The 129,528-nt window shown below is 36.3% G+C and overlaps 2 protein-coding genes, 1 long non-coding RNA gene and 1 pseudogene across 6 annotated transcripts; 3 read left to right on the top strand and 1 right to left on the bottom strand.

Moving 5' to 3' along the window:
- Window positions 1–3,510: 3,510 nt before the first annotated feature.
- On the bottom strand, window positions 3,511–5,784 carry LOC132351690 (uncharacterized). The gene is made up of 2 exons (XR_009498461.1): window positions 5,547–5,784; window positions 3,511–5,433 (listed from the first exon to the last, which is right to left on the bottom strand). It is a non-coding gene; the product is annotated as an uncharacterized LOC132351690 (long non-coding RNA).
- A 192-nt stretch (window positions 5,785–5,976) lies between these two features.
- OTUD6B (OTU deubiquitinase 6B) lies at window positions 5,977–20,047 on the top strand. Of its 3 annotated transcripts, none has more exons than XM_059902020.1 (7): window positions 5,977–6,171; window positions 6,838–6,989; window positions 9,579–9,659; window positions 14,144–14,456; window positions 16,066–16,127; window positions 18,721–18,827; window positions 19,618–20,047. In XM_059902020.1, exons 1-7 carry the CDS (start codon window positions 6,090–6,092, stop codon window positions 19,700–19,702), a joined length of 882 nt encoding a protein of 293 aa, XP_059758003.1. In that variant the 5' UTR covers window positions 5,977–6,089; the 3' UTR covers window positions 19,703–20,047. The 3 variants fall into 3 exon arrangements, with proteins under 3 accessions (XP_059758003.1, XP_059758004.1, XP_059758005.1); XM_059902021.1 differs by having other exon boundaries at window positions 6,130–6,217; XM_059902022.1 differs by lacking the exons at window positions 5,977–6,171; window positions 6,838–6,989 and adding an exon at window positions 12,310–12,450 and having other exon boundaries at window positions 9,578–9,659.
- A 10,648-nt stretch (window positions 20,048–30,695) lies between these two features.
- On the top strand, window positions 30,696–129,044 carry LRRC69 (leucine rich repeat containing 69). Of its 2 annotated transcripts, XM_059902293.1 has the most exons (8): window positions 30,696–30,878; window positions 47,696–47,822; window positions 52,064–52,136; window positions 54,866–55,061; window positions 57,743–57,814; window positions 104,047–104,148; window positions 110,198–110,377; window positions 128,934–129,044. In XM_059902293.1, the coding sequence occupies exons 1-8, from the start codon at window positions 30,696–30,698 to the stop codon at window positions 129,042–129,044; spliced, it is 1,044 nt and encodes a 347-aa protein (XP_059758276.1). The 2 variants fall into 2 exon arrangements, with proteins under 2 accessions (XP_059758276.1, XP_059758277.1); XM_059902294.1 differs by lacking the exons at window positions 47,696–47,822; window positions 52,064–52,136; window positions 54,866–55,061; window positions 57,743–57,814.
- On the top strand, window positions 51,086–51,789 carry LOC132352080 (MOB kinase activator 2-like; annotated as a pseudogene).
- Window positions 129,045–129,528: the final 484 nt, after the last annotated feature.

Below are 129,528 nucleotides of genomic sequence, written 5' to 3'. Positions count from 1 at the left end.
CATAACTACCACCAGTAACAAAAATCAACTAGATGTAGATATGTAGCAGTGAACTAAAAAATTAGAATCTATAATGGAATAATGTGTTATTACAGATTTTTTTGTAGTTTGCAAATTATAAGTTAAAAAAATTTAGTACAAAGATAAAAGGCCCTCCTGCTCATTATTCAACTCAAAGTATAGGGTTGACTGTAGTGCTTTTTGTTTTTAGACCAAATTAAAATTTAATATGACACCAAGTTGCCACCAAACATGCAAATATCAGTTATTTAATTAACACCCAAACCTGATTAGACAGAGCTACTGAGAGAAATACTCCAGAAGACAGGCATACAACTCAAGTTCACAACAATGACCTCATTGAAGGGTGAATGAGCTCTGCTGTAAAGCTCCTGCAACTGGTCACTGGTAGGTCCAGTCACAGGGGAGAATGCAGTTGGGTCTCTGGCTGGTTCCCATCCCTTGGACAAGTCCTGTTTCTGGGTGTCTGGACAGGAGATTGGAAAGGAGAGGGAGCCAGAGAGAGAGACAGTGACAGAAACAGACATAAAGGGAGAGGGAGAAGGGGAGAGAGAGAGAGAAATAGACTGAGAACCTAATGCCTAAATAGAGTCAAAGAAGCAGAAATACAGACAGGAAGACATCAAGCAGGAAGAAAGAACATACAGAAGAAGATAGAGTCAACAGAGAGAGACAGAGAAAGAATGAGGAAGCCAGACTTATTTTTAAAAAGAGAGAGAGTTAATACAGGAGAGAAGACGACAGCTAAGGACACAGAAAGAAATAAAAACCAACAGAACAGGGAGATGGCAAGACACATCAAGAGATACAGAGAGGTAGAGAGAGAGTCAAAGAGAAATACAGAAGGAGAGGCATCCCTCTGACCCAGGGATGCCTGCTGTCAACATCCTGCGGTGCTCCGGGCTCCCTGGAGGACCACTGTCCCATTCACACCTGGAACTAAGTGCTCTCTGACTGGCCAGCCAAGGCTGAGTCACCTGGGCCCCAGCACTGGGGCCCATCCTTACCCAGCCCCATTTAAGCTGCATTCCCAGGGCTCTTCCAGGTATCTGGCATGTAATAGATACTCAACAGACACGTGTTAGGAAGAAAGGGGGAGAGAGCGGGATAGAGAAATAGAGGAACACAAAGAAAAGGGATTCTCACAAACTCCTGGGTGGGAGGCCACTTGTCCATCCCAATTTGTGAAGGAGCTGAGGTTCAGAGGGGCTTGATTGTCTGTCCCCAAGTCATACGGTGGGTGAGTCACACACATTCCAATCCTTGGGCAGATGAGATGCACACACTTTCTTCAACCATTCATGTTTCATTAGATTTCTCTCTCTTTCCAGACACTTCTTCTCGGAAGTGCCTTATTTTTGATGTTTAATTCAGTTGGAACTATAAATCTAAATATTCCATTCCTCTGTAATACTTACCCATCAAATATAGGTGTGTCCCTTAAAGTTTAACCTCCTTTCCTTTTTTCTTCTATTTCCTATCATTCTTTCCAGGGTGATTTCTCATGGCCTCAAATACCACCTTCAAGTCAGAAAACTAAAACCAAAATTTCCAATCATGATATCTCTTCTGGCTCTGGACCTGAATCTCTAAATACCTGTCTGACTTATCCACAAATGTCCCTGTCACAAATCATGCTCAACATGTTACAAACAAAACTCATTTTCCCCTGAATGAGCCATTGTTTTCTGCAATATGTAACTTACCTGAAGTAATGAGCTTTCTTCCTTATTATATAAAGTTTATCCACACAACAATCTTCTAAGTAGGTGCTGTAGTATGGATGAGGGCAGGATTGTACAGATGACATGAATTAGTCTTGAAATCATATTTGGTTCTGATACTTACTATGTGATCTTAAGCCAATTACTTTTTTTTTGAGCCTCACCTTCATGGACAGTAGATACAACATAGGTTTTATTATTGTTATATTTGAAAGTACGGTAGGTACCCAAAGTGGCAGCATCAACAACCCACAGGGACTTGCAAGAAATACAGAATCTCAACTTTACCCTAAACTTGGTGTATCAATATCTGCAACTTAATATGATCTTCCCAGGCAAATGGTTTGCATATTTATATTTGAGCATCGCTGGTCTTGCCCACCCTTGCTAATACAAGGGTGTCATCACCTTCAGGGGAGTAGATCATTCAAGAATAGAAAAAGTCCTGTCTATAACTTACTAGAGCTACTGTTCCAAGTATTGCCAATGCTCCTATTTATCCACCCATTATCAACTATATATAGCTGCTGTAAATGGATATTTGATTTTATCCAGAAACCTTGAAATATCTAATTTAAATCTACTCCATGGTTATTTTATTCACTAGAGAAAGGCTCATTCTTCCTTTACCATTTTAAATTGTACTCCCTCAACATTTTAAAGTTTGGATTGTTCAATCTGAAGTTTTCTTTGTGTCCCATCCTTACAAGGAAAAATAGAAGTACCAGTTCTCACCTGAAATATTTGGAAAATGCAACCAAATTTTTGATTCAAATAGGTATGCTGCAATAGCTTACAACTCAAGCACAAAATCTCTCATACAATAACACTGCTTAAGCAAACCTGTTTCTAGATTCTAACACTACTTAACATTTATTAAACATTCATAATATACAATGCACTGTGTGAACTGAGAAGGCTTATAGATGCTTAATAATACATTTTATAATCTAATCCTGTGTTGCTATTACCCTGACATACCACATTTCTAACAAGCTCCCAGGCAATGCTTATGCTGCTTTTCTGAGGATGATACTTTTCAATAAAAAGATTGTGGAGCAAGAAGTATTACATGGAAGTCTGAGAAAGGAAGAATAAAAACAGTGACGGGGAGGAGGGCAGTAGGTGATGGTGAGAGAAGAGAATTTGGCTTCTCTCTCTTTGAGAGTCAACTGTTAGCTCCTTAGAATCCATTATGGTAAAATTCAGTTGGGAAAAATCTGTCACTAAGAAGCTAACCATGGCACTTAGAATAGCTTATATTGAAGTAAATCCACTACTTAGAATTGGAAGGTAGCAAAATTTAGAAAGTGCAGTAACTATGTCTTTCCTAGGTGCATATTCCATTCTTCATCTAGTGTTTTCATTCTTAGTTCCTTGACTTTTGTACATCCATCCCATAACATATAACTCATAATGTCCTTATTGTTTCAGATCCTAAATTATCACATTTATTATAATCTCCTCTTTGACCCAAAGGTAATTCATAACATTAAAAAAATTCCAAATATGTGATTTTTCACATTTGAACATAGTTCCTAGGCTTTTTTGCAATGTGATCATTTGTGCTTTCTAGAAATATATTAAAGTTTTCCCTGCACCTTAGTATATAAGTCACTTAGAAATAAAGTCACTTTTCAGGACAATCTGAAAAGAACGCAAATACACACACACTTCTGAACTACTTAACTACTCCTTAACTATCTCAACTTTTCATTTACTTGACTTATTAAAGACTGTAAGTACTGAAGTCATAGTCCAACAATTTTTGCCATGTGTATTTTCTTTAATTAAAGGATTACTTTATTAATTTTAAGTACATAAAATGTACTAATTTTAAATACAATTTTTAAAAACATATATACATCAGTAAAACTATCATTCACATGAAGGTATTGAACATTTATTTTACATATGAATGCCATGTTATTTGCCACATAAAGCCTCTTAAATGTTACCACCTGTACTGTATGTTTTATAAATATGTTATAGCTTGAGTTCTAATAAAAATATTGCTCCCTACTTCCATTTCTATGACTTATCATTTCCATTATCTTTAAACTCTTTTATCCTTTGCTTTATACAAATGTGAGTATCCAGGGTTATAGATTGATTTTTGACCCAATTTTAATCTCTTTAAATAGGACTATTTAACCAGTTTAGGAGTGTGATGACTCATCAGTACCTATGTCAATCTATCTTATGCCAATTTTAATGCTTCCTTGTTGTTTTTCACCACTTCCTCTACAACCCAATTGGAATATGTGCTCTATTTTTATTTGTAACACATCTCATTGTCAAATTTACTTACAATGATCTACTACTACATGAAGCAGTAGGTATTGATTTTCTGTAGGCAAGATGCACATAAAACAAGGTTTTAATTCACGATCTCTCCAATGAGTAATTAAAAAATTTTCTTTTTACACTACCAGTATTAGCATTACAGACAAATTTGCTACTTTTCCCCTTTCTATAATTAAAACTAGGGAAAACAAAACTGTACTGACTGGTTTTCCCATTTTGCCAGATTAACATTTGGTATGCCTTTATTCTACAGGTTCTGTGCACAGTGACAAAGTCCTTTTATTTTACTTATGTTTGGCTTAAGAACATGAGTATCTTTGTCTACATTGCATGCTAAAAATAAAACAGTATTTATTTGCTCTATATATTGAACGTTTAGCCTGCCTTTTCACAGTTTATAAACTGAAATTTTAAACCCAACTTACAAATTTTAGCATTTAGTTCTATAACTCTACCTAACAATGTAACCTTAATGCTGTTTAACTAATGCTTACCACTAATTTTTTCATACAATTGCCTCCTTACTTTTAAGTTATTTTAATTCATGTTCTTTGTTGGCTGCAGTACATTATTCAGCAAATTTTTCAAGGATGGTACTTGAAAGATATACTTTCTCAACCCCTGCGTATCTGTGAATGTCTTCCAGTTGCCTTGGTACAGAAATAATTTGGCAGGGTATATAATTGGTTCAAAATTATTTTCCCTTAAAACTGTAGATATTGTTCCACTGTTTTCTGGCATTTACAGTTGCAAGAGAAAAATGTGAGGTCAGCCTAACTTTGCCCCTTTATAAGTAACTTGCCTTCTCTGTCTGGGATACTTGTAGAATTTTTTATTTATCCTTCCAATTAAAAAATATTACCAGGATATGTCTGGGTGTTGCTTTCTTTTCATTAAATTTTAATGGTACCCTGTGAACTTTTTCAATTTGCAGATCTAGTTCCTTCTTCAACTCCGGACATTTTTCTTCAGTTAGTTCCTTATAGTTTCAGCTTCATTTGCTTTGTCCTCTGTTTCAGGTATTCCTATTCTGCGTAGATTTTATCTCCTGGGCAGGTGCTCTAGGTCTCTCTTCTTCACTTTACTTTACTTGATTTCTTTTCTTTTTTTTTCTGCATGAAAATTTCTCTTGTTTTGCGTTAACTTCAGTAATTCCATTTAGTGACCTATGAGGTTTGCAAATTTCTGTTATCTCTGTCAGCTTCCTGATACTTTTCAATCTCTCTGGCAATAGCCTCTTTATCATTGAGCATAGGTCTTTAGGCTCTTGTGTGATATGATACTCAATTCTTACTACCTCATCTATTTCCACCGCTATATTCAAGAGGCGGTATTTTCTCAATTACTTAGTTGTCTTTCTTCCGAACGGCGGTATTACGACCTTGAAAATAATAAACAGAACTTAATTCCCTACTGTTTGATTGGATCAGCACAAAGATTCTCACTGCTAATTATTCACGGTTTTATTGAAATGTTTTATGTTTTCCTTCTTACCTTTTGAATAGTACTTCCTAGCAATGGGACCAAAAGTGGTCCCATTAAAGTAGATGTTCCGAAGTACCGAACAAAACAAAACAAACGTCCAAAACAGTTCCCGCTACGTCATCTCTGCCCGCCTCACGTCAGGGCCAATAGACTGGTGTAGCTTTACTGCTGAACGGGGTGTAGCGCGGATCAATTGCAAGGCTGCAAACTTCAGCGGGCTAAGCCAAACCCCAGCACGCCATCGTGCTCCACCCGCGCCCCGCCCCGCCGCGCCCCGCCGCGCCCCGCCGCGCCGCGCCGCGCCCCGCCGCGCCGCGCCGCGCCCCGCCGCGCCGCGCCGCATTAGCGCGGGTCACGGGAGTGCGCACGCGCAGCATCCGGTTCTTCTTCCTCCTTCTCCGATGACTCAGCTTAGATCCGGTACCGCCTTGAAGGCGGGGCTGGATCCTAGCTGCGGCCAATGGCGCACGGGGTGAGGGTTGAAGGGTGGAAGGTGCTCCTAGCCGCTTGTGCTGGTTCCTTTCAGCAACTGTGCCGGGTTACCTGGTCGTCATGGAGGCAGTTTTGACTGAGGAGCTTGATGAGGAGGAGCAGCTGGTGAGAAGGCATCGCAAAGAGAAGAAGGAGTTGCAAGGTGACGGGGGAATGGGAACCTAGAAGTCGCCAGGACCCAGGGAAGGGTGCGTGGCGGGTCGCTTCTGGGAAATCTTGAGGGGTTTCTGATCTGGATCCTCCTAGGCGTCTCCAAAGTAGCCAGTGGTCTCTTCCCTACCGCCTTTCCAAGGTCCCTTAATCCCCCAAACCTTCAGAAGCTTCCTCTTCTCCGGTCCGCCGCGTTCCCCCTACCCCGCGCCACCGCCCGGGTGTGGGTTTCTGAAAACACCGGGAAGCCACCGTCTTGGACCCAGACCCCCTTTCCTGTCTCCCCTTCCTGTTCCTGCCCGACTTGCCGACACTTGCCCTACTCGGTGCGTTTTGAAATATCTCACCTAAATTTTGAGGACTCGGAAGGGGTACTTGAAAGATTTAAAAATTTACGTTTTTTTTAAAAGTTTTTCCTCCTCCCACACCAAACAAACTCACGGTTATGTTAATAAAATTTTTCTTTTTTTTTTTTTTGAAGGGGTGTCTTAGCTTCATCTGGACCCTTCTCTGTAACTATCTGTTGTGTAATTACTCTTCTTGCTTTCATAATTACTTTTTCTATACCCTTCTCCGTTTACCATCCCCTTATTGTTACTATTTCATATTTCTTCTTAATCCCTGGGTTTATGACTTAATGGTTTTGGTGGCTTTTCAGCCAAAATTCAGGGTATGAAGAATGCTGTCCCCAAGAATGACAAAAAGAGGAGGAAGCAACTTATTGAAGATGTTGCTAAGTTAGAAGCAGAAATGGAACAGAAACATAAAGAGGAGCTGGAGCAATTGAAGCTGACTTCTAAGGAGAGTAAAGTAGGTGAAGTAATGTTTCTCTTTGTCTACCTTTGAAAGCAACTGCCACTTCTACTACACTATTATATAAAATCATAAAATCGGAGGGAAAGAAGTCACTTAGTCACGCTCATGCCATCACCTTTCATTGATATTTTTCCGACCAGGTTTATATGGTAGTGTGTTTTTTAAGGAAGGCCAGCAAAGAAAAGTCCCCTATCTTAACTATTGCCCCAAAGATGAACAGATTGATAAAATGGACTAAAGGAAGCTTTACCAAATGAAAGTTGGAAGACCAGTCTCCTAGTCTCAGAATTGCCATTAAATAGGATTGTAACCTGGGCAAATTTACTTAATCTTGAGCATAAGTTCTTCACATATCATATGATACAAATACTACTGCTGTTTAAGCACAGATTTTTTTTAAGAAATGGGATAACAAATGTGAAATCATTTTTTAAGTTAAAAGTGCTTTATGAACAAGTTGTAATAAATGGAAATTTACTAATGTTTCGTGGGTAGATTGTAGCATGTTAACTGTGATCATTTTAGCTAATATTTATTTCATCATTGTAGCCATACACAATGTGTTGTATGCCACACACTTCGTTTAACATATTACATTAATTTTCTCATAATTCTCATAATAACACACTATGAAGTATTACCTCTGAAGTAAGTGTAGATAATCCCATTTTTCAAATGGGAAACAGACTCAGAGAGATTTAAAACTTTGTTCTACATTTATAACAGCCATTGAGTACCAAAGCCTGAATTCAAAATGAGAGCTGTCTTACTCCAGAATGTGAATACTGAAATCTGTTATAATTTTATCTAGAGTGGTAGCTTATTGCATGGGTTTTAGATACCAAAGATGATAGACTACATAACCTCATTCTCATTATTGATAGTTAGAAAGTTCTTATGTCTATGCAAAATTTTATCTACCATAAATAAATTTTATTTTATTTGGTTCATTTTTGGTCTGCTGTTGACAGGGAAAACAGCTTGTCTGTACTGATTTACAGTTATTAAACATAGTTTTATTTTCTTTAACTTTTTTTTCAAGAGCCTGGCTTTCCGTGCCTTTTATTTCCAAGTAACAAGGCATGATGCTCTAGGTGTTTGTGTTTTACAATCATGGTATTCCTAATTGTCTCCCTATCTTTTCTATTAGTGAGGTAGTTTTGTTTCCTCTCTCAGGCCTTTCAATTTTGAGATTTCTTTCCTAGGTTTCCAAGGACAAAAATGTTTAATTGTTAAGCTACATATTGTCCAACTGTTAAAATACAAACTCTCATTTTACTTGATCTTCTTTTTCTTAAACTGAAGCCTGTTTTCTTTCTGAATGTCACCTGAATTCTTTTGTCACTGCTTTCTCTTTTTTTTTTCCAGATGCTTTTTTGTATCTAGCCTGTTGTCAGTATGGCAGTTTGTAAAATTAGCACATTCCTCTGAAAAATATAAGAATCCCAATTTCACTAAAGTTGATAAACATTCTTTGAAGTCTTAATCTGATTTTGATATTTTGATCATTTGGTCCATAGCCTTAGGGACTGCTGACTCTGGTATTAGAGGTCTTGATATGTTTCATGTATGTGTCATACTAAAAACTAGCTTAATTTATACTTGTGGTAATAAAATACTAACTACTAATCCTGATAGTTGTAAGTCTAGCATTTTGTTCTTTAGCAAACACATAACAGCCATTTGGTGATTAAGATTAGTTGTAATGGGCTTCCCTGGTGGCACAGTGGTTGAGAATCTGCCTGCCAATGCAGGGGACACGGGTTCGAGCCCTGGTCTGGGAAGATCCCACATGCCGCGGAGCAACTGGGCCCGTTGAGCCACAATTACTGAGCCTGCATGTCTGGAGCCTGTGCTCCGCAACAAGAGAGGCCACCATAGTGAGAGGCCCACGCACCGTGATGAAGAGTGGCCCCCGCTTGCCGCAACTGGAGAAAGCCCTCGCATAGAAACGAAGACCCAACACAGACATAAAAAAAATAAATAAATTTAAAAAAAAAGTAATAAAAAAAAAGATTAGTTGTAATATCTTAACAATAATTATAAATTAAATTTTCTGCCTATAAGTTTTTCAGTTTGTAGATGGGAAAGGATAGAAAAATCTCAACTGCCTACCAGGGTCAAGAAGCAGTGCTCATCAGGTTCTGGCTAATTAAGATAGAGAAAGGCCTTTGCCACCACATTTGAGGTTATGAAAGTAATAATGACAGAACCTTACATATTCTATAAGTATAACATTTAGAGAAGGGAAGGGTGGAATGCTGAATGAGTTGTGGCCCTTATAGGAAGTATTTAGATGAATGGAGTAGGCATTCTAAGAAAGAAGGAAACCATGCAGGAATGAGCATTGTCTTTGAAGAGCTGTAAGGAAAGTTCTTGGGAATCTGACAATTCTCCCTTAAATACAGAGAAAATAGACAGAACCATGTCTCGTTTAGTATTGTATCTAGTGCTGTTATTCAAATTTGAATTGTGGGATGACACATATTTGTGACTTTCGATAATAATTTAATAATCTAATACTTTGAATAATAACTTAAAGGTATTTTTCATTAACTTTTTAATGTTTTTTGTTTCCCTCAGATAGATTCTGTTGCTGTCAATATTTCAAACTTGGTTCTTGAGAATCAGCCGTTTCGGATATCAAAAGCACAAAAGAGACGGGTATGAAAGTCACCTAGTATTTGTTAGCGCTGTGTGTGTAATACTATCTTAGGTGTTGTATTGGAAGTGAATAGAAAAAAAAATGGAGTTCTTGCCAGAGGACCTGAACTAACATTTATTAGGCTTTAGATTATATGAAATCTCATTTAGTCCTGACAGTAATCCTGTGAAGTAGGATTTCTTATCCCCAGTTTCTAGAGAAGAAAATAGCCCTGAGGCAGTATAAAATAACATGTCCAATTTGCAGTTCTCATAGGAGGGTGGGGCTAGGAAAGGGGGTGTGCAAAGGATATTTTTTACAAATATATTATTCCAGACTTAATAATTCAGAATTTGAAGAGTGTGAGCCCAGGTGATACTGATGTACAGCTTTGGTTAAAAACTTTGGTATTAAGTGGTAAAATAAGAATTTGAATCTAGAAGTTAAGCAAGATATATAGGTGTACAAAATATCAGAATTATGTAGTTATATATGTATTGGTTAGTTGTGATGAAAATTCAGAGAAGGAAAAACTCATTGTGCTAAGTGTTAAATAGTTGGTATTTAAGAAAATATAGTTATTTAGTTAGGATATTTAAAGTCAGTGAAACAGCATGCACAAAAACAAATATGGGAATGAAAAGAGCTGTAAGGAAACTGATTTATTGGACGTAATAAGTTTATGATATCAAAATTATGGGCGTGAGATTAGATAGGTAAGGGCTTTTCACTTTGAAAAAGAACAAGGGGTTTAAATCCAATCTTTCTTTCCCAAATATTGTTTTATTAACACTTGATGTTTTCTAGGATTTAAATGTTTAAACTAGCTTTGCATCTTATAATTTAGTAGTACATAATTTAATAGAGCATGGAATTTGCTGTCAGTCAGATGGAGGTTTTAATCCCATTGTGGTGGCTTTGGGTAAGATTCTTAACCTTTTTAAGCCTCAGTTTCACATGTATAAAATGGGGGAAAATAATACCTACTTCACAGAGTTATTGTGAATATTAAATAATTTACTGTTTCCAAAGCCCTAAAACAAGGCCTGGAGAACTACTGGGTCAACAAATGATAGTATTGTTCACTGTGTTAAGTACTGCATAGTACACCTCTTAAGAAATTCAACCTAAGACAAGTTTTTTTGTTTGTTTGCTTGAAAGTTGCTTAAGTTGCAAATTGTCAAACATTTCTCATACTACTGTAAAATTTTGTTTTTGAGTAATTATTATAATTGTGAATTTCATAGACTGATGAAATTTAGGTTTCATGGTATTTTGGAGGTTATTTAGTTCACCAAATCTCTACTTATGATACGTATTCTGTTATAGCCTTATTATTGTCATCTATCTTCTATAGATGAAAAGTGAAGGGCAGAAGTTTTGCTTGGCAGAAACATAACAAAATATTTGTTGGATTTGCCTCTACTTAGTAATTGCTATATCTTAGAGTAGCAACTATTTAATTCTGGAAAACATGACACAACTCTTTCCTGTCTTTATCAACACTTGTTCACCCTACCTGGTCCCTTAGGCAACAAAACAAACTAATTCCCTTACCTTTCTCAAACATTTTGTTACTTTTCTCCTAAAATATTGCATAGCTGAAATGCATACCTTTTCCAGCTATACCCTCAAAAAATGTAGTATCTTTTATAGTCAGCTGCTTGGCAACACTTCTCTGCTGAGTCAACACTTGGCAGAGAAAACACCCTATAAGTAATGCCCAAAGTTTCTTATTGCTTTGTTATATTAATAGGATTTTGGGACAGAAAACACTGAAAGTTTATAGTATTTAAGAAAATGGAACCTGAAGACAGGGTAGATAATTGGGTATTAGACTTATGCCGAACCACTTTTTTTTTTCCCCAGAGGCACCAAGGAAAAAAAGTCAATTAACTAATGATGTCATCTTTGGGAGAGATACAACTGTCTGGTAGAAAAACATGACAAAACTTTATGAAGATTTATCATTGGAATATTGTAGAGCAAATCCCGTATTTTCAATCTAGAAAAGCATAGGGAGTATTTTATTTACTTCAAAGGACTTCAGTGAAAACTTACTGGTATGGTGGAAAGAGCCCAAAGTAGAACTTAGAAGAACTGGGTTCCAAAAATAGGAAATTTGAGAGCAGGAATGAGATCTAGTTCAATTTCTTTATTTTATAAATGAGAAAGCTGAGGCCCAGGTTGTCTCAGTGGCATGCTGAAAGTTTAATACAACCCCTGCACTAGTACCCAGCTCTTAAGATTTCTCTTCAGAGTTGTTTTTGCTGTATTGCTATATTATTACTACATGACTCTAGTTTTACTGACAATGTATTTATGATTTATGTGCTATTTTCATCGTACATACATTTTCATTAGAATTTATTGGTGCCATTCTACCTCCAGGACTAGGGTTGTAGAAAGGAAAGTGCCTCATGCCACTGGAAAACTCTGCCTGGTTGGGAAAAAATCCAGTGTGTTTCCTACCTAGTGCCCTGAAAAGGAAATACAATTGCTTTGTAATATTGAAGCAGAGCATGAGGGAAAAAATGAAATGATTGGATTGGTATTTTAGAGGCTTAAATTAAGGTTTTACAGAGAGTATAAAGTTCCAGTCTTCCAGTAACTAGTACATGACGTCATTAACTCCAGCTCCCATCTACTCCAACTTTTATTCTGATTCAGGTGCCTGGATAGAAGGAGCTCTCTGTGTTGTCCTTGGTCCCTGCTCTGCTTCTAACCAGCTGTATGGCCTTTGGAAATCTTTCTGCGTGCTGTTTCCTCAGAAGAGGAAAATGAGGGGTTTTGGATTAGATGATATTCAAGGTGCTTATCCTTCCTCTCCCCTCTGAAAATGTTTTTTATAGTCTTTTAAAAAGTAATAGTGCCATCTTGTGTTTTAAGATTTTATGCCACTGTGATCCGCAGTTGTAGGTATGCAGTGAAATAAATTGTTTCATGGTATTTCTGGCATGGTTGGAGTTGGGAAGAAAAAGCAAATAGATTTATGTTTTATTAAGAAGATAATACTGCTTTTGATTCAGGTAACTTAGACATCACTTTAGGTTTATCTGGCATGGCACATAACAGGCATGTAGTAGAAGCAGGTGGCATTAAGTGAAATTGAAATTTGCCTTTCCATTCACATCTTCTGTCCTAAGGAAAGGTTAGAGCTGGGGACATAAAAATCTTTACCTTCTCCTTCTTTTTCTTGGTTTATCTAAATCCTTCACTGTAGTTTGCTACCAATATCAAGATTTATATTGATAGAATGTAGTTTAACTATTTTTATTCTCTTAAATTGAAAAGCACTTGCTCCCAGTATACAAGTAAAACATACCATAGAGAGTTAGAAAGATGTTCACACACACACATGCAGGCACACACACAAAGCAGAATAAAACTTATTTTGTAATCCTACCATCCAGAGAAAAGCACTGTAAATATTTTGTGTATCTCCTTCTAGTGTTGTTGTTTTTTAAACTATGTATGCATAGACTTAATATATATTAACTATATACCATCTTTTTTGCCCCCCAACCTCATCTCTTGACACTTTTCTCTGGTACTCTACTCTAGCTATGTGAACTGTGTTCAGCTATGAAACATATAGTGCTTTCTGTCTTTTGATCCTTGCTATTCCAAGTGTGAGGAGTTTTTTCTCTTTTTTCCCAACCTTCCCATTCTACTTCTTATCCACCCTTCATGTCACAAATCTCTCATTACCCTCTCCCCATCCCATTATAACATTTGAATAAGGAAAGCAAGTTGCAGAGTGTAATGTATGATGGGACTTTTGTTAAAATACTGTTTTCTGTACATTTTCTATGAGTACATCTGTATTTATTAAAATACATAGAAAAAAATCTAGAAGGATACAGAACTCTAGAGCAGGCACTGGGATTGGCAGGGGAACTTTAGATTATCTGTAATATTTTAACTTTTTTATAAAGAAGAATGCTTTTATCTGTTACTTTAGTTAAATGTGCGTGTGTTTGTATGTACACATTTTTTTTTAAAGCTGGATAAATAGAGCTCCTATACCCTTCTAAAGACCTTAGCCAGTTAATGCCTCACTGGTGAGCTGGTGATTTAGCACATTAAGACCTCACTGGTGGAGTGATAAGTTAAAAAGTTTGGATTAGCTTGGACTTAAGTATGACAATGATGTTGCTTTAAGCCCTAGGACAACTCAGTCCTAAGATAGTACTTTGAAATCGGTAAGTAAAGTTTTTAGATACTTGGCATGTAGTTATTAAATAGACTTCAAAGAAAAATTTGAGGGCTTTCTTTGTCCTAGTACAGAGCTAGGTGCTGTACACACAGATGAGAAATAATATTTGCCTTTAAAGGAGTTCACAATATAGAAAATTCTACAAGTGATGAGATCATCAATATGATAGTGCTTGTGGGAGAAGGGAGAAAAATGTTTTTGAGAATCTTATATTTCATCCCCATAATAAATGTAAATTAGTCCCAATTATTAGGAATTAACTTTCCTACACTGTCCTCTTCATAGGACAAAAAAGCTGCACTGGAAAAGGAGCGGGAAGAAAGGATAGCTGAAGCTGAAATTGAAAACTTAACTGGAGCTAGACATGTAGAAAGTGAAAAACTTGCTCAAATATTGGCAGCTAGACGGTTGGAAATTAAACAGATTCCATCTGATGGCCACTGTATGTATAGAGCCATTGAAGATCAACTGAAAGAACAGGACTGCAGTCTGACTGTAGCTGCCTTAAGATGTCAGACTGCTGACTATATGCAAAGCCACGTGGAAGACTTTCTGCCATTTTTAACAAATGCTAGTACGGGAGATATGTATACTTCAGGTAATTTATTTTTCTTTACTATGTTTTGTCGTGGTTGTGGTGGTTGTTAAATAAAATGCTTCCTGGAACTGATAATAAAAATAACCTGAATGGTCCTTATGGGGGAAAATATCTCAACATTTAGGCAAAATTATTTTCTATAACTTTAATAGATACTAGCACATTTTGGTTTATTAAGATCTTTTAAGTACTTAACTATTTTGTAGTTAAAATATATTAATCTTTTATATAAGATAGGAATAGGATTCATCATTACTATTTTTAAAAGTGTGTTAATAAGTTCTGTTTCACAAAGTTAAGCTTTGACTAGTCTCTGGAAGTATAGGGCCTGAAAACCACCAGTATAGAATGATTAGGAAAACTAATTCCTCCTTTTATCCTGTAGTTTGGGAGATTTAATTTTATTCTCAATAAGCCATAATATTCAGGCAAAATTTGACTTTGCAAAACCAAAAACAAATGAGTTAATAACCTGCCTTATTATTCTCTATAATACCTTTGATAGTTGGGAAGGTAAAAAAATGTACAACTAGCAAATAAAGGAGAGAGCAAGTGAAAATCTGAAAAAGTTTCTTAAAGAGAAAGGGAAGTAAGGGAGAAAGTTAGTCCTTGAGATAAGACAGCAGGTGTGTCAGTATCCACTGGGAGCAAGTCATATGGCCAGGATGTATTGAAGAGGGAGGGGATGGTTAAGGTTGACTTGTTTAATGGAGTCCCCCAGCTGCTAGTTGTAGGGAAGTGGAGAGGAGGTGGCAACTCAGCATGGTGAATCAGAGAAAAAGACAAAAGACTTAATTACCTTCATTCCTTTAGACAATATTTATTGAAGGCCACAGTGTGCCAAGAACTACTCTAGGCACTATTCTGAGCACTGGATATGAGACAGTGAATGAGACAGATACACGGGACATATTTTCTTCTAGATGCCCATAATTCTTTCCCCTTCCTCTAAACAGGAAGTTAGAGGTGTTAGTTTCCCATTTTAACTTTCTGTATAAAAGTGTGTATGCTCAAGATATGCCATTAAACTCTGAAATTAGGTCTTTTATGTCCTCTCAGGACTGATCTAGGAAGACCTTTCTTTGGCTAGAACTGATACTGATACAAATAAATTAAGCGTTTCTAAAATATGTGAAGGCACTATTTGATGCTATCACTGGGAAAGGAGTTTCATCTCATTTTACTTTTACTCTGATTCTCTTCTCACATTTCTTACAGGGTCTTATAGTGAACCTGATATTATAAAGGATGCATTTTTTAGTCTTTCAGCATATACTTTCAGATGCAGATTTGGACTTTAAAACGTGAATATGGTGGCAATTTTGGGGTCATTGCTTGGGTCAAGAGAGAGGTAGGCTTGTAATGTAGTTGAAGTCCCTGGGCCTTAGGCTGAGGGAGAGAAGCAGAGATGAATTGCTTTGCTCTTCGATGGAAAGTTTGAGTGAATTAAGTTTGGATTGGGAAGTGGATTAAATTCTGGAGAATATAGGTAGAGAAGGAGGAAGTTCATAACTTGGGCAGTTTCATCAGAAATTGTGGGAGGTATAAAAGGGATCTAACATGAGTTCTAAAAATTATTAAGTGCTATATTCTGATCTATTTTCTACAGAAGAGTTTAGAAAGTACTGTGATGATATCATAAACACCGCTGCATGGGGAGGTCAGCTTGAGGTAAGTTTGTTATTATTCATAGTGGCATTGTTAAATTATTTTTAAAAATCCCTTCTGTAGTTTTCAGACATATTTTTCAGATGATCCAAATTTCCCTTTCAAGATTCCTTTTCTTTATATATTTCCTGTTTCTCTACTGATGAAGCATTGAAAAAGGGAGTTAATATTCTTAGGCCTTTAATTTAAGTATGTACCTTTGGGAACTGAAGCACTATTTCATTTTAAATAGCCCAGTGTTTGATTAGTGTGTTGGTGAGGCTAGTGTTGCATCTGCGTATTTCCATTTGTGATATTGCTACTGGCCATATATTTGAATTTTTGGACCTATGAAACTGAAGAGTTTACTCAAGTACAGTAAAATTTACCCAAGTGGCTCAACTGATGAAAATCACTATTGGAAAAGTAACATCTCTTACATCAGAAATAGAAAACAATATTTTAATGTGAGAATACACGTCAAATCCTCCCACAATACATCAATTACAATTGTGTCTTGAGTTCCTAGTTGATACTGACTGACTTGAAAGCAGTATTTGATGCATTAAAATTCACTTGTAAGAAAACAATATATTTAGTCACTTGTAGGGAGTTAATCATGATTTTTTTAAGCTCTATTTATCTTACTGTTAACTTTGTTTCATTAAAGCAAAATAAAACACCTAAGTGGTCCAAGTGGTGATGAGATAGCCTGGGGTATTAGAAGTCAGGGAGTAAGAGGGAAAGACTTGGGGCTAGGTTGTGGTTTTTCCTTGTACTTCTCAGTTTTGTGACTTTGGGGGAGTCAGCCAACCTCCTGAGCTCCATTTTCCTTATTGAATGGGGATAATAAAACCCCTATATGTACATGGTAGGCCATTTGTGGATATTAAATAAGGCAAAGAGTATATGCATAGAAGTTTGTAAGCTAAAGTGCCAGATAGATGAATCTAGCAATATAATTAATATTATTGTGTAATTATGATTAGTCATCTTAAATAGTTTGTGGCTCTATTTCACTTCAAGAACTATGTTGTTTGGAGATATGACATAATTGCTTCTTCGAAGTCTTTTTCTTAGCAGTGCTATATTTGTACCTCTTCTGAGCCACCAGAGGGAACTGTGTCCACTTGTTTTGTATGACTCTCCTGGGTCTCTGAAACTCGGGAAGGTTAGCTTTGTGACTGCATTAGGAGTAATTAAAGATGCTTGAACTTTTTAATAAGAATCTCAAATTAATTTGAGTTCTAGAGACCTAAGTGACTCTTTTTAAATTGAGAAAAACCTTTTAAAACATCTTTTGAAGGACATTTTCTCATAAATTGTTTGTGAATTCATTTGAACTAAGAGTTGCTGTTTTCACAATGGGGTAAATTTAAATTATTAAAGAGAAATTCTTTGTATGATTTCTGAAGACTTAGATGGGATGTTAAGATTTCCAGAGCTTGTTTTGCACCCTCCATTCCATGCTAGCTTTTAAAAAATGTTATTTTAGGTATAAGAAAAAAGTGCCTCAAAGGAATATTTTACGAGATGGAACATGGGATTAAATTTGCTACTGTGTAGCACAGAACCTTTTCCATATTCTTGAATTAATTTCTTACCTTTGTTTAAAATTTCCTAAAAGGTCCATGTTCTGTTATAATGGGACAAATAAACAGATCAGGGCATTATGACTGAAAACTGTTAAATGATTAATTTGTTTATGAACTTGAGCTCTAGAGTCAGACTTCTCAGTTCAGTTGCAAGTCATTTTGTTTCCTTGTGCTTGACTTCTCTTAACCTTTCTCTACCTGTAATTATAGTCTTTAAAATGTATAACAGTAGTACCTATCATGTAAGGTTATTGTGAGGATTGAATGAATTAATACACATAAAGCACTTAGAGTGCTTGGTTAAAGTAAGTCTAAAAAAATGTTACTACCAGTATTCATTATTAACTATTATTCATCCAACTTTAAGCTCTAATTTTATATCATGTGGCATGAACTTAAAATTGTATGTTAATCAGTTGGAAATTCCATGAAAGGATAGTACAGTTCATAACCTAACTCATTCTACTCATGCCTTGAAAATTATAGAGCAGTTCTCAACATTAGTACAATAGAGTCATCTGAAAAGCTTTAAAAAAAATAAACCTCCTATTCTTTCCTGCTTCCTCTGTCCTTCCCCCAGCCCCTCTCAATTGTAATTGATTTGATCTGGTGCCTGAGTAATGGTATTTTAAAAAATCCTTTATTATGGAAATTTTCAAGGCATATTCAAAAGTAGAGAGACTAGTATAATGAACTCAATTTACTCATCCCCTTCATTAATTATGGCATAGATATTTCCAAAAAGCTGTTGTACATCCAGGACTTGAAACTTATGCATTTGATTTAGTAAACATTATATTTATTTGATTTTTAACAAATATGTATTAAGTGCCCACTATGTGCCAGGCTCTTGGTGTACATTAAGGAACAAGAGTAGATCCCTGCTCTGACTGGTTGCCCTATTCATGCATAAATTCAGTAGTTTATGATTTGAATAAGATTTACCTCTTTATTTCCCCTACTAATATATACATATTTGTTTGTTTGTCTGTTTTTTTGGTTTTACATTTTCTCTTTTATAGCTAAGAGCCCTGTCTCACATTTTACAAACACCAATAGAGATAATACAGGCAGATTCTCCTCCTCTTGTAGTTGGTGAAGAATATCCAAAAAACCCATTAATACTTGTGTAAGTACCTAGAAATTCCTACTGTTAATATTTTTCATGATTAAGACAAAAAGGATTATGAAAAAATTTTAGGTTATATATGTTGATTAATCAAAACAAATCCATCTTCAGCAGCATTAATTCTGCTTATTTTATGTAAAAGGCAATTACAGAATTAGAAAGCATTGTCAAAATATGTGATTTAGATAATTGTTTAAACCTCTAGTGATTTAATCTTGTATATGAGTTAAGAATAAAGTCATTTCTAAAGGTTACAAAATTTTAGGATTAGTTCTCATGTTGTTCTGGTTTGACATTAATAATGCTAAAAGTTTCAACAGGTGTAAAAGCTGAAATACATTCATGTTGCCTGATTGTTTATTCCTTAGAGATTTTTTTCTTCATATTGTAAAAACATGTTACATAATTGAGAGTTCTCTGAAACACAGCATGGAGAGTTTGCCATTGGCTTTAGTGTTCATTAGCTAAGCCTACTAAGGTAGTCATTAATGGCTTGGGTTTAGGTAATAATTTAAGCTTGTTGAGCACTCAGCATCTCAGTTTTTCCTTTTTCACTCCAATGATTGTGTTTTACCTGACAAACTCAGCAGACAGAGTTATTGAACCAGATCTTACTGACTGCTGATGCTTTTCAAATGGTGTTGAACTTTTAAGTAATGAAGTCTATTGAATGATAACCTGTGAAGTGATTAATTCAAAGTACTTGGTTTTATATACATAATAAACATTTATATACAGTGAATTGAATTACTTTTATCTAAATTACTTATTTCTCCTTTTTTTATTTCAGTTATATGAGACATGCATATGGCTTAGGAGAACACTACAATTCTGTTAAACGGTTGGTGAACACAGCTAGTGAAAATTGCAGCTAGTCTATAAAATGTTGCTGTTATGTTTTAGTACAGTGTGCTGACCTGAGTATTAATACCAAGTGTTGGATTGTTCTAAATGTTTCCGAAATAAAACAACTACCTTAAATCAGTTTTATGGCAAAGCTACTAACAGGTTTTTAAAAAATGTGTCAAAGATAAACTTTCACCAATGTCCCCTTAGTGGTGTTTTAAAAACACTTGTAAGTCCCTTGTGGAGAACATCATTTATAGACCAAGATGGTACCCTGTTTGCTGATATTTTTATTAAATATAGAATCCTGAACATTCTGTTCTGTGTTGAAATAATTAAAATTCTTTTTTTCTCCCTATTACTGAAAGCTTTCAGTAACCGTGTCAGTGTAATTTTTCTTGAAGAAGTGAAATGACTCAGTCTTTTTGACATTGCAATAATGTGGTGATGGTGATAGCAAATTTAATGAATGCTTATAAATGAACGTGATTGCAGTAACTTTGGTGTTGATGGGATTAATGCTGTGACACTTTTTATATAACCCCATCAAAGTGCAGCTAAGAAGCTTGCTTTATTAAAGAATTTAAAAATATTTATTCAGATGGGAATCAGTTGTTATGTTTTAAGAAATGAGACAAATTCATAGGTCAATATGTTTCCAATCAGATTTAAACCTCTAAAGAAGTACAGATGTCTTTTATTTGTATATAACTTAAAAAGACTCAGCAGATTATTGCCTTCCTAATTCATTTGTTATTCCTTTCTGTTTCTTAACTTCAGAATGGTTGTACCATCATTTCTTGAGTATCTTCTTAACTATAAATTTTTATATTCTTTGTGTTTTCTCCATCACTACTCAGCTACTTTGCTTTCCTTGCAGTCTTTTCCACTAAGAAATAGTTTTTAGTCTCTCTTATTCTTTAACTTGTGCAAATTGAAGGGGTAGCAATATAAAAGGGTCCAAGGCCAAATTTACTTCAAATTCTTCCTCTTTTACAATTTGTCTTACAAGATCTCTCCCTTTGCTTCATTCTCTAGGATTAGAGAATGCCTTTGTTAACTTGTTATTTTGTTAGCCTTATTAATGTCACCTTTCCTCAAATATTTGAGAATATTTGTCTCAAGTATTTGGGCATTTTTTATGTGGCTGAAAGCCACTGTTGAGCCAACACTGTATAATAAAATCAGTACAATACTTTTCAGTTGAATGATTTGTCTAGCTCAGATTTTAGGTTACTTGTAACAATATTCTAAGAAGATAGTACCCATATGTACAAATGTGTCTGATAATTTGTTATGTAAGGGGGTATTATAAAAATGAGACCTTTCTGGTTTGATCTGTTTTTCTCAAATAAGAAAATAACTAGTAAGATTTTGCATCAAGTTTATAAAATTTGAATTTTTTCTCCATGAATGCAACTAATTTTTATAAGTAAATATTGGGTTTTATAATATTAAAAACAGGGTATCAGAATCACATGCCCAGCAGGTGACTGTGTGGGAACCTGGCAGGAGCTGTTGTGGTCATCTAGAGCAAATAAGTACTACATGAAGGTATTCAACTGCCAAAGATTAAAACCATTCTGCCTGCCAAACAAAATATATTCTGAAGGCTGCTTGTTTTGTAATCCTTGATCTGAATTTTTTTGGGGGTCTGAAATTTATAAAAGAATAAAATTGTAAAATACTAAGCAGCTTGGCTTTATTTTGAAGTAATCTGTTACTTTAAAAGAGAAGCATTAAGAAGTAATAAAACAAGATACAAAGAAATCTAGTTATTATAAATTCCATCTATATTTAAAGTATTCTAAAATAACTTATTGGTAGCTATTTTCTTCTAGCAGGATGAGTAGAATTTTCTTGATTGTAGGTATATTTTTAAATTTTTATTATTTTTTATTTTTTAAATGACCAATATGCTAATGAACAGGATTTGTATGGTCAGCTTCTCTTCTTTCTTAAAACTTGAGATAAAAATTATTTTAGCTGTAACCTAAAGACTAAAATTAAAGTCTTTAAAAAATGGCAGATGTTAATAGCAGCATATACTAATTTAATTTGCTGTATGATGCTGGTCTCTTAGGGAAGTTTGATAAGCTTTCTTTTGTCCTAACTCAGAAAAGTATATGTTAGAGTTCTGGAATATGTCTTTAGCCAAGAATTTTATCCACTTAAATATGTTTTCTAACTTATATAAAGCAAAAAAGAGTGTGTGTAACTATAGTGAGCAATAAAATTTTGTTCATATTATCTGATGTTTGCTAAAAGAAAAATAAAAGATGAATGATTAAATCAACATTTGTTCAAATTGTTATTTTTTAATAATTTTAGAATTTAGAAGTAGAGAAAACTTTTGTTTTAGAATTTTATTCAGCCTTTATTTTGTCCTCATATAAAATTGAAAGTAATAGTCACAGATTCTAATATTTATAACATTTATATTATTTTATTATTTTAAAATAATGAAAGGCAAATTAATTAGAAAAATATCTAAAACTCTTGGGTGTTAAAGAAGAAAAGAAAAATGAATAAACATTTGTGTGTAAGAATATGAAGCAGTAAGAAGGAAATCTGTGCAAATTAGTGCTGCCACGTATTTGTCAATACATTGTCTTGGTATAGTTTGTCATGAACTAGCTGAAGGACAGTTTTTTTCTGAAAATTTAGTTTGTAATTTCATACTGTTTTTACTTTTACTGAACAAATGAGAGAGAGATGTTTCTTCATGTCCGTGTGTTTTTACGTACATTGATTCTTCTAAGTCTTGTTTGAAATATATCTTTCTCTATCTTATGGAAAAAGTAGAACTCACAGGGTTTCTAATTCATTTTTTAAAGTAAGTTTTAGAAACATCAGTTCTTGTTCTTTACCCCATCTTGTTCCCTCCTGTAAGGCCTTTGGACTGACATTCAGAGTTGGGTGCAACCTGCTTCACCTAGCTTATTACTGTCCTGGTCTCAGCTTAAATAGCACCGACCTAGGTAAGCTCCCCAGAGTTCTCCTACCTGGGCTGGGTTAGGCACCCCACTTGATGCATGTTGCTTTCTAGTAACTATACACTTATAATTAGTTATTTACATTTAGTTGTTTATTATTATTATTGTTGTTATTATTTCCCCTTAGTCTTTAAGTGCTTAGAAACAAGGACTTGCTGATTACTATTAAAATATCTAGCACATTGCTTGGCCTATATATTAATTGCTTAATGTTTGTTGATAGTTGTAAGATCAGCTGAGAGGATAGGATATGACTGAGGAGTTTCATTAGGCTAATGGGCCGTTAGGAATAGAACAAGATAGTGGCTTAGAATTCTGCTTGCTCACAGAAGGGCTGAGAATTCTGCTTGCTCACAGAAGGGCTGCTTTCTAATTTATATTACCCTTGGATGAATTCTTAAGTCTTCTGGTTAGTTGAAAGGAAGAATGGAACCCAAGAGAGCTTTCTTTTTTCTTAACTTCTGATAGTGTGTTACAGTTAATTTACCTTCATGTGTCAATTAGGACAATTTGATTTTAATGAATCTAAAAAATATAATGGTCCTCTAAAATAAGTATACAGACCAAAAAAAAAAAAAAGAAAAGAAAACCTTGGTTAATATGCTGACCAGGAAGAAGTTTACAGTTGTCTTATTTCAGTGTAATCAGGATGACTAGTATACCTTACTGAAACAAATTACTGCCTTTGTACAAGCCTGCTGAGTTTATTATTTTTCTGAACAGGAATGACTTATAATCTTTCTCCTGATTTTGCTTAAAATACCAACCCCTGCCTTCTGTAAGGACTAAATAAGTCCACTTATATAAAGAATTTAGTACACTGCCTGACACAGTAAATTCTCAGTAAAGGTAGTTATGTTTTCTTTTGTACAGCTTCACATAGACATTTAAATCAAGATCTTCACCTTTTGTTAAATCTAAAGTGTGCAAGCACTACTCTTGGAACTGATAGAAGGTGCTAACATACGCCTGTTGCACCAAGGACTTGTCTCCCTGCTGTGTGTTAGGTTGAAGTAGTGATGGATAAGGAAGAGGATAGTGGAGCTAAGGTCCAGCAGGGGTTGGTATGCCCAATACCCTGTTTTCATAGATAATGGGGATGAGACTTGAAGAGGTTAAGAATGAATAACTTGCTAAACCATACGGCTAGTAAATGGCAAGGCTGACTATAGAAGGCAGGCCTTTGAGAATCCAAAACCCTTTAAATCAAAACTTCCATTTCCATATTTAAACAGAAAACCAAGAGAAATACAATACCCTTGTTTATTACAGAAGAGAGAATTTCTACAGTAGATTTCTAGTACATGAAGCATCTGCTTATGTTTGGAAACTTTTACCTTGGGGCTATCTGTGCCCCAAGTCTCAGACCACATTTTAATCACAAAATAAGCTTGCCAAAACAAATCAAATAAGTGTATTGGTTTCTGCCATAACCTGTATTTATGAACTACAGTTTTCCATGCATTTTTGTAGCATTCAAAGCCTTTTTAATTTGTCATAGGGACCCCTATAAGAGTAGGAATTACCCAGGTTCTCTGTATTATATAGTATTAATAAATGGAACAAGCCCTCTCTTTGTTAATAAAATTAGTGATTTTTTTTACTTTAAGGTCCTTGAGATTCTAGAATGCTAGTTTAGCATTCTTATAGCACTTTATACTTCCACAGTAGTTTACAGTCATTAGTTAGATATTTCTCACACATCTCAGTGGAATAGTTTGGTATTCTGTCTTGTTGTTTTACTGATGACAAGACAGATATAGCTTAGTTTGACTGACTTATTTAAGTTTCCATAATAAGTCAATTGCTCCGTTTGGATTAACATTCAATTTAAGGTTCCTTGTCCTGTGCTGAATTCACAGGATGATGCTGTCTAAAAACCTGGTGATTTTTCATCAGATTATCCTGCCAAATAGATTGATTTCTGGTTGCTAGGAAAGCTCTGGATGCTGACATTCCACAAAGCTAACACATACAGCAAAGAGATTAGCAACCCTTTCATCTGGGCATCCATAGGGAATGCATTTAAGATGCAGGTCAAAACTCAAAACGTTGAAATGGTAAACCCCATCTCCTTTTTTACTTTTCTCTTCCTATGTCTTCATAAGGCTGGACCTGTGCCACAGCCTGACCCTGCCCAACTCTCATTTCCCCACTCACATCCTAAATTACGGTTCATCCCATCTAATGTACCTATGAGATCAGGTTCTAGTCACAATCTTACCCAAATTATGCTTTATCATTTCCTCTCTATCCCTTTTTCACCTAGAATAGTACAGAAGCCTCATAATTGCTGTCCCTCCTCCAGTCTTAACTCTCATAAACTCTCCCTTCATGCTGCTGTGAACTGCCAGAAATGCAAATCTGGCTACTGTTTTCCCTACCTAAACTTTCCAGTGGCTCCCCATTCCTATGGGATGAAGTCCACATTCCTTATTGTGGCTTTTAAAGGAGGTCCTTCACAACTGGTCCTACATACCTCTCCAGCATCAACTTCCATCACTCCTTTCTATAGACTTACGCACTAGAATTATTTATATTCCCCATGGCCCTGTGTATTTCATGCCATGAACATTTTTTTCATGCTCCTTTTTAAATTCTTTCCCCCCTCACATTTATTTCATCAACTAGTTAGTCCTTTTAAACATATTATGCCTGGACTCAGCAGTCAACAGCAGGAAATCTTCCTTGAACCAACAAAATCAGGTTCTTTGCCACTTTGTGTATTTATTTAAATTAGCATTTATTATATTGAAATGTTGGCTTCATGAAAGAAATGACCTATCTTGTTCCTTACTATGTCCCCCGTGCCGCAGTGCTATAATGCTGCCTAGGCATGTAATGGGCACTTGATAAATATGTGATTATTGTAATATTTGCAGCATATACATATACCAAAGCATTATGTTGTACACCTTAAACTAATACAATGTTAACTGGAAAAAACTGGAGGCATGTAGTGTTAATATCACGCATCCTGTTGCTAGTCTACTGGCTCACTTCACTAGCGTGAATTAACAGTTGAGCCTGTAGCTTCTCCCACTTCAGTTGGATTTTTTCTTTAAGCATCTCAATTCTGGGACAGGCATAGCACCAGACACAAAAGCAACAGACCTACACAGATGGTTTAACCAGCTTCTATAATTACCTAAGGTCAAAGTCTATATGATTCCTCGTTGGTCTTTTTCTCTGATTGAACCCTGATACAGAATTTGCTGTTATAACAAATTATCTAAACCATGTAATGGGCTTTGGGACTGGGCCTCAGGTGTAAGTAAGAAAGGCCTTGAAGAGATTGTTAGCAGGAGACTGTTGTCAGTCAAGGAGGCTGTTGGTGAGGGTTTAAAGGAATATGAGGAAAATGTTATTGGAACCTGGAAGAAAGGTGACTTCTCTTACATAGTAGAAGAAAGTTTAGCAGTGATGCCAGCAGCATTAACATGGAAAATAAGAAGTATATCTCATCAACTGGATGATCTACCTAAGGAACTATCTGGATTCTTCTAGCTGCCTATAGTAAATGACGGGGGAAAGGCAAGCAAGAGGACAAATTATTAAATATAAATGAGCCATGAATTTTGGGGTTTGAAAAACAAAACAAAACTTTCTCATTCCTAGCCTCTCCAGACAGTAAATGATGCTAAAATTAAGGAATGAATTCCAGATAGGGAACTGTCACGAAAATGAACTCCAAAGATGAAGCCAAAGGCATGACTGTAAAACGCTTTGTTAAGACCTCAGGAAGATTAAAGACATTTTCTAAACAACAGATGAGAGAGCTTCTAAAATTCTTAAGGCTATTGTCTCATAGTAGTTTCACATGGGAACCCAAAATAGAGAAGGGCTATTGCAAAGAGATTTTTGGGTGTTGCTTTTGTCTGATGGAGTGAATTATGAACTGTTTCAAGGCAAACATACAAAGTTTTTAAAGGGATTGTATGAGTTTGGGTCAAAAGTGACAGTATAAAGTGAAAAGATGAACCCTCATGCATTGCTGGTAGGAATATAAACTGATGCAGCCACTTTGGGAAACAGTCTGGCAGTTCCTCAAAGGGTACCATATGACCTCTCCTATATATATGCCCAAGAGAATTGTACACAAATATTCATAGCATTATTTGTAATAGCCAAAAAGTAGAAACAATTTAAATGTAAGTCAACTGATAAGTGGATAAATATAGTATAGCCATATGATTGAATATTTTTAGTCAATAAAAAGGACTGAAGTACTGGTACATGCTATAACATGGATGAACCTTCACAACATTATGTTGAATAAAAGACACATATTATATGATTCATCTACATAAAATGTCCAGAATAGGCAAATCTATAGAGACAGAAAGGAGAGTAGTGGTTACTAGGGCTGGGTGGATGGGAAAGAGATTGCCAAAGGATCCAGGGTTTCTTTTTGGAGTAATAAGAATATTCTAAAACTGATTGTGGTGATGGTTGAACAACTTGGTGAATATACTTAAACCAGTGAATTATACATTTAAATGGCTGAATTGTATGATATGTGAATTATAATGCAAAGTTGTTACCAAAAAAGAAAAAAATGAAGAGAGGCCTTTGGACTCTTCTATGGACAGGAAGCAGTCTGAGGAAATTCAGCAAACATGGGCTGTGTTTTATGGAAAGAGAAAGACAAATTCAAGAGCCCAGAAAGGGGAACCAAGAGCTAGTCCCAGGCAGTAGGACTGAACACTAATCAAGGAACTGACAACATATATCTAGCTGGGTTCCAGAATTGCTATGATCCAGTGGCTGCTTTGTGCCTCTAATTTTCTACTTTTTTGGGTGGAACTGTCTATTGCCTGTTCCATGTTTCACCAGTTGTTAAATTCTGGGTATGTGGGGACAGATATCTTGTCTCTTTAGCTCATAGGTCTTCAGATCAAGATGAACTGTACTTGAGCTGGACTTAAGGAACTGCCCCTGAGAAGCCACATTCACTTTGTACCTGATTTAGATGACAAGATTTTGGGATCTGATGCTCTAAATAACTGAAACTTTTGGGGAGGTGGGCTCTTGGTAGAAGGCAACTCTATTTTGTGTGTTGGAGGAATGTATGTAACTCATGGCCAGGGGATAGACTATTGTGGGTTTTAAGACATGTCTACTTACCATCAAGAGGTTGGGTCTAATTCTTCTTCCTTTGAATGAATATGGGCTGGCCTCAGTGACTTGTTTCTAATGAATAGAATGTGGCAGAAGTGATGCTGCATGACTTCTGAAGCTAGGGCAATATAACTTCTGCTCCACTTTGTCTCTTGGGATGCTCTCCATTAGAACCAAGCCACTGTGTTGGGAGGAAGCTCAGGCCACATAGGAGAGGCTACAGGTAGGTGTTCTCGCTAACTGCCCTAAAGTTCCAGCCAACAACCAGCACCTACCACCAGATATGGGTGAATGAGCCTTTAATTTCTGCCCCAGACCCCAGCTGTCACCAAGAGAAACATTGACAAGCTGTCCCCATTGAGCCCTGCCTAAATTGTAATTTGTGAATAAAATAAATGTTTTAAGCCATTAAGTTTCACAGTAGTTTGTTACTCAGCAATAAATAACTGGAAAAGGCAGTATTAATAGAATTGATTGCATATTGGAAGTAAGACAGGAGGAGGAATTAAGAATGTTTACCAGATTTTCTATGTTAAGCAAATTAATAAAAAAGCAGTATTCGATTGTGGTGGCCTCTTTACCCATTTAAAGCAGGAAGAAATCACCAGTGTTTAGATAGTGTCAGCTGGGGTACAGGCCATACAGCGTTACTTTAGAGGAGATGAGTGTCCATGAGACTTTTTTTTAAAAAAAAGAACCAAAGCTTTATGATCACTTTGTTTAGATAGTAACAGCATGATTGTTCTTAGGAAACTAAAACAATATCAAAAGACACTGGAAGATAGGTTTGGAAGAGATAAAAAGAGCAGTGATTAAGTAGCTGAAAAATGATTTTATCATTCTAGCAATTGGAAATCTATTAATCAGCACCTCTTTTTTTTGATATTGATGTTCATTATAATAGCCTTTTATAAATTTAATGATTCTTCTTTAGGACTTTGGCACTTGCTTTGCCCTCTTATTGGAAAAGCTCCTGTCTCTAATAGTACCCTCGCAGTAAAGCCTTCTCAGGTCATCCTAAAATTGCAAACTCCTCACTCCCACACTTCCTAGTTTTTTTAACCTGTTTTTATTATTTTTTCCCAAGCACCCAATGCCATCTAATGTACTAAGTTTACTTATTTATCTTGCTTGCTTTTCTCCCCCTTCTAGAATGTAATTTCATTGAGAGAGGGGTTTTTGTCATTTTAATTCACTCCTCTATCCCCAGTGCCTGGAACAGTGTCGCACATAGTAGCTACTCCTAAATGTTTGCTGAATGAATGAATAAAGGGATTTGTGAATTACAAAGGAAGATGGAATTGTGTTCTGACTACTTTCATTGTGGAATACATTTTACAGTATTCATGTTTTTGAAAATCAGCAGTCTAAATGTGATATATATATGTAGCCCAAATGCCTCCAAGCCTCATAACTGGCCCAAATGGGGTTCTAATCAAATATCATTGGCTTCATCTCCTCTCCCTTACTCTTTTGTCTTTGTCCGAATCTTTCACTTGGAAATTTTCAAATATTATACAAAATATAATAAGAACAGTATAATCAGCCCCTATGTACCCATTACTGAGCATCAATAATTACCAATGTTTGGTCAATCTTATTTGATCTGTTTCTTCCACCCACGTTTCTGCCCTGCTTATTTTAAAAAAAAATTCAAGACATCATGGCTTTTCACTTGAAAATTCAGATGCATTTCTAAATGTTAGGTACATTTAAAAAAATACTACCACCATGTAATTATTACATATAACAGAATAAGCAATTCCTATCATCTAATACCCAGTCCATGATCAAATTTCCTCGATCAACTTAGAAATATTTTTATTCAAATAAGGATCCAAACAAGATTCACAGATTGCATTTGACTGTTATTTTTCTTAAGTCTCATTTCATAACAGTTTCCCCTTCTTTTTATTAATGACATTGATTTGTTGGTTAAACATTGTGTCATTTGCCTTGCAGAATTTCCTATGTTCTAGATTTGGCTGACTGCTTGTCTGAGATTAATTTAGTTTGTTTTCTAGTCCTCATATTTTCTGTAAATGGTATTTAGATATAGAAGCATGATTAAACTCAGATTCAGTTTTTAGGCAAGAATATTTTATAGGTGGCGCTGTGTAATTTTTATTGTATGACATCATGAGACTTAAAAACAATATATGATTGTCTCAATTTTAGTGGTGCTAAAATTGATTAGTAAGTTAAGTTATTAGCCTGATTTCTTACTCGCAAATTTCCTCATCAACCTTTCACCTAATGCTTTTAGCACCCAATTGTGATCTTTACATATATCCAGTATTTCATTAGATTTACCAAAATGGTGATTTTTCCTAAATCTATTTTTTTCTTCCTCATTTATTGGCTTCTGTTTTTCTATGAGTAAGAACTTTATTAGGTTACACCAAAATGCAGTTTGTACTGGAAAAGCAGAATAAATGCTTCATTTTTTTTCCTTTATCATTTTTCAGTCTTTTGAGTTGGTTCCCTAGCAAGTCCCAAGGTAGTCAATGGGTTTCTTTTATTTTTATAATACCATTATGAATTCTTAGATTTTAATTATTTTGATGTTTCGGTCCACTCATCATTCTTTCTGATTCTCAAATATTCCCATTTTAGACTAGTGGGAGCCCTTAGAAGTGGCTTCTGTGTCCTTTGATGTGATCTCATTAGTCCTTGGTAACTTCTTTGCCTCTGGCACAAGATATTCTAGGCTCATCTTGTACATTTCCTGCCCCAAACCTGGAATCAGTTATTTTCCCTCTGTACCTTTTACACAGGAAACTATCTAATGCCTCCCACCTTCAACATGGTAGATCTCAGAATGTTTTTGTTTCCATGACACACCAATTCTGCAATTAGAGGTTCTAAAGATGCGTAATAAGGAAGCTATTTCTCTTCCAGGCCCATGGCTGAAAGGTTGTTAATAAGAGCACTGAAGGGCGGTAAAAGCACTAAAATCGTTACCTTAAATGGAAAGAACATGACAAAGATGCCCTCAATGTTAGAAAAACTGCCTGGCTTGAAGACTCTAGACCTTCAGAATAACCGAATCCCCAAAGCGTGCCCAGAGATAAGCACCTTGACCCAGGTGAGGAACAGCATTATCTTTTTCAATTGAGGATGGAAAATAGGAAGAGAGAAAAGAGTTGAGAAAACAAGAAGCCTTCAATCTCTGGAGACTTAGCTCCCTGGAGACTTAATGTGGATGGTTGCTGGAAAGGGATCAGAAGGCTTTCTCCCTTAGTGAATTACATATGGTAGGGAGAGAAGATGTTACAACTTATCCACGTGTTCTGTGACCCACATTTGGAATCAGAGGGTTAGGTCTCTGCCACACTCATCTTTCTGGAGGCTGTCATCTGGAAAGGGGTTGGGAGCCTGGATCTACTTGTCTACCTTGGGGGCTCCATCTGGAAGTGGGTTTGAGGATCCTGGAGATGCTGTTCACCCTGGGGACTATCCTGAAGCTTTTGCATATGGAATGAAGAGATATTTCTGATGTAAGAAGGGAGTTCTTTTCAATTTCCTAGAGCAGGCTGAACATTGAAATGGAGTGTTGGCAGGAAATGGGAAGGAGGGAACATTCATTTCTTCTGAAGTAGTCTTTAAAAGAAGGTTAGTATTTTAAATAAAGAATATCCTTATAAAGAGCAACAGAATGAATCCCAGATGCTTGTGTTAAACATTTCTGCTGAACAATGTGAAACTCCAGCTGCTAAAATCTTGAGGTTGGGAGAAGGCAAGGGATATTAACTTTGCAGTTTTCTTTTTGTTCACTTCTAAACTGTCATCAGCACTGAAACAACCTATAACCAGCCAAGTCATTGTAGTTGATTATAGTTCATTACTTTTGAGTTCAGAGTTACAAAAAAAAAAACAAAACTCTATTTTCTTACCTTCACCTACCTCATTTCCTCTTAGGTTTCCAAAATTATTTGAGTTTGTAGTCTGTGGCCATATCTTTCCAAGAAATACGGTAGTACTCAAAAACTCCCCCTTTAATAATAACTTCCAAAAGTGCATTTGTAGAACAGATTTGGACTTTTTTTTCCCTGAATTTTATTTATTTATTTTTATACAGCAGGTTTTTATTAGTTACCTATTTTATACATATTAGTGTATATATGTCAATCCCAATCTCCCACCACCACCACTCTCCACTGCTTTCCCCCTTTGGTGTCCATAAGTTTGTTCTCTACATCTGTGTCTCTATTTCTGCCTTGCAAGCCAGTTCATCTGTACCATTTTTCTAGATTCCACATATATACGTTAATATATGATATTTGTTTTTCTCTTTCTGACTTACTTCACTCTGTATGACAGTCTCTAGGTCCATCCATGTCTCTACAAATGACCCAATTTAATTCCTTTTTATGGCTGAGTAATATTCCATTGTATATATGTACCACATCTTTATCCATTATCTGCTGATGGGCATCTAGGTTGCTTCCATGACCTGGCTATTGTAAATAGTGCTGCAGTGAACATTTGGGTGCATGTGTCTTTTTGAATTATGTTTTTCTCAGGGTATATGCTCAGGAATGGGATTGCTGGGTCATATGGTAGTTCTATTTTTAGTTTTTAAAGGAACTTCCATACTGTTCTACACAGTGGCTGTATTGGTTTACATTCCCACTAACAGTGCAAGAGGGTTCCCTTTTCTCCACACCCTCTCCAGCAATTATTGTTTCTAGATATTTTGGTGATGCCCATTCTAACCGGTGTTAGGTTATACCTCATTGTAGTTTTGATTTGCATTTCTCTAATAATTAGTGATATTGAGCAGCTTTTCATGTGCCTCTTGGCCATCTGTATGTCTTCTTTGGAGAAATGTCTATTTAGGTCTTCTGCCCATTTTTTGATTGGGTTGTTTGTTTTCTTAATATTGAGCAGCATGAGCTGTTTATATATTTTGGAGATTAATCCTTTGTTGATTCATTTGCAAATATTTTCTCCCATTCTGAAGGTTGTATTTTCGTCTTGTTTATGGTTTTCTTTGCTGTGCAAAAGCTTTTAAGTTTTATTAGGTCCCTTTTGTTTCTATTTCCATTACCCTAGGAGGTGGGTCAAAAAAGATCTTGCATGATTTATGTCGAAGACTGTTCTTCCTATGTTTTCCTCTAAGAGTTTTATAGTGTCCGGTCTTACATTTAGGTCTTTAATTCATTTTGAGTTTATTTTTGTGTATGGTGTTAGGGTGTTCATTCTTTCACATGTAGCTGTCCAGTTTTCCCAGAACCACTTATTGAAGAGACTGTCCTTTCTCCATTGTATATGCTTGCCTGCTTTGTCATAGATTAGTTGACCATAGGTGCATGGGTTTATCTCTGGGCTTTCTACCCTGTTCCATTGATCTATATTTCTATTTTTGTACTGGTACCATATTGTTTTGATTACTGTAGCTTTGCAGTATAGTCTGAAGTCAGGGAGCCTGATTCCTCCAGCTCCATTTTGTTCCCTCAAGATTGCTTTGGCTATTTGGAGTCTTTTGTGTCTCCATACAAATTTTAAGATTTTTTGTTCTAGTTCTGTAAAAAATGCCATTGGTAATTTGATAGGGATTGCACTGAAACTGTAGATTGCTTTGGGTAGAATAGTCATTTTCACAATATTGATTCTTCCAATCTAAGAACATGGTATATCTCTCCATCTGTTTGTGTCATCTTTGATTTCTTTCATCAGTGTCCTATAGTTTTCTGAATACAGGTCTTTTACCTCCTTAGGTAGGTTTATTTCTAGGTATTTTATTCTTTCTGCTGCAGTGGTGAATGGGATTGTTTCCTTAATTTCTCTTTCTGATCTTTCTTTGTTAGTGTATAGGAATGCAGGAGATTTCTGTGCATTAATTTTGTATCCTGAAACTGCCAAATTCATTGATTAGCTCTAGTAGTTTTCTGATGGCATCTTTAGGATTCTCTATGTATAGTATCATGTCATCTGCAGTGACAGTTTTATTTCTTCTTTTCCAATTTGTATTCCTTTTATTTCTTTTTCTTCTCTGATTGCTGTGGCTAGGACTTCCAAAACTATGTTGAATAATAGTGGTGAGAGTGGACATCCTTGGGATTTGGACTTTTCTAATGAGACAGAGGAGTTTCTTTGCAAAGGAATTTAAAATTTGACTGAACCAAGAGCCAATTCTCCACCTCTGCTTGAATTTTTTTCCATTAAAGTAACAGTGCATTGTTTTAAGAAAATCAAATAATATAAAAGGTTTATAATAAAAAGTAACTCTCTTCTGATCCACTCCTCCTCACCCACAATTTTGACCTCTATTGATAACCACTTTTAATTCTTTTGTTTTCTTGATTTGTCCATTTTAGATATCATGCTTCATCTTCCAAATATATTTATATTAATATGTTTAGTTTCTCCATAGTTATCTTTTAAATTTAATATTATTACACCTTTGTTTCTTTTTTTAAGTTAATTTTTATTGGAGTATAGTTGATTTACAGTGTTGTGTTATTTTCTGCTGACAGCAAAGTTAATCAGTTATACATATACATATACCCACTCTTTTTTAGATTCTTTTCCCATCTAGGTCATTACAGAGTATCAAGTAGAGTTCCCTGTGCTATACTGTAGGTTTTTATTAGTTATCTGTTTTACATATAGTAGTGTTATGTGTCAATCCCAATCTCCCAACCTTTGTTTCTTTTTTTTTTAAATGAAGGAGATTATTATTATTATTATTACTATTTTAAATTTATGGCTGTGTTGCGTCTTCGTTTCTGTGCGAGGGCTTTCTCTAGTTGTGGCAAGCGGGGGCCATTCTTCATCGCGGTGTGCGGGCCTCTCTTGTTGCGGAGCACAGGCTCCAGACCCACAGGCTCAGTAATTGTGGCTCACGGGCCCAGTTGCTCCGTGGCATGTGGGATCCTCCCAGACCAGGGCTCGAACCCGTGTCCCCTGCATTGGCAGGCAGATTCTCAACCACTGTGCCACCAGGGAAACCCCTGTTTCTTTTTTCATCAACTACAATCTCTTTTTATTCCCCACTTGGTAAGATGGCAATGTTGGCATCTGTAATCCACTTTCAGCTCTCCTTCCCTCTTCCTCTTCACAAATTATAAACTTCTTACTTTTATGAGATGTATAGTATTTATAATCTATTCAGTTATCACCATGATTAAATCTTTGTCTCATGGAGAATTCTAAAATTCTAAAACGTATACTGTTAATAAGTAAATATCATTTATATGGAACCAGTTAATGTACTATGATTATATTTTCTTCCTCATATACCATTTTTGTTCCCTTGGAGTTTCTAATTGTCTTTCACTTTTTCTTGTGCCTTTTCCCTTTATCATGGCCTCATTTTATTTTAAACGTGATCATATTACATACCCTATCAAACGTGCTTTTTCCTTGAGTAACTTCCTTCCAGGAGCCTCTGTCCTCCTGCCCCAATTTAAGCTGATTACTATCTAGGTTTGCTGGATACTGTCAGCCCGGATATCCCTTTGCGGCTCCTGAATTGGAACCACTGTTTCCTGGAACCATGTTTTCCCTCTTTTTTGGTTTACTTTTTTGGTTTACTTATTTTGTAGAAATAACTCTCCAGATAGCACCCTAGTCTAGGTATGTAGTAATTAAATTTTTTGAACTCTTGCATATCTGAAAACATGTGTATCCTTCTCTCCGTTTAATAGTTGTTTAGTAAAAAAATTACAGATTGTAAAATATACTCCCTCAGGAAAAAAAGCCGAAGAGTCTGATCATTATTACTTTGTCTTCTTGTGGCTCCCGCATTACTCTCCTCCTCATCTTTTGACTATTTAGGAGAGACCCTAAATTTTGACTTCCCAATTCAATTTCCTTAAACAGGGTGTTGGCTCAGCTCAGCCCTTACTTTGAAAGAAGAAGTCACATTTTACTTTTAAAGAAGAATTCAACTGATTAGAAACTAGGCTTCTTGTGGTCTATCTTTAAAGTGCTTTACAAGTCAGACTCAGGCTAATGGCATTATTGTTTCACTGCTATGAACTAGCAATTTTTTTCATGTAGAGTCTCCAATGTTGTGGAGTTTTGAAAAAAATCCATTTTCCCTTTATAATGGGAGTTCTAGAAGCACCTTGAATAAAATGTGCTAGAAACCCTCAAAAGATGGATAGAGATTATTTACATAGTTCAGAAATACTGCTCACTCTCCCAGTTGCTAAGAGAAAGGAAGACAAAACTTTCAGAAAAGAGAGAGCTTAGAGAGCTGCAAAGAGCCCTGGAAGAGTGTCTGCAAATCCTGATACTTGAACCTGTTCAGCCACTCACCAACTAAACATAAGATATTTAATCTCACCGGGCCTCAATTTCTGCCTTCATTTATTCAAAGCCACACTTAAGTATTGAGCACCATCTGTGTCTCAGGTAATTTGGCAATTAAAAAAAGAAAAAAAAACAGATGAAAATACCTGCCTTCATGGAGCTATGTTCTAGTCAGAAGAGATGCAAGAAAGAAACATGCAAAACAAGTGGGATGTGAGGTAGTATTAATGCTAAGGAGAAAAATATAGCAGATAAAGCAAGCAGGGTATATTGTGGCATTCAGCTGAAATGCTGCCAAGTGTCCTTGTGGTCTTCATATCTTGGTGATACTTATGTCATTGTTCAAAGATGATCATAATTCTTACTCTAACAATTTTCTATAAAATCCCCGAATGCCTTTTTTAAAAGTTGGTTTGAATTCTTTCTTGTGGTGCTACAGGTCGTGCTTTTAATAATGCTTGAAACTCCCCCTATCTATTTTTTTTTTCTTTTGGGTCTATACTGTGCTTGACTTTTGGGTTAGTCTTTCTTTTATCATCATAGGAAGTCCAGTTTGCCCCAATATACTGATTTTTGGGGTTATATTTGCCACAGAATGCACAGCATTAAAATAGTCTTGATATTTAACTTCCTAAAACAAAAGTAATAATTACAAAATTTGTGCACTCACAAAATGGTATCAAATAGAATAACAGCATCCACCATATACCAAGAGCCAGACACAATGTTAGGAACTCTTTGTTCATTTTCAAGAAAGTTATAATTATCACTCTCATATGGTTAATAAAATTTATGATCCAGAAAGGTTAAGTCATTTGCCAAGGTCAACCAGTGAATACATGTATAAAATGAGGTCTCTTTTGCGGTTGTTTTCAGCTCTATTGTCTTATTATTCTATACACTTAGTGTGAAATTCACCAGGGTGTGTTGTTCAATTTATAGTTCCTAAAAACAAAAATTGGATTGCCTAAAGGTGGCAGGTTTGAACAGTACATGAATTGTTCCCACTCTCCATTTGTTTACATATCCATTCTTTTGACAAATATTTACATTCATCTTCTTGTGTCTATGGTGGTCCTGAGGATAGAGATGTGAAAAAAAAAAATAAGGTCTTTGTCTTCATTTGGGAATTAAATGTTAATATATGTAAGCTCAATGCCTGACATTGAAACTTTGAAATAAATTAGAGTTGCTATTGTAGTCTAACTAGCAACATGAAACTTTGAAATAAATTAGAGTGGCTATTGTGGTCTAACTAGCAACAATGATAAAATGGAAGGAGATTCTTTAGAGAATACAGATTCTATTCTTTTTTTCTTTGCTAATTTGACTAATGAAACTGGAAATTTTCAATCACTTCTAATGACATGAAAAAAATGGATTAATGTCCTATAATTTATGGTGAATACATTTGGCCTAGGACTAATGAAGTGCTGGTATATCAACAATTTTCAAAGATGCCCTTTATTATAACTCTTGAGGGTGGAGACCTTGTCTTGTCCCTAGTGCCTGGCACTTAGTAAACCATTGAATGTCAATTTGAGTGAAATGGGATGTAAGCCATTTTCAAAGTCCAACTTAATCAAACACAGAGCTATCATGATAGGTTTAAAATCTCCAAAGAAACAAATAGCCATTATCTCTAATTGTGTACAGCATTGTTGATATGCATCATAAAGTCCAATGGTAGTACAGCAATGTTCACCTTAAGTGGTTCACATGTGTAGCTGCCCAGGACAAAGATGTGGTCTGCCATAGCTTTTTATTTGACCATAAAGAATTGACAGTAAATAAAGGCAACTCTAAGCAGAGTTGGGTAGTTTGTAAATTGTTATTGCGTCCCTAGTCTCTCCTTTTCATACTTTTACTGTCCTTTTGGATGACCCCCTAACCCAGTCACCCCCCTCCCTTCCTCCTTCCCTTCCTGCCTTCCTTCTTTCCTATGTTTAACAAATAGTTGTTGTGCCTGCTAGTAGTAGACTAGCACTCTGCTAGATGCTGATAATACAAAAAGGAATGAAAACATCATGTGTCTCTACTCTCAGGTTTACTGGGGAAAGGTAATCAAATATACAAATACATGTAAAATTATAATTGTGAAAAGTGTCATGAAGAAGAATTATATTGTGTTATGAGGAGTTGTAGTCAGAGAAATCAGAGAAGGTAGACCTGAGAAGTGCAACTGAGGTAAGATCTGAAGGATGGGAGTTATGCAGAGGAACACAAGAGGAAAAGCATATGCAACAACTTTCCCTATCTCTCCCTCCTTGGACATTCTGGGTCTCACTAAGTCTGGCAGAACAGAAAGGATTTGACATCGTTTGTACTGTTTGTCAGCATCAAGCCTGTCCTTTCTCCTGTCCCATCCACTGGAAATGTGCTCTTCCTCCATGAAGTAGGTAATGCCTCCTGTTTCTAAGCCTGGCTTTGCTATAAAAACAGGGCTTTCTCATACTTGTTTATTGTATCCTGTCCTGGCACACAGGCACCTAGTGAATTCCTTCTCTCTACACTACTTTCATTCCTCTTTTGCCTCTGCTTGTATGCCCAAGCCTGCATTAAGCCTCTTGAACCCCTACTGGAACTTCTGCTTCTTCCTCTAGCTGTCAGATGTCTAGAGGAGCCCCAACCCTCTTCTCTCACTTGCCAACTGAGCACATAATCTCTCTGTGCCTCCCTTGACTTATCTCATATATAGTGTCTTAACCATGTTGGTTACTCAGAAAATTTTAGCCTCTACCCCGATTCAAACATCCAAATGCTTAGTTCGTCCAAACACTTGAAAGTTTTACAGTTTACTTGAATGAGTTTTGTGTTGCAATTCCCCTTTTCCAAGATTTGGAACTCTTATCCTTGCTTCTTTAGTCTTTCCTTTAGAAGCTTCTGACAGGATGCTAAAAGGTAATGCCTTGTTAATGCTTCTGCTGTGAATGCCAGAGATTCCTTCTAATATTGCTGAGTAGGAAGTGCCAATTTCATGACACTGGGATTAATTTTGGGCTCTAAGGGAACAGGTCTTAGAGGTCACAGGGATTCTCTAGAGATTAGATGGACCTTGAAACTATTTCCAATAAAAGTATAATTGTTTTGAGAAATCTGACTTGATGTATTGGGTTGGCCAAACAGCTCGTTCATATTTTTTCTGTAAGATGACTCTAGTAACACTTAGTTATCTTTAACTTCATTCAAAACAACTTTGTTAGACTGTATTGTGGCAGCTGTAATAGCGTGCATTAAAAAAAAAAAAAAAACTTATCAAAAGTGGTGAATTTTTACCCTCAGAATGGGAGAAAATATTTGCAAACGAATCAATGGACAAAGGATTAATCTCCAAAATATATAAACAGCTCATGCTGCTCAATATTAAAAAAAAACAAATAACCCAATCAAAAAATGGGCAGAAAACCTAAATAGACATTTCTCCAAAGAAGACATACAGATGGCCAAGAGGCACATGAAAAGCCGCTCAACATCATTAATTATTAGAGAAATGCAAATCAAAACTACAATGAGGTATCACCTAACACCGGTTAGAATGGGCATCATCAGAAAATCTACAAACAACAAATGCTGGAGAGGGTGTGGAGAAAAGGGAACCCTCCAGCACTGTTGGTGGGAATGTAAATTGATACAGCCACTATGGAGAACAGTAGGGAGGTTCCTTAAAAAACTAAAAATAGAATAACCATATGACCCAGCAATCCCACTACTGGGCATATACCCTGAGAAAACCATAATTCAAAAAGACACATGCACCCAAATGTTCATTGCAGCACTATTTACAATAGCCAGGTCATGGAAGCAACCTAAATGCCCATCGACAGATGAATGGATAAAGAAGATGTGGTACATATATACAATGGAATATTACTCAGCCATAAAAAGGAACGAAATTGGGGCATTTGTGGAGACGTGGATGGACCTAGAGACTGTCATACAGAGTGAAGTAAGTCAGAAAGAGAAAAACAAATATCGTATATTAACGCATATATGTGGAATCTAGAAAAATGGTACAGATGAACTGGTTTGCAAGGCAGAAATAGAGACACAGATGTAGAGAACAAATGTATGGACACCAAAGGGGGAAAGCGGGGGGTCGGGTGGTGGTGGTGGTGGTGGTGGTGGGATGAATTGGGAGATTGGGATTGACATATATACACTAATATGTATAAAATAGATAAGTAATAAGAAACTATAAAAAAATTAAATTTTAAAAATGGTGAATTTTTGTATAGCTATTTTAATATTGAAGATGGAAGAAAAAAGCAACACTTTCAGCATATTATGCTTTATTATTTCAAGAAAGGTAAAAATGCAACTGAAACACAAAAAAAGATGTGCAGTGTATGGTGAAGGTGCTGTGACTGATCAAACGTGTCAAAAGTGGTTTGCGAAGTTTCGTGCTGGAGATTTCTTGCTGGATGACGCTCCACAGTCAGGTAGACCAGTTGAAGTTGATAGTGATCAAATCAAGACATTAATTGAGAACAATCAATGTTAAACCACATGGGAGATAGCCGACATACTCAAAATATCCAAATCAAGCGTTGAAAATCATTTGCACCACCTTGGTTATGTTAATTGCTTGATGTTTGGTTTACACATAAGCAAAAAAAACCTTCTTGACCGTATTTTTGCATGCGATTTTCTACTTAAACATAATGAAAATACTCCGTTTTTAAAACAAATTGTGATGGGTGATGAAAAGTGGATACTATACAATAATGTGGAACGGAAGAGATCGTGGGGCAAGTGAGATGAACCACCATCAACCACACCAAAGGCTGGTCTTCATCCAAAGAAGGTGATGTTGTGTATATGGTGGGATTGGAAGGGAGTCCTCTATTATGAGCTCCTTCTGGAAAACCAAACAAGTAATTCCAAGAACTGCTCCCAATTAGACCAACTGAAAGCAGCACTTGACGAAAAGCATCTGGAATTAGTAAACAGAAAACGCATAATCTTCCATCAGGAAACGCAAGACTGCATGTGTCTTTGATGACCAGGCAAAAACTGTTACAGCTTGGCTGGGAAGTTCTGATTCATCCGCTGTATTCACCAGTTATTGCACCTTCGGATTTCCATTTATTTCAGTCTTTACAAAATTCCTCTTACGGAAAAAATTTCAATTCCCTGGAAGACTGTAAAAGGTACCTGGAACAGTTCTTTGCTCAAAAAGATAAAAAGTTTTGTTAAGACGGAATGATGAAGTTGCCTGAAAAATGGAAGAAGGTAGTGGAATAAAACTATGAATACGTTGTTCAGTAAAGTGCTCGGTGAAAATGACAAATGTCTTTTATTTTTACTTAAAAACCGAAGGAACTTTTTGGCCAACCCAATATTAAGAATTAAGAAGTTACTGAAAAATTAAATAATAGTTTTGAAATTAGCCAAGTTATTCAAATAAATTCTTTCAGGACCAGCTGGACTCAGAAGATGCATTTGGCAATTGTACTGCACTGCAGTGCTAGATTCCTAAAAAAACGGCATTTATAAGAATAAGCATGTAGAAAACAAACTATGGTTACCAGGGGGTGAGGGGGGGAGAGATAAGTTGGGAGATTAGGATTGAGATATACACGCTAGTATATATAAAATAGATAACTAATAAGGACCTGCTGTATAGCACAGGGAACTCTACTCAACACTCTGTAATGGCCTATATGGGAAAAGAATCTAAAAGAGTGGATATATGTATATGTATAACATTCACTTTGCTGTACACATGAAACTAACACAACACTGTAAATCAACTATACTCCAATAAAAATTTTTAAAAAATTGTCCATTAAAAAAAAAAAAGAATTAGCAGAGTGAGCCCTAATTCTGCCCTGTCCCACATACCTTGGCCATATACATAACTAATTAAAAAATGTAAAAGTCTTATTTTTCTTTTATTAATTTGATTCAATTATTTTTATTAACTAGTTTACAGAATGTGACATTATGTTATGTACTATTTAGGTACAGTGAATGGAAATATTCACTGTCCTTTAAGGAAATTAAGGATTAATATTTCAAATACCAGCTCAAACATATTTGTACATGTTACAGGTGAATGATTTAATAGTTTGTTCCAAAATGGTATCACCAGGCCATAATTTAGTTTAGAAAAACTTCCCGATAAGAATGGACATTTGAGCTCACCAAGCCTTAATTTAGTTTAGAAAGACTTCCCAATAAAAATGGACATTTGAGCTGGTATATTTTTACATGAAAAAAAAATGTTTTTGGTCCAAGTTAGTCATGGATATCATTTTAAAAATCAAATAAGTAATTGAAAGATATAATAAATAGCATAGAGTTTTCTAGTGATAATTAATAGCTACAAGCACAGCATAATTAAATGTTAGGAGAGGTTGCCTGGCCCAAGTTCTAGGCATACATATGATAGGCATCACATTGTATTGATTATAGGGTTGTTGAGAACGAGCAGATGGTTAGAATAAAGAAGGCATGCAGCCCATTAGAAGGAAGTGAATCCAGCTGGGTAGATTGGCACTGACTGAGCTCAATAGATACTTGATTTTGAAAAAAGACAAATGATGTGGAGCCATAATGAGTATCTTCACAGTTTGAACCATCAGCTTATTAAAGAAATGATCTAAGCAGACAGCATTCAACTAATATTTATTGAACAGCTATTGTATTCCAGACACTATTTTTTGAGTGCTGGATGAATTACAGAGACCCTATCATTGGAAAATTTCCAACTTTATAGTAAAGGTAAGATATATACATGAGTCACTATAATACAAAGCAGAAGGTAATAATTAGCCATAGAAAGTACACAGTGTTATGCAACTACAAAAGGAGGATGGCTTCCTGGAGAAGGTGATATATGCCAAGGGGGAGCATTAAACACAGAAATCCATTATAATAATTGGAGAACCAAGGTATAGTGATAGTTTAATGGAAAGAGAATCCTGAGCACATTGTCACTGTAGAAATAATAAAAAAAAAAAATTTCCAGCAAAATTAACTGATTAACAGAAAGTCATTATTCCTGTGGCCAACAGAATAACAGAGATAATTTTCTCTTTCCTAAAAATGTCATTCAAAAGTGACTGTGAATTTAGAAATCTTTGGAAAAAGGAGTTAGAAATCATTAAGAAAACAGGTTTAAAAATTGAAAACTGAGTCGAAGTGTCAACATATATACTATATGAAGCATTCCTAGCATCATGTATGTCTAACATCTTGTTCCATGGTCTTCTCCTGAGTCTAAAAGTTTATAGTTAGCATTTCATAATATCCACTATTTGCCAGGTACTTCATTATATTGGCTCTAATCCTTAAGGCAGCCCTGAGAAGTTGATGCTAGTATCTCCATTTAAAAATAAAGAAAGGAAGACAGGAATTGGAGTGACTTTCTTGAGATCCCATAGTGAGTACATTGCATAGCAGATGGTCTCCAAAGCCTGTGCTTTTGCTACTGCAAAATACTGACTAAATGGTGTAACTCACAGAACAAGAATATTTAAAAAGAGAAATCCATATATTGCATACAATTCTATTGTGTGTGTGTAATGGGTGTGTGTATGAATGAATGTATATATCACGTGCATATATATGATCATTCTAAGCAACAATAAATTCTTTTTAATAATAGTTTAAAATAAATAGTGTAATGTAGAAATTAGGAGTATAGGCCACTGAGTGAAGCTATGTTATTTCACCATAAATCACAGCCTATACCTCAGATCCCTTTTCTGTAAATTGGGGGTACCTTGAAGTCCACCTGAGGCAATGTACAAGGTTGCATGGCACAGTATTTGGCACATATAAAATTCTATTTAAATGTTAGTCATTAGTATTAATAAGTTAATCAGTACTTTTTCTTCTCAAACTTCTTATACTCTTCTCTCTTTATCCAAAGATTGCTACCCATTAAATCTAGAGTCTATAACCCAAAGGCATCAATGGACACTGACATGCTTACCTCATATCCAAGATGTAAGAGGAAACACACACATCCATTTCAAGGCAGGCTACAGACAGGTTATAACTTAGAGGTATGAGTAGGCCAATGCAATTAAATAAATCAAATCAAATTTAGGACGAGTTGGGATACACAGACACTATTTGGGACAAACATACAAAGATGTGGAAGAGGCTACAGGGAGCCAAGAAACATTTAGTGCATACTAAGTAGGGAAATTCCTCATGGACTGATTATTCGGGCAACTCTTTATATATAATCCAGTAGGACAGGTAAAAGGAGTTTAAATGATAAGGTAGCCCATTCTTTACATTCTTAAGTTAGGTAATGCTACAGGCAGGCAGTAATGAGGACTAGTGTTAGGGTAATTGCAATGAGACTTGAAAATGATGCATCTAAAAGGCATTTTGAGAATAGGACTTGGTTACTGATTGAATTTAGGTGGCAAGAGAGAAGTTCTAGGTGATTCCAAAGTTTGGCTACCATATTATTATGAGAAAGATGAGTGCATTAGCCAAAGTGGGAAGGGGAAAAACAGATCTCATTTGTCCACTGACATTGTCCAGTTTAGATTCTGAATTTAGAGTGACATCATCACATCCACTTATGTCTTTTGAGCCAAAACCAACAAGATGAAATTTTTACAGGGATAACTGTAAATTCCTAAATTTAAGTTAAGAAAAGCGTTCAATTGCACAAGTTCAGGATGTGAGTTATCTCCTTGACAGTAGGTTTTTCTTGGCCACAGACAAAATTAATTATGCACCAACCATGTGCCCCATTTCTGAAAGAGTGCATGTTGCAGCCATGTTAGGCTGCAACAGAAGTGTAGTCATCTGCCTGAGGCAGATTCCATGGTCCCAACAGATCTATGTTATGAGATCACATTTCCTGTCTCACTCTAGGTACCATGTTTCTAGAGAGGAGTACTTAGAAAAATTAGAGTGTAACCAGGATGGTAAAGGGTCTGGAAATTATGTCCTGAGGGAAATGGTTAAGGAAGAATGGAACAAATTCAGGGGGAATATGATAGCAATGTTCAAATATTTTAAAGACTGTTACGTGGGAGAGAGGCAGGGGAATAAAACTATCTTTTATGATTCCTATGGGAAGAATTGGATAGAAGTTACAGAGTGCCTAAAGAAACACACACACACACACACACACACACACACACACACACACTCATAAATAAAACTGTCTAACAAGATAAAAGAGCCACCCATTACTAAGTGTGCTCATGAAGAAGGTATATAGTTGCTCACTTGCATTTTGTATGTTGCACTGGGTGACTTATGAAAGTTCTTTCTGATTGTAAGATGCTATAATTCCCTGGATCATGGGTCCGTGAGAAACCATTTAGTAGCAATGGTGTCTTTCAATCTATGACAATGTGCTAGTTTCCAAAGGACAGAAGAGTTACACTCTGAGAATACCAACAGAACTTCACTATAGATAATTACTGAAGTCTTGTAAGTTTTAAGCTTATCAGGTGGTTGTCTCTCATATGACTAAAACTTCCCTCAGGAACTACCCATAACCAAGGAGAGTTACTAACCACACACAGCTGGGCTCTTTCTGGATGCCTTCTATTTATGAAACCCTTTGTGAGTAAAACACCATTTGGAACAGTCTTGTCAAGGCATCCTAAATAGCTCAGCTCAAATGTCACCTCCTCGGAGAAGTCTTCCCTAATGACTCAATCTGACGCTGAGTCACTTTTTATCCAACTATCCTGTTTACTTTCCTTTAAATATAGCACTTAACACTAAGAGCTATGATTTGTTACTTATTTTGTTGTCTCTCTCACTTCCCAACAAATAAACACTAAGAGAGAGGGATCTTGTGTGTCTTTTTCACTCTAGCATTCAGAATAGTACCAAGCACACAACAGACATAAATATGATTGTATTAATGAAACATTTAGGTTGGGTCTTGAGGTATTTCTGAAAGGTAACTCAGTCCTTGCTACAGTGTCTCTGGACCTTTCTGTATTTTTATGTAATTTAGGGTGAAGCTCTAACATATTTGCCATGATGACAGAGTGTAATCATCTGGTCTTTAAGATACCTCTATGAATTTAAAGGCCATCAATGAATTTTCTTTTATTTATTCTGTTCTATCAAGAATAATCCCAGTTCCATTCACTTCATCTTAGTTTTAACTTTGAAATCCTTTAAACGTTAAGGTTTTCAGTTGAACCCTCTTTATTTTCTACATGTCATATTCTTGGTCGTGGAGCTCAAAATTTACATGGCAGCATTTTCAAGCCAAAGGGGCATGTAGTTAATGTGTCACCCAGAGAAAATGCCTTCTTGAGTTACCCATTTTATATCATCATCTTGGGAGCTAAATTGAATCAGAAAACCAGATGTGGCTGTTGGCCACCCTACTACATTTCTCTAGATTGCTCTTCAAAATTACCTTCCCTCAAAGCTCTTACATCTCCTCCTCCAAGTAGATGGCTTTGTTTCACATTTCATTAAAAAAACAGACACTGTCAGTCAGGAACTCCCTCATCTTTCAGTCGTCAAATCTATCCACTGCCCTGATCTGCACTTACCTTCTCTACCTTCGTTCTTACTTCCCGAATGAAAAGTCCCTGCTCTTATCCAAGGCTATCACCCATTTGTATCTTGGATCCTATCCTTGCTCGTCTACTAAAGGATTTTGATTCTGCAATTATCCCTGTCCTTATATCATTAGTTTCTCACTATCTACAAGATTATTTTCATCAGCATATAAATAAACTGTACTATATTTTATTTTAAACAAAATACAAACAAACCCTCCAGGCTCCCTGCTAATTTTCTAGTGTCCCTTCATAACAAAAGTTTTTTAAAGAATTGTATTTCAGTCATTGTCTTCACTTTCTCACATTTTCTCCACAGCATACTTCAGTTTCCTCCTCAGCACTTCACCCCTGTTATCAAGGTCACCAACAACTTTCATGTTGCTAAGTCCAGTGGTTACTTGTATGCTTTTATTTTACTTAACATTCTTTTGGGATTTGACTCGAATCTTCCTCCTTAAAATAGGGGTGTGTTGGGGACCCCTGGATTAGAGGATCTAGAGGATCTTTCTAACTCCTTTTATGTATGGTCCTTCCTATGTCTGACCAATCTGACATTAGTAGGTACATAGGGCAGATCTTCCCTACCCTACCATATCATGTCAATAGTTTCTCTTATGAACTTTGTGATCACAGAGTGATGTTAAAGGCCACCCTCCCACCCCACCCGCATCCATGTATTATAGAAGTCTTATTGGCCTAAGTGAAAAAGCTCATTTGGGATTAGTATGACAGAAGGACCTCAGATCTTCAGCTAATTTCTGATTTCAGGAAATTAGCCCCTTTGCTGAGTTTTTAGTGTTAGGATACTCCTGAGTTGCTCAAGTAACTTATGAATGGATCATTAATTGTGTTTTTAAATACCTGTGAAATGGTTTGTAATACAATTTTAATGAAGTTAAGTACTTTAATTGAGAATTAAATTGTGCTTAAATTAACATAAAGTGTTTGAACATGAATTCAAATGACCTTTATTTTTATAGATAATTTTAGGTACATGTGAAATAATTAAGATTATGTTGATTTTTTTAGGTTATATGTATCTCAGCAAAGGGGCTTAATTATTTCTTTTTTCTCATGTAAGGTGCATAATGTATGAGTTCATTAAATCTCTATATATTTGCAGTTGACAGCACTAAATCTGGGAAACAACCTTTTAGAAGAAGTTCCAGAAGAGATGAAATACCTTACATCCTTGAAGAAGCTCCATTTATTTGGAAATAAGATTCATAGATTTGCATCTGGAGTATGTGGTTAGTCAAAGAAGAGCATAATTATAGTGTCAAACTTAATTTCCTTATATTGAACAATTTGAAACTAAAGTGAAGAAGGAATTTTACGTTTTAATCTTTTTGGTTGGAGATATTTACACTTGAAATTAGGGAATTTGGGGAACAACTTTTTTTCCGACTACCATATTATATATTTCTTTACATATAGATCTAAGAAAATAAATAAGCATTAGTGTTAGTAAATTTTCCCCTTTTCAGAATCAGTGTACATTTAGACTCTCAAATCTGGGCACCCTTTCTCTGGGCCAGAGAGAAAACTAGTTGAAAATCAAATCAAGAAAAGCTCTACACAGCTCTCCTTGTTCTTTACACCTTTTACACTGTCTAAAACACTAAGTCACAATCTTTGCTCAAGATGTTAAGCTTAAATGAACTTGGGGAGAATTTTAAAGAAAAGATAGGAGATTCAATAAATGGCCCTTTTTTCTTTGTGTTTCCCTTAAACTAATAATTTCTCCATTTAATATGACATTTTTCCTATTTAATATAGGTAGAGTATGCTTAAGGACAGAACACATGACAGAGATCCAGATAATTTTTATAGGTTCATTAACTCATGTAAGGCATTTTACTACTTTGTGTCCCCGATAGTAAAATTAGAACTATATAATAGAATTTATAAAGTTCTGTGAACTTTTGAGGCATGGGTGCTATATATCATCATTGTTATCATTGAGCAGCATTTATTAAGGGTATTATTTCATGGGCCCTCAGTTAGAGGCGTATAGCAAAGAGCACAAGTAGATTCTGGTACTATCTCTTTAAAGTACTTTAAAATATTAGCTCATGTATCTTGCAGAAATATTTTTCCACAGAATAATAACTGTAATAAACTCTTATTAATGGTATGCACGTTATACATACAAAGCTGTAGATTCAGGGTTCAGTCATAAGTTACTTAGGAAGAAAACAATTTACACATAAGAAAAAATTAAGGGCATGCAAAAAAGTACACAATAATATTTATGAACTATACTGAGGGGACAAACAGGTAAAACCTGATGTATTGTAAATGATATTAAGCAACCTAATTCATGCTACTTTAGGCTTCTGTAAAGAAATTTTTTCTCATGTTGCTCTTAAATTTGAGGTTTAAAAAATAATGTAATCTGTGTACAGTGCCCCTGCATGTCTGTAGTTTCTCTGTTTCTTGATTTGGGGCTGTTGAACTTTGAAAATCCCATGTGAGTGACATAAATTATGTTCTATGCCAGGTCTTGATTATCCAAGGGCAGAAGCAGTTTGGTGTCAGGGATTTGAGCACTGTCCAGCATGTATTACATGGCACTATACCCATCCCCCCACCCCACCAAAGTAGACTGGACCAGGGTGAGACATGTGTCCCAAGCTGGGTCAGTCACATTCTCTTTCTTGGGGATTATGATAGAGCCTAAAACAGTTTTACTGGTCTGAGCTAATCACATGAACTAAGAGAGAGATTTCAAACTGGTGACCCGTGGGATGAATCTGGTTCACAAATAGGTTAGTTCTGTTTTGTCTGCCTCTCTAAATATTTGAATTAGGGTCCCCAGATTTCCAAATTAAGAGAGTTCATATAAAAGTCTGAATCTCTGGCTCTTTTCTGTCTGTCTGTTTTAAAAAAGAAAGATTAGGCAACACTGGACTCACATTCCCATGTGACAGCAATTTCTGGGAGCTGGCTGAAATGCAGCTGCTGTGTTGGAAAACGCATGTGCTTACCAGTTCAGCGCATGCCTGACAGGTGAACTCCTGCTAGGCCCCCTGCTGTGTTTTGAGTTATCTTCTTGGTTCCTGTAGGCCAGTGGTCCTCAACCTTTTTGGCAGCAGGGACCGGTTTCATGAGGACAATTTTTCCACAGACCAGGAGGGGGGAAGGTTTTGCGATGATTCAAACACATTACATTTATTGTGCACTTTATTTCTATTATTATTACATTGTAATATATAATGAAATAATTATACAACTCACCTTAATGCAGAATCAGTGGGAGCCCTGAGCTTGTTTTTACTTGCCACTCACTGATAGGGTTTTGATATGAGTCTGCAAGCAGTTGATTTATTATCATCTCTGTGCAGTTAAATCTCTCTGCTAATGATAATCTGTATTTGTAGCCACTCCCCAGCGCTAGCATCGCTGCCTCAGCTCCACCTCAGATCATCAGGCATTAGATTCTCATAAGGAGTGTGCAACCTAGATCCCTTGCATGCGCAGTTCACAGTAGGGTTCGCCCTCCTATGAGAATCTAATGCTGCTGCTGATCTGACAGGAGGCAGAGCTCAGGCAGTAATGTGAGCAATGGGGAGCAGCTGTAAATACAGTTGAAGCTTCGCTCGCTTGCTCGCCCACTGCTCACCTCCTGCTGTGTGGTCCCATTCCTAATAGGCCATGGACTGGTAGCAGTCCATGGCCCAAGCATTGGGGACCCCTGCTGTAGCCATTTCAATTTGAGAATTCTGTCTACTCCATGATCATTCAAATGCAGGAGTTGTGGGACAGCTATATGGATACATGGAAAAGTAAAGAAAATATGTTCAAAAGAGAAAGAATGAGGAGTGAAGGAGAGGGGAAGTGAGAAAGAGAAAGAGAATGAATATGAAGCTGAGAGAATCTGTAATGAGAAATGGAACTCTATGTTCTGCAGAGATTCCCAGAGAGTATTATCTACCAGACTTTGAGAAGCTCCTGGGGGCAGACAGACTATTAGCCTGGAGCTGGTATGGGTCTCCTTGGACATCACGACCTGGCTCAGTGATTCAGAAGCATCAGAAACCCAGGAGACTCAAGCATGAGCATTTCTGTGACTACCAAGAGCAGCCAAAGGACTATGTATATACACAGCCAACACATACAGTTGACCCTTGAACAACACAGGTTTGAACCGCAGGTCCACTTATATCAGGATTTTTTTTCAATGGTAAATACTGCAGTACTGCAGATCCCTGGGTTGTTTAAATCCCGGGATGCAGAGAAAGAGCAGATGGGAGGACCAATTATAAGTTATAAGTGGATTTTCCACTGTGTGGAGGATTGGTGCCCCTAATGCCCCCATGTTGTTCAAAGGACTACTGTGTGTGTGTGTGTGTGTGTGTGTGTGTGTGTGTGTGTGTACATATATACCTAAAATTATATTTTATGTATCTCTTATGCGTATTTATATACATATGTTTATATTAATATGACTTCCCGCTGCAGCCACAAGGTCCAGCATGTTGGACATAGGGTGCGGTGGGCCCACGCAGCCATGGACTGGCTCATGGGGACGTCTAAAAGCCAAGCCCAACAATGAGAAGCCTGTTGGGGAGAAGAAGATGTACCTGGAAGCGGAGTACACCAAGTCCGGAATCGAAGTCCGACTTCGAGTTCAAGGTGCTGGTGGTGTTGCCTGAGAGATCGACCTCAACCAGGGGCTGGCGAGCAACACCGCGACGGTCTCCACGACGTCCTCGTGCAGGATGGGGAAGCCCAGCATTCTGCATAGGAGAGGGGTGCCAGACGACGGTCATGGGCCACACACAGTGCTAGCGGCACAAAGGGCAGGAAGAACGGCAAGTGCATAGTCCCCTAGTACGTCGACTTTGTCTTGAGCTCCCTGCAGAAGCTGGTGACCCAAGAGGACCTGTTCCCCACGAAATACAGCAGAGAATTCCCCAGCTCCTTCCAGTCTCCGGTGAAGAAGATCAGCAAGTAGCTGTTTCACGCACCAGCGCCCATCTACTCCTTCAACTTCAAGGAGACTCTGGCTCTGGAATAGAGTTGAACACACTCTACGTCAACTTCACCCTCTTCGCCAGGGAGTTGTGGGCCGTGGTGCGTTGGGCTGGTTTCCCGTGCGGTTTTCCTGGTTGGTGGATGAGTTCGGCTCGTCAGGAAGACCCTTTGGACGTCATTCATGCATTTCGCAAACATTTATGGGACTACGGTTCTGAGTTTCAAAAACAAAACTAAAACCCTGGGTTCCGGTGCCTTTTATAATAGTTTCCAGGTCCAGTTTGTGGTGAGTTTGGCTGTACCCTCTATCCTCAGGTGTCAAGACTTAGCTTTCTAACTGGGATAAATTCTGCCTTTTTGATTAAGTTAATCTGAGAGGGTATCAGTTACCAGCAACCCAAAGAGCCTTGGCCAAGGCAAGAAACCAGAAGGAAAACAAAGATGTACAGAAAAGTGACTAAAAATTATTTTCTAACAGATATCTAAAGTGACTAAAATTATTTTCTAACAGATGGCTTACAAAATTTGATCCTGCTTAATCTGAACAACAATCAGCTTACATGGATTCCTCAAGAAATCAGCAGGTAATTTTGTTTCTAGTGAGAGCTGGTTACCACTACCACCCCCCACACCCCATGCCGCCAACTGCCATTTCTCCCCATCCTGGTCATTTGAACACGGTATGCCTAGCCTCAAGTCCTTGTGGGATTTTTACATAGCAAAGAGGCACCTGAAGGACTGAGGCAAGACACTGATTTTAAGCAAATGATTCTTTAAACACTTCAGAGAAATGAGAAACAGCATGACTTGGTAGTCTAAGTATAAAAGTGAGGGTTTGAAACAAAGTTCTAAAGTTGATTGTGTTATTGATTTCCTAACTGGGGGGTTCTTGGAGCTTGCTCTGCTACAGAATTGGGGACATTAAACTTTACTGTAAAACATTTTCAGCTTGATGGAAAAGGTAATATGAAAGCAATGACTTTAAAACCAATATGTCGTTTTCATAAAAAAAAAAACAAAACACATTTTATTATCATTAACAAAAACAAAAACAAAATGCTATTTTTCCTTATCCTGCACATTTGCATAGATGGGCTGCTGTTACAGTGACTTTCTGGAGTCAGCTGAAGGCCTTGTCCTTCTGCAGGCAAAACACCCTCTTGGGCTTTTCTTCTGACAGATGGAGACAGAACCCTACTCAGGTTTACTTTGGAGACTCTATTGCCTGTCAAACAGAAACAGATGTATTACAACATAAGAACATCCAGATTTTTAAAGGATACAAAACTATGAATAGTTCTCAACAAAGGGCTTTCTGCAACACCTAAAGTCTATTCCAATTTACTTGTTTATACCTCTAGCTAATGTATTTTTCCCCAGATAGATTTTTACAGAAAAAGTAATGTTTTAAATCAGAGCAACTAGAAAAAAATTTGAAGCTATCTAATTTATGAAGAAGAGGAATACTTATGGTAATGAAAATGCCAATAGTTGTCTGCTTGCTTTTTCACTCATTCAGCTTATCAACTGATTTATGTGTTGGTCATGTAATGAAAAACGGACACCTTGGAAGATCTGGTGAACTAGGTTCAGGTCATAACTTTGTGCAACTAGCCTTATGACCTTGGCCGAGTAATTTAACTGTCTTGGACCTTGGTTTTCTCATCTCTAAAGGAAGAATTGTGAGGAGATGAACTTTGAAATTCTTGCAGCTATAACACGTTATGATTTCACAATTTAGTAAGCTTAGCTCTGTTTGGAGAACAAAGTACAATATTGTCTTTCGTTAAATGTATTCTTAACTATTTTAAGTGTTTTTTTTTGATGTTATTGTAAATGGAATTTTGAAAACTTTTATTTTCAGTTGTTTGTGGCTACAATATAGACATAAAATAGATTTTTTAAATAGTGACTTTGTAGTCTGTGACCCTGCTTTTAGTTCTAGTAGGTTCGTTTGGTTTTTTTTTTTTGCAGTACCTCTCTTTAACATTTTAACATTTTGACTATATTTTTAATTTTGAAATACTCTCCTCTCATACCTTTAGAAATTCCTTGTTAACCAGGTTCATCTATTTTTCTGCTCATGCCTTCTCTGGGTGCCTTTGGTTTTTGTCTGTTTGTTTGTTTGTCAGATGTTCATATTTCTCAAGAATCTTTCCATCTGCTTCCTCTCTATCTCCTTCTGATCTTTTGTTGTTGTTATTCTTTCTGTCAGTCTCATGTATTCACATGGCTTCCACGATCAAGTTCATAGACTCTTCCCCCATCAAGTTCATAGAATCTTCCCCCAAATCTCTTTCACTAGCACTGACTATTGTCATAAGCAACAGTCCCCCATTTTAAACTGTCTAGAAATGTCACCTCATTATGTTACTAATTTAACTTCAACAGCTTGAGAGCATTATAAATCTTCATTCTTAGCTTTGCAAGAAGACACATCTGCATTTGAATCTTGACATGGTTTTCTGATGTTTAAGTTGGGTAAGTTATTCACTGCCTCTGGTCCTTTATTTTCCTCATTTCTGGATTAAAGGTAATAACTCCAGCCTTAGGGTTGTGCTGTAGATTAAATTTAATGCACAAGTACATAGTTGGTGCTCAGTAGTGCTAATTTGTTCCTGCTTCTTTATTCAAAATACTAATATTTTCTCAGTTTGCTATGCCTTCCTGTTGCCCTAATTTTACAGGTTCTATTATTCAAGGCCAAGTTCAAAATGTTGGTTCTTCCAAAATGCTTGTGAGGGACCTCAGGTACTATATCTGCAATTACAGGCTCAAATCTTAACCCTTTTCTCCTTGTTTGTTGGCATTTTCTATCCTCAATTTATGACTCTATCTAATATCTCCTTCTAGACAATGATATACATAAGGGCAGAATTTGTGGCCGATCTGTCTTTGTATCTTCTGCAGCAACTAAGTGGTACAGGATGTATAATCTATATCTAAATCTATACCTATCTATATCCATGTGTGTGTATATGTCCTCCTTTGTCCTCTGGCTTCCTCTTCAGTATAGCTAGTGTATATGTACAAAGAATGAAGATAGAATTTTCTTTTTCTTAAATCTAAGTTTTGATTAGATAAAATTTTAACTTTTAACATAAGCCATCTGATTATAAAATATCTTTAAAAGTTAAATTACAACACAGTTTTTTTTATGCTCAAATGATTCATAGTAGTTGTGAACACTTGACTGAAGAAAAGCTCAGGTGAGCTACAAAAAATGTGAATTGATACGTGGCTCTGATAAGTGAGGTCTGTACAATGGACTTTCTTATTCTTGTGAATTTCATTCATACACTTTATTTTTTAGATTAAAAAGCCTTACATATCTGAGTATAAATCATAACCGGCTAGCCAGCATTCCTAGAGAACTTTGTTTCCTTGAGAATCTTTCTGAACTTCAACTTAACTACAATCAGCTCATTTGCATACCCAAAGAGATGAATTTCTTGAAGAAGCTCCAGAAGCTTCTTCTGGTCAGGAACAACATAGAATCTTTGCCAGAGGTAAGCAAAAGATGGAACCAAATTTTCTTTTGTTGGTGAAGAACTCATTACACCATGATAAGGAGCAGTTGTAGAATAGATTTGGGCATCTGAGTACAAGAGGTCATTTGCTTTCCCTCTGATTAGGTATAATCAGTTCCCAAATCCCTATGACAAAGGAAGGTTATAACTTGGATTTTTTCACAAAGCTAGGGATGACAGATTTAGTAAATAAAAATACAGAATGCTTAAATCTGAATTTCAGATTACCGATGAAGAATTTTTTTTAGTATAAGTATGTTCCAAATATTGCATGGGACATACTTATACCTTTTAAAAATCTTATTTTTTTTTGCCTGAAATTTAAATTTAAGTGAGTGTCCTGTATTTTATCTGGCAACTCTATATACAGCACAAAATATTAGTACTTTTTGGTTTTTGAGTAAGTACTAGATATCTTCCATTTTTCCTTTACATCCACTCTCCATCCTTTTCCAACCTGTTCTGTGCCTGGGAGACTGACCCCTATGGGCATCAATGAGCTCCTTTGTCCTCAGACTTCCTCTAGGATATGGCCAATGAGGGGCAATAGCAGGAGGTGAAGGGCAGGGGGATATTGAGTACCATATAGTTTTCCCCTGGTGTTCTCTCTAATAGGGTGCTGTGAGTTGCCTGCATGCTTTTCTGGAGGGTCATAGCAAATGTCAGGTGATCCTCAATGGACATTATTACATTCCCTTGACTCTTTAGGCCTGTGGTATTAAAGAACTCCTTGCTGTTGCTAGCTTTTGAGAAACTTGTGGTTTTATGGAACTACCTTTCTTGGTTTAGGGAACCTCATTGATTTCCCTGAACCCTGTCAAACTTTTATAAATAGTGGCTTTATTAAACTCTCCTCAAATTTCCCAGTTTAAGAGTACCATTTCCTGTTAAGAACCTGTCAACAGGTTTACCTTCCTTACTTATACAAATTAGAATTAATTTGGTAGGAGGAAATGCATGTCATACAGTAACTTGAGGAATAAAAAAAGCAGATTAATTCCTACTGTTTCACTTTTCTCTCAAGAAGATATTCCCTTGGGACTTCCCTGGTGGTCCAGTGGTTAAGAATCCGCCTTACAATGCAGGGGATGCAGGTTTGATCCTTGGTCGGGGAACTAAGATCCCACACGTCGTGGGGCAACTAAGGCTGTGCACTGCAGCTACTGAGCCCACGCGTCACAACTAGAGAGCCCACCTGCTGCAACTACTGAGCCAACGTGCTCTGGAGACTGTGTGCCACAACTAGAGAGAAGCCCGTGTGCTGCAATGAAGAGCCCACGCTACAACTAAGACCCGATGCAGCCAAATAAATAATAAATGAATACATTTTTTTAAAAAGAATGTATTCCCTTTAAAAATTCTGTGCACCCTGTAATGTGATATGTAAAAATATACCAAGGTATAGGCTATAAATAAGTATATTTCAAAAATTTTATTATTATATTCCTTAAAATTTCGACTTAGTTTAAGCAAGTAAAAAACTGTCTTGGAATTACATATTAAACCTATTAAAAACATGTCTGCCTTATTTGAGGGAAAAGCAGTAACAGCAGCAATAGGATCATCATGAAGCATTATATTACTTAGTGTTCATAACAACTTTATAATGTATCTCTTATTATACCCATTTTAGAATAAAGATCAGAGAGGTTTTGTGACTTGAACATAGTTTGCAAAGGTCAGGAAAAGAGCTCAGATCCATGTCTGTCTAATTTAAAAGTCCGTATTTCAAATCAATAGTCTAACCACAATTTTATAAACCCAAGGCGTTTAGACTTTAAAAAATTTGAATGCTAGTCAGTCCTGTCCTGAATTATCATGTAAAGAATGCCTATAATCATTTATGTCCTTGTACATTTAATATGATTCAGTCTATCATTGTTCTTTTTGGTCTAAATTATAAATGATAAGACATTACAGAAAATACTCATTTGTTTTGTTACTGAACATATTATGAATCATTTTCTGGTACATTATAAATTATGTGTATGTCTGCACACGTGCATATGAAGGTATATGCTCATCCAGTCACATTGGGCATGTGGCTAGACTAACAGATTTCCCTTATAAGGAAAGGGTTGTGTTAGCACAATGCCACACAAAAGGTAGATGTGAAATAAATGCCAGTGGAATTGTTGATAAAAATAGTTTTCTAAGATTACGTCTGTGTTCTGTCTCCCAAAGGTTCTTTCTGTTTTAATGATAGAAATGTCTACTAAGTGCTCACTATGTATTAAGCCCTTTAGTAAGCACTTTTGATTAGTAATTTATTTAATGTATTCAGCATCCATATTGAAGACAGTGGGTTCCATTAACATTTCCATGTTACAAATGGAGAAACTAAAGTGCAAAGATTAAGAAATTTGCCTATAGATATATAGTAAGTGTCGGAGGTGAATTTGAACCTACAGATATTTACTACAAATAGTCTAGTTCTTGGTCACCATGTTATGTTGCCCTGGAGTAGTCAGAGGAAATGGAGGATTGAAAGAATCTGGTGATCCAGACATAGTGATCTCCCTGGGGAGATATACTGAAGAATTGACCAGGTAATTAGGAAAGGTGGTCAACCTCATCAAGTTTAAACTTACAAGAAATGTTTATGATTCTACATATTAGACTTTTAAAAAGCTCTCTCTCTCTTTTGTTTCCTGACACAGGGACTTTGTGATCTTTTCAACCTAAGAATCCTAGACATAGCTGGAAATGTTATTCAGATGTTTCCACCAGGAGTAAGTAGAGTCAACTTGAAATACAATTGAAAAATAATTTTGTTTATGCTATTGGGAATAGAAAAAATAGGCAGCCAGTAAAACCTATAGTAATTGGAACCTTGAATTATACAGATAACTCAAAGATTTGCTTTGTTCTAGAATTTCAAGACCTGTTCTTTCCCATTCCTTCCTTTGTGTTCTGTGCCTGCTGAACTTGTTTGAACGGAGTGAACTCTGATTGTTAGCATAAATATTTTAATATATTAGCTATGGTTAAGTGGTTTCTTTTAATCATATACTATTTTTGGTCACCTCAGACTTTTTGAAAATATTACGTTCCAGAGCATAAATTTTTATCCCTTGCAATTAATCCAAAAGAGACACTTCTCTTAGTTGTTTTTAAGCCATAAACAATGAAAAATGCACTTTTTTTCATTTGGAGATGAATTTTGACTTTTTGCTTTATTTCAAATAACTGAGAAGCAGTTGGTCTTAGCAACTTCTAACTTCTGGTAAAGAAATGGCAATTTTTCATGTTGGGGTGAGCATGTTTCCACTGCAAGGTAATAATTAGAAGCCCATCAATCCACAAGGTATTCAATAAATAGTTGTTGATCCATTAATTAATTTTTCTGATTGATCAACACAAAATTGAGATTTCAGTCCTTTTTACCCACTGAGCAATATTTTACACTGAAGATGACTCAAATAGGAAAAATGAGTGTAATTTCTGTGTTTTAGAAAAAATGTAGAGCTTTTTGTGGTAAATTATACATAACATAAAGTTTACCATTTTAACCATTTTTTTTTAATAAATTTATTTATTTATTTTTGGCTGTGTTGGGTCTTCATTTCTGTGCGAGGGCTTTCTCTATTTGCTGCGAGCGGGGGCCACTCTTCATCGCGGTGCGTGGGCCTCTCACTGTCACGGCCTCTCTTGTTGCGGAGCACAGGCTCCAGACGCGCAAGCTCAGCAGTTGTGGCACACGGGCCTAGCTGCTCCGCAGCATGTGGGATTCTCCCAGACCAGGGCTCGAACCCGTGTCCCCTGCATTGGCAGACAGATTCTCAACCACTGCGCCACCAGGGAAGCCCCATTTTAACCATTTTTAAGTGTACAGATCTGTGGCACTACGTATATTCATGTTGTTGCACAACCATCATCACCACCTATCTCCAGAAGTTTTCTATCTTTTCAACTGAAACTGCACCCATTAAACACTGCAACTTCCCATTCCTCCCTCCCTCTAACACCTGGCAACCACCATTCTACTTCTTGTCTCTAAGAATTTGAGCACTCTAGGAATCTCATATGAATAGGATCATACAATATTTGTCCTTTTGTGACTGGCATATTTCACTTAGTATAATGCCTTCAAAGTCTGTCTATGTTATAGCCTGTGTCAGATTTCCCTCTTTTTTATGGCTGAATAATATTCTATTGTATGTATATGCCACATTTTGTATATTCATTCATCTGCCCATGGACAATTGGGTTGCTTCCTCCTTTTGACTATTGAGAATAATGCTGCTGTGAACATGGGGGTACAAATATCTGTTCAAGTCCCTGCTTTCACTTCTTTTGGGTATATACCCAGCAGTGGAATTGCTGAGTCATATGGTAATTCCATGTTTTAATTTTTTTAAGGAATTGCCAAACTGTTTTCCAAAAATACAGTTTTGAATGTTTAATAAGCACTGGATGTTGTTAATGCTGACCTGATAAATGCTGCAAGATTTTATTCATCCTGCTACAACATATTATTCATGTCTTAGTTTACCTCTTTTTCTGCCTTATGATGCCTTCTCTGATTGCCAAAGCAGACTTCTGATGCTACTTCTTCTCTGGTACCGTTATAGTTTGTACATACCACAAAGTAGAGTAATTCTTTTCAAGTCTGTCTTCCCATTAGACTGTAATCTTACAGAGGAAAGGAGTACTCTTTTTAAACTTTATACCTGCAGTGTCTTAAATTCCAATTGAATAAATGTTAAACAAATAAATAAAAATAATGTTCTTAAACTACATTCAGTATTTGCCTTAGTAGTATCGTGAATTCACAGTTTCTTCTACAGTGATTCTGTACTTAGAATTTTGATAAAACACCATTACTTAGATTCCATTAATTTAGAGTAATTTTGGCAGAATCTGAGTTAGTATCACCTTTGTAACATCTCTTTCAGAATTTTCTGAAAACTCTGAAGTAAGATATTCTGTGAATTCATCTGAGCTTTGGTCCAACTGGTTCAAGTTAATAAAATTTCCACATTTTATTAGATGGGGCAACTAATGAGGAAATGATGAACAAAGAGGCTAAATGACTGACTCTAGGTTATGCCATGATTATCATCAGTGAAAGAGAGTAAGTTTCAAAATAATGGTAGTGAACTTTAAAAATAATTAGACCATCCTTTTTAGGAAGCAATATAGTATAGAAATGAAGAACATGGACTTTGGGGTCATATACACATGAGTTTAAAGTTCTAACTTTCTATTTACTAACTTTGAAATCTTTAACAAGTGGCTTAACTCCTCTGAGTTGCTGTTTTATTTGTCAAATGGGTATATTAATACCATTAACTTTAGGAAGGTTGTTAAGTTACATAATGATTTAAAGCATTTTGTTCACAGTTGGCATTCAAGGAATGGAAGCTCTTATGATTATATGTTGTATGTACAATATATACCAATAGTGAAATACTAGTAATATGTATAATTATAGTGAGCATCCACTGTCTACTAGCATTAATAGGAAAAATTAACCTTGTGAGGTACATGTTCTCAAAACTTATTTTTATTATAAAAATTTTCAAACATACATAAAAACAGAGAGAAAAGCAAAAGGAAATTCCATATACCTATTGCCCTGAAGTGTAGTATTAACCCAAAGATTTGAAAATGTGCTCTGTAGAAGTGTCTTTAAGTGGCTTATTTTACTGCCTCACAGCTATTTTTTTTTTTTTTTAATAGGGCTTTATTTAAGACTGTTGCTATTTTATGACCTGAAACTTGGTGTGCTATTTGGAAAATGCAGTTGTTTCACAGAAGTTTAGTTTTTATTCACATGGCTTTTAAATATTTGAAACTGAATTTTCACCAGGAATTTTGTATAAGAGTGTACATTAAATGGAGATCTGCAGTAAGACAATGGGACTGTTATAATTATTTGTTCATATGTGTTGAATCAAAAGAATTTCTAGATTATTAAGAAAAATGCCGTCATCATCAGATAGTGAGTTAACTGTATTAGAAATGCATTGGTTCTTTTATTACCATGTAGTCAGATCTAGTGCATTGAGACTTTAATTTCTTTCCTTATCTCTTTTTTTCCTCTTCTTGATTTAAACTTAAAACTTTTTTTGAAAGTTGTACAAATTATACATTCTTCTTAAAGTTTCAAACAACAAAGAAATACAGAATAATAATAAGAGTATCCATTCCAGGACCTCTACATGTGTGTTCTTTAGAAAAGTCTGTTAAAGCATATATATTTTTTTAAGAATTTTAAAGGAGTTTATTGCCAGAAAGTGCCAGCGTCTGAAAAGAGAACCATAAATGCTCCTAAGCAAAGGTAATCACCATCCTTTCAAAATATGCCAACAAGAAGAGAGGTGCCAAAGCAATGTAGTTCCAGAAAGGGAGTCTTCCTCCTGCTTCCTTGAGGTGTGGCAGGAAGGTCCTCAAAATCAGGCTGTCCCCTGAGGACTTCATTCTAATACAGAACAGGAAATCATTTCACCTCTCCACGGCCCTTCTCCTTCTCTATCTTTCAAATGGGAGGTCTTTTGGTGATATAATATTGTTTATCCTTTCCTGTGTATTGTGAGCTTGTTGGGATGATCACATTCATCATTTCGCTGGACCATTTATCATTTGCTGGACCATGAGGAGCCACATTTGAAACCCACCAAGAGGAATTCACAGCCCACAGAGATCTTAAACTCAGAGCACAATTCAGAAACTGGACATGATTTTGGTGTCTTTCTTTGAGAAGAGGATGATGCATTTTCAGTTGGGCATAGGTATTTGAATGAGATTAGATGTGCCATTTTTGGAATTAGATATATGGAAACAAGAAAGTGTGTGGATGTGGGCACTGAAGAAGGTGGTTAATAATGAATAGTACGTTTTTCACGTTATACTATGTCTGGATTGGTTTCATGATACTTAATTTCCCAGTACAAATTTTCTTATTTATTTATTTATGTATTTATTTATTTATGGCTGCGTTGGGTCTTAGTTGTGGCACACGGGATCTTTCGTTGCAACACACGGGCTCCTCTCTAGTTGTGGTGCATGGGTTTCTCTCCAGTTGTGGAATGTGGGCTTCTCTCTAGTTATGCTGTGCAGGCTCTCTAGTTGTAGCGTGCAGGCATCAGAGCACATGGGCCCTGTAGTAGCAGCACGTGGGCTCTCTAGTTGTGGCATGCAGACTCAGTAGTTGTGGCACTCAGTCTTAGTTCCCTGACCAGGGACTGAACCCGCATCCCCTGTATTTGACGGCAGATTCTGAACCACTGGACCACCAGGGAAGTCCCTGAATTTTCTTTTTAAAGAAGTACCATCTAAGTATGTAAAAGGTGTCATTGGTAGTAGAAAGATCAGTAGAGAGAAAGCAAAACTCTGGGGCTGATTTCTTGATATGATATACCATTGCACAATTTGAGGAAATTTTCAGTGCCTCAGATAAAATTATTTGATATCCAATTCCTATCTAAGACATGTCAAACTTATTCATTTTAATAGTTTGCAATAGTCCTGTGCTTCTTGGATGAATAGGGATTAAGATTTTTTTAAAGATAACTGTTTTTTTTTCTTCCATTTAGTTCTCTTGTCTTCAAATAACCTTGTGTAAATAGCATTTTTCTGATTATAGAAGTAATTAATTCATTGTAGAAAATCCAGAAAATAAATAAGGATAGAAAGAGCCAAATATAAGGTATCTTTAGGTTTGCCTCCCAAAGAGTATTTGTTGTTTTTTTTTTTTTCTTCAAGTATCTTATTTTTATATGTGCACTTAAAAAATTGAAAGCATATTTCATATGAAATATGTATCTTGTTTTTTTCTTTTAACATTATATATTGAGCACTTTCCTTAAATGAAAGTTCTTCAAATATGTGATTTTTAATGACTGGGTGTCCTTTTACCTTTTCTTATCATATGTTCACTTTTTCTTACATTTTTTATTATATTGATGGAATTGGATGTGGATTTTGAATGAACAAGCCTTTGAGGAAAAGGATGATTTGAAACAAAATGTCTTTTATTTGTATTTTTTTTGGAGGGAGTAACAATTTTGAGACATTGCCTGTGATGGACAGTGAACCATAAGGAAACATTGCCAGTTGCTCAGATAGTGGGGGAAACTGATGCTTGGTTTACGAGTTTCCTAGTTCTGCTGTAATGAAGTACCAGAAACTGGGCATTAAAATAACATGTCTCTGTTTTCTTGTAAGGACACCAGCCCTAGGATTAGGGCCCACCCTAATCTAGTATACTCTCATTTTAACAAATTACATCTGTAAAACCTCTTTCTAAATAAGGTCACATTCTGAAGTTCTAGGTGGACATACAATTTGAGGGTATGTCTCATTATATTTGGGTAGAACAACGAGTTTTAGTACTCTATCTAGCACCTGTATGTGTGATAGATATAACTCTCCTAAGTGAGGCTTATATGACAATTCAGTTCAACCAAGTTAAACTCTCTTCTCTGTTTTGGTCATGAAGATTTGAAGAATTTCTATCCTCAGGAAATTCTGGGGAGACAAGTAAACAAATATGAATGTTGTCCTGTAAGAACTTTGGATTTCATGTTTGAAGTGGGCCTTAGAGAGATCATAAGAAAAATATAAAGACAGAAATTTAAAACTAGAAAAATTAAAGAAAGTGACATTAATTAGCTTGGAAAGAGAAAGGAGGTAGGTAGGTGGTAATTTCATTGTTGAGTTCATTATATGAAGGGAGACAGTAACCAGCTGCCTTAATAACTTTTTTTTTAATAACTTTTAATGATGGAGAAAAAAAACCCACACTGTCATTTACTGCAGAAGGATTTTGGATTAAGATATCATAGAGGGATTTCTAGGAGGAAAGGGTTACCAACCTCTCTCTAGATTCTAAAAGAAAGAATAGAAAGCTCAGTCTGAAGTAGTTATGATTCAGCTGTTTCAACAGGGAGAAAAGTAAGTCACTGAGTTTTTTAGTTACCTTGAAGCAATTATTTATATATATATATATTTATCTTTAAGAAAGATTTTTCTCTGGCTCCTCTTTCCTTCAGGAGACTGGTTATTTTTCAAACTGCAGTCATTTGAAAAAAAAGTTGACTGGACAAAAGTGAGAAAAAGTTTTAATGGTCATCATCAGGTGGTATAATGATGTTTATTTTTGATGTGAGGTTTAAAACAAAATATTATAACAGACAAAATAGACTTTAAAATAAAGACTATTACAAGAGACAAAGAAGGACACTACATAATGATCAAGGGATCAATCCAAGAAGAAGATATAACAACTGTAAATATTTATGCACCCAATATAGGAGCATCTCAATACATAAGGCAAATGCTAACAGCCATAAAATGGGAAATCAACAGTAACACAATCATAGTAGGGGACTTTAACACCCCACTTTCACAAATGGACAGATCATCCAAAATGAAAATAAATAAGAAAACACAAGCTTTAAATGACACATTAAACAAGATGCACTTAATTGATATTTATATGACATTCCATCCATAAACAACAGAATATGCTTTCTTCTCTAGTGCTCATGGAACATTCTCCAGGATAGATCATATCTTGGGTCACAAATCAAGCATTGGTAAATTTAAGAAAATTGAAATTGTTATCAACTATCTTTTCTTATCACAATGCTATGAGACTAGATATTAATTACAGGAGAAAAACTGTAAAAAATACAAACACATGTAGTCTAAACAATACACTACTAAATAACCAAGAGCTCACTGAAGAAATCAAAGAGGAAATAAAAAAATACCTAGAAACAAATGAAAATGAAAACACGATGACCCAAAACCTATGGGATGGAGCAAAAGCAGTTCTAAGAGGGAAGTTTATAGCAATACAATCCTATTTCAAAAAACAAGAAACATCTGAAATAAACAACCTAACCTCACACCTATAGCAATTAGAGAAAGAAGAACAAAAAAACCCCCAAAGTTAGCAGAAGGAAATAAATCATTATGATCAGATCAGAAATAAATGAAAAAGAAATGAAGGTGTTAGCAAAGATCAATAAAACTAAAAATAGATTCTTTGAGAAGACAAACAAAACTGATAAACCATTATCCAGCCTCATCAAGAAAAAAAGGGAGAAGACTAAAATCAATAGGATTAGAAACAAGAAAGGAGAAGTAAAAACTGACACGGCAGAAATACAAAGGATCATGAGAGATTACTGCAAGTAACTCTATGCGAATAAAATGGAAAACCTGGAAGAAATGGACAAATTCTTAGAAAAGCACAACCTTCCAAGACTGAATCAGGAAGAAATAGAAAATATAAACAGACTAATCACAAGCACTGATATTGAAACTGTGATTAGAAAACTTCCAACAAACAAAAGCCCAGGACCAGATGGCTTCACAGGTGAATTCTATCAAACATTTAGAGAACAGTTAACACCTATCCTTCTCAAACTCTTCCAAAATATAGCAGAGGGAGGAACACTCCCAAACTCATTCTACAAGGCCACCATCACCCTGATACCAAAACCAGACAAAGATATCACAAAAAAAAGAACACTACAGTCCAATATCACTGATGAACATAGATGCAAAAATCCTCAACAAAATACTAGAAAACAGAATCCAGCAGCACATTAAAAGGAGCATACACCATGATCAAGTGGGGTTTATCCCAGGAATGCAAGGATTCTTCAATATATGCAAATCAATCAGTGTGATGAACTATATTAAAAAATTGAAGGATAAAAACCATATGATCATCTCAGTAGATGCAGAAAAAGCTTTTGACAGAATTGAACACCCATTTATGATAAAAAAAATCTCCAGAAAGTAGGCATAGAGGGAACTTACTTCAACATTATAAGGGCCATATATGACAAACCCACAGCCAACATTGTTCTCAGTGGTGGAAAACTGAAACCATTTCCACTAAGTTCAGGAACAAGATAAGATTGCCCACTCTCCCCACTATTATTCAACATAGTTTCAGAAGTTTTAGCCACAGCAATCAGAGATGAAAAAGAAATTAAAAGAATCTAAATCAGAAAAGAGAAGTAAAACAGTCACTGTTTGCAGATGACATGATGCTATATATAGAGAATCCTAAAGATGCTAGCAAAAAACTACTAAAGCTAATCAATGAATTTGATAAAGTAGCAGGATACAAAACTAATGCAAAGAAATCTCTTGCATTCCTATACACTAATGATGAAAAATCTGAAAGAGAAATTAAGGAAGCACTCCCTTGTACCATTGCAACAAAAAGAATAAAATACCGAGGAATAAACTGACCTAAGTAGAAAAAAGACCTGTATGCAGAAAACTATAAGACACTGATGAAAGAAATCAAAGGCGATACAAACAGATGGAGAGATATACCATGTTCTTGGATTGGAAGAATCAACATTGTGAAAATGACTATACTACCCAAAGCAATCTACAGATTCAATGCAATCCCTATCAAACTACTAATGACATTTTTCATAGAACTAGAACAAAAAATTTCACAATTTGTATGGAAACACAAAAGACCCCGAATAGCCAAAGCAATCTTGAGAAAGAAAAACAGAGCTGGAGGAATAAGGCTCCCTGACTTCAGACTATACTACAAAGCTAAAGTAATCAAGACAGTATGGTGCTGGCACAAAAACAGAAATATAGATCAATGGAACAGGATAGAAAACCCAGAGATAAACCCACACACATATGGTCACCTTCTCTTTGATAAAGGAGACATGAATATACAATGGAGAAAAGATAGCCTCTTCAGTAAGTGGTGCTGGGAAAACTGGACAGCTACATGTAAAAGAATGAAATTAGAACACTCCCTAACACCATACACAAGAATAAACTCAAAATGGATTGAAGACCTAAATGTAAGGCCAGACACCATAAAACTCATAGAGGAAAACATAGGCAGAACACTGTATAATGTAATCACAAGATCCTTTTTGACCCACCTCCTAGAGAAATGGAAATAAAAACAAAAATAAACAAATGAGACTTAATGAAACTTCAAAGCTTTTGCACAGTAAAGGAAGCCATAGAGAAGACAAAAAGGCAACCCTCAGAATGGGAGAAAATATTTGCAAATGAAGCACCTGACAAAGGATTAATCTCCAAAATATACAAGCAGCACATGCAGCTCAATATCAAATATACAAACAACCCAGTCCAAAAATGGGCAGAAGACCTAAATAGACATTTCTCCAAAGAAGATATACAGATTGCCATTAAACACATGAAAGGATGCTCAACATCACTAATCATTAGAGAAATGCAAATCAACACTACAAGTTGTAGGTGTCACCTCACACTGGTCTGAATGGCCATTATGAAAATAATCTACAAACAATAAATGCTGTAGAGGGTGTGGAGAAAAGGGAACCCTCCTGTACTTTTGGTGGGAATGTAAATTGATACAGCCACTATGGAGAACAGTATGGAGGTTCCTTAAAAAACTAAAAATAGAACTACCATATGACCCAGCACTCCCACTACTGGGCATATATCCTGAGAAAACCATAATTCAAAAAGAGTCATGTACCACAATGTTCATTGCAGCACTATTTACAATAGCCAGGACATGGAAGCAACCTTCGTGTCCATTGACAGATGAATGGATAAAGAAGATGTGGCACATATATACAATGGAATATTACTCAGCCATGAAAAGAAATGAAATTGAGTTATGTGTAGTGAGGTGGATGGACCTAGAGTCTGTCATACAGAGTGAAGTAAGTCAGAAAGAGAAAAACAAATATCGTATATTAACGCATATATGTGGAATCTAGAAAAATGGTACAGATGAACTGGTTTGCAAGCAGAGATAGAGACGCAGATGTAGAGAACAAATGTATGGACACCAAGGGGGGAAAGGGGAGGGTGGGATGAATTGGGAGATTGGGACTAACATATGTACACTAATATGTATAAAATAGATAGCTAATGAAAACCTGCTGTATGGCACAGGGAACTCTACTTCACTTCGCTGTGCAGTAAGAACTAACACAACATTGTAAAACAACTATACCCCAATAAAAAAAAAAAAAGAATCTCTGGAGTGCTTGTTAAAACCCAGATATCTGGGCCCTACCCCTAGAGTTTCTGATTCAGTAGTTTGGAGAATCCAGGAATTTTTATTTCCATTAATTTCTTAGGTGATCCTATTGCTTTAAGTCTGTGGACCACACTTGGAGAACCACTGGTCTGACGTATAGAGCTGTGGTAGAGCTTGGACTTGCACTCAAGATTTTTGCTGCAAGCCCATATTAGAACCCTGCCTCTGAGAGAAAATAAATGCTGAGGAATCTATTCTTTGCCTCAGGAGTGACAGGCAGGGGCAATCCCTGTTATGTTACACAAATAAATAAGACATTTCTTTCATCTCAGTGAGAATTTGGGTTCTGAGGATTTCCCTGTGTCCTTGACTAAAATGATACTCAAGGAACTATAGAATTCTGTGTACTCTGGAAAGTACTTTACATAGAAACTAAGATTTTGGTATGTGAGCACAAGGATTGCCTATAAAGTTGGAAGCTGAATCCTCTTCAGCCACTCTGGATGTACTTGGTGCATATATGCCATTACATAACCTCTTAAACATGTATTCATCAGTCAATCTAAAAATTGGAGAGGTTTTTAGCATGTGACTTTAAACACTAAGTTTTATTTTGGAGAAAGTTTGGCAAGGCCAAATCTTTACCATGTAACTTTTAGTTGTTTCTGAGTTTTGTCTTCATAAAGTTTCCTATTTACATGGGATCTAGAAGTGAAACTCAGGTTTAGCTAAAACATTTACAAGGACACGTATAAATATGACAACTTGTGAGAAAGCACTTTGTGGTGAATAGACATTGAAGAAATGTGCTTAAAAGATATAAATCACAGCCAATGCTACATTTTCCAAAGTTGCTGCTCGTTCAGTTTCAAATTCATATTAACAATATTCATTTGAATCTGTGCTCTCCATAAACAGATTCTGTGTCAGAGTTAAGAATCTTAAGTATTTGTATATCCTAAAGTTTTGTGGGCACATAGTGTTTTTATGAGAAAAATTGTGTTTGGACTATTTAAGGGGGATAATGGTTATAGCACCTAGTCCATTTCATCAGTGCCCCCTTTTTTCCTTCAAGAAACACCAGAGTTATCATAAATCAAATTTGAGAATAGTGTGAGCACTTTCCCTTTTACAGTATGAGAAACACAGGAGAGAAAAAAAAAATGTAAGCAACTTTCCCAGAAGCACAAATCGTTTGAATGAAGAGAAGATTTGAATATACTCTTCCCAAACAAAAATTAAATATGCCTAGATTGTCAATTTACCAGTTGTGTGACCCTGAGCACATAACTCAATTACTCTTTGCCCCCCCCTTTTCCCTCTGTAACTTGAGGATATTAATAACCACTTGTATCATAACATTGCTGGGAAAGTATCTGATACAACTGTTGGTGCTTAACAAATATAGAACGAACAAATAATTAAATGAAATAACATATATAAATCCTTTACTAATGCTTGGCCCATGATAGATATTAAATGTTATTTTCTTTTAATTTTAAAGTTTGGTCTGAGCTACCTGCTGCTGAATCCATCCCAAATGCAGGGATGTCTTTCAAAGCCATGAGAGCTCCTGAAAGTTTCTAACATGCAATTTGCAGGGTAACAACTGTTCTGTATGCAAGGGTATAGGGGGAGGTGGGGGAGTGCAGTCTCTGTTAGCAGCACACTATTTTGGGTTATTTTCCTCTACAGACCAATTTACATTCTTCTGGCCTACTTTGGTTAATCAACAAAATATTACTAATAAACTATCTCTCTGAAAGCGGTCCCTCTTTCCCTGGATCTTAACCTTTGATTCTCTGTTTATTTCTGTCTCATCCTTTCCCCCTTCCTCATGGCTGACTTGGTTTCTGATTGTCAAACGAGATCCCTCTGAAAACAGGACCCCTTGTTAACTGAATTCTCCTTTTCTTAGACCCTTTACACAACTTGTCACCTACTACTTATCTCTATGTCCTTTCCTTCCTTGAATACTTTTAATTTAAAATGGTTTCTCTGACATAACGAATGGACTTGAGAACATGGGAAGGGGGAACGGTAAGCTGGGACAAAGTGAGAGAGTGGCATGGACATATATACACTACCAAATGTAAAATAGATAGCTAGTGGGAAGCAGCCACATAGCACAGGGAGATCAGCTTGGTGCTTTGTGACCACCTAGAGGGTTGGGATAGGGAGGGTTAGGGGGAGATGCAAGAAGGAGGAGATATGGGGCTATATGTATATGTATAGCTGATTCACTTTGTTATAAAGCAGAAGCTAACACACCATTGTAAAGCAATTATAGTCCAATAAAGATGTTAAAAAAATAGACAGTTATTATTGAAGATCATATGTGATCAATTATGTGAAGATCATAAAAGAGAAGGGAAGACTGAGGAATGGTCACAGGTTGGAGAAACTAAGGAGACATGACAACTACATGCATTGTGTGATCCCCAGACTCAACCTTGGACTAGGAAAAGGAAATTAGTGGGAATATTGGTGAAATTTGCATAAGGCCTGTGTATTAGTACAACCTATAGTATTGTATCTGATAATTCCCTGTCTTGGGCCATGTATAGTGCTATGTAAGATAACGACATTTGTGGAATTTTAGTGAATGGTTTATGGGACTTCTTGGTACTTCTTTTGCAATGTTCTGTTATTCTGATGTTGTTTCAAAATGAAAATAAAAATTAAAAGTAAAAATAAATAAATTAATAAAATCGTTTCTCTGTTCATAAGCAATGATGATTGATTTTTTTTTTTTTTTTTTTTTTTTATTTTTGGCTGTGTTGGGTCTTCGCCTCTGTGCGAGGGCTTTCTCCAGTTGCGGCGAGCGGGGGCCACTCTTCATCGCGGTGCGCGGGCCTCTCACCGTCGTGGCCTCTCTTGTTGTGGAGCACAGGCTCCAGACGCGCAGGCTCAGTAGTTGTGGCTCACGGGCCCAGTTGCTCCGCGGCATGTGGGATCTTCCCAGACCAGGGCTCGAACCCGCGTCCCCTGCGTTGGCAGGCAGATTCCCAACCACTGCGCCACCAGGGAAGCCCTGATTGATTTTTTTTATTGAAGTATAGCTGATTTACAAAGTTGTGCCAACCTCTGCTGTATAGCAAAGTGACTCAGTTATACACATAGAGACTTTCTTTTTTTAATATATTCTTTTCCGTTATGGTTTATCACAGGATATTGAATATAGTTCCCTGTGCTATACAGTAAGACTTTGTTGTTTATCCATCCTATATATAATAGTTTACATCCGCTAATCCCACACTCCTAGTCCTTCCCTCCCTTACCCCCTTTCCCCTTGGCAACCACAAGTCTGTTCTTTATGTCTGTGAGTCTGTTTCTGTTTTGCAGATAGGTTCATTTGTGCCATATTTTAGATTCCACATATAAGTGATATCATATGGTATTTGTCTTTCTCTTTCTGATTTGCTTCACTTAGTATGATAATCTCTAGTTGTATCCATGTTGCTGCAAATGGCATTATTTCATTCTTTTTTATGGTTGAGTCGTATTCCATTGTATATTTGTACCACATCTTCTTTATCCATTCATCTGTCTATGGACATTTAGGTTGTTTCCATGTTTTGGCTATTGTATGAATAGTGCTGCTATGAACATAGGGGTGCATACATGTTTTTGAATTATAGTTTTGTCAGGGTGTATGCCCAGGAGTGGGATTGCTGGATCACATGGTAATTATGTTTTTACTTTTCTGAGGAACCTCCCCTGTTTTCCATAGTGGCTGTACCAACTTGTGTTCCCACCAACAGTGTAGGAGGGTTCCCTTTTCTCCATACCCTCTCCGGCATTTGTTATTTGTAGACTTTTTTTTTTTAATAAATTTATTTATTTGTTTTTGGCTGCACTGGGTCTTCGTTGCTGTGTGTGGACTTTCTCTAGTTGCAGCTAGCAGGGGCTACTCTTTGTTGCGGTGCATGGACTTCTCATTGCAGTGGCTTCTCTTGTTGTGGAGCATGGGCTCTAGGCACGCAGGCCTCAGTTGTTGTGGCACTTGGGCTCTGTAGTTGTGGCTCACAGGCTCTAGAGCTCAGGCTCAGTAGTCGTGGCACACGGGCTCAGTTGCTCCATGGCATGTGGGATCTTAGTTCCCTGACCAGGGCTTGAACCTGCATCCCCTGCATTGGCAGGCAGATTCTTAACCACTGCACCACCAGGGGAGGCCCTATTTGTAGACTTTTTAAAGACGGCCATTCTGACCTGTGTGAGGTGGTACCTCATTGTGGTTTTGATTTGCATTTCTCTAAATTCAATGCTGATTGATTTTGATCCATGCCAGTGAAAGCATATCTTGCTGTGTCCTTGATTCCAGACACTTGCCTGATACCTAGCATATAGAACCTGGTTTAGTGTTGCTCTTGGCTTCATATTTGTCTAATTTTTAAAGCCTAAATATTTCACAAATGTTCCAATGCCTTTTGTTGTTTTACTTTTTGGGCTTAATCCAAAGTCAAGTGATGAAAGCCATTTTATTTTTGTATGATTCTCATCGTTTTCAAATGAGCTCAACTGCCTTCAGTAGAATTATTTCCAAGTATGAGCAGTTACACACAAATATGTTCACATACACACAGGGAGGTCATTTAGCTTTGGATTAAGATAAATATTTTTGTGAAATAGACTGGACACTTTGAGAATTGTTATATACAGTTTCAACATGTCTATAACCAAAAATGTCCTTGAGTGGTCAAAAGCCCAAGACAGTTGTGGGAAAGGCACTTGGGAACATGAAATTGTGATGTTTGACTTGTACCAAAATTTCTATCAAAACATTTGAAACTCTTTTGCAAGTATAAAAGTATAAAAGTGATATTCAGGGAAACATTCATAAAGCTGTGGACAAGAACATCTCCAAATATCTCCACATTCTAGTGATTTGGTTTGAAGTATTCACTCTGCTCAAATAGCCATGAGATATTCCAGTTGTCTACCTCCAACCCCTTTGCTTTTCTGCCTCTTTTGAATAGAAACATTAGAGATCAACTTTTTTCTTGTTCCATATCTATAGTTTATTTTCCGTCTCAGTTGAATATTAAGGAAAACTATACTTTATCCTTGAAGCTTATTACATCGTCTCTAAAATTTGACTTTAATTTGAAAATAGTATATTTTTCTTTGTCAGTGCTGCCTCAGTGACTCAATTTATTAAGAGATACACATTTAAAACAACATTCAATTACCTTTAAAAAATGGGACACAAGTCAATGCTTGACTAATGAAAACCCCTTGTGGGCTCTATCGTTTTATGTAAGTGATGTAAGCTTAGCTAATATAGAATTAGTGAGTTCCAAAACTTGACTACATGTTTTGCCTGTCACTACATTTACGAGAATGAGATCATGTTTTCTGCTTTCTTATATGTGGGGGGGGGGGGGCGGTGGGCAAGGAGAAGGGTGTTGGATTATATGTGATTGCTTCTTTTGCCATTCTAATTTTAAAATTTCATGAGATAGACGTTTTGAAATGAAAAACATAGAGAAAATCCATAAAATATTACCCTGGATGCCATGAGGGTTTTGTTAAAACTCTGATTCAAAATTGAGGGCTTAAAAAAAATCTAAGTTAGGGGGTATAAATGTTTTTCCCTGTTTAGTTAAATTAAATAATCTGGGTTCTGCCTTTCAACTTCTATATGTGCTATGGAATTAAAGACAGGCTGGTCCTGAATGCCTGTAAGTGCTTCAAAGGACCCTATTCCACATTTATGGTGGTTGGTGAACAGTGTTTAGCTATCATTTAGTTATTCTTGGAAATTTTTTTCTTCTAGTCAAGTATATAAAGAAAATGATTCAAGAGATAAAAGTGACGTTGCTTATCTTCAAAATGGGGATTCCAAAATTTAAGCTACACCCACTTCACTTGTTGGGAGAAAGGGAGGTTAGGGTTATTTGCTCATAAAGAGAGTCAGAGCTGCTATCTTTTATGCTTTGTGATAAAAGTGGAGTTTAAATGATTTCAAAATGAGAGCCAGTATTTTTCAAGGAGTAAACCTAATAAAAAATGAGAAAAATTGTAAAGAAAGGCTTTGATTGAAATCAAGTAATGCAGCTCTTATGAAGCCTATTTAGGCATTGGTTTTCATTTAGATGATTAGTCCTTTCTATTGACCCCCCCTCCATACCCCCATCAACAATGTAAATGTAAACTCTATGAAACCCTGGTTTTAGGGATTTACTATTTATTTCTCTATGGTTTTCCAGGCTATAATTCTTATAAAATATATCATTATCAAATAGATTTTAGAGTGCATAAGAATCAGCAGTGGTGCTTATTAAAATTTTGATGTCTTGGCCCCATGCCCATATATTCTGAATATGACTAATGCTTTATGCTTTAAAGTTTAGTTTTCTTATATTAATTTAGCTATATCAGCTCTATTTTGATTCATATTTGCAGGATACATCTATTTTAATTCCTTACCTTCAACCTTTTTATATCCTTAGGTTTTAGATATATTTCGTATAAATAGTATACGACTCTTCATTTTTTTAAATCCAGCGTGATAATATCTGTATTTAAATTGCAGCATTTAGTTCATCTGAGTTTAATGTAATTGCTGATTTATTTGGGACTAAATCAATTTATTCCTATATATATTTAATTTGTTCCGCTTGTTCTGTATTCCTTTTTCTAACTTTTCTTCTTTCCTTTTGAAATGATTGGATATTTTTACAAATCCATTTTAAAATCTGTCTAAGGGAATTTTGTACAACTTATTTTTTTAATTGACTACCTTAAAAGCTTAAAAAAATCTTACTTGCTTTATGAAAGTTAATTATTAATTGGTACTTATACTCTCCATTTTAGACAATGCAAGAATTTTATGACAGTTTTAATCTATTTACTCACCTCCATTCTTTGATATTTGGTGTTATAATTCTTTTTGTATTTTCAAAGATGTTGTTATTATTTTACACAAATAATATTCAGTTAGATTTATCTGCATGTTTAACATTTTTGTTGTTATTCATTTTTTCCTGTATCTCCAATCTTCCTTTAGGGATCTTATATTTACCTTCAGCTCAAATTACATTTTTTAGCCTTTCCTTTAGAATGAGTCTACTGGTGGTTTATTATTCCAGTTTTGGTTTGAGTTAAACTATTTTTATTTTAGCCTATTCTTGAAGAATAATTCTTACATGGTATACAATTCTGAATTGACAGTATTATATTTCACTACTTCCAAAATTTCATTTCACTATCTTCTAGCTTCCATCTTTGATGTTGATAGGTCTGCTACAAACATTACTGTTGCTTCTCCTTAATCTGTTTTTCTTTTCCTGGTAGCTTTACAATTTTTCTCATTATCTTTATATTCTACATTTCAATTATGATGTGTGTAGGTTTAAATTTCATTTTATTTATCCTGCCTAGAATTTATTTGATTTCTTAAATATGTAGATTGATGTATTTCATTATTTTTTAAAAAGTCTTAGTCATTGTCTTTTCCAGTATTGCTCTGCCTTCCTCTCTCCTTCTTTGGTAATTCTAATTCCCTATGTGTTATTACTTCTCACTTTATCTTTTTTTGTCTTATCTTTCCCTTCTCTGTTTTTGATCATTTTGTCTCTCTGTGCTTCATTCTAGATAGTTCCTCCTGATATACTTCACAGTTTAATAATTTACTCTTCACCTGTGTCTAATGTGCTATTTAAATTTTACTGATTTCAGTTTTATTCAGTGTTACAATTTCTGGTTGGTTCTTTTTCAAATCTACTATGTTACTTTTTTTTTTAAAGATTTATTTATTATTTATTTATTTAATTTATTTTTGGCTGCATCGGGTCTTAGTTGCAGCATGTGGGATCTTTGTTGAGGCATGCAAGATCTTTCGTTGTGGCGTGTGAGCTACCCTCTAGTTGTGGTGTGCGGGTTTTCTCTCTCCAGTTGTGACGTGCAGGTTCCACAGTGTGTGGGCTCTGTAGTTTGTGGCATGCAGGCTCTCTAGTTGAGGCATGTGAGCTCAGTAGCTGTGGCACGTGAACTTAGTTGTCCCGTGGTATGTGAGATCTTAGTTCCCCGACTAGGGATTGAACATGCATCCCCTGCATTGTAAGGCAGATTCTTTACCACTGGACCACCAGGGAAGTCCCTACTATGTTACTTTTTACATTTTTCAGTTATCTACTGAAATTGTTAAGGCTGGCTTTTATTTCCTGGAACATGTTAAGTGTAGTTGTTTTAATGTCTGAGTCTGATAGATCCAATATCAGAGAGTACTTTTGGGTTGATTTCTGTTCTCTGTTATTTGTGAAGTTTCATTTATCTGTATCAGAGTTCTCCAGAGAGACAGTATTCAACACAGTGCGCCATATTTTCTTCTCATATGATTGTTTAGATTTGATTGCATCCTGGACGTTGTATTTGAAAAATTATTTTTGAAAATAATTTGAGACCTCAGATGATGTAACTTCCTAGAGAAGTTTTCATTTGCTTTTGCCATGCGGAAGCAATATGATACCTCTTTAGTAAGATGGAGATGTTAATAATTTGGTACTACTTTAGTTTAGTTTCAATGCTTAAGAGTCACCTAGATAATTCAAAGCTGGGCTTCTATCTGTGGGGGGTTGGATAATTTCTGATTTACTCTTATTCTTATGTGAAAATCTTTTCTGGTCTCAGTGTGGTAAAGTGGTTTTAAATGTAGGACTCATTTCTCTAGATACCTGTCAGCTCCTAGATCTTGTCTTGGTTATTCCTGATGGTCTTATTAGCTCTTTGATGCCCTTAAGAAGATTTTTAATATATTTTTACTTATGTAAAATGTAATGAGAGGTTTTGTCTGAGTTACCTTGTTTTCTGTTACTGGAATTGGGCATTTTTGATAGATTTCATTAAGATACTGAGAAAACTTGAGTAACTTCATTCTGAAAAACTTACTTACCTTCCTCAATAACCTATACATTTCCTTTTCTTTAATGAGCACTCACCTCTGCTCATTTCTAGGACTCTTCTACAGGTATCAAAATTTTAAGTAGCAAAACACTCTTACTCTGGCTTAAACCATTCTCTTGGTGATGCATAGGTACTAGGTCTGGTTCTCTAATTAAGTGGCATTATCATCTCCTTCTCTCCTGCCTCTCTGAGGAATAATAATCTTCTCTCTGATTTTCCTATTGCTGGCTCTTTTGTATCATAACAGGTCTCAGGTCAAATATTAACTCTTCAGAAAAATCTTCCCTGACCACCCAACAAAGTAGCCATCTATCTCATCATTCTGTTAAAACAGTTTAAAAATTTTCTTTATGGCACTTACTATTGTTATAAATATGTTTATTTATTTGTTTACATGTTTATTGTTTGTCTTCATGCTCCATTCTTTTATTCCCAATGGAATGTAGTTCCCATGAGAACAGGACACTTTTCTGTTTATTCATTGTTATATCCTTATTGCCTAGAATAGTGCTTGGCAAATAGTAAGCATGCAATATATATTTGTTGAATGAATAAGTGACTGAATGGCATGATCTTAGCCATTGTTTGATTTTCCTACTCTTCTTCTAATGCCCATAAGTCACAAGCATTGAGAAGGTCTCAAGAATCTTCTGTTTGGTGTGAGAACACTTATCTGCATTTTGTCCCTACCTCCTTCAACTTCCACTTTATTCGTTTGGTCAGATACTGCTTTCCTGCTCCATTTATCCTCCAGAGGACTCTGTGTTCCTATCTTCCAGACTTACTTAAGGTAAATCTCTGTTTAATAGCTGCATTACATTTCTATTAAAGTTCTATTTCCTTTTTAATTTTAAAAGATAATAAAAATTATAGAAACTCTTTAATAATCTTTTTGCCTTGGATGCCAAGAAGTTCAGAAAAAAATTTAGAGATTACAGTTCTAGAATCATCTTTTCCTATATTTTTGAACTCTAATTTTATTGGCATTAATGTATAGGTTTTCTCTATATAATAAACCATCTAAAGTTCTTGGAAGATAATTGAGAATATATTAAAAGACAAACAAAAACAAAAATAAAAACTCAAGTCCTGACTGAGAAGGTATCCCTAAGAACCTAGGGGCAGGACAGGAATAAAGACACAGACATAGAAAATGGACTTGAGGACATGGGGAGGGGGAAGGGTAAGCTGGGATGAAGTGAGAGAGTGGCATGGACTTATATATACAACCAAATGTAGAATAGATAGCTAGTGGGAAGCAGCCACATAGCACAGGGAGATCAGCTCGGTGCTTTGTGACCACCTAGAGGAGTGGGATAGGGAGAGTGAGAGGGAGATGCAAGAGGGAGGAGATATGGGGATATATGTATGCATATGTATAACTGATTCACTTTGTTTTAAAGCAGAAACTAGCACACCATTGTAAAGCAATTATACTCCAACAAAGATGTTAAGAAAAAAAAAGAATTTCAAAGCTCTCTATATAAAATTGCATGGCGTTTCAGAACATTTTATTTGTAATCAACAATCAGGGTAGGAGGGAGGAGCATCAATTTTCTCATTATTCCTAGGATTTTTGTGAAGTGAGGATCAAATAAATTTATGGAAAACTGCCTGCTACTCCAAAAATTTAGCTTTCTCTTGCTTTTTCCTCTAAGTGCCATTAAGCAGAAAATCACACTGTAGTGTGCAGAGAAGGTATAATGGTGAGACAGGTATAGTGATTAGTGACAGTAAAGACAGAAGGTTCTAGAACATAATAAAGGGAAAAAGTCACTTCTTTATCAAGAAGACAACTACCCAGAAGTGTCAGAGAACTAGGCCCAGAAGGCACATAGTTCATTCTTTTGTTAGAACTAGTGCAGCTTTCCTTTAGGAAATTCTGGCAAGAAAATTCCATAGATAATTAGGGAAAAACCATCAGGGATAGGCAAAGGCCATCACAGGAGGGATATACTCAGGATTGTTAGTGAGAGTTTCATCTACCTAGGTCACAGATGCTTGCTAGAAACAGTAATATGTCAAGGGAGATATGTAAAAGTTACTATATAAAAACAAACAATAATAAATAATATTCTTTGAAAAGTATGTGATTGGTTTTGTGCTAATCACTTTATGACCATCATCTTATTTAATCCTCATTATAGTTCTATAAACTATGTACTATTACTATTGACATTGTACAGATGAGAAAACTGAGCTTTGGAAAAGATTAATGTACTTTTCCCAACATTATATAGCAGAGCTGAAATTAAAACCTAGATTGCTTCAAAGCCAAAATATACTTAATTACTAGTAGTACTTTTAGAAACATACCATGCCAGATTATCGTATATTGTTCCTGTTTGTTAAGATTTTATGTTCTTTTAATTATTTTGGAAGGCATGGCTGAGCTGAACTAGCCAGAGAAAGGACTGATCTCTGAACCTTCTTTACCCTTCTGCCTAGCCCCCTATACTCCTATAGTCTCTAGCTTACTTTAGAAAACTGAAGTCAAGACTCCTGGAAATGTGTTCTTTAAGAGAACTAAAAACATATGTTCATTTGAGGTGAGGAGTTGAGATTAGCAGTTGACTCTGAAAGCTCTTGCTGAAACAGACATTTTGTGCCTGGTAATTAGGAGGAACAGTTGGTAGCATCCTGATTCCCCGCTGCAAAAGGAACCTCTAAACTTAACTGTTGAGAGGAGGAAAGGATGTTGGGGTTGGACGGTATTTTCAGACACCATATCTGAGAGTCTGTTGCTGGCATTCCTGACATAAAGGGGAACTTCAAAGAGATTGCAGGTGTGTCTTGCTAGGAGGATACACTTAACAAGAAAGAGCTATAAATCAAGGAAATAATTACAAACAGAGGACACTGTGTTAATAGAAGGCTTAGACAATTAAGCTGTGCAGTGGAAGTCACGGAACTGACTCAAAGATGTGAAGACAGTAGGTGACACTGAGGAAAGTTGAATGTGTCACTGTGGGAAGACTGTGAGGCTTTTGATATTGTAGTTTTTTTGTTTCAAAATATAAAAATTTTGCTTACTTTCCCTTTCTTATGTTTTAAGTAGGGTGTTGGTGCTAATCTCTTAAAATTGCTTGTTGGCTAGATTCTTCCAAGTGTTTGAGTGGTTATCTGTTCTTGAGACTTTCTTCCATGTGTATCTCTGTCCCAAGAATTACAGTTGCATCAAGTCACATACACAACTCTAATAAACACATGCAGTTAATAAGTATTCCATTTCTATGTAATATTGGATATATTTTGATCTTTCTTTTTTACATTAGTGGAAAAGCATGATGGGTGAAAACAGCAGACAGACAGAATCTGGAACCAGACAAGCCAGGGTTTGAATTCTGGCTCTGACACTTATGTTTGATTTCCTATGATTCCCACAGATAACAGCCCAATGCAAGAGATCCCTGAGTTGGCCATAGAAGAAGACAGGTTTTTCTTGGTGGATTTACAAGTTAGCTTTCCAAGGGAAATGTGGTGAGTCAAGATTTTGGTAGTGACTTCTTTTTTAGGTCATAACAGAATGAAGAGCAGCTAGTGTGCTGTCTTCATTGGAGGGAGCATTGTGTAGTAGAAGACACATGAACTTCCATGGGCTGTATGTGAACTCCAGTTTCACAACTTCCTAGTTGTGTGACTATAGGCAAGTTTTCTAAAGCCCTGAACTTTAGTTACTTTATCCAAAAAAAATGGGATATTAATACAGATGATACTGGCTGCTGTGATAAATGACTGTGCTAGCAAATATAAATCACCAGAAACATAGCTACTGCTTTATGTGTTATTTTAGTCCTAATTCCTATCTTTGCCTATCACCATCAAAGCACAAGCATGTTCTCCCACCCCATACACACTATTACAGTGATATGAGACTGCCACCATGATGTTGAGGTCTTAAGATAACTTGTGCTAGAAAGTGTAATTATTGCTTCCTCCCCTACTTTTTCTCCTAGGGTTAGGGTTCCTTACATATTCCTTACATACACCTGGGGCAATCTGACACAGACTGTGTACAAATGAATGGGAAAAAGGGTTGGGAAAAAATTGAACATGGGATGAATATTGTTGAAAATCTTATTTAATATTAGAAGTTTTTAAAAAACTGTATGGCAGGAAGAGGAATTATAATTTATGTTCCTGGATCAAAGACATACTCTGTAAAGCAAGAATAAGATAAAATAAAACAAACATATATCTAGTGTTTAATATTAGAGTGCAAGCAGCCACTTAATGAAATTCTTTTACAACACTCCCATATAATTTTTATTCAGGTATTCACTGTTTTAGAATACAAGTTCCATTGAATGTCCTTTGGGGAAAAACAAATAGAGTCAGTCCAGCACTAACTCCTCCTCGGAGTAAGCCCAGGACTGCCAACCATGAGCTGTCATTCAAAGGTTCTGCTCCGGCCCATTTTCATAGACACAGAGCTGGTTATAAATTCTGTTGCTCTCTTTCCCCACCTATATCCTGGTGACCTTGCCCGATTTGCTTGTTGAGTAGTCACAATTTTTAGTTTTTATTTGCTCCATCCTGGTTGTGCTGTGATTCTTGTTCAAAGATTTAGAGATTTGGAAATTGGGGAAAGCAAAAGAAGGGCATCATGCTGAAAACTCAGTGAGTTCCACAGAAGCAGCCAAATAAAGACTGCTCATAGGGAAAGAAGTCTGGATAGCTCACGTATGTGCTTTTAGCATTAATAGAGACAGGAAGTGGGGTGGGAAGGAAATATCCAGTGGTTTGCTGGCAAATGTTTAACAACCAGCTCTCTGGTCAGGGGAGGGAGCCCTGATCTGTGGAATCTGCCAGTTGCTGGGAGTAAATATTTCCAACATAGACTGTTTCAAGTTACTGACATGATATCACTAAAAGCTAGGTTGCAGATTGATGCTCATAATTAGCTCTCCTGAGCCAATACCAGTCAGCACATCAATAGCAGTAGTCTTGGCACTGCTGATTGAGATAAGGAGGATCTGGTATGAATTTTAAAAGATAATGTCTTTCTTTTGTGTCAGAGATTCTTAAACTATTAGCTTTGCCACTTATTAGCTGTCTAATCTTGGGTAGAAATCCTTAAATTCCCCAAGGCTAATTTCCTCTTTCAGTATTTCATTTATTCAGTATGCATTCACATGTTTTTGTATACCAGGAACTGTTCTAGACAGTCTGAAGACAGAGTTGAATAAAACAAACTCCTTACCCTGTTAGAGCTTACATTCTAGAAGGGAAGACAGATAATAAGCAAGTAAACAAAAATATTATAATTTTAGGTAGTTTATAAAGAAAACACATAGGGCACCGTAAGCCCAGGAGAGGACATTTTGTGTGTTTTGTGCACCTCTCTATTCTGAGTGCTTACAACAGTGCAAGAACAAACCAGGACATAAAGGAGGGGTCTGCTACTCTAAGTGGGACTGTCAAGAAAGGCACTTTGAGGGGCTGATATGTAATCAAAGAGACTTAAGTGCTTTTGGGTAGCTGGTTGAAGCCCCCATCTCCAACCCTCTTCTCTTGAACTACTTCCAGGGGGAGTGGCCATGTGTCATAGCTCTGGCCAGAGAAAAATAAGTAGAAATCTTTTGGGTGAGACTTCTAGGAAAACTTTTTATTTTCCCAGTAAAATTGGACAGACTTATCTGGTTTGCACTAATCTCTCTTACCTCTCACCTCTTGATCTTTCCTTCTCTAAGTTGCTTGGACTTGATTGAGAATTAGCAGCTATTATGAGACTATAAAGTGACAAACATGAAGATAATATTATAATGCATACTCAATATTATAATTTATTAATATATCATAATTAATGCATGTTCTTCATATTATAAAGGACTCAATAAGTGATAAAAAATGGTTAAGTATTTTTAACCCCTAATTTGTGCTTTATTACAGGAGTCACAATAATGTGAATGATTCCAGAGTCAACTTTAAAAAACTATGTCTAAGATCTTGGGGTAATGTTAATAGCTATAAGTGTACACTTCTTCAAAGCTTTAAACACTTATATTTGCAAACAAAAAGCAATACAATGCTTAGAAAAAAATCTAGTACTTTATAGAATATTCTTTTTGGTCTAGAAAGTTCAATATAGAAGCGAGCTATTGAAGAGCAAATGATAGAGCTTTCTAACACAAAGAAACATGTGTACATGTATGTGTGTGCGCATGTATAATTAAAAAATAAAAGCAGTGAATACTTTTATTCTAAGTTCTAACTAAGAGAGAAGTTATAAGGAAAAAAAAAAAGAATTTGAGTTTTATGTTCTATAGATGAACCAGTGTTTCTCAGCCTTTTTTTCATTGTCCTCCTCACCTCCAGGAGCATTTTAGACATTTTTCCCCCTAATAGCCCCTCCCCAACACCATTAAATTTTAGTACCAGATGTATACTGCATATGTGTTTATACTGTCAGGCAGGATTGAGTTTTGAGGGCCACAAACCATTGTAATATGTAATATTTTTATCTCCTCCCCCAAAACCAATTTTCACCTCCTTGGGGGGTGCTGTCAGCTTTGACCCTTACTGTTGAAATGTATGAGCTGAACCAGCACAGGACTTGAAAAAATATTTCTTACATTCCTAGTTTTATAATTCATGGGCAAGATATGTGGGAGAGTTTTCAAACTTCTGAGAAAATCTTAGAATCACCACAGATGTTGAGATAGCTTTCTTGAAATCCTTGAAATAGTTTTAGCCCTGGGAAAATTTTATTCACTTCGGGGTAGTTGTATTTCCAGTCTTTTAACCCAGTATAGGATGAGTCTGTGTCTATTGCTGCCATTTCCAAATTTGTCTTCTCAAGGTTTGCAGATTGGTAATCAGAATTAGGGTAATGTAAGTTACATCGTTCCTGGAAAAACATTTAAAAATTTCTTTTCACTGTGGCTTATTTCTTCCTGTTCTTCCAGGTTTTTTTTAAAGTCTGTGAATGCATGTGTACACATGCACATATAGATTTTTTCCCCAAAATGGAATATTCACACAGGTTAATGTGTTAGTATTATTAATATTATTGTATTAGTGTATTATTCATGTACGTGTTTCATAACATGCCTTTTCAGTTTTTATTGTAAACATTTCCCCATGGTTTAAAGTATTTTCCTATATCATTATTTCTAATGGCTGCATAGTGTTGATATTGTATATATTTAAGCAGTCCTCTATTTTTTGACAGGTAGGCTATTTCAAACTTCTTGCCACAATAAAAAAGCTTCAATGAACGCCATTGTAGCTAACCTTTGTACAGAGCATTGATTACTTCGTTAGGAAAAATTTCTTGAAGTGTTGTCGCTGGATCAAAAATTGTGCATACTTTTACTGACTTGATAAATATTGCCAAATTTTGATTCAGAAAGCTTATATAATTCAACATTTCCAAGTTTTAAAATAGGTTCTTATTCTTCCTTTGAGCAAGCAACGTTTCACATATCTAGTTTGAAGATATTAATTATACTATTTATTTAACAATCCTGTCCTATTAGTTTTATTTCCTGGTATAAATTCTTGCATCTGTTATCTCTAATGATATTGGCACTCAATGATTATCAGGTGATTTCATTTTTCAATTTTCAGCTTATTTAATTTGGGACACTCGAGATTAACTGAAAGACTGCCAGCTGTCTTTTCAGTTCAAGTTATGGGAGAAGGAAAAGTTCTTACAGGAGCTTGCATTGGTCAGTGTATTGAGAGTGCAAAAATGGTTGGACTATTGCAGCAGGTATACTGCATTCTGATAGGTCCTCAGTCTTCCCTGGTGTTGCTAGCCCCTCAGGGCCCAATCTCACCTTTCCTCTAGTCTTTTTTAAATAAATTTATTTATTTATTTGGCTGCGTTGGGTATTCGTTGCTGCACGCGGGCTTTCTCTCCATTTGCAGCAAGTGGGAGCTACACTTCGCTGCCGCGTGTGGGCTTCTCAATGCGGTCGCTTCTCTTGCTGCAGAGCACAGGCTCTAGGCACACGGGCTTCAGTAGTTGTGGCACGTGGGCTCAGTAGTTGTGACTCGCAGGCTCTAGAGCGCAGGCTCAGTAGTTGTGGCAAACGGGCTTAGTTGCTCTGCGGCATGTGGGATCTTCCCAGACCAGGGCTCGAACCGTGTGCCCTGCATTGGCAGGCAGATCCCCAACCACTGAGCCACCAGGGAAGTCCTTCTTTTTTTTTTTTTTTAATTGGGGTATAATTGTTTTACAAAGTTGTTAGTTTCTACTGTACAGCAAAGCGAAGCAGAGTACCCTGTGCTACACAGTAGGCTCTCAGTAGTTATCTCTTTTATACATATTAGTGTATATATGATAGTCCCAATCTCGCCATTCATGCCAACCCCCTTTTCCCCCCTTGGTGTGCATAAGTTTGTTCTCTACATCTGTGTCTCTATTTCTGCCTTGCAAACCAGTTCATCTGTACCATTTTTCTAGATTCCACATATATGCGTTAATATATGATATTTGTTTTTCTCTTTCTGACTTACTTCCCTCTGTATGATGGTCTCTAGGTCCATCCACATGTCTACAAATGACACAATTTCATTCCTTTTTATGGTTGAGTAATATTCCACTGTATATGTGTACCACATCTACTTTATCCATTCGTCTGTTGATAGACCTTTAGGTTGCTTCCATGACCTGGCTATTGTAAATAGTGCTGCAATGAACACTGGGGTGCATTTGTCTTTTTTTTTTTTTAACATCTTTATTGGAGTATAATTGCTTTACAATGGTGTGGTACTTTCTGCTGTATAACAGAGTGAATCAGCTATACGTATACATATATCCTCATATCCCCTCCCTCTTGTGTCTCCCACCCACCCTCCCTATCCCACCCCTCTAGGGGGACACAGAGCACCGAGATGATCTCCCTGTGCTATGCAGCTGCTTCCCACTAGCTATCTATTTTACATTTGGTAGTGTATATATGTCAATGCTACTCTCTCACTTTGTCCGAGCTTACCATTCCCCTTCCCCGTGTCCTCAAGCCCATTCTCTAGGTCTGCGACTTTATTCCTGTCCTTCCACTAGGTTCTTCAGAGCCACTTTTTTTGTTGTTTTAGATTCCATATATATGTGTTAGCATACGGTGTTTGTTTTTCTCTTTCTGACTTACTTCACTCTGTATGACATTCTCTAACTCCATCCACCTAACTACAAATAACTCAATTTTGTTTCTTTTTATGGCTGAGTAATATTCCATTGTATATATGTGCTACATCTTCTTTATCCATTCAACTGTCAATGGACACTTAGGTTGCTTCCACGTACTGGCTATTGTAAATAGAGCTGCAATGAATATTGTGGTACATGACTCTTTTTGAATTATGGTTTTCTCGGGGTATATGCCCAGTAGTGGGATGCTGGATCATATGGTAGTTCTAGTTTTAGTTTTTGAAGGAACCTCCATACTGTCCTCCATAGTGCCTGTATCAATTTATATTCCCACCAACAGTGCAAGAGGGTTCCCTTTTCTCCACACCCTCTACAGCATTTATTGTTTGGAGATGTTTTGATGATGGCCATTCTGACCGGTGTGAGGTGATACCTCATTGTAGTTTTGATTTGCATTTCTCTAATGATTAATGATGTTGAGCACCCTTTCATGTGTTTGTTGGCAATCTGTATATCTTCTTTCAAGAAATGTCTATTTCAGTCTTTGCCCATTTTTGGCTTGGGTTGTTTGTATTTTTGATATTGAGCTGCGTGAGCTGCTTGTATATTTTGGAGATCAATCCTTTGTCAGTTGCTTCATTTGCAAATATTTTCTCCCATTCTGAGGGTTCTCTTTTCAACTTGTTTATAGCTGCCTTTGCTGTGCAAAAGCTTTTAAGTTTCATTAGGTCCCATTTGTTAATTTTTGTTTTTATTTCCATTTCTCTAGGAGGTGGGTCAAAAAGGATCTTGCTGTGATTTATGTCATAGAGTGTTCTGCCTATGTTTTCCTCTAAGAGTTTGATGGTGTCTGGCCTTATATTTAGGTCTTTAATCCATTATGAGTTTATTTTTGTGTATGGTGTTAGGGAGTGTTCTAATTTCATTCTTTTACATGTAGCTGTCCAGTTTTCCCAGCACCACTTATTGAAGAGGCTGTCTTTTCTCCACTGTATATTCTTGCCTTCTTTATCAAAGATAAGGTGACCATATGTGCTCTGGTTTATCTCTGGGTTTTCTATCCTGTTCCATTGATCTATATTTCTGTTTCTGTGCCAGTACCATACTGTCTTGATTACTGTAGCTTTGTAGTATAGTCTGAAGTCTGGGAGCCTGATTCCTCCAGCTCCGTTTTTCTTTCTCAAGATTGCTTTGGCTATTTGGGGTCTTTTGTGTTTCCATACAAATTGTGAAATATTTTTTCTACTTCTTTGAAAAATACCATTGGTAGTTTAGTAGGGATTGCATTGAATCTGTAGATTGTTTTGGGTAGTATAGTCATTTTTCACAATGTTGATTCTTCCAGTCCAAGAACATGGTATACCTCTCCATCTGTTTGTATCATCTTTAATTTCTTTCATCAGTGTCTTATAGTTTTCTGCATACAGGTCGTTTATCTCCTTTGGTAGGTTTATTCCTAGGTATTTTATTCTTTTTGTTGCAATAGTAAATGGGAGTGTTTCCTTACTTTCTCTTTCAGATTTTTCATCATTAGTGTATAGGAATGCAAGAGATTTCTGTGCATTAATTTTGTGTCCTACTACTTTACCAAATTCCTTGATTAGTCCTAGTAGTTTTCTGGTAGCATCTTCTTTAGGATTCTTTAGGTATAGTATCATGTCATCTGCAAACAGTGATAGTTTTATTTCTTTTTTCCCATTTGGATTCCTCTTATTTCTTTTTCTTCTCTGATTGCTGTGGCTAAAACTTCCAAGACTATGTTGAATAATAGTGGTGAGAGTGGGCAACCTTGTCTTGTTCCTCATCTTAGTGGATATGGTTACAGTTTTTCACCATTGAGGACAATGTTGGCTATGGGTGTGTCATATATGGTCTTTATTATGTTGAGGTAAGTTCCCTCTATGCCTACTTTGTGGAGGGTTTTTAACATAAATCGGTGTTGAATTTTGTCGAAAGCTTTTTCTGCATCTATTGAGATGATCATATGGTTTTTCTCCTTCAATTTGTTAATATGGTTTATCACATTGATTGATTTGCATATACTGAAGAATCCTTGCATTCCTGGGATAAACCCCACTTGATCATGTTATATGATCCTTTTAGTGTGCTGTTGGATTCTGTTTGGGAGTATTTTGTTGAAGAGTTTTGCATCAATGTTCATCAGTGATATTGGTCTAATTTTCTTTTTTTGTGTGTAATATCTTTGTTTGGTTTTGGTATCAGGGAAATGGTGGCCTCACAGAATGAGTTAGGCAGTCTTCCTTCCTCTGCAATTTTTTGGAAGAGTTTGAGGAGGATGGGTGTTAGCTCTTCTCTAAATGTTTGTTAGAATTCACCTGTGAAGCCATCTGGTCCTGGACATTTGTTTGTTGGAAGATTTTTAATCACAGTTTCAATTTTAGTACTTGTGAATGGTTTTTTCATATTTTATATTTCTCGCTGGTTCAGTGTTGGAAGATTATACCTTTCTGAGAAATTGTCCATGGCTTCCAGGTTTTCCATTTTATTGGCGTATAGTTGCTTTTAGTACTCTCTTATGATGCTTCGTATTTCTGCGCTGTGTGTTGTAATTTTTTCTTTTTCATTTTTAATTTTATTGATTTGAGTGCTCTCCCTCTTTTTCTAGATGAATCTGGCTAAAGATTTATCAATTTTTTTAATCTTCTCGAAGAACTAGCTTTTAGTTTTATTGATCTTTGCTATTGTTTTCTTTGTGTGTATTTCATTTATTTCTGATCTGATCTTTATGATTTCTTTCCTTCTACTAACTTGGGGTTTTGTTTGTTCTTTTTTCTCTAGTTCCTTTAGGTGTAAGGTTAGGTTGTTTATTTGAGATTTTTCTTGTTTCTTGAGGTAGGATTGTACTGCTCTAAACTTCCCTCTTAGAACTGCTTTTGCTGCATCCCATAGGTTTTGGGTTGTTGTGTTTTTATCATTTGTCTCTAGATATTTTTTTATTTCCTCTTTGATTTCTTCATTGATCTCTTGGTTATTTAGTAGCATATTGTTTAGCCTCCATGTGTTTTTGTTTTTTACAGTTTTTTTCCTGTAATTGATTTGTAATCTCATAGCATTGTGGTCGGAAAAGATACTTGATACAATTTCAATTTTCTTAAATTTACTGAGGCTTGATATGTGACCCAATATGTGATCTATCCTGGAGAATGTTCCATGTGCAGTTGAGAAGAAAGTGCAATGTGCTGTTTTTGGATGGAATGCCCTATAAATATTGATTAAATCTATCTGGTCTATTGTATCATTTAAAGCTTGTGTTTCCTTATTAATTTCTTTCTGGATGATCTGTCCATTGGTGTAAATGAGGTGGTGCAGTGGTTAAGATTCCACAGTCCCAATTTAGGGAGCCAGGGTTCAATCCCTGGTGCGGGAACTGGGTCCCACATGCATGCTGCAATGAAGAGTTCACATGCCACAACTAAGGAGCCTCGAAGCCACAGCTTAGACCTGGTGCAACTAAATAAATAAATAAAAACTTTGGACTTCCCTGGTGGTGCAGTGGTTAAGAATCCACCTGCCAATGCAGGGGACACAGGTTCGAGCCCTTGTCCAGGAAGATTCCACCTGCAAAGTAGCAACTAAGCCCGTGCACCATAACTATTGAGCCTGCACTGTAGAGCCCATGAGCCACAACTACTGAGCCCACATGCCTAGAGCCGTGCTCTGCAACAAGAGAAGCCACCACAATGAGAAGCTTGTGCACTGCAATGAAGAGTATCCCTTGCTCACCACAACTAGAGAAAGCCCACATACAGCAACAAAGATCAAACTCAGCCAAACACAAAAGGCCCCCACTATTACTGTGTTACTGTCAATTTCCCCTTTGCTAACTGTTAGCATTTGCCTTATGTATTGAGGTGCTCCTATGTTGGGTGCATATATATTTATAATCGTAATATATTCTTGGACTAATCCCTTGATCATTATGTAGTGTCCTTCCTTGTCTCTTGTAACACTCTTTATTTTAAAGTCTATTTTATCTGATACGAGCTTTGTTACTCCAGCTTTCTTTATATTTCCATTTGCATGGAATATCTTTTTCCATCCCCTCACTTTCAGTCTGTATGTGTCTCTAGGTCTGAAGTGCATCTCTTGTAGACAGCGTATATATGGGTCTTGTTTTTGTATCCATTCAGCCAGTTGACTTTGGTTGGAGCTTTTAATCCATTCACATTTAAGGTAATTATCAATATGTATGTTTCTATTACCATTTTCTTAACTGTTTTGGGTTTGTTTTTGTAGGTCCTTTTCTTCTCTTGTGTTTCCCGCTTAGAGTAGTTTCTTTAGTATTTGTTGTAGAGCTGGTTTGGTGGTGCTGAATTCTCTTAGCTTTTGGTTATCTGTAAAGCTTTTGATTTCTCCATTGAATCTGAATGAGATATTTGCTGGGCTATGTAATATTCATTGTAGTTTTTTCCCTTTCATCACCCTAAATATGTCCTGCCATTCCCTTCTGCCCTGCAGAGTTTCTGCTGAAAATTCAGCTGATAACCTTATGGGGATTCCCTTGTATGTTACTTGTTGCTTTTCCCTTGCTGCTTTTAATATTTTTTCTTTGTATTTAGTTTTCGATAATTTGATTAATATGTGTCTCGACATGTTTCCCCTATCCTGTGTGGGACTCTCTGCATTTCCTGGAATTGATTGACTATTTCCTTTCCCATGTTAGGGGAAGTTTTGACTATAATTTCTTCAGATATTTTCTCATACCCTTTCTCTTTCTCTTCTTCTTCTGTGACCCCTATAATTCAAATGTTGGTGAGCTTAATGTTGTTCCAGAGGTCTGTGAGAGAGCCCTCCATTCTTTTCATTCTTTTTTCTTTATTCTTTTTATATTTCCACCAATCTATCTTCCAGCTCACTTATCTGTTCTTCTGACTCAGTTATTCTGCTATTGATTTCTTCTAGAGTACTTTTAATTTCAGTTATTGTGTTGTTCATTACTGTTTTTTGCCCTTTAGTTCTTCTAGGTCCTTGTTAAATGTTTCTTGTATTTTCTCTATTCTATTTCTAAGATTTTGGATCATCTTTACTGTCATTACTTTGAATCCTTTTCAGGTAAACTGCCTTTTTCCTCTTCATTTGTTGGGTCTTGTGGGTTTTTACCTTGCTCCTTCATCTGCTGCATATTTCTCTGTCTTCTCATTTTAACTTACTGTTTTTAGGGTTTCCTTTCCACATGCTGCAGGTTCCTAGTTCTTCTTACTTCTGGTGTCTGCCCCCAGTGGGTGAAGTTGGTTCAGTAGCTTGTGTAGTCTTCCTGGTGAGGGGGACTGCTGCCTGTGTTCTGGTGGGTGGAGCTGGATTTTGTCCCTCTGATGAGCAGGAACGCATCTGGTTGTGTGTTTTGGGGTGTCTGTGAGCTTAGTATGACTTTAGGCAGCATGTCTGCTATGGGTGGGGTTGTGTTCTTGTCTTGCTAGTTGTTTGGCATGAGCCGTCCAGCTCTGGAGCCTGCTGGCCATTGGGTGGAGCCGGGTCTTAGTGTTGTGATGGAGACCTCTGGGAGAGTTCTTAATGATTAATATTCCATGGGGCCAGGAGTTCTCTGCTGGTCCAATGTACTGGACTTGGCTCTCCCACCTTGGAGGCTCAGGCCCAATCCCTGGCCAGAGCACCAAACCCCACAAGCTGCATGGCATGGAAGAAAAGGGAAAAGAAAAGGAGAGAGAGAAAAAAAAAGAAAACGAACAGACAAACAAAACCCCAAGACAAATGGTAAAAGCTAAACTGAACGGACAAAAACACATAAAGAAACACACACCCACACTGAAAAAAAAAAAAAATAAAGAAAAAAAAAGAGAAAACAAAAAAGAAGAGAGCAACCAAACCAATAAACAAAGCCAATAATGAAAACAAACACTAAAAACTAAACTAACAAAAACAAAAAATCTAAAACAAATCAAATGCAGAGCAAACTAAAACAAGACAAAGAAAGCATAAAAGAAACACACAAAAACGATAAAAAAAGTAAAAACAAAAGAAAGAGGAAAACAAAAAGATAAATAGAAAACAACAAAGAAGTAAAAATAGAAAAATGTAAAATTTAGTTAAAAATAAGACAAAAACAGAACAAAACAAAGGAAAAAAGAAAAACAAGGAAAAAACACAATATAATGAAAAAGTACAGTAGAAATAGGAAAACAATAATATAAAAAACATATTAAAAATAAAAGCATAAAAGAGAAAAGAAAAAGTAAATAAAAAATAAAAATTAAAAGAATAATTAAAAAGAACAATAATAGAACAAAATGGAAAAATAAGATAAAGTATATATAATAGTAATAGTAGTTATATTTTCCTGTGGCCTTGGTTGTCAGTGTCCTTGCCCCCACAGTGAGCCACTGCTATTCCCTGCCTACCCAGGAAATCCTCCAATAGTTCTAAGTAGGTCTCTGGCCCTGCTGTGGGCACTGTGGGGCCAGCTCAGACTCTGATCTGGCCTTACCTCCCCCATGTAATTGCTTCCCAAGTCCACAGTTGCTCCCAAAGTCCACAGCCTCGATTGTGGGAACACTCATTGTCTATTCATATATTTCACAGATGCAGGCTTTACCAAGCCAGTTGCAGGGGTTTAATCTGCTGCTCCTCTGGCTGCACAGAGAGATTTCCCTTTGGTCCCACAGCCCCTGGAGTTCAGCTTTGGTTTTCACCCTGCCTCTGTCTGTTGGCCACCCTCAGGTGTCTGTGTCCTGCCCAGGCAAGAAGCGGTGTAAGCAGTAGCTGATTAGGGCTCACTTGCTCTCTCAGGCCAGGGGAGGGGAGGGAGGGATACAGCAGTCACAATTGGGGTGTGTGGGGAGTGCCTGCAGTGGCAGAGGCTGGTGTGAAGTTGCTACAGCCTGAGGTGTGCCTTGCATTCTCCCAGGGAAGTTGGCCCTGGATCGTGGGACCCTCAGCAGTGGAGGGCTGTGCAGCTTCTGGGAAGGTGTGGGCAGTGACTTGCACTTACACACAGGACACTTGGTGGCAGTGGTGGCAGCCATCGCCCCCCTCTCGTGTCAGAGATAACAGCCACAGTTCGTGCCCACCTCTGGAGGTCACGTAGGTGGTGCCCAGCTGTCTGTGAGCACACAGAGCAGGAAGCTCCTATGGCAGACCCACCCCTCTCCTCAAGCCGACCACAACAATACATTCTTGACTCTCCAGCAGGCCTGGGTTTTTTCTCAGACTCCCTCCCAGCTAGCTGTGGTGCACTAGACCCCTCAGGCTGTCTTCATGCAGCCAACCCCGGTCCTCTCCCTGGGGTCTGACTTCCAAATCCCGAGCCTCAGCACCCATCCCCCACCTGCCCTGGCAGGTGAGCCAACAAGCATCTCACTCTGGTGAGTTCTGGTCGGCACTGATCCTCTGTGCAGGATTCTCTCTGCTTTCCCTCCGCACCCCCGTTGCTACCCTCACCTCTGGGGCTCCCCTCCCTCCCATCTCCGCCAGTGAGGGGACTTCCTAGCATGTGGAAACTTTTCCTCCTTCACAGCTCCCTCCCAGAGGTGCAGGTCCTTTGTCTCTTTTTCTTCTTTTTTCTTTTGCCCTACCCAGTTATGTGGAGAATTTCTTGCCTTTTTGGAAGCCTGAGGTTTCTGCCAGCATTCAGTAGGTGTTCTGTAGAGTTGTTCCACATGTAGATGTATTTTTGATGTATTTGTGGGGAGGAAGGTGATCTCTATGTCTTACTCCTCCGCCATCTTGAAGCTCCTCCACCTTTCTCTATTCAAAGCACTGTTCTCACCAGGCTATAGGTGTGTGGGATTCAGGGAAAGGAGCTATAGGAGTGGGAGGTAGAGTGTGGCCATAGGGGTGAGAGTGTGTGGGTGAGTTCACAGTGTCTGCCTGCTTCTGAAAGAGTTCAGTAATCTTGCTGTCTGTTGTTCTACTATCCCATACTCTCTGGAGGCCTCTACTACCTCTGTGTATTGAATTACCTCAATTCTATTTCTTTGTAGGAATTCTTCCTTGGGCTTCCATGTTCATCCTGGGTTGATGCTTCCTCCTTCACTTGTTACTGTCTACACATAGTTTCTGTTCCTGTGAGAATTTATCACCCTGTTTTTAAGTGGTTATTTATTTTCTTAAAGGTTATCTTCTCATCATTTCTAGGATTTGGCATGGGAGAGGGAAACTGCTAAATATGCTTAGTTTTGCCATCTTGAAACTAGAAGTACATGTATCAGTTTGCTAGTAGATTTGCAGCATATGAAATTGCCTTTATCCTTGTCTGGTAGAGCTTAAATGAAGCAAAGTAATGAAAAAAATGGAAGACAAAATATTGGCTGACCCTAACAAGAGACTCTTCTGTTGAGAGAAAAGTCATAAATATGGCTTGCCTACTTTAGACAATGGACTACATGTTGGTGTAGTACCTCATTTTTCTAGGATGCCTTATAGTTTACCAAGTACTTTATACATTCCTTATTTGACCTTTAAAATCCAGTGAGATGGATATTATTATATCTATTTATACATGAAGAACAGGCTCAGATATTTGAATGACTTGTATGGAGGGGTTGTGTGGATGAAATGGATTTGAAACCAGTCCCCAGCATTTGAGCCCAGTGTTTTCTCTATTCTACTATTAAGTATAGATGAAGTTATATGAAAAGCTTAAAAGAAAAGAATGTTTGGTTAAAATAGCAGTCACTTAAGAGAAGGTAAATAAAAACAGTCAAGAATCCCTTGAAACAGTGATATTTAATATAAATGAAGAAGAACAAAGATATATCAGGAGGAATTAAAGGTGTTATGCCTTTGAGAGACTTTATTTAAAACGACATTGGGGCTCATTTGGAAACCAAGGGAGAAGCTACAAACGGACATTCTTTCTGCAGTTCACATCATGAATCTGGTCACTCAAACTTTAATTTCCTGTCAGAATAAAAAAAATAGAAGATCAAAGATCTCACAATTGGTTTTCAGACCATAAACAGCTTTCACAAACTCTTTGACTATCTTTCTTCTAGTTCAGTGCTCTGAATTGTTGCCTAGTCTGAATAAATTTTAAAGTGGAATTTTTCAGTTTAAATTGTAGACTATCCCAGGGCAGAGGTTGGGAACTTTGATTTCTTTGTTACTGCCTTTTATAGTTTGCTTACTACTAATTTCTGCTTTTTCTCTGTAACCAGGTCTGTGAGGTTTAGAAATATGGGTGGAAAAGCGTCTCTAGATGTATGGCTCCCCTATCCAGTGGAGAGGTACTAATTATATATTTTGCTTTCAAAACCTGAAAAGAAGACTGTTTCTAAAGAGTGAGTGACTAAAGTTTGGAAGTCTTAGCTAGATTTAGAGAAGGAAGAGGTAGATTTTTGTGTTTTGCAAAGGAGGATTCACAGAAAAGCACATAAGAAGGTTACTTTAAGCAATTCAGAGACATTAGAATTGTCTATCTGCTGATGGTAGGGCAAGAGAATTCTATGATGTTGAAATTCGTGTGCATGTTTTCTTTTGGTTCTTTGGCTGCAATTTAAATGGAGTTTAATTAAAGTTTCATAGGGAAGAGTAAGGAGGATCTCATGGGGATTCAAGCAGGGAATATGGTAAGGCTGGGCAGAGCTCAGAGATACTGGAGCAAGTGTGTGGTTCTCAGGTCAACAAGCTTCTGGGATTCTTAGCAGCATGAACTGTTAGTTCATCACACTTATTATACTGTTGGAATAATGTATCCATATTCCAAATGCTTGCTCTACTTATACCTTGTTTCTGTTCCCCTTTAACTTCAATCTATACATAGCCCACTGTGGACTCTCCAGCTCCTTGCCATAATAGTTGTTCTGGTCCAGTTTCCAGAGCTAAATGACAAATTTCCATGTTTCTTGGTTCAAATTCCACAAAGAGTATATGATTAGGCCAACCTGTTGGATCCCAGATGATTGGTTCAGGCCTGTGATTAGCTTTCTTTGGCTCAAAAATCAAGTCCCTGTTCAAGTGTCCAAGCAGTAGAATCATACCATGTAAAATCTGTAGAGGGCAGGGTCCTTGGGTAGGTGATTTCACGTAGAAAGTGTGTGTGTGTTTGTGTGTATGTGTGTGTGTGTGTGTGTGTGTGTGTGGAGTAGGAAAAGTTTGGTGCTTCTAGTATGTTTAACAGACCTCAAATTCAAACAAGGCAATTTGATTTCTGAGTCTATCTTCTCTTTCTGTAACATTTTATATTACATACTAAGCCCTGTACTAAGAACTGGGCATTTAATGGTGAGGAAACAAGACAGGGTCTCTGCTCTCCCTGTACTATAGGGGAAAAACAATTAATCAAATAATTAACATTATGAATGTATAATTACAAACTGAAATCAGTACATTAAAAGAAAGGACCACTGGTCTATGAGAGAGAAAAGGAGCCTGACTAAACAGGTAATTTGGGGAAGGCTTCTTGGAAGGAGTGACAAAGCTCAAGTCTGAAGAATGATTAGGAATCAATTAGATGAAGGAGAAGGACCCATTCCAGAAAGAGTGAACAGCATGTGGAAAGGCCCTGGTATGGGAGGGAACATGGATTGTTCAGGGAACTGGAAGGAATTTAAGAGGGGGCCACGACCAAGGAATTTGCTAAGGATTTTGATTTTTATTTGAAGAACAATGCAAGTCTAAAGGGTTTTAGGTAGGGGGTGACATAATCAGATCTGTATTTTGAAAAGATCATATTTCCGAAGTGCGGAGGACACACTGGAAGGGAGGACAAAGGGAATGGGGTGGACTTCTGATAGACTCTTGCTGAAACCACGAAAGAAGTGACAATAACTTGGTCTAAGGTGGTGGAAGTTGGAATGGAAAGACCTGAACAGATTCAAGAGACATTTACGAGATAAATTTAGAAACAGTGATGGGCTAGTAAGTTTTCTATAGTCTAAGATAGAAAACACTGGAAAAAGACCAACTCTAGGAGGGCAGATCATGAGTTCAATCTTGGACACAGTGAATTTAACATATATTTAAGACATCCAAGTGAAGATTTTGAGTAGGCAGTTGGCTGTAGGTTGTGGACCAGAGTCATTGGCATAGAGATTTCATTGAGTCATGGAAATGGTTAAGATTGCCAAGGGAAAAAAAATAAAGTGAAAAGAGAATGTGCTAGGCTCAGGGGAGAACTATTTCATGGTTGGGCAAAGAAAGATGAACCAGCAAAGAAAACATGGAGTTGTGTTGACTAGAGGAGAATTTCCAGCAATCACTGAGGGCATACTGGAAGTTGGTGAAGATGAATTTATTGTGATTCTTGCCTGCCCTAAGGTATAACTGCAAACAGCACTTATTTGCTTGTGTGCAGAGACAGGGAAAGCTAATGGCATGGATGACCCAGGCTTAGGTTTTGCTAGACATAGAGAGTCAAAAGGCAGAATGCCTGAATATTACATGTGTAATATAACTTATCATACATTTTTTTAATATAGGAAAGGATTTTACAATTTTAAATAATTCTGAGAAACACATAATGTGTATACATATTTGCTCCCATTTCAAATATTTATTTGGATGAATTCCTATCAGTAGAATTAACAAAGAGTAAGAACAATTTTCAGACTTTTTAATGACATTGAAAATTTTATTTTTTTGCAAAAAACAGATTGCCCCAATATTGTTTGTATTGGGGCAGTGTGTGTTTGACTTTTTATTCTTTGCATTTTGACAGGCAAAATGAATGTATTACCCAAATTCTTGGTTTTTGTTACTCTCTTTCAGTTACTGTGTCTTGAGTAATTTTCTTTGGTTAATTTTCTTTGGTTTCTTTCATTCTCATGCATGTGAGAATGTCTTTCCATTGCCTTTGCACATTAATGAAAACTTGTCTGGTTATCAGATCCTTGAGTTATAAATGTTTCCCCTCTCAAACTGCTAAACATATGATTTCATTTTATTCTGAGTGTTAATAGTATGGACAAATCTGAGACCAAAGTGTTCCAAGAAGAGGGAAGTGCAAAGGTCCCAAGGCAAAAAACGCTTGGAAAGAAACCAATGTTGTCAGAGGGGAGAGAGAAATAGAGAGAGGGAGAGAGAGAGGGAGGGAGAGGGGGAGGGAGGAGAGGGAAGAGGAGGTGGAAAGGAAGAGGGAGAGGCAGAATGGTAGGATATAAGGTCAAAGAGATGGTACAGGGTCCAATCATAACAGAGTCCTGTAGGCCAGCTTGAGGGATTTGCATTTCATTTTGAATGAGAAATGAGATCATTTTGAGCAAGGTAGTGCTGGATGGTTTTGAGCTAGGTACTGTTGTGATCTGATTTACATTGTAAGATCACACTGTTGGAGGTGGAAAATACAGGGCAGAGTGGAAGCAGAGGCCTCTTCAGTTACTGGTTCTCAGGTGGTTCAAGGATAGAAGTGGGATCTTAAGCAGGTATGGATGGGGATTGTGAGGCAATAACAAATAAGTCCTCCCAGATCAATTTTCCTTTTTACAATGATGTTTAAATCAAGAGGCTGAAGAGGATGCTGGAGCTACTGTCCCATCAGCTTTAAGGCCCAGGATATTGAAGGCAGGGAGAAGCATGAGCTTAAGGGCCTTCAGCTGCTTCTCCCTGGCCACCAGAATGAGGAAGGGCTGTGTGTGTGTTTGTGTGTGTGTGTGTGTGTGTGTGTGTGTGTATGTTTAGATCCTGGGGGTTCAGTTATCTCCTTCCCTCCAGACCTCTCTTGGCCACTTCTCTTCAACTCCCTCAGGGGGTCTTCTCTTGGGTCAACTATCCAGCAGATACTGAAGGATTCTTATTTTAGGTCACTTTCTGCCTATTTTCCCTCCCACTCATGCACAGTGTGTGAGACAGGGGTTCCCACAACAGAATTTTTGGCTTCCTTATGTTCAAATGATATCATCAGCTGAATCACTCCACAATTCTGATTAGATATCAAGTTTATCATACATTTTCCTGAATTTCTCATTGGTCACAGATCTTATTCATGTCCTTTTTTCAGAATTGCTAATTATATATTTTTGGATGACATAGTCCCAACACTTAAAACCTTACCCTCCTCACAAGTCAACTGTTAGCATATTTATAAATTCCAATTCTTGCTAAAGGGTAACCCTGTGAGCTTTGAGATGGTCTGAAGGGTCCGTGGTTATTTGCCATCACCTATTTATCAGTTCTGTTTTTGAGCTCATGTGAAATCTCAGCCTCCCTTCTCCTTGTTAACATTAACAAATTTCTTCCTAAATTAGCCCTCTTCTGATCTCCCTCATTACTTAAGGCTGGCCTGAAGCAATAGAAGGGCTTGCTGAACTTATACATTGTTCCTGAGGCCTGGGGCTTTGCAGGAACACTTATAACAATTGACCAAGTCTGGAGAAGAAGGCCTTTGCAAATCTTGAGTGCCCAGGGAGAGTTGTGTGTGGTTGATTATTTATTGGGCCTCAGCTATGTACTAGGTACTGAATTTAGAGCTTGCATTAAATAGTCACTTAAGATATAGCTCTTAAAGAGACCAAACCTGATAGATGAAGACAAATTTTCAACAATGATTGCCTCATAGTATGTACAGGTGGTATGATTAATTAGGCCTAAGGAGATACAGAAACATTTGATAGAAGTTGCAGAAGCTTACAGGGGTGATATTTTAGTCGTGAAGAGGTGATCCAGGAGTGGACTGAGTAATGGGCACAGCATGAGTAATAATTGTAAGTTAAGACACAGGCCTCTTATGAGACCCCTAAGTACTACAGAATGGCTGGTGTATAAGGGTGAAAGTAGAGCTTACTAGGATATATGGTTGGAAAAACAGGCCAAGGAGAACCAAGTATGATATACTAGGGCTTTTGAATTTATCCTATGGACAAAAGAGTGCCTTGAAAAGTTTTAAGCAAGGTTGTATTATGACCAGCTTCTCATTTTAAAAGACCACTTTGGCAGCAAAAGTTTGCACTGAGACCAATATAAGTACTATTGCAATAATTCCTGTAAGATGAGGGCCTCAATCAAGCCAGAGGGATTAGTGACTGGGTCAGGGAATAGGAGAAGAGATTGTGCAGAGGTGGCGAGGAGGTGGGTGGATAGGGGGATGGAAAGAAAGGATAAATTCTAGAAGTTTTAAGAAGGTAGAATTGACAGGACATGGCAGGAGGTTTGATGTGGGGAAAGGAACAAGGAAAACTGGGGGAAATTAGAGTTCGACTTTTGAATGTTAGAATTTATGGTGATTGTGGGACTCTTATCTGGAGATGTCCAGTAGACAGCCAAATATTTGAGAACATTACTCAAGAAGTTGTTTTGTAAAGGTGGTCAATACAAACAACTTAGGCTCAAAGTTCCTTGATTCCTTGATTTTAATGAGCTTTTCAGGTCTTCAGTTCAGCAAACCACCATCACAGTCATGTCTAGATCGCAACATCATCTTCAGCTGCTCTAAATATGAAGAATTAAAGTCCAGTATGGCAGTTTGACCCCTGGTTCCTCCTATGTTCCAGCTCTCTTATTGCTTTATAGCCATATCTTTCCTTTTAGATCACAGACTTCATGTCCCTCTACATCTTCTTTTACTCTTAGTCCATCGAAACTTTGTACTATTTCTTTTTCTATCTGGTCTAAACCATAAAGGACCCAGTCCAATTCAGTTACTTTTTAGTACGTATGAGCTCATGCCCTTGCTTTCTGACATATACTTCTGCAGATTCTTAATGTTGTATCTAGACTGCTGGGTGTTAAAGGAGAGCACACAATCTATGGACAGGTATTACCATAAATGTGTGGTCCCTCAGCACCCCTGTATAATATTTTTCCTTGTCCCATGCCAGGTTCCTTTTCCAAAACCTATTCGATACTTTCACCACCTTCTTCATGCCTCCTTCCACATAGACACCTTGCTTCACAACTCAATTAGCAGATGGTCTTATTCTCTATTTCAAAGACAAAATTGAAGGGATCATGTCTGATTCCTTCACATCCAATTCCACACCTTCAAACTTATTCATGCCTGCATCTTTTCTTCTGGCCACGGAGGAAAGGATAATTCAAAGATGTTAATTTTCAAAAGTCTGTGTTCTTCACCTGATTGTTACTCTTTCAATTATTCCTTTCTCCTCTAAATTAATTTCTCTGTGTTGGTACTTACCTTCTACATGATCAAGTCTTCATGTTAAAAAAAATAAAAACCCTCATTTGAACCTTCATTTCTCTCCAGCTGCAAATCCCCTTTCCAGATAAATGGTCAGTGAATGTTTATGACCTTATACCTCTAAACCAGGGTTTTCCCAACTTCAACACTCTTTTGGGCCTGATAATTCTTTGCTGCGGGAGCTATCCTGTGCATTGTAGGATGTTTAGCAGCATCCCTGGTATTTACTAAAGAGATGCCAGTAATACTGCCCCCTCCCCCAGTTGTAACAATGAAAAATATCTGTAGACCCCTGAGAGGGTGGGAGGGACAAAACTGTTACAGTTGAGATTAAACTCATAACACTGGTAGTTTGAGTAGGCCTGTGCAAAGAAACTCTGAAAAGCTGTAACAACATTTTATTAGCAGAAGAGATTATGCTACTGGAGTGATGACGCTAGCAAAGAATATTGTTCTATTAAGAAGTTAGGCTGGCAGGAAACCTAGAGGGGCATATAGAGAGAGGGTATTAAAAAATGTTGCTCTGGGGAATATTCAGAGTGGACTTTGAGAGATTGTGTGACTTCAGGTTATTGAAACCTACCTGCTGCAAAACACATGCTAATGAATTTCTTTATTAATTTCTTTTCATTAAGATAATTTCTTTCTGATACATTATGTGTAGTAAGTTAGCAAGCTGGGTAACTCACTACCATGTTTGATGGAAGAATAGTGATAGGATTTGAAGGAAGAGAAACATGACCCCTAAAGAAAAATGTATGCCCTTTGAACTGTGGTCAACTTTGAAATGAGGTTCACATGTGTTAATGCTTTTGCAGATACCAAGTTAGTCAAGTTTGTATCAGATTTTTATAAAAGGAATATGAGTTAAGGTATAAATTATAGAATGTTATTCTTTAGGGCCAGAAGGAAAAAATGATGCTTCCATTAAGCACAAGAAGTGCTCTTTTCATTTCAGCACACCCAGCACTGACTTGTGGCTACCATTAGGTTCAACTCTCTAGGTTGCTCCTTGTTGGTGGATAACATAGGAAACTGAATTAAGAAAGTCAGAATGTCTGTAGGTGATTCCAATGTGGCCTTAAACTCTGTATTTTATTTTAAAATCTTGTCTATGTTGTAGAAATTTCGTGAGACATTTAGATCTAATGACATGATGCCCTGGAAAGATGTTTTAAATCAATTATTTTTAATTTGTTGAGTGCAGTGTTTCAAACCATGGGCTGAAATCAAGGAAATCTCTCTAATTCTTCCATAACTGTGAGATGCAGTGGTGTAATGGCACTACCTCATCCTGGCTCACAAGAACCAAGTTTCAACATCTCTTCCCAACTCTGTGTTCAGTGACTGGAATCAGCTATGATAGGCGTATTTACACCATAGAATCAAAGCATGCCACAAATCAGGGCATTTTTTTTTTCTTTCCAGAGAACTGTTTTATCTGCACACCACTGAAGATAGGTCTTATTGTCCCCATTTCACAGCTGAAACTAAGTCTCAGAAAAGTAATTCCCTAAATGAGTTTAACTTTGAAAACCACATGAGTTCAAAGTCATGTGAACTCAAGGGAGTCAAGGTGTAATTTTTTTTTTTCTGTTGACACAGTTTTTTTTTTTTTTTTTAATCCTGTTCTTTTTTTTTTGGCATATAGTTGCTTTACAACGTTGTGTTAGTTTCTGCTGTACAACGAAGTGAATCAGCTATATGTATACATATATCCCCTCCCTTTTGGACCTCCCTCCCCCTCCCCCTGCCCAATCCCACCCATCTAGGTCATCACAGAGCACCGAGCTGAGCTCCCCGTGCTATACAGTAGGTTCCTACTAGCTATCTATTTTACATATGGTAGTGTATATATGTCAATCCTAATCTCCCAATTCGTCCCACCCTCTCCTTCCCTCCCCCATATCCACATGTCTGTTCTCTACATCTGCATCTCTATTCCTACCCTGCAGATAGGTTCATCTGTACCATTTTTCTAGATTCCACATACATGCATTAATATACAATATTTGTTTTTCTCTTTCTGACTTACTTCACTCTGTATGACAGTCTCTAGGTCCATCCACATCTCTACAAATGACCCAATTTCATTCCTTTTTATGGCTCAGTAATATTCCATTCTATATATGTACCACACCTTCTTTATCCATTCATCTGTCTATGGACATTTAGATTGTTTCCATGTCCTGGCTATTGTAAATAGTGCTGCAATGAACATTGGGATATGTATGTCTTTTTGAATTATGGTTTTCTCAGCAATCCCACTGCTGGGCATATACCCTGAGAAAACCATAATTCAAAAAGATATAATATTAATATAAGAGAATTCCTTTTTTTCTACTCAAGGGGTAGAATCCAGCTGAATTTAGGTTTTCTTCATAGAAGATTCAATATTCTTGTGAATTGTATATTTTTCTTTTTTATTTTCATTGTACACAACAGAGAAATCAACTGTACTTCAATATAATGATAATTTGTTGATGTTCCTCTGTTTCCCTTACCTTCCTCACTGATCATAAATGAATGGATCATAAGACAATATATGAGACCTAGATTTTGGTGTATATTAGAGTGTTATTTTTCATCATATTTGGTTCCTAACAAACTTATTATTTGCAAACTGTTCCCAGCATTTGATTAATTAGCCTCTCTTCTATTACTAACAATTCTCTGATCCTGAACAACTTTTCTCAGCTGTCTAGTATGGGGGATGTCACCAGTGACCTCTAAGGTCATTGCCATCCATGCCAACATAAAGATTCTTATGTTTCTAATAACTAGATTATGCCCTGCTGTTAAAATACTAATGTGGAATATGTCATAAATAAAGTAATTTTAGTCTAATTTTATTGAAGATGTAGGCTCAGAAATGAAGTTTATTTTGCTGTGTAGTGAAGTTTTTATTTTGTTTTGAAAGTTTCAAGATCTGAAGCTGAGGGAGTTCTACTGTGAGGGAAACCCACTGTTCCTGAAGCAGCCGGTTAATGCTGTAAAACACGAGGACATCTGGAGTCTACAGGTGAAGCCTTATAGCATTCACACAGGTCTTCAAACTAAAGCCATGATTTAAGTTTGAAAGAGTTTTCTTCTAAAGCATTCTTGCCAAGCCAGCGAACGATTCATACAACCATAATCCATTGGCATTGTGGACCCTAGTCATAATCTTTTTGACTTGCTTGCAGAATCCAATGTAATCCTATCTGATTTTCAGAGTGACCAAATTCAGAAACATTTAAACATTTTATTGGATGAAAACATTTTGTTGAAAACAAAGGAATTTGTTTTCACTTTAACCTCCAAGTATTTTCTCAGTATTATCTAAGGATATATTTGATTAGTTCTTACTGGGGTCTTTTGTCTCTTCCATCCTCTTTTCACTTGTCCCCATTCCTAGTGGATAAATGAATATGATCCAGAAACTGTGCTCCCTTTAGTCAAAAAAGTTGATGATATTAAAGGAAGGAATAGGGAAATACATTACAAGACTCTCTTTGTGTGTATTTTGGTGATAGATGAGTTAAAGATTTCAGATCTTTCCACATTTGAGTATGAGTCTCCATCGTGAATTTGGACTCCTCAGGTCCTTTTAGGTCTATAGCTGAACATGCAGAATTGTCTTAAAACTTTCAAGAATTGCATAGGATTCAAGTTTCCTGGTTACAGGAAACAACCAACCTTGTTTGACAGTTTAGTTTAAAAAAATAATATTTTCCCCTTATTGCACAAGTAATATATGTTTAATGCAGAAAAGTAGAAAACACAGATAAGCGAGGAAGAAAATATTAGTTATAATGCCATACTTATTAAAAAAAATTATTATAAAAGTAATACAAACTTATTTAGAGAAATTAGAAAAAAGGCAATAGAAATTGATTAAAAAAATCAGAAATCCAGTATGCAGAGTTACAATCACTGTTCTCTCTGACATTTATTCTGCTAGAACTTTCCATAAATCCAGAAGTTTCTGTTATCAAAGATGATTTCAAACTCCACATACTATTTAGAGACCTGCTTTTTTTACTCAAAATATTGTGAATATCTTTCCAATCAATAAGAAATATGTCTATGACATCTTTTTTGATGAATACATAATAATATTCTGGTATATGATTACACCATAATATTTTAAACTACTTTCTTACTGTTGGCTGTTTAGATTATTAATAAATTTATAACTTTTTGGTCTTTATAAACAAGGCTACAAGGACTGTCCTTTTCTTATGTCTATATTATCCCTGTGAGTGAAATTGCTGGGCCAAAGAACTTTCATCTTTTAAAGTCTGATTAGCTCTTTTCAAATTCTTTTCCAGAGAATTGATCTATATTTCCACAATCAGTATTATTTCCCACTCTCAAGTCAAAAAAAACTTACTTGACGTTTAATTGTAAATGATTTTAAAAACTGAAGTATTTAATTTGTTTAATTCCTTATAACCTAATTATCTCCTTGAATCAAGTATTTCAGAATAGTAGTAGTAAAATAATAACAACAACAATAATAATAATAGACAACTAACACTTATTATGCTTACCATGGGCAAGGCATTGTTCTAAACACATAACAGGAATGCTCTAATTTAGTCCTCCATTAACCCTTGAAAGGTAGGTACTGTTATTGTCCCCTTTTATAGATAAACTGAGACTCGGAGAGGTTAAATAACTTGTCCAAGTTCACAGAGTTAGTAAGTTTTGGAATGCTGATGCCATTCTAAGCAGTTTTGCTCCAGACTCCATGCTGCAGTATTGCCTCAGAAAGGGGCTGCCAGAAACTGAGGGAAAGAGAAACAGGGGTAGTCTCTGGTTGGAAGAGGTTCTGGTTTGTGGAGGGGAATGGATGAGTGGTTAACCCAATGTGGCAGGTGTCTTACAGGGAGCACTAGAGAGCAAGAATGTTACCTTGTGCCTGGGACCCGGGAGCAGGGTGAGAGAGCAATATTTCTTCCTTCTCATTTCAAAACTAAGGACCCAGGAACACAACAGTTTTGGGGTTTTGTTTTGTTTATTTAGTAGAAGTAATGATTTTTGTTTACAATATATAAATGACTTGGGTATTTTTGAAAGTATCTCTAAGAATTTTTCTTAGAAAGGTGATAAATTTATTATACATTTTATATTTGTACTTAAAGTAAAAATCATTTCTACTGGATATTTGGTTAACATTACTGATTAAATTACTTGGGCTGTCAAAAGCTATAGGGATTGTTTCAGGCTCTGCATTGGTTAAGATTTTTTAAAGACTTTTCCTCACCTCAGAGATTTGTGAACTAAAATTTAACATTGATAACTACATTATAACAAAATATTAGCTAGAATATACTGCATCAGCAGATGCCAGACTGAGTTTTACCTGTGTTATGTAATTTAATTCTCTGAACTCTACGTGATAGTATTAGGGGAAAAAAATCCCTATTTTACAGGTGAGGTATCCAAGATCAGAGAAGTTAAAATCCCTATTTTACAGGTGAGGTATCCAAGATCAGAGAAGTCTGATCCAAAATCAGACTTGTCCAAATAGGGTCACACTGATAGGTCACAGAGCCAGGATTTGCACCTATTTATCTATCTGACTCTGACTCAGTATCTTTGCTCTTCATGCTACATTTTAGTGCCTATCATACAGTAACAATTGATCATACAATAGTTCCAAAGCTCAATATTACTTCTAAGGATTCACATTTGTTTTTACATTTTATAATTTTTTTATATTTATATAAATATAATTTGTATATGGATAATTTTATAACTCAAATGAAATCATCATATATAAGGAAAAATAAAAGAAACACCTGAAACTAATTTTAATCTATGATGGTTTAAACATAGAAATAATCTCTGACCTACATATAGTTAGGTAACAAATATTCTAACAGAATAGCATATAAACTATTTAAAAGGAACAATTTATTTGTCATAGAAGACTTCTTGACTTTTAAATAACGCCGAGATTAGGCCATCATTAATTTGTGTATTCTCAAAAACTGCATTGCGTGTATCTTTACGAGTTTTCCTGAAATTTACTATTGGTCATACCAAAAGTATCTTATTTTATATACACTTGTATTTTCAAGTAATAACTTTATATTTCAATGATATATGTTATTCTTCTACAGCAACACATTGGCAGCAAGTAGGAGAAGGATATAAATAATGGGTAATGTAAGAGTTGTCAAGAGACATACTGAGTGCGACAAACATGTTTGGTTCCAGAAATCATAAACGGAAAAAGTGAACTGTATGAATTGTGACCTATTTATTCATCCCATGTACTTCAGCAAATTCTACCACCTGCTCTTTTGGGGTGTGAATTCTTGTCTATTAGTTTTCTGCAGCTTTATAGTGAGACTAGCTGTTGAATTCTGGTAGCTAAAACTTACCTCTAAAATCAGTGTTTCAGTCAGAATCACAATCTATGCTTTGTGTAAGTAGTAAGAGGAGTGATAATAAACATTTAATTTAGGAGTCCTGTAATATTAGTGTGAAAGGGTAATTCTTTCAGAAAGGATGACCTCATTATGTAACCATTCCCGAGAATAAGCTGAAGTGTGTAGGAGGTTATGCTGTTGAAGGATCAGGCAGTTAGGAACCAACGCTCAGGGCTGTTTTTGTATAATGGCACCTTTCCCAGATGTTTGTTAAGTGGAATGGATAGAGAAATAAGGAACAGGGAGACAGGAATTTATAGGATTTTGTTATTATTTAAAAGATTTTAAGTGGGATAGATGAGTGAAAGATTATGTATGTATGTATTGTGTTGGCCAAAAGGTTCCTTTGGTTTTCAAGTAAAAATAAAAGACACATTTTTCATTTTCACCAAGAACTTTATTGAACAATGTATTCACCGTTTTGTTCCACTACTTTCTGCCATTTTTTAGGCAACTTCATAATTCCATCTTCCCAAAACTTTTTATCTTTTTGAGCAAAGAACTGTTCCAGGTGCCTTTTACAGTCTTCGAGGGAATTGAAATTTTTTCCATTAAGACTACTTTGTAAAGACTGAAATAAATGGAAATTCGAAGGTGCAATGTCTGGTGAATATAGTGGATGAATCAGAACTTCCCAGCCAAGCTGTGACAGTTTTTTCCTGGTCATCAAAGAAACATGCGGTCTTGCGTTATCCTGATGGAAGATTATGCGTTTTCTGTTGACTAATTCCAGACCGTTTCATTGAGTGCTGCTTTCAGTTGGTCTAATTGGGAGAAGTACTTGTTGGTATTAATACTTTGGTTTTCTTGAAGCTCCCTTCCAATCCCACCATATACAAAACATCACCTTCTTTGGATGAAGACTGGCTTTTGGTGTGGTTTGTGGTGGTTCATTTCACTTGCCCCGTTATCTCTTCCATTCCACATTATTGTACAGTAAACATTTTTCATCGCCTGTCACAATTTGTTTTAAAAATGGAATGTTTTTGTTACGTTTAAGTAGAGAATCACATGCGGAAATATGGTCAAGAAGGTTTCTTTCACTTAGCTTATGTGGAACCCAAACATCAAAGCGATTAACATCACCAAGCTGGTGCAAATGATTTTCAACGCTTGATTTGGATATTTTGAGTATGTCGGCTATCTCCCATGTGGTTTAACATTGATTATTCTCAATTAATGTCTCGATTTGATCGCTATCAACTTCAGTTGGTCTACCTGACCTAGGAACATCGTCCAGCGAGAAATCTCCAACACGAAACTTCGCAAACCACTTTTGACATGTTCGATCAATCACAGCACCTTCACCATACACTGCACAAATCTTTTTTTGCATTTCAGTTGCATTTTTACCTTTCTTGAAATAATAAAACATTATATGCTGAAAATGTTGCTTTTTTCTGCCATCTTCAGTATTAAAATGGCTACACAAAAACCCACCAATTTTGGTAAGTTTTATTTTAAATGCACGCTGATATGACAGCTGTCACAATACTATCTAACAAAACTGTTTTGAATGAAGTTAAAGAAAACTAAGCACTACTAGAGCCATCTTACAGAAAAAACCAAATGAGCTGTTTGGCCAACCCAATATGTATGTATGTATGTATGTATGTATGTATGTATGTATGTATTTCCAAAGATTCCTATCAGAACCTGATGTGGACTACCTTAATACCACTGGGAAATCTTTCACTTTGGCCAGGAAAAAAGTCTTATACACTATTAAAATTCATGCAGTGTTTTTGTAACATTTACACAGAACTTCATGCTATTGGCACAAACAATGAGGGGCATTTAATGGAGTAAATCAAATGTTTATTTTGTTTGCTTGGTCAGTGAAGATATAGTTATGTATTATATATATATGTATATTTTTTTTTACTTTAAGCTGATGATGTTGATGGTCATCGTGACCATCCTCACCACCCCTTTTATTATTTAATATTATAATATTATTATTATCTAAAGTGAAGTATCTGGAAATATTTATGTGGATAGGTTTAATACATACCGAATTCAGAGATTTGGGTAATAGAAATCAGTACTCTTTACCAGCCTGTCTCAATTCAGGTACTCAATGCAGTAGATAACTTAGTCCAATGCTTCTCAAACTTTAACATACATACAAAATACCCAGGGAACCTTGTTAAACTGCAGATTCTGGTTCAGTAGGTCTGAAGTGCAACTAAGTCTGAATTTCTAATAAGCTTCTAGGTGGTGCAGATTCTACTGATCCATGATCTACAGTTTAAGTAGTAAGGGTTTAGAGCTTAGTAAATATGACAGACTGAGTTTTTGGGTCCAGTCTGAACATTTGTACTGTCCTTGCCTATTGTAATGAGAGGTACGAAATTTGAACCTAAACTTTATCTAATAATGTAAATTTGTTGTAACTTGGATTCCTGTATGTCAGAGACATAGAGATATTACAATGGAAGTAACTTCCTTTTCATATAATGTTGAACACTAAACTTACAATGCCAGTCATTGACAATGTAAGTCATTATATATACTACAGAAAACTAATTTAACAGAAACTGTGAGGAATAAGCCAAAAATATAAATTAGTGTAATGAGAATCAATGTAACATAAACCAGTTATTTTGAGAATAATCTGAGGAACCATATTCTTTTTTAATCTAGGAAATAACATCAAGATTGATAATGAATCAGCTAGCAGAAAAGAATCCGTTCCTAATGCAAGCCATAGAATGGTACCCACAGGTCAGGAACATAATCTCTCAGGGAAGAAAATGTGCAATATGTGGAAAGTCCTTTTTAACCGTATGGCTGGAATGTGTTGAGTTTTTTCCTCCATCAAAGGTAAATGGTGTTTTTTGTGTGAATATGAGCATAAGACCTCCTCTTATTCTTTGTCCTTATCTAAGTCGACCAGTACTAACTTCATTTGTATCTAAGAATTGACCTCTATGATGATATAATGGTTTTTTTTCCAGCTTTATTGAGATATAATTGAGAGATAATATTGTGTAAGTTTAAGGTGTACAATGTGTTGATTTGATACATTTATAAATGCAAAATGATTACCACCATAGAATCAGCTACTATCTCCATCCTGTCATATAGTTATCATTTCTTTTTTGTGATGAGGACATTTAAGATCTACTTTCTTAGCAATGTTCAAATATGTGATACAGTATTATCAGCCATAATCACCATTCTGTACATTAGATCCTCTAACTTGTTATCTTATAACTGGAAGTTTGTACAGTTTGACCAGTATCTCCATTTCACCCAGCCCCCAACCCCTGGTAACTACCACTTTACTATTTTTCTAAGTTTGTCTTTTTTAGATTCCACATATGTGTTATTGTGCAGTGTTTATCTTTCTCTGTCTGATTTATTTCACTTAGTATAATTCCCTCAGTGTCCATCCAAGTTGTCATAAATGGCAGGATTTCCTTATTTTCCTTGGCTGAATAATATTCAATTGTATTTTATATATATATATATATATATACCACATATTCTTTATCCATTCATCATCTGTTAACAGACACTTAGGTTGTTTCTATATCTTGGCTATTGTGAGTAATTCTGCAGTGAACATGAGAGTGAAGATATGTCTACTAAATCCCGATTTCAGTTTCTTTGGCTATATAATAAGAAGTGGGATTGCTGGATCATATGATAGTTCTATTTTTAATTTTTTGTGGGACCTGCATACTGTTTTCCATAGTAGCTGTACAAATTTGCATTTCCACCAACAGTGAACCAGGGTTCCCTTTTCTCCATCCTCGTCAACACTTGTTATCTCCTGTCTTTTTGATGATAACCATTCTAGCTGGCGTGAAGTGATACCTCATCATGGTTTGGATTTGCGTTTCCCTGATGATTAGTGATATTGCATACCTTTTCACATACCTGTTGTCCATTTGTATGTCTTCTTTGGAGAAATGTCTATTCAGTTCCTCTGCCTATTTTTAAATTGGGTTGTTAGATTTTTTGCTATTGAGTTGTGTGAGTTCTTATTATATTTTGATATTAACCCCTTATTAAGTATATAATTTGCAAATACTTTCTCCCATTCCATTGGTTACTTTTTAATTTTGTTGAGTTTCTTTTGCTGTGCAGAAACTTTGTAGTTTGGCTTAATCCTGCTTACTTATGTTTGCTTCTTTTGCTCGTACTTTTGCTGTCATATCCAGGAAATCACTGTTGAGACCAATGTCAAGGAGTTATTTCCCCTATATTTTCATCTAGGGCTTTTATGGTTTCAGTCCTTAAATTTGAGCCTATAATTCATTTCAAATTCTTTTTGGTGAATGGTGTAAGATAGGGCTCTGATTTCATTCTTCTGCATGTAGTTATCCAATTTTCCCAACCCATTTATTGAAGAGAGTATTCTTTCTTCATTGTGTATTCTTGGCTCCCTTGTAAAATATTAGTTGACCTTATATGCAGAGGTTTATTTTTGGACTCTCAATTTTGTTCCATGGGTCTATGTGTCTATTTTAATGTCAATACTGTACTGTTTTGATTACTGTAGCTTTGTAGTATAGTTTGAAGTCAGGAAGTATGATATGTCCAGCTTTGTTCTTCTTTCTCAGGGTTGTTTTGGCTATTTGGGGTCTTTTGTGGCTCCATATAAATTTTAGGATTATATTTTCTATTTTTGAAAATATCATTGGAAATTTTGAAAAATGTCATTGGAATTTTGATATGGATTGCATTGAATCTATAGACAGCTTTGGATAATATGGACATTTTGACAATATTAATTCTTCTGATCCATGAACATGGGATATCTTTCCATTTGTTTGTGTCTAACAATTTCTTTCTCCAAAGTCTTGTAGTTTTCCACGTACAGATTTGTTTACTCCTCAAATTTATTCCAAGAACTTTATTGTTTTTGATGCTACTGTGAATGGGATTGTTTTCTTTATTTATTTTTCATATATTTTGTTGTTAGTGTATGGAAATGCAACTACTTTCTGTATGTTGATTTTGTATCCTGCAAATTTACTGAATTTGTTGATTAGTTCTAACAGTTTTTTGGAGGAGTCTTTAGGATTTTCTATATATAAGATCATATCATCTGCAAACAAAGATAGTTTTACTTCTTTCTTTTCTGTTTGGATGCCTTTTATTTTATTTTTTAGCCTGACTGTTCTGGTTAGGATTTCAAGTAGTATGTTGAATAGGAGTGTTTAGAATGGGCACCCATTATATAGAGAGAGCTTAACAGAGTGCCTGGTACATATTTTATTTCTAAGAATGACTGATGAATCACAAGAACTGGATTTTTTAAAAAATTCTTTTAATTTTTTTTCTTTTATTTTTCTTTTATTTATTTATTTTTGGCTGTCTTGGGTCTTCATTGCTGCACATGGGCTTTTACTAGTTGTGGCGAGTGGGGGCTAGTCTTCATTGAAGTGCACAGGCTTCTCATTGTGGTGGCTTCTCTTGCTGCAGAGCATGGGTTCTAGGCATGGAGGCTTCAGTAGTTGTGATGTGCAGGCTCAGTAGTTGTGGCTCATGGGCTCTAGAGCGCAGGCTCAGTAGTTGTGGCACATGGGCTTAGTTGCTCCATGACATGTTGGATCTTCCCAGACCAGGGATCAAACCCATGTCCCCTGCATTGGCAGGCAGATTCTTATCCACTGCACTACCAGGGAAGCCCAAGAACTGGATTTTAATACCAGCTCCTGTGTTCTATTAGGTTATTAATATGTTACATCAAATGTATTGTAGAGAAAAATCTGGCAGAGCTGTTACCAATGAGGGATAATGTCAAGGTGAAATAATGGTTGAGGAGAAATTTAAAAGTCAAACCAGCTGGACATTAAACACCAAGAGAAAAGAGAGACCATTAGTGGAAAAATGAAAATTGAAGTGTATGTTCATTCTCAAGATAGGAATACATCTGTAATCTTGATTGCTTATGTAACCTATCTGTGAATTATTCACATCACCATCTGGAATAGATTGTTATATTTCAATCTATATTCTGGAGTAGATTATTACACTAATGAGTATAACACATGTCATATTATTTGGCAAAAGTTTCCAAAACACTCTACTTTTCACTGGCTATGACATGAACACCTTCCACAACTTGCCATGTTCATTTTTTCCCAATGAATATCTTTCTTGGGAAAGATGTTCTTGCTCTGATAGATTCCCAGTCAAAATCATCTGATGAGCTGCTAGTCTCATTTCAAGTAGAGTAATTGCAATGTTATAATAGCTCTGGCCCTCCAGGAACTTACATATTCCTAGGAGAAGTGATATAGTAAGGTAATTGAAATCTGACAAATTGGGCTTGATGACCAGGCCTACCATTTACTACCTGTGTCACCTTAATTTCTTCTTTGAGGCTAAGTTTTCATCTCTAAAATCAGGATAAAAATAGTACCTCTCTCACAGGGCTGTTATGAGTGAGACATGCGGTAGACAATGCTTAGTACAGCAGGTGCTTAATAAAGGTAGTACATAGTAGCTACTTGATAAGGGTATTTTTAAAAATCAATACCTTTAGACAAGAAAGAATGATTATATTCTTGTGATAGGTATTGTGATAGAGGTGTGCACAGGGTGCATGAGAAGAAGGGATCTCAATTAAATGGGAACATTCTCTGGTGTATCCCTGAGTCCTAGCACAGTGATTGTGCTTGGTACTTGGAGAATATCTAATACACATTAAAATTATTTTAATAGGCATTGCTTGTAAATGTGCTTTGAATGATAGGGAGGCATCAGTATAGATAAAGAACCAGTGGAAAGGCAATTTAGGTGCAGGAACTGCCTGTTCAAAGGTAATATTGTGCAAATAAATTGTACAGTGAGTACAGGGAACTCACTGAGTGTGAAGTATGGGAGATGAGGTTAGAGAGAGGTATGAGATCAGGATGGCTCTTGTATGTAAAGTTTGAACTTAATTTCAAAAGCTACTATATTAGCTTGTTACAGCTCTCATAACAAAGTACCATAGACTGAGTAGCTTAAACAATAGAAATTTATTTTCTTACAATTCTGGAAGCTAGAAGTTCAAGACCAAGGTGTCAGAAGATTTTGTTTCTTCTGTGGTCTCTCTCCTTGGCTTGTTGATGGCTGTCTTCTCCCTGTGTCTTCATATTATCTTCCTTCTCTACAGATGTGTGTCCAAATTTCCTCTTCTTGTAAGTAAAGCAGTCATATTGAATTAGGGCCCACCCTAATGACATCATCTTAACTTAATTGCCATTTTAAAGACTATCTCCAAGCACAGTCACATTTCGAAGTGCTGGGGGTTAGGACTACAACATATGAATTTTGGGGAGGATACAATTCAGCTACGTATAGTTGTCGAAGCAGTGGAGTAGCAAGATGAGGCTTTGTTTGGTTTTTTTTGTTTTGTTTTTTTCTTTTAACATCTTTATTGGAGTATAATTGCTTTATAATGGTGTGTTAGTTTCTGCTTTATAACAAAGTGAATCAATTATACATATGCATATGTTCCCATATCTCTTCCCTCTTGCATCTCCCTCCCTCCCACCCTCCCTATCCCACCCCGGTTGGAGCTGGTGATGTGGATTAAAAGATTGTTTATGTAAGTGTGACGCTTGAAGCCATGGGAATGAAGATTGCCTGAGGAAATTTACACAGTGAAGTGAGAAGGCCAGAAGGACAGAACCCTTGAGGACAACAGTATTTAAAGGGTAGGCAGAAGCAGGAGTCAGCAAAGGAGAATAAGAAAATGCAATCAGTGGGGGAGGGGCAAAACCAGGAAGAGTGCCCACAAATTTTAAAGCTATCAAAGACAGATGTGCAAGAAATAGGATTATTTTTACTTTTTCTTCTGCTGGATCCAAAGGCCCCAACTCCTAATACATTAGTCATGACGATTTCAATACAGGAATTTTGTGGGGGACACAAACGTTCAGCCTATAGCAGGAGGCTTAAGAGAAACTTCCCTGAGAAGGTGACATTTGAATAATGTGAGTCCCGGTCCTCTTTATTAACTTTGTGACTTAGTTTTCATTGTCTCCATTCACAGGTGAGGCAACTAAGTTAGTTAAGTAGTTTCTTCACAAATTTCAAATCTATGAAATAACAGAATTAGAACTTTAGTTTACACCTCCTGATACCACCTTCAGGTCACTTTTTGCTGCACTGTAGATTGCATGCACATTTTTATTTTGAACCATAAGAGAAAGTGTAAATAAATTCATTGATTGATGGTGATATCAATACAATTATTCAAACAGTTGCCTTCTTATGTTTAAAAGACTATCATGTGAAAGAGATATGAGGCTTTTCTTCTCTTGGCTTGTGGAGTGGAACATAGAATGACTGGTATTCAGGCCAGATAAATGGAAGAATTTTCCTTCAGGATTTCACCCACACACACACACACACAAGTGTGTGCACAGCTTAACATTAGTCATCACTGAAGAAACAATAAGGATGGAAGAAAGAATAGGAGAATAAAGAGATTTTGTATCTACATAATTTCATTTTAAAAATTAAAAGGAAAGTAAGAATACATTTTAATCAATTAAATATGTCTGAGTGCATTATAAGAACTGCAACACAGTGGCATAAGAATATAGCATGAGTTAAAAACATAATGGTTAAAAAACCCCCAAAGATTCTGTAGGTTGTCTTTTCATTTTGTGTGTGGTTTCCTTTGTTGTGCAAAAGCTTTTAAGTTTAATTAGATCCCATTTGTTTATTTTTTGTTTTTATTTCAGTTACTCTAGGGGAAGTATCCAAAAAGATATTGCTGTGATTTATGTCAAAGAGTGTTTTTCCTGTGTTTTCATCTAGGAGTTTTATATCATCTGGTCTTACATTTAGGTCTTTAATACATTTTGAGCTTATTTTTGTGTGTGGTATTAGGGAATGTTCTAATTTCATTCCTTTACATGTAGCTGTCCAGTTTTCCCAGCACCACTTATTGAAGAGGCTGTCTTTTCTCCATTGTGTATTCTTGCCTCCTTTGTCATAGATTAATTGACCATAGGTGTGTGGGTTTATCTCTGGGCTTTCTGTCCTGTTCCCTTGATCTATATTTCTGTTTTTGTGCCAGTACCATACTGTTTTGATTACTGTAGCTTTGTAGTATAGTCTAAAGTCAGGAAACCTGAATCCTCCAGTTCCATTTTTCTTTCTCAAGATTGCTTTGGCTATTCACAGTCTTTTGTGTTTCCATACAAATTTAAAATATTTTTGTTCTAGTTCCATAAAAAATGCCATTGGTGATTTGATGGGGATTGCATTGAATCTGTACATTGCCTTGGATACAATGGTCATTTTGACAATACTGATTCTTCCAATCCAAGAACATGGTATATCTTTCCATCTGTTTGTGTCATCTTTGATTTCTTTCTTCAGTGTGTTATAGTTTCTGGAGTTCAGATCTTTTGCTTCCTTAGGTAGGTTTATGCCTAGGTATTTTATTCTATTTGATGTGACGGTAAATGTTGTTTCCTTGAATTTTATTTCTGGTCTTTCGTTGTTAGTGTATAGGAATGCAGGAGATTCCTGTGTATTAATTTTGTATCCTGCAACTTTACCAAATTCATTGATGAGCTCTAGTAGTTTTCTGGTAGCATCTTTAGGATTTTCTATGTATAGTATCATGTCACCTGCAAATAGTGACAGTTTTACTTTTTGTTTGCCAATTTGGATTCCTTTTATTTCTTTTTCTTCTTTGATTGCCATGGCTAGAACTTCCAAAACTATGTCGAATAAAAGTGGTGAGAGTGGACATCCTTGTCTTCTTCCTGATCTTAGATGACATGCTTTCAGCTTTTCACCACTGAGTATAATGTTAGCTGTGGGTTTGTCATATATGGACTTTATTATGTTCTCTCTATTCTCACTTTCTTGAGAGTATTTTTTTTTTTATCATAAATGGATGTTGAATTCTATCAAAAGCTTTTCCGGCATCTATTGAGATGATCAAATGTTTTTTATTCTTCAATTTGTTAATGTGATATATCACACTTACTGATTTGCAGATGTTGAAAAATCCTTGCATCCTGGGGATAAATCCCACTTGATCATGGTGTAGGATCCTTTTAATATATTGTTGGATTCGGTTTGCTAGTATTTTGTTGAGTATTTTTGCATCTATTGCAGCACTATTAACAATAGCCAAAACATGGAAGCAACCTAAATATCCATTGACAGATGAATGGATAAAGAAGATGTGGTATGTTCATACAATGGAATATTACTCAGCCATAAAAAAGAATGAAATAATGCCATTTGCAGCTACATGGATGGACCTAGAGATTATCATACTATGTGAAGTAAGCCAGAGAAAGACAAATATCATGTGATATTGCTTATATGTGGGATCTAAAAAACAATTATACAAATGAACTTATATACAGAACAGAAACAGACCCACAGACATAGAAAACAAACTTATCATTTCCAAAGGGGATAGGGGGTGAGGGGAGGGATAAATTAGGAGTTTGGGATTAACATATACACACTACTCTATATAAAATAGATAACCAACAAAGACCTACTATATAGCACAGGGACCTTTACTCAATATTTTGTAATAACCTATAAGGGAAAAGAATCTGAAAAGATGGACATTTATGTTTGTATAACTGAATCACTTTGTTGTATACCTGAAACTAACACAACATTGTAAATCAACTATACTTCAATTAAAAAAAAAGAAACAGAGACCTGGGTGTAAATTCTTATTAATGGAATAAAATATTAAAATATTGAAGAAAGACATGATCCCTCACATTGAAAAAGCACACTGAGTGCCAAGTAGAATAAGAATAAATCCATACCTAGACACATTTCGGTAAAAATGTACACTACAAAAGGGAAGCTATTTAGAGCTAAAGGTAAAATTTTAAGAAAATAGATCACCTACAAAGAAATGACAATGAACTGAAAGCAGATTCCAGAAAAAAGATAGCATAATATCTTCAGTGTACAAAGAGAAAATAGCTCAAAATATAGTTATATTCCTAGGTAAGTTGACAGGCAGAGTACGTGGAAGTGTCGGAAAATTGGTGAGAAGAAAAATTTTTAAAGGAAAATTGCTGTGAAACAATCACTGATTCTAACCTTTAAAATAATTGAAAAAGTTAAACAAGTAACAGTAAGTATATGTAGTGAAAAAAGTATATGACAATGGAATTACAATTAGAACAAGTGTATAGTATGAATTTATAAATTATGCTAAATAAATGTAAGCATATTTTAAAATGGCTAACAATTGGATAAAAATTTAGATTGGAATATATATTACTAGATGCTTGGCAATCAAAACATTATTTTTAATTAATTAACTTATTTTATTGAAGTATAGTTGATTTGCAATACTGTGTTAATTTCTTCTGTACAGTGAAGTGAGTCAGTTATATATATATATGTATATTTCTTTTTTCTTTTTCATATTCTTTTCTGTTATGGTTTATCACAGGATATTTAATATAGTTCCCTATGCTATACAGTAGGATCTTGTTGTTTATCCATTCTATATATAATAGTTTACATCTGCTAATCCCAAACTACCAGTCTATCCGTTGCCCCCACCCCCCTTGGCAACCACAAGTCTGTTCTCCATGTCTGTGAGTCTGTTTCTGTGAAACATTATTTTAATGGAGTTGTTTAGTTCCCTGTTTCTAGAGTGAGAACATACACAAAATACATAGGGATGATAATCAGATTAACCGTGTTATTAAAAAGTTGCTTTTGCATACATTTAGGATTTTATGTTATTTTTCTATTCAAGTAAAGGGAGAGTATACAAAGACTAGTTTGCCTAGAAGCCTCCCTTTCTGTTAAAAAAAATTCAGCTTTTTACTGTCTTTTCAGGATGCTAACCTTTAGATTTTAGCATGAAGGAAGAACCCAATTTGATAATGCCAACATCTAGTTACCCTGTTGTGCTTTACAGAATGTTCTGTCTCTGATGGGTTTGTTATCTGTGGGCACAGTTGAAGAAGGGAGACATGATGACAAATGGGCCTTTGTTCTTGATATAAAAGGCTAGAAACAACCAAATATCCAATTGTAATTGCTTCTTTTCAGGTGAATGTGAAATTATGCCATGCTTATCTTATGAATTAGTGAGAAGAGGATTGGAAATAGTTGATGAAAAATTTTACACAATCTCAAATATTAACTTTTACCATAATTCATTCAGATGCTTTTGTTTTTTTCAAATGTTATAGCCCTTGCCATTCAGTTAGTCCTTAGCAATTATAGAATTGTCAATAATTTCAATGTAATTGATATTTAAGTGTTAACTACTAATGATATAATGCTTCAAAACAGCAACAAAAATTTATCCTTTTTAGTTACTACCAACTTGGGTCATAATTGAACCAGTGACTTAGAGGTTACTAAATAGTCTCAAAATTCTTTCCAAATACTTGGGTGATCCAGTGCCCAATATATGCATTTGATATTTTCATTTCCCATAGTTACACTAGTTGAACATAACATTTCCCTAGATGCCTTTAAAGTTGAAGAGTTGAGGAGGAAACAGTATGGAACATGAACTCTCAGCCCTGTGTTGAATGATGTAATGTAATTAAAACTTCATTCAAAAGAGATTAGATTGAGTAGGTTTCACTACAAATGAGTGAAAAAGCTGATCTACTTTATGAAAATAAATGAAAAATTGCAGCCTTAATTCCTGTTTTTAGACAAGCTGTCTAAAGACAAGCTGTCAGTAATGAAACAAAGATTACATTTAATAAGTTTACTCACTACTTACACAGCAAAACCTTACTTTGCAATAAAAAGTTATTACTGTTTATATACCACTGACATTCATTTATGAAACTGATCATTTCAACCAGTCAACTGTGAAAATAAATGTAGGTCTTAAAACATGCAATGGTTAGTTAATTTAATGTAAATTGGACACTTAGAGCATCAGAAGGCATCACATTTCTAATTCTAAACAATCATGAAAATAATGTGTATTTATTGTTCAGAAAATTGAAATGGCATGAATGATTCTTATCATTTTATTCAGAAAACAGCAAAACAATTAGAGTATAAATGATCTCGCACACTGTCTCTTGATTGCTTCTACTTCTCTGGGAATTCATTGAATTGCCCTTTCCCTTTAGGGAACTCTCCCTTTTGTTCTTAAACTGCTAGGTAGAGTTAACAGTTGCATTCAGTATACATGATTTCTTTTTTTCTGCTAAAGAATCTTAAGTTGTATTCACTGCAGCACATTTATCTGAAGCTGTGCATAACCAAAATGTTTGAACCTCCCACGTGAAATTCAAAGGACACTGATTATGCTAAGATGGTGATGAAGAGCAGGATCACTCTGTAGTGGAGTGAATGCTGCATAGCTGGATGGGTGGCTGGAACATGAGCAGGATTTTCTTTCTGGTTTCTGCCCTTACTACAGTCCAAACTACCCTAAGGGTGGAATGACCATATATAATGTATCATCTAAGCCAAGAGCCTTTTGAGAGTGAAGGTGGGCAACATTATTAATAACTGGAAAATCAGCAGGAAGCCAGGACTGTCCTAGGCAATCCTGAATGTATGGCTGCACTTCCTAAATGGAGCAGTTAACTTTAGAGGAGTGCTCATTGCTGGCGCTTATCACTGATGGAATAGAGGAGTTGTCATTCTGAATGTTCATCTTGTATTTTAAAAATTACTTTCAGTCATTCCATAAATATTTGAGAACCTGTTTAAAGCAGGGAACTCTGGGTGCTAAGTACAATGCAAATAAGCAGGGAACCTAGTTTGTCCCAATGGTTAAAATCTAAGAGTTTAAACTCTGTAAAGATGTAAAAGACACTAGTTATAAAAACAAAATGTTAAATGAGACCAATTGCTTTAGGGCTTCAAAGTGTAAGTTGAGATCACTGTAGGTTGTCAGGCCTAGGAATTGCCCAGGCAGATGCTGGAACTTGTACAGGGCCTTGGCATAGATAGAATTCAAATACATGGAGAAGGAAGCTGAGAAGATATTTTAGGAGAAGAGAACAATTTGGAGAATGAGTCATGTTCATAAGGAAGTAAATCAATTAAGTTGGTTTGTGGCTGGGAGTGGGAGAAAGACATAAAAAAAAATTAGGGTCAAATTCTATGAATCTGTCAAAGGATAGAATAAAGAGTTTGAACTTGATCCTGTTTGGAAATGGAGTCCTCCTGAATGTGTGGGGACAAGTCAATGATACAAAAAAAAAAGATGTACCTTAGAAGGAATCATTTGGCAGTGCTGTGCTGGGTTAATTGGAGTTTGAAGAGAAGAGAAACTGAGGAACAGAGACCTGTTAGAGTGCTTGCCTAGTGGGGTATAAGGGGTAGCAGTAGAAATGCAAGGAAAGGAAGCACCATGAGGGAGGAAGGATGGCAGAACTTGGCGATTGATTGAATGTGGGAAACCTCAGAGGGTCTGAGGGAGAAAACCAGAAGATTCCAGATAGAGCTGATTTGGGAGGCAGGAACTCAAGTTTCATTTTAGACTTGTTGAGTTTCAATTGATGGTTGGATAATTCAAGTGAATATGTTTAGCCATCAGTTGGAGACAGACCAGAACAGCAAAGCAATATGCTTCTTCTATGCTTTATTTGAAAATATGTGCACTTTCCAATAACTGTTCATTCTTCCAAACAGTTCTGCAAATTATTATTAAACTATAATCAAAACACTACATTGGTGAAAGAAGCTGGGAAGCATACTATGACTAAAAATGATCTAGAATTTAGTGAAATTATATTCTAGTCATGTCTCTGCCTCGAACTATGAGATCTAAGGTAAGTCACCTTACTTCTCATTATATCTGGACCAGTTTCCTCATCTGGACAATGAAGTGATTAGACCAAAGTCTCTTCTAGCTCCAGCGTGCCTTGATTCCAAAATGGGGAGAGGGGCTCTCATAGTCATGCCTTTCTTGGTCCTGCTAATTTGGAACATGATGCTAGTATTAGATTTCTATTGCTGCTGTAACAAATTTCTATAATCTTGGAGTCTTAACAACAAAATTTATTATCTTATAGTTTAGTAGGTCAGAAATCCAATATGAGTCTTACTGAGCTCAAATCAAAGTGTCAACAGGACTACATTCCTTTCTGGAGACTCCAGGGGAGAATCCATTTTCTTACTCTTTCCAGCTTTTAGAGGCTACCCACATTCCTTGGCTCATGATCTCCTTCCTCCATACTCAAAGCCAGCATTGGCAGATCTAGTTCTTCTCAGACCCCATGCCTTGGACCTTCTCTTCTGCCTCCCTCTTGCACTTTTAATGATCTTTGTGATGAAATTGGGTCCAGCTGGATAATTCAGGCTAACCTCCCAATCTCAAGATCCTTAAGTTAAAAAAAAAAAAAAAATCCTGATATCAATCACACCTGCAAAGTGTGATTAACTTTTTCCAGGTAAGGTAACATATGTAGTCACAGGACCTAGACATCTTTGGGGAGCCTTTATCCTGCCTACCATTATAACATTTTTTGAGAAAACAGGAAACCATCTATCACTTATTTCCTATTCCTTGTGCTTCATGTAATATTGAAACCTTATCCAAAGCTTTACTTTATATTGTATGATATAAATATATATTTTGATAATTTTTGACTTCTCAAAGTTTAAAATATGGTAGTGATTATCACTTAGGAATATTTTAAAAACATCTCTCAATTCCACTATTCAACAAATATAAAATTTAGTAAACATGCATATTCAAACTTAAAGCACAAGACTACTTTTCCATAAAATAGCAAGAGGATTATAATCATATGTTTATTTGTTTCAGGAAATAATGCATTTCACTGTGAAGAGTAAAGAGTGAAACTTAGACTTTATATAGCATTTCACATTTTAAAACTTTTGGTAAAAAGATATAAAAGCATGTCTAATGATAGACCAACTCCTTTGCCTCTTCTCTGACTTTGGCTTGACAGAAAGGGTCTTTTAGTGTTTCAATTTCTAACTGTAAACAATGACCAAAGCAGTAATTATTTTTAACAGAGTTGTGAGGTTTTATTAATTGAGGTTTCTGAAGACATGTCTACTATAAGAGTATGTGTTGTAATTCCTTTGTAAAAGCTTATTTCAAATGAACATATTTTATACTGGTAGAAATATATGTTATACTGGAGATGATGCCACAAATGGAAATAGAAACTTAAATGGGTATCAAGAGATAAGGTATTAGAGATGTTCTTTTCTCATATAACATTATTGAGTTTGATGACTCTAGATGGAAAACTATGTCACCAAGGAATTATGATGAGTCCATTTTTCTTAGTAAAATTTCCAGGAAACAATTAATAACCATGAGAGATAGTGTATCAGAAATAGTAATTATTAAGTTAGAGAATAATCACATGCAAAGTTTCCTATTCAATACAAAGCTGATAATGGCCTTTGGTAAAATATGTTCCCAGCCAACATCATTCTCAATGGTGAAAAACTGTAATCATTTCCTCTAAGATCAGGAACAAGACAAGGTTGCCCACTCTCACCACTATTATTCAACAGAGCTTTGGAAGTTTTAGCCATGGCAATAAGAGAAGAAAAAGAAATAAAAGGAATCCAAATCAGAAAAAAAGAAGTAAAACTGTCACTGTTTGCAGATGGCATGATACCATACGCAGAGATTCCTAAAGTTTCTACCAGAAAACTAATAAGACTAATCAATGAATTTGATAAAGTAGCAGGATACAATATTACTGCACAGAAATCTCATGCATTCCTATACACTAATGACGAAAAATCTGAAAGAGAAATTAAGGAAACACTCCCATTTACCATTGCAACAAGAAGAATAAAATATCTGGGAATAAACCTACGTAAGGAGGCAAAAGACCTGTATGCAGAAAACTATAAGGCACTGATGAAAGAAATTAAAGATGATACAAACAGATGGAGAGATATACCATGTTCTTGGATTGGAAGAATCAACATTGTGAAAATGACTACACTACCCAAAGCATTCTACAGATTCAGTGCAATCCCTATCAAACAACCAATGGCATTTTTCACAGAACTAGATAAAAACATTTCACAATTTTTATGGAAACAAAAAAGACCCTGAATAGCCAAAGCAATCTTGAGAAAGAAAAACGGACCTGGAGGAATCAGGCTCACAGACTTCAGACTATACTGCAAAGCTACAGTAATCAAGACAGTATGGTATTGGCACAAAAACAGAAATATAGATCAATGGAACAGGATAGAAAACCCAGAGATAAACCCACACACATATGGTCACCTTATCTTTGACAAAGGAGGCAAGCATATACAGTGGAGAAATGACAGCCTCTTCAATAAGTGGTGCTGGGAAAACTGGACAGCTACATGTAAAAGAATGAAATTAGAACATTCCCTAACACCATATATAAATATAATCTCAAAATGGATTAAAGACCTAAATGTAAGACCAGACATTACAAAACTCATAGAGGAAAACATAGGCAGAACACTCTATGACATAAATCACAGCAAGAACCTTTTTGACCCACCTCCTAGAGAAACGGAAATAAAAACAAAAATAAACAAATGGGAGCTAATGAAACTTAAAAGCTTTTGCACAGCAAAGGAAACCTTAAACAAGACGAAAAGACAACCCTCAGAATGGGAGAAAATATTTGCAAATGAAGCAACTGACAAAGGATTAACCTCCAAAATTTACAAGCAGCCCATGTATCTCAATATCAGAAAAACAAACAACCCAATCCAAAAATGGGCAGAAGACCTAAATAGACATTTCTCCAAAGAAGATATACAGATTGCCAACAAACACATGAACTGATGCTCAGCATCACTAATCATTAGAGAAACGCAAATCAAAACTACAATGAGGTATCATCTCACACCGGTCAGAATGGCCATCATCAAAAAAATCTACAAACAATAAATGCTGTAGAGGGTGTGGAGAAAAGGGAACCCTCTTGCACTGTTGGAGGGAATGTAAATTGATACAGCCACTATGGAGAACAGTATGGAGGTTCCTGAAAAAACTAAAAATAGAGCTACCATACGACCCAGCAATCCCACTATTGGGCATATACCCTGAGAAAACGATAATTCAAAAAGAGTCATGTACCACAATGTTCATTGCAGCACTGTTTACAATCGCCAGGATATGGAAGCAACCTAAGTGTCCATCAACAGATGAATGGATAAAGAAATTGAGCACATATATACAATGGAGTATTACTCAGCTATAAAAAGAAATGAAATTGAGTTATTTGTAGTGAGGTGGATGGACCTAGAGTCTGTCATACAGAGTGAAGTAAGTCAGAAAGAGAAAACAGGTACAATATGCTAACACATATATATGGAATCTAAAAAAAAAAAAAAAAAAAAAAATGGTTCTGAAGAACCTAGGGGCAGGACAGGAATAAAGACACAGTTGTAGAGAATGAACTTGAGGACATGGGGAGGAGGAAGGGTAAGCTGGGACGAAGTGAGAGAGTAGCATTGACATATATACGCTACCAAATGTAAAATAGATAGCTAGTGGGAAGCAGCCGCATAGCACAGAGAATTCAGCTCGGTACTTTGTGACCACCTAGAGGAGTGGGATAGGGAGGGTGGGAGAGAGGTGCAAGAGGGTGGAGATATGGGGATATATGTATACATGTAGCTGATTCATTTGTTGTACAGCAGGAACTAACGCAACATTGTAAAGCAATTATACTCCAATAAAGATGTTTCAAAAAATATTAATGTAACTGGTGAATGACTACTTGAAGCAGTCAAAATGTTTAAACCTATACATAGATCACCATGAATGTGACAACTATAAATACAGATTGGTACCACAAATTAAAAAAAAAAAATTAATACAACATTGTATTCTAATTAACTAAACAGTAATACCCCCAAATAGGGGAATGAGGGACACAGACATTTTGCATTCCTGCTTGCAACAAGAGCCAAAGGAAACTCTGCCCATACAATTTCTTAATGACCCAAGGGAAAATAGTTAAAACCACAGTGGAAATAGAAAATGCCTTTAATAATTTCTATTATAAACTTTTCACCTCATGGAGAAACTGGACAAAGCAAATGCGATAGCTGTATGGCCACGTTTACTTCCTTGGTGTATGTTTGTCTTTTACCGCCTCTGTCCTAGTTTCTTAAACAGAAGTTGAGTGAAGTTCATGTAGCATGGTTTATTTTTATAGCCCTTTAGTTCTAGATGAGATGTATTACAGTAGTGGACAAGAATAGCTTGTTGGATGAGAGGGTTATCTTCTATGTATACAGAAAGGGAAAAGGCCACATTTAGGTTTTGGCTTTTGTCACTAGTTCTTCAAGCACAATTTTAACATTAAGCCATTATAATCTAATTAATCAATATGATCTTATATAAAGTAGATCTGAAATATTATACATAATGTGTCTATCATTGGACAACTACTTATGAATTCTTTTTGTCCCTGGACTAATATATTTATTGTTGATATCCCATGACTCAACATTTTATGATCCATTTACTGTTTATACTGTATTTTTTCCCCAGTTACAAAATGCACATTCTTGAATTACTGCTCTCATAGTTCACCTTTTCTAAATGTCCTTTTGTACCTTTGCCAGGTAGCCACATCCTGGACATCCCTCAACATCTTGTTCACCATTTTGTTATATTGTAAAGTCTTGCTTAATATGCAGTCTGTGGTGGTATCTCCTTTCTCTGTACTCATATAGAACCTATCATTGTGTTGAGCCTTATGTTTCTAGTTATTTTTTGTGTTTATGTCTTATCTTTCCAACTAGATGCTGAAAGATTCTTATAGGCAGGAATTGTTTGTTATATATCTTTGTATCTTTGCCACTTTGTCTAACGGGGTGCAGGTTTTTGGTTGCTTGTAATTTTTCAGAACTCTTGGTTGCAAGTTAAAGAAACCGAACACTAATTCAAGTAATGAAGAAGGTCCAGGGATGGGTTTGGCTGAATATTTAGTCATGCTGGATCAGGTATCCAAATTTTTCATCAAGAATTTGTCCTCCTGCTTTCCTTTGTCTTGGCTTTGCTCTCAGGTGAGAGCTCCCTAAAATATGCCTTCTGGTTGTAGAGGAAGAGCTTCCTTCTCTCAGTAGATTCAGGGAAAGCTTTGGGGCTGATGATTATTGGTTTTATTGGACTGTTCTGGGTCATGTGCTCTGCCTGAGTTACATGGCTATGTCTTGAGACGGGAGGTGGGATCAGTTGCCCTCTCACTTTCATGACATTTGCACTTAAATTGGAGAATGGGTAGTTCCTTAAAGGAAAAGGTGGGCTTTTGTGCTGGCAGATGGGAAATGGATGCTGACAGGCAAAAACAAGATGCCCATTGGGAATTTCAGTAAATGTTTCCTGGGTGATCACGTAAACTTCTAGGAAAGAAGTCAGATTTGTAGAGATTCCATTTTTTCACCTTCATCCAAATACTTATTGTTAGAATAGTGCTGTGAATTCTCTGAGCCCTTCATAGTCACTGTTGGAGGTGGATGTAAATGTGATATGATGTATGACTTTGGCTCCCCATTGATTTATCACCAGAGCTGAAAGGTTATTACTCTCTCAAGGATGTATTAATAACTATGCTTAGGTGCTTGAACCTTTGAATAGGCCCTCAAAGTTCTTTTGTAGAAGAGTGAACAGAACAGTAATGAAATCTCTCACTGTGGATTGTGATGATGACAGCCCAGTGGGTTATGATAAAACTAAGTAGCATTATCAACAAATTAAGCTGTGACTCTGTTTTGGATTCTCTCTCTGAGAGCTATGTTGTTTATGAACAACTTCAAAAGTTGTTTATAAAACATATAAATGGTAAGCTTTGAGGATGCCATTGTTTCAAATATAGTGGTCAGGACATGTACACTAAGTTGGCTGACAGGGTTTTTGACTGCCTTTTTTTTGTACATTGAGAAGTTAAGATCAGAGATATTTTAAGTACAAAAACTTGTCATATATTGGTCAACTTGCCTGAAACCCAGCCAGTGAAGATCTTAATGAACATTGCAGACAATGAACAGAGTATTAGGAAGATTAATTTCCATGAGAAATGGATGCTAGACAGGTAAAACTGAGATGTCTACTGAGGTGTTCAATTAGTCTCTGCCGATTGATCAACTTAACATCCCTGTAGATCAGAATCAGGTTTGTGTGGATTCTGTATCGTTTTTCACCTTCATCCCAAACACTTTATAGCTAGACAATGTAATAATATCTTTGGATAAAAGTGTAGATAATCTTTTATCATTGAATTTTGTTTAGTGTTGCGTATGCCCTTCTTAGCTAGTTAAGTTTGTTTATTTGTGTGTGGGAAAAGAGCAAATCAAGCATAAATAGTTTAGTGTGTTCTTTAGAAATTAATGTTCTGAAATCTCTGAGATAGTTAATATTTATTTTTTTCAAAAATATTTATTGAGTACTGCCTTAATTTTATTTTTAATCTTTACTTTTTAGACCTGGAAAATAAGCAGAAATCTACAGCTGGTACCACTTCGAATATTAATTTGTTCTTACAAATGTTTTAATCAACGTGACCCTAATCTCTTTGGAATTGCTCAAGTGTAGAGCAGGTAAGAAGCTCATTTAGAGCCTCACATGACTTGCCCCGTCAGCTCTGCACAGTCAGATTATGCCCTACTTAGGATACCATGCTCTTCTCTTTGTCAATACATTGAGTAAAGGAAGAAAAATAATTTAATTGTGAAGGTCCCAATTTAAGCACTACAGTCTACCTTTAGACTGTTTAGACTCTAAGTGTGCTGTTTCTTCTTTGACTTAAAAACAAAATAAAAAATGGAAAAATAAAGATCAATGTGGCAAATGAGTATTATTTTCTTCTGTCATTTTATGAATACCACCCTCCTTTTCTAAATAGTATTAAGGACTTTGATGGGGACAAGTGTTTATTTTATGCCTGTTTTGCAAATGAAAAAGAATCACTTTTTAGTGCTAGATAGTTCAACTATATTTGTATGATTTCATTTGAGCTCTTATTTTCTAAGTGGCACTAACATCATTTTTTTCTTTCTTTTATTAAGGTAACATTAGT

Source organism: Balaenoptera ricei, chromosome 17 (genome assembly GCF_028023285.1).
Source record: "Balaenoptera ricei isolate mBalRic1 chromosome 17, mBalRic1.hap2, whole genome shotgun sequence".
Classification (NCBI taxonomy): domain Eukaryota; kingdom Metazoa; phylum Chordata; class Mammalia; order Artiodactyla; family Balaenopteridae; genus Balaenoptera; species Balaenoptera ricei.
This window is presented reverse-complemented; position numbering and strand designations above follow the sequence as displayed.

What these genes read in the sequence shown, in the direction of transcription:
- OTUD6B (XM_059902020.1), top strand. Translation starts at nt 6,090, where the DNA reads ATGGAGGCAGTTTTGACTGAGGAGCTTGATGAGGAGGAGCAGCTGGTG. An exon ending in CAAAAGCACAAAAGAGACGG is followed by an intron (nt 9,660 to 14,143) that starts GTATGAAAGTCA and finishes TCCTCTTCATAG; the next exon opens with GACAAAAAAGCTGCACTGGA. An exon ending in CATGGGGAGGTCAGCTTGAG is followed by an intron (nt 16,128 to 18,720) that starts GTAAGTTTGTTA and finishes TCTCTTTTATAG; the next exon opens with CTAAGAGCCCTGTCTCACAT.
- LRRC69 (XM_059902293.1), top strand. Translation starts at nt 30,696, where the DNA reads ATGGCTGAAAGGTTGTTAATAAGAGCACTGAAGGGCGGTAAAAGCACT. An exon ending in AGATAAGCACCTTGACCCAG is followed by an intron (nt 30,879 to 47,695) that starts GTGAGGAACAGC and finishes ATATATTTGCAG; the next exon opens with TTGACAGCACTAAATCTGGG. An exon ending in ATTCCTCAAGAAATCAGCAG is followed by an intron (nt 52,137 to 54,865) that starts GTAATTTTGTTT and finishes TTTATTTTTTAG; the next exon opens with ATTAAAAAGCCTTACATATC.